The sequence below is a fragment of the Zingiber officinale genome, chromosome 9B (assembly GCF_018446385.1).
Source record: "Zingiber officinale cultivar Zhangliang chromosome 9B, Zo_v1.1, whole genome shotgun sequence".
Classification (NCBI taxonomy): domain Eukaryota; kingdom Viridiplantae; phylum Streptophyta; class Magnoliopsida; order Zingiberales; family Zingiberaceae; genus Zingiber; species Zingiber officinale.
The window spans coordinates 47,342,691-47,486,869 of record NC_056003.1 but is presented as its reverse complement, the minus strand read 5'-3'; the positions used below and the strand labels follow the sequence as shown (position 1 = coordinate 47,486,869).

The 144,179-nt window shown below is 37.8% G+C and overlaps 1 protein-coding gene across 1 annotated transcript; it reads right to left on the bottom strand.

Moving 5' to 3' along the window:
• Window positions 1–46,117: 46,117 nt before the first annotated feature.
• LOC122024819 (transcription factor MYB93-like) lies at window positions 46,118–47,127 on the bottom strand. The gene is made up of 3 exons (XM_042583533.1): window positions 46,905–47,127; window positions 46,695–46,824; window positions 46,118–46,635 (listed from the first exon to the last, which is right to left on the bottom strand). Exons 1-3 carry the CDS (start codon window positions 47,038–47,040, stop codon window positions 46,182–46,184), a joined length of 720 nt encoding a protein of 239 aa, XP_042439467.1. The 5' UTR covers window positions 47,041–47,127; the 3' UTR covers window positions 46,118–46,181.
• Between the last annotated feature and the right edge of the window lie 97,052 nt (window positions 47,128–144,179).

Here is a 144,179-nt window from a genome sequence, read left to right as displayed (position 1 = left end):
TCATTATAATTAATTTTGAGATTAATTATAATTTTAAAATTAATTATAATTTTGAAATTAATTATGAAATTAAGTAAGATTTTGAAATTAATTATGATTTTATAAATAATTATAATTATGATTTTGAAATTATTTTTTTGAAATTAATTAAGTTAACTTAATTGAATTAATTTTAATTAATTTGAGTTTGGTTAACTATTTTAAACCTAAGTCCATCTCACCCTTTTCTAGATTTTCAATTAGGGAACCTTAATAGTTTTGTGCGATGGTTAATTTAATCTTCAATTTAAATTTCAATCTATGGATTGATTTACAATTAAGTTATACTAAGGTTTTACAGTTAGTCAATTAAATATTTATTTCAATGATTGACTTTCAAGTTGTGGCGAGGCATTATGCCTTCTTGGATATGGGATCATCCACCACTTCTAGACAAAGCCTTTCAAAAAAATTGGATATTTAATTTCCTTTCTGAAACTCCTCGGTCTAACTAGTCAAGTGTGAACAAGCCTAGGTCCTTATCTATCCTAGTCTAAGCAAGAATAATAAAAGGTAGTAAATCAAACATCAGACAATTCTATTTTATGATAAAAATGGTTTTTTTATTGACTTCCCCTGGATCATAGCCTCGATAAGGTCTATCAAGGTAATGAATATGATTCTTGGGGATCCAATATTAACCAATTCCAACTTAATTAATCAAGTTCGACTTGGGGACCCATGCTTGGACTAAGTTTTTATTTGAGCATTTTACTAGAGACAAATAAGATCTAAATTTATGTTTAGCCTTAAATCCAAGTTCGAATCGGTTGTAAATGACTCTTTGTTTTCCAAGAATCAGATCAAGATTCTTGGAACCCAAGGTGAACTGTTTCAACGTGTCCTTAAATTCTTTAACTTGAGTTTTCAAATTGAAATTTTCTTCCTCAAGTTGTTGGACTTGAGTTGAACTTCCATTTTGAACTGGCTCAGTCAAAGGACTTAGTTTAGTCTCCTCCTTAAGGATTGTTACCTCCTTTTGGAGTAACTTGACCCGGACGTTGGATTTTGGTCAATTTCTTTAATAAATATGAAACTAAATTTTGTAAATCATCTACATTAGTACCAGAAATTAGAGAGCTTACAATGTGATTAGGTCCTTCAGAAATGGATATGGATCCGTGGCTTCTCTCGGACTCGATTTCCGATTCACTCTCGATATCAGACTCGGTTTCGGCGACGTACATTTGTACCGGTAGAGCAAGGTAGCTTGCTTGCTTGTGTTCTTCTTTGTTGGACTCTTCAGAGGACACGGACCACATTGCTTTCAAGGACTTCCTTCTTCATTGCTTCTAGTTCGGATACTCTGGCTTATAGTGTTCCTTCTGATTACAGCCGTAGTAGGTAACTCCAGACTTGGTGTTCGTGTTCGATTGAGTCACCTTCTTCTTTTTGCATATTTTTCGTACCAATTTTATGAGTTCTGCAGTAATTTCATCGTCTTCTGAGTCCGATTCATCTTCGGACTCGAGTTTGGTTCGGCGCTTGATTTTTGGTTCCTACGTTCTGCTTGTTCCTGTAATCAAAGTAATACTTTTCTCGGCCGGAGTAATATTAGTTTGTTCATGAAGCTTGAATTTAGAAAATAATTTATCTAATTTGATTAACGACAAATCCTTAGACACTTTGTAAGCATCTACCATGGATGCCCACAAGGTGTTCCTTGGAAATGTATTTAATGCATACTAGATGGTGTCATGATTTTCAACCTTCTGTCCGATTGTGTGGAGTCTGTTCAGTAGATCTTGTATGCGAGCATGAAATTGGCTCGCTGACTCTCCCTCCTGTATTTTTATATTATATAATTTATTTAGAATTAAGTCTAGTTTCCTTACCTTTGTGTCGGAAGTGCCCTCGTACAGCTCGATCAATTTTTCCCATAACTCCTTTTCACTGTTGAAGGGATCAACCTGATTCAACTCTTCTTTGCTTAGGCCACATTGGAGAGTGCATGTTGCTTTTGCATTGGCTTCAATCTTCTTGGGGGTTGGTGCGCCCCATTTGTCGCAGGGGACGAGGACTCCATCTTTAGTGGGAAATGTGAATCCAGTCTGGATTATTATCCACATTTCCACCTTAGTATTTAGATAGTACTCCACTCAGCCCTTCCAGTATCCGAAGTCTTCACCAGAGAAAAGAGGTGGGCAGGCTGTGCTATAGCCTTCGTTGATCACTTTCGTTGGGCAATCACTAATCAATGGTAAAATCTTTACAAATTACAACAGATACATGATTTAAGTGTAGAAAAAATATACCAACAAATAAGAATGAGAAATTTCGGGCTTCAGGTTGTCGGAGTAGTGCTACGACTTCTTTGGATCGTCTTTAGACCAGCGCACAGAAGAAGGATCACAATTTTTTATGTTATTTCTGTGCATCTGCTCGGGACGGGCTTAAATAGCCTACTAAAAGCGTCTTCAGCCTCTACGGAAGGAGCCTCCAGCAGGGATTCTCATCCCTTGCCGATCGGTGTCGATAACTCCCGTTGCCTGCTTTGTTTATCCACCCGAAGGCGTCTTCAGCGTCCTTGGAAGGTGCCTTCCATCAGCTGTCCAAGGTGCCTTCAGTATCCTTGGAAGGCGCCTTCTAACTTGCTTCCTGTGCAGTTACAGCTAAGGCACCCGAGGCGCCTCCAACAGCCCCGGAGGCACTTCGGACATTGTTCATAAGAGCCAAACATGTCCAATTCGCTTCCTACAAAATACGTTAGTCCAAGAAACCAACCATACCTTGTAAAACAAAGTTAGCACAATATAGACATGAAAAATAAAGTATTTGATAGTCTTCGGACTGTCCAGTTCTGACTTCGAAATTCTCAGAAACCCTTGGTCGAATCGACGCCTACTGTTCCCTCACAGGGGAACACGTCCTCACCTACTCCTCTCAGAAGAGTTTACATGTTGCTAGATTGATTCTCCAGACCAACTGGACTTTTGCTCAGTGTCCGAAGCTTCCGGTCTTCATGCTGGACATCCGCTCCACGACTCGTCCAAACTTTCACTCGGTTCGCGACACCAGGATTTCAACTTAGAATCCCAGACTTTAGGATTTTGCCCGAAGCACTCAACCCGCCAAGACTTTTCGCTTAGGGATACTACCCCCTAGGATCTAGGGTTACCACCCCCTAGGGTTTTCTATTTGCCTAATCACAGTTAGGACTTTTCCTCATCTAAGGTTACCACCCCCTAGGGTTTTCCACTTGCCTAACAGTAGCTAGGACTTTTGCCTAAGAATACTTAGGACTTTTCTGCAATCTCATTCAAACTTGTCAAACAACAAATAACCTTAACTTTGAACCCTTTGACATAATCAAAACATAAGTTCGATCATCTGGTGCTTCCCACACCAACAATTATCGCAACATCCCTAATGAATTTCTTGCAAGGCATACTCTGCCTCGTCCGAGCCTAAGCATTTGAGTAATGGTCGAGAGAATGCCTTATTGTATAATTGACCCCCGATCAGTGTATACATATGAGCTCTCTTTCTAATCGATCTAATTGCTTCAGCATCTATGGGTAAGATACCTTGCTGAAGATAAATGATCATTGGGGCTCTCTAGTCGATAAGTTCTTCCAAGTTATTTTGCAAGTCAATTTGAGCTATCAGGAAACTCTGGGCTATCGACTTATCTAGGACCCAAGTGGTCAAAGAGCTGACCATCTTGGCTAATTTATTTGCTCTTTGATTGTCTACCCTAGGAAGTTTGGTTACTGTGACCTCCTTGAAGCCTTTATTTTCTTATACGCTTCTCTGTAAAGTTGTAGCTTCTCATTATTGACTTCAAAGTTGTCAACCACCTGCTGAGCCACCAATTGAGAATCTGAGTAAATGATTACTTGCATAGCTTCTACATGCCGAGCTGCCTGCAGTCCAACCAAAAATGCCTCATATTCCACCTCATTGTTAGTAGCTCTAAAATTTAACATGATAGCTAATTGCATGATATCTTCTTAAGGGAATATAAGAAGTATCCCCACTCCAATTCCTTGTTGAGTGGATGACCCATCTACGTATATCTTCCATTTTTCCTTAGAATCATACTGATGGATCTCCGTCAGAAAGTCAACCAGGGATTATGCTTTGATCGCTGTTCGGGACTGATACTGTATATCGTACTCTCCCAGCTCGGTTGCCGATTTGATAAGACGGTTGACTATCTCCATGTTGGTAAGGGTCTTCCCTATGCTACTATTGGTCAATGCAGTAATTGGGTGTGCTAGAAAATAAGGTCTTAGGCGGCGAGCCATTAGAACCAACCCGTAAACCAACTTTTCCAAGGCCGTGTATCAAGACTCGACCCCTTTTAATAGATGGCTGAAGAAATATACTAACCGTTGTGCATGGTCTTGCTCTTTTACCAGAACTACCCCCACGACCTTAGAGGTAGCTGACAAATATACCCAAAGTGGCTCTCCAGCAATAGGTTTAAACAATAAAGGCAGGGTCTCCAGGTGCTGCTTTAGTTCCTTAAAAACTTTGCTACATTCTTCATCCCACTGAAACTTAATAGCTCTTCGGAGCACTTTAAAGAAGGGAAGCACCTGATCTACAGATCAGGATATGAACCTGGAGAGTGTCATGATTCTACCTGTCATGCCCCGGGGGAGTCCATGCTAGAAGAAATTTCGACAGCATCTCCCCTGTATGGGTGACAACCTGTAACTTACTACATCATCCAGATACCTCAGTCAACACGGCCAGAACATACATATATAAAAATAAGCAATCATTACGTAGTTTAATAGTAAAATTAAAATAATGCAACGATAAAGAAAAATCAAGTAAAAAATCCTACTCAACTACACCCATAAAGCTCAAAACCGATATCCTACTTCACTACACCTATAAAACACAAATCACAACGATCTTACCTCTTCTGCCATCCAAGCAGGCATGTAGTAGAATATATCGAATAAAAATCCATCGACAATAAAGTAAACCATACAATATCCATAAAGCAAAACTAATACAAGTCTAGATAGTGCAATAAGAAATAAAACCAAAAGAACCAATAAAAATATCCTTGTGATATGCAGGGGACTAGCGACTAGAACTCCTCCAGACAGCCTCAACCTAAAAATAGTAAATATCCATGGGGTGAGTCAACTCCTCAGCGAGTAATATTGACATGTATAGTAAGAAAATAACAACTAGCACTAATCATGCGTACAGTCTCCTGATATAAGAATGATAAATGCAACTGAAATAAACAAGAGAAAACTGTACTAACCAGGACCTGGTGTATGGATAATAACCGAGAGGTATAGAAATCCTATATGCATGTCAAACAAATGCGTCCATCCAATATGCAGCATACAAGTGCAGCAAACACAAGCAATAAATGCATCAATACGAATAATGCCAATGACATGTCCTGGTCACCCCTACTCTCCAGTCAGCCGTCTCACACACGATGGTGAGACCGAGTGGGTAGGGCTGTGACAATCGTGCACTCTGCCATCACTGCTCCTGATGAGTGACCGAGTGGACGGGATGCTATCGGAGTACACCTATCCTCCTACCCTAAATCATAAGTGGGGGAGCGCAATGCTCTCATCTCCCTGAGCAAGTCTAGAGGAGGAATCCTTACCGGCTACTACGCTGCGTCACATTACCCATGAGCGGACCAACGGAGCCAAACAGAGCAAACTGCTTGCCGACTACCACGCTGCGTCTCCAGACCAACAGAGCCTAACAGAGCAGAACTGCCGGCTACCACGCTGAGTCACCGGACCAGAGAAGCCTAACAGCAGAACTGCCACACACCCTGCCTGACATACCACTAACCCATGAGTGGTGGTATGTGTAGATCTATGTAACTGGTGATGTGCTTAACAATAATGGAGTCGACTATCACACAACATGCAATCATGCAGATGATGCATGACACTACACATGAAGCTCCTGACCATATCTACCTCCATACAATATGTACCAAAAATATACATGGATCAAATCAGAAGATCTAGGTACACAGGTAGATAGGGTATCAAATAAGTTCGGTATATCCTATGGCATGGTATGTCATTACCTTTATGATCATAAGTATTCTGAAGGTATAAACATGAATGCAAATAGGAAACAATCAAAGCATGCACGGGTAATGGATAATGACATACCGATACAGATATAAAACATAATCATTACTATTTGTTAAAAATCTACTATGCACATCAAATAACAAATCTAAAAGATAAGTCAAGGTACCCGCCTCAATAGAAAATAGAATCCAAAAAGCCTCCTTCGAGACGCCCGTCTCGAATCAAAGTCCTGTAACGTATGATATATGGATTTAGCTAATTACATAAATTAATTAGCTAAGTCAAATCCCCAGTAAAAATCTAATCCATTGATCAACTAGGGCTAACTTCGTTAAACCCTAATCATTCCGCTAATCGATTAGATTAAATCTAAACCTAATCTTAAATCAAATTAAGAACAATTCATTACTAACATTCCCTAGCTTCCATTCCAGGTGTAAGCTACAACGAAAGAAAACACACCTTACCTAAATTCGCAACCACTGTTGATCCACAACTAGGGAAGGTGCTGCCGGAAGGAGTAGGTGCTGCTGGAGACCTAGAAATCACAGCGTAATGAATCTACAATTAGAGACCACCATCCTTAGTTAGCATAACCTTCCACCCAACACAAGTGTTACTCATGGTAGGATAAGAAACAGAGCACAAACTCGAGAACCAAACCCTAAGCCCATACCTTCAATCACACAGCCGGATTACTGCTGCTCGCTGTCACCTTCTCCAGCCCTCAGCTTCCGATGATCTAGGGCACAGCGCGCTAGCAACACAGCAACGCAAAACGAAAGCAAGGCAGAGAGGAGGCGATCGACGCTAGGGCAAAAGGGAAGACTGATGCCGGTGATGTGCATCTCGGGAGGCTTGGATTCTGAGGAGAAAGAGGCGAGGAGGATGAGGAGGCTTTGGCCGGCGCCCAGGGACCAGACCTAGGGTTCGGCTAGCCGATCGGTGTTCCTGATCTCCCCCAATCTAGGGCTCGGCTGGTGACACCGCTGTCGACTGTGGCGACCCGAGGGCGACGTGACAAGAGGAGAGGCGTAGAGAAGGTCTGCCTGCGTCGGGTGAGCGGCTCGGGAGGGAAGGAGAAGAGAAGCTTTGGCTTCCCTTGTCCACGGCTTAGGTTTTGTAGGCTGGAGGGGGAGAGAAAACTGCCGCGTGCGGTTAGGGCACGAGTTCGGCGGGGGAAGAAGACTCGGCGCGAGGAGGTGTCGGGTGAGGGTCGGGCACGCGGGTGGTTCGGCGGGGGAGAAAGAAAAAAAAAGGAAATAAAAAGAAAATGGAAAAATCAACTTTTCCTCGTTTAAATGGGGTAGCCTAAACAAGCTTTCCCGGGGCCCAGTCTTATCCCCGTAATCTTGTCCATACGGTCTCCAAAAAATTCCAAAAAAATTTCTAAAAATTCTAGAAAATTCTCTTATCATTATTCGCTATTTTTTTTGGTATTTTACATTCTCCCCCACTAATTAAAAAATTTGGTCCCCAAATTTCGTTAGCTACCATTAGCAAGTACAAACAACAGATAGAAAGTATAAATGCTGAACGGTAAATTAAATCACATACCTCAAGTGAAAAGATGGGGGTATCGAGCTCGGATCGTATCCTCGAGCTTCCAGGTAGCCTCCTCGTCTGAATGATGTTGTCATTCGATTTTAACCAGTCGGATAGTCTTATTCCGCAACTGACGCTCTTTTCAATCAAGAATCCGTACCGAAACTTCCTCGTAAGTGACGTCAGGCTGAACGGGAACTGTGATATCTGTCAGCACATGTGTCGAGTCTGGTATGTATCTCCTCATCATAGATATATGGAATACATCGTGGACGCCTGCCAGGGACGGTGGTAGTGCTAGACGATAAGCTACTGCTCCAATCCTCTCTAGGATCTGGAAAGGGCCAATATACCACGGAGCTAGCTTACCTCTGAGACCAAATCTCTTCACCCCTTTCATGGGTGAAACTCGCAGAAATACATGGTCGCCTGTAGAGAACTCCAGGGGTCTACGTCTCCAATCAGCATATCTTTTCTGGCGATCTTGCGCCTCTGACATCCTATGTCTGATAGTACGGACCAACTCTGCCTCATCCCAGAGGGTGGGTGTTCGACAAGGCCTACCATACAATGCTTCAAACGGTGTCATCTGAATAGCCAAATGAAAGTTGTTGTTGTAGGCAAACTCTACCAATGGCAAATAGTCCTCCCAACTACCTCTGAAATCCAATACACAAGACCTCATCAAGTCCTCTAGAGTCTGAATGGTCTACTCTGACTGTCCATCTGTCTGCGGATGGAAAGTTGTATTGAAACGGAGCTGAGTGCCCAAGGCCTGCTGCAGACTCTGCCAGAATTGAGACGTGAACCGAGGGTCTCTATCTGAAATAATAGTCAAAGGGACACCATGTAATCTGATGATATGCCAGCAATACAGATCTGCTAATCGATCCAGGGAATCAGTCTTCTGGATCGCTAAGAAGTGCGTCGATTTGGTTAATCGATCAATGATTACCCAAATTACGTCATGACCTCGTCGTGTCCTCGGCAAACCCACCACAAAGTCCATGGTAATGTGTTCCCATTTCCACTCAGGAATAGGAATCTGTTGAAGTAATCCGGCAGGTCTCTGGTGCTCAGCCTTCACCTGCTGACAGATAAGACATCTAGTTACGAATTCCGCGATGTCTTTCTTCATACCGTTTCACCAGTAGGAACGCCTCAAATCTCGATACATGCGGGTCCCTCCTAGGTGGATCGCAAATCGAAAGCGATGAGCCTCCTGAAGTAGATCCTATAAGACTGGGTGAGACTGAGGTACGCATAATCTGCCTTGGAAGTATATAATACCCTCCTCATCTTATGTGAACTCGGTCTGCTGCCCGGAAGCTATCTGACTACCAATGAACTGAAAATGCTGATCACCGGCCTGAGCCTCTCGGATCCTCGTCCTGATCGACAACTGAGCAACCATGGTAACTAGAATACCCTGCTCTGTCTGTCCCTGCTCCTAAAGGCCCAACTCAGAGAAACCTTGAACCAAGTCTATGGCTAAAACTCAGTGGCAAGGCAAAGTCCCTCTGGACTTCCTACTGAGTGCATCGACAACCACATTAGCTTTCCCCGGGTGGTAGCTAATGGTACAATCATAATCCTTCAGAAACTCCATCCATCTCCTCCGTCGGAGATTAAGCTCCTTCTGGGTAAAAATATATTTGAGACTCTTATGATCAGTGAGAATCTCAAATGTAATGTCGTACAGATGATGCCGCCAAATCTTCAAAGCAAAGATGATGGCGGCTAGCTCCAGATCATGTACTAGGTAGTTCTTCTCATGCTCCTTCAACTGACGAGAAGCATAGGAGACTACCCTGTCGTGCTGCATCAGAACAGCACTCAAACCCTGAAGAGATGCATCGATGCAGAGCACGAATCTGTCCTCTCCAGCAGCCAAAACCAAAACTGGAGCCGACACTAATCTCCGCTTCAGCTCCTGGAAGCTGGTCTCGCAGTCCTCAGTCCAAGTGAACTTCACACCTTTCCTGGTTAGACGTGTCAACGATATAGCAATCCGGGAGAAACCCTCAACGAACCGTCTGTAATATCCAGCTAGTCCCAGAAAACTACGGATATCTTGTACTGATTTCGGTTGCTCCTAGTTGGTGATAGCCTTGATTTTCTGAGAGTCTACTGAAATACCTCTGCTCGAGACCACGTGTCCCAGAAAATTGACTGAGGATAGCCAGAAAGCACACTTGCTAAACTTCCTGTACAGCTGATGTCGTCGAAGAGTCTCCAAGACTGTGCGAAGATGCTGTGCATGTTCCTCCTCAGAACGCGAATAGACCAATATGTCATCAATGAAAACGATAATAAACTGATCAAGATACTCCAAGAAGACGCAGTTCATCAAATTCATAAACACCTCTGGAGCATTGGTACGCCCAAATGGCATTACCAAAAACTCATAATGGTCGTATCTAGTATGGAAAGCTGTCTTCTGAATATCAGATTCTTTGACTCTTAGCTGATGATATCCGGACCGCAGATCAATTTTAGAATACACGATATATCTCTGAGCTGATCAAACAAATTCTCGATCCGTGGTAAGGGGTGCTTATTTCTGATGGTCACTACATTGAGTTGTCTGTAATCGATGCACAACCTCAGAGTACTATCCTTTTTTCTCAACGAATAGTACCGGAGAACCCCACGGAGAAACACTAGGGCGAATGAATCCCTTATCCAATAACTCTTGGAGTTGGACCTTTAGCTCATCCAACTCTTTCAGCGCCATACGATATGGAGCTTTCGATGCTAGCGCGGTCCCCAGAATCAGCTTAATAGCAAACTCCACTTACCTTCGGGGAGGCAAGCCTGGTAGCTCATCTGGAAATACATTGGGATACTCTCGGACCACCGGAACATTTGAGAGCTGGAACTACTGCTGTCGTCAGTATTAATCAAAGATAACAGAAAACCCTGACAGCCATGTGACAACAGCTTCTGAGCCTGAATCACCGAAATAGTCTATATGTCGTCGTCTCTGATGCTAGTGAAATTCCACGAGGGTTGGTTCGGAGGCCGGAATGTAACCACCCTCGTCTGGCAATCAACAATGGCATGAAATGCTGACCAATAATCTATGCCAAGAATAATATCAAAGTCGACCATTTTCAGTACTAAAAGATGTACCGTAAGTATCATGTTGTCAAAATCTAACGGGCAACCTTTGACCTCCTGGGTGACATCTAAAGTATCACCCGACGGTAGAGAGACGGTCAGTTGTTGCGATCTAATAGTGGGTAATCTACCAATCGCCCTCATAAAGGTACGACGCTCTAACTAACTGAACTAATAGGCCATCCTCTGGCCTACCATGCTTAGTGAATTAATGTTAGCGTCGAAATTTAACTTGGGAAGGGTCTACTCCATAGTCTCTATCCAAGACTGGGCCACACTTGAATCGGTCTCTTCACGGAATAGGGTGAATCGACTTTTCATCGACTCTGCCAATGCTGGGATCCAGGCTCGTGCTGCGACAATATCAGTGAGGTGGGTAGGGATCGACGCGGGAACTGGCGGAATCCCTGGAGCTGGTTCTATAGGTGGTATCGCTGAATAGACCGGGGGAGGTACTCCTGGTGCTGCTGCATAAAATGGGGCATATACCACTGGTGGTACTGCAGGGTCAATATGAGTGAACGTGTCTGGAGGTACCGTAGGTGGTGGTACTGGAAATGGAGCAACCGGTACCACTGGTGCGGGTGCTGGGTATGCCGGTGGTACCCGTGGTGGTACCGTAAATACGATAAGGGTGGGTACATCGGGTGTAGCCGAGGTAGGTACCTCTAAAGGAGCCATCGGGGTCTGAGAGCCCGACGCGCCCGTAGTATCTTGAGTCTGTCCCTGACCGACAGGCTTAAACCCAGTAGAGATCTCTGGCGAGTCTGTTGCCAGAGATTCCAAAGTCCTCTTACGTGGCCGTCCAGCACCACGTCTCACAGATACTGCTCGTGTAGATCTCCTCATATCTATTAAGTTATAACTCAGATATTACTACAACTAATAAAAATTATAAAATTACCTTTATACCTATTTGCCGTCTGGAGATGTTCCGTTGCTGTCCAGTCCCCATTTTTTACCTCAAAATTTCGGACGAGAAAATCGACGGAAACCCATACAAATCCGAAAATAAGTACACAAGTTTACTGGCAAACTTGGGCTAACTCTAAAATCCAGAACACCAAAAGCAGGTATCGTAACCCGCTCTGATACCAATAAATTGGTATCAGATTAAATCTCAAAAATCCGTAACACGAAAAACAAACAAGTATCGGCAACCTGGCTCTGATACCAAATAAATTGTCACGCCCCGGGGGAGTCCCTACCAGAAGAAATTTCGACAGCATATCCCCTGTATGGGTGACAATCTGAAACTTACTACATCATCCAGATACCTCGACCAACACGGCCGAAACATACATATATAAAAATAAGCAATCACCACGCAGTTTAATAGTAAAACTAAACAAATGCAACGATAAAGAAAAGCCAAGTCAAAAATCCTACTCAACTGCACCCATAAAACTCAAAACCGATATCCTACTCTACTACACCCATAAAACACAAATCACAATGATCTCACCTCTTCTGCCATCTATGCAGGCATGCAGTAAAACATATCGAATAAAAATCCATTGACAATAAAGTAAATCATACAATATCCATAAAGCAAAACTAATACAAGTCCAGATAGTGCAATAAGAAATAAAACCAAAAGACTCAATAAAAATATCCTTGCGATCTGCAGGGGACTAGCGACTGGAACTCCTCCAGATAGCCTCAACCTGAAAATAGTAAATATCCACAGGGTGAGTCAACTCCTCAGCGAGTAATATTGACATGCATAGTAAGAAAATAACAACTAGCACTAATCATGCGTATAGTCTCCTGATATAAGAATGATAAATGAAACTAAAATAAACAGGAGAAAATTGTACTAACCAGGACCTAGTGTATGGATAATAACCGAGAGGTATAGAAATCCTGTATGCATGTCAAACAAATGCATCCATCCAATATGTAGCATACAAGTGCAGCAAACACAAGCAATAAATGCATCAATGCGAATGATGCCAATGACATGTCCTGGTCACCTCTACTCTCCAGTCAGCCATCTCACACATGATGGTGAGACCGAGTGGTTAGGGCTGTGACAACCGTGCACTCTGCCATGCTCCTGATGAGTGACCAAGTGGACGGGATGCTGTCGGAGTACACCTATCCTCCCACCCCAAATCATAAGTGGGGGAGCGCAATGCTCTCATCTTCCTGAGCAAGTCCAGAGGAGGGATCCTTGCTGGCTACCACGCTACGTCACACTACCCATGAGCGGACCAACAGAGCCAAACAGAGCAAACTGTCTGCCGGCTACCACGTTGCGTCTCCAGACCAGTGGAGCCTAACAGAGCAGAACTGTCTACCGACTACCACGCTGAGTCACCAGACCAGCGGAGCCTAACAGCAGAACTGCCACACACCCTGCCTAACATACCACTAACCCATGAGTGGTGGTATGCGTAGATCTATATAACTGGCGATGTGCTCGACAATAATGGAGCCGACTATCACACAACATGCAATCATGCAGATGATGCATGACACTACGCATAAAGCCCCTGACTATATCTACCTCCATACAATATGTACCAAAAATATACATGGATCAAATCAGAAGATCTAGGTACACAGGTCAGATATGGTATCAAATAAGTTCGGTATATCCTATGGCATGGTATGTCATTACCTTTATGATCATAAGTAATCTGAAGGTATAAACATGAATACAAACAAGAAACAATCAAAGCATGCACGGGTAATGAATAATGGCATAACGATACAGATATAAAACATAATCATTACTATTTGTTAAAAATCTACTATGCACATCAAATGACAAATCTAAACGATAAGTCAAGGTACCCGCCTCAATAGAAAATCGAATCCAAAAATCCTCCGTCGAGACGCCCGTCTCGAATCAAAGTCCTGTAACGTATGATATACAGATTTAGCTAATTACATAAATTAATTAGCTAAGTTAAATCCCCAGTAAAAATCTAATCCATTGATCAACTAGGGCTAACTTCGTTAAACCCTAATCATTCCACTAATCGATTAGATTAAATCTAAACCTAACCTTAAATCAAATTAAGAACAATTCATTACTAACATTCTTCCATTCCAGGTGTAAGCTACAATGAAAGAAAACACACCTTACCTAAATTCGCAACCATTGTTGATCCACAACTAGGGATGGTGCTGCCGGAAGGAGTAGCTGATGCTAGAGACCTAGAGAAAAAAAAATCACAGCGCAAGAATCTACAATTAGAGACCACCATCCTTAGTTAGCATAGCCTTCCACCCAACACAAGTGCTGCTCATGGTAGGACAAGAAACAGAGCACAAACTCAAGAACCAAACCCTAAGCCCTTACCTTCAATCACACAGTCGGATTACTGCTGCTCGCTGTCACCTTCTCCAGCCCTCAGCTTCTGACGATCTAGGGCACAGTGCGCCAGCAACATAGCAACGGGAAACGAAAGTAGGGCAGAGAGGAGGCGATCGACACTAGGGCAAAAGGGAAGACTGCTGTCGACGATTTGCGGCTCGGGAGGCTTGGATTCTGAGGATAAAGAGGTGAGGAGGATGAGGAGGCTGCGGCCGACGCCCAGGGACTAGACCTAGGGTTCGGCCTGGCCGATCGGTGTTCCTGATCTCCCCCGATCTAGGGCCGGCTGGTGACACCGCTGTCAACTGTGGCGACCCGAGGGCGATGCGACAAGAGGAGAGGCGCAGAGAAGGTCTACATGCGTCGGGTGAGCAACTCGGGAGGGAAGGAGAAGAGAAGCTTTGGCTTCCCTTAGCCACGGTGACAAGATCCTTTAATGGATCTATTCAAATAAATCCTTTAACTTTATTTCCTTTAAGTTTTAGATTTTTTCTTTTTTTTTTCTAGATAAGTTTTAATAAGACATTTTCTCTTGAAAATGTATTTTTATTTTATTTTTCTTTTAGACCTTTTCTTTTGAAAAGGTAGTTTAGGTCTCTATTTAAAGAGACGTTATGTAATTTTGGAAGACAAGTAATTTTCCTTTTAATTAATCAATTTCGTTTGATTATTGGAGGTCGATCCCCTTGAAGCGATCACCCTATCCCCCTTTTCTCTTTCTCTTTCGATTTTTCCATGTGATAGGCCCCGGGTTCCTATCAACTTGGTATCAGAGCAGTTCACTTCATCTTCACCCTATAGTATCTAGCATCAACTTCAACAAGCGCATGGTCTTAACCCGACTTCAAGAAAAGAAAATTCACTCTGACATGACGATCGGAGGATCTTATCCTGACGCCAAATGGGCTCTGGAATTTGAAGTTAAGCACGAGACAAGGATGGATAAACTTGAAAAAACTATGACATCATTGGTCACAATAGTGTAAGAATTGAAGGATCGTTTAGAAGCAGATTCCAGGTCAAGCATACTAATCAAAAGGGGAATAAATTGGCAGTCTAGACAATAATAATATGACCAAGGAGAAAACTCAAATGAAGATCGTGAGCACAACCATCCACGTATGAAGGTGGAATTTCCTCGCTAGGAGAACAACGATCCGATTGGATGGATTTCAAGGGCTGAAAAATATTTTCGCTTCCACAGCACATCGAACAATGCAAAGGTAGAACTAGCATCTATAAACCTTGAAGGCGATGCCATCCAATGGTATGACTGGCTTGAAGCATGCCATGAGCCTCCAAAATGGGACGAATTCAAAGAAGAACTCATCAATCGATTTGGTCCCTCCGATTATGAGAATGTTGATGGAGAATTGGCCAAAATTTGATAGACTTCAACCGTACTGGAGTACCAAGGATGATTCGAGCGACTCTCTAATTGAACTCGTGATTGGTCAAAAAAAAGTAACTACTGGGCACTTTTATTGAAGGACTTCGCCTTGATATACGACGAGAAGTAAAAATGAATCAACCCCGCACCATGAAGGCTACCTTATCCTTTGCACGACTACAAGAAGAGAAGATCAATGAGGAAGGAAGAAGAAATAACAAGGTAATTCATGAAACCCCATCACATTATTCAACACCCCGTAAATTGACAAAAGAAGATATCAAAGAAAGGATGGCAAAGGGATTATGCTGGCAATGCGATGAAAAGTGGCACTGTGGTCATCAATGCAAGCAAAAGAGGATACTGATGATTGAACCAATAGAGAACTCTGAGGAAGAAGATGATTTCGATGAAGGTGAAACACAAGATAATATCAACGAAGTACAAGATAACTCTATGGCAATATCAGTACATGCCTTAGAAGGACTACAAACTCCGCAAACAATGAAGGTAAAAGGTTTCATTAAAAAGCAACCAGTAATGATACTTATAGATTCAGGAAGCACCAATAATTTTCTAGACTCAACCTTAGCAAGAAGGCTTAAACAAAAAATAGAGCGAGCATCTACATTTGAAGTTAAGGTGGCGGATGGAAGATCACTTACAAGTCCAAGAAAATACGAAGGTATTAAAGTTTTCTTACCAAATTATGAATTAATCACAGACCTCTTTCTTCTACCCCTGGATGGATGTGATGTTGTACTTGGAGCACAATGGTTGAGAACATTAGGTGACATAATATGGAGTTTCTCTCAACTAACAATGCGTTTCCAAGATCAAGGAAAAGAAGTTTGCATCAGAGGCAAGAGACAAGATATTATCACATCAATTAGTAGTTATCAGGCAGAGCGGTTATTAAAGAAAGATTGCTCCATTTTTCTCATGCAACCCTCCTTCAAAAAGGATCCTAAAGGTATCTCATATACCCCTCCAAAATTAAAGGCACTTCTTTCAAAATTTTCTATGATATTTGCTCGGCCAAAGGGATTTCCTCCATCACGTTCACATGATCATCATATACCTCTAATACCGGGGAGTGCACCACCATATGTTAGGCCTTATCACTATTCTTACATACAAAATGAGGTAATTGAGAAAATTGTACAAGAGATGTTTCAAGCTGGTATTGTTCGCCAAAGTGTAAGCATGTATTCTTCTCCAGTACTGCTTGTGCGAAAGAAAGATGGAAGTTGGTGAATGTGTGTAGATTATCGGGCACTCAATAAAATTACAGTGAAAGGCTTTCATCAGATAAGGATCTATCAGCTGGACATTCCAAAAATAACCTTTCGGACTCATGATGGTCATTATGAAATTTTAGTCATGCCTTTCGGTGTAACTAATGCACCTTCTACATTCCAAAGTTTGATGAACGATATCTTCAGGCCTTATCTCCACAAGTTTATTTTGATTTTCTTTGATGATATCCTTGTTTATAGTTCATCATTCGAAGATCATTTGCATCACCTTTATAAAGTACTCACTCTTTTATGTGAGCATTCTCTTTTTGTGAAAAGACCTGTTGCTAATCGCTTGGAGTTTCCACAAGATTCTAAAATACACCCTGTATTTCACGTGTTTTGTTTAAAGAAGAAACTAGGCAATAAATTTACTCCTCAACAACACCTTCCTGAAGTGAATTCAGATGGTAAAATTAAATTTCAACCTTATGCTATTTTAGAAAGGAGACTCGTGAAGAAGAACAATCAAGCAACAGTTGAGCTATTAATTTAATGGGACAATTTATCTATCGATGATGCAACATGGGAATTATATGATACCATTCAAGAAAAATTTTCAGAGTTTATTGATAAACAACCTTGAGGACAAGGTTGTTTTCAAGGACGATGGAATGATAAGATCCTTTAATGGATATATTCAAATAAATCCTTTAACTTTATTTCCTTTAAGTTTTAGATTTTTTCTTTTTTCTTCTAGATAAGTTTTAATAAGACATTTTCTCTTGAAAATGTATTTTTCTTTTAGACCTTTTCTTTTGAAAAGGTAGTTTAGGTCTCTATTTAAAGAGACGTTATGTAATTTTGGAAGATAAGTAATTTTCCTTTTAATTAATCAATTTCGTTTGATTATTGGAGGCCGATTCCCTCGAAGCGATCACCCTATCCCCCTTTTCTCTTTCTCTTTCAATTTTTCCATGTGATAGGCCCCGGGTTCCTATCACACGACTTAGGTTTTGTACGCTAGAGGGGGAGAGAAAATCGCCGCGTGCGGTTAGGGCACGGGTTCAACGGGGGAAGAAGACTCGGCGTGAGGAGGCGTCGAGTGAGGGTCGGGCACGCGGGCGGTTCGGTGTGGGAGAAAGAAAAAAAGAAAATTAAAAAAAAGGAAAAAACAACTTTTCCTCGTTTAAATGGGGTAGCCTAAACAAGCTTTCCCGAGGCCCAGTTTTATCCTTGTAATCTCGTCCATACGGTCTTCGAAAAATTCCAGAAAAATTTCTAAAAATTTCGGAAAATTCCCTTATCATTATTCATCATTTTTTTTGGTATTTTACGCTGCCCACCAGCTTCTAGGCTTCTTTCAAATTCCGAGGCGCCTGCATATTTCGTAGTGCTTGAACCTTCTCTGGGTTTGCTTCAATCCCCCGCTCGGTAACAAGGTATCCCAGAAATTTTCCTCCTCGAGCTCAAAACAAGCACTTCAAGGGATTTAACTATAGCCCGTACTACCTCAGCATGTCGCAGGTCTCCTCCACATCGGCAATCAAGTTTATTACCATAATATACTTGATCAGTATGTCGTCTACATAGGCTTCCACGTTTCGCCCTATCTGCTCTTGGAAGATCTTGTCCATCATCCTATAATAGGTAGCTCTTGTATTCCATAACCCGAACGACATGATTGTATAACAGAAAGTACCGTCAGCTGTGATGAAGCTAACTTTCTCCTGGTCTTCCCGAGCTAGAGGAATCTGGTGGTATCCTTGGTAAGCATCGAGCATACAAATTCTTTTGTAGCCCTAGATTGAATCCACCATCTGATCGATATGTGATAAAGGGTACCAGTCTTTAGGGCTGGCCCGGTTGAGGTCCCAATAGTCGATGCAGACCCTCCACTTATTGTTGGGTTTGGACACTAGGACCACATTAGAGAGTTAGGGAGGAAATTGTACTTCTCTAACGTGTCCTACTTTTAAGAGCTAATCGATTTCAGCTCGGATGATCTTATTTTGCTCGGCCAAGAAGTTTCTCTTCTTATGCTTGACTGGCCAGGAATCAGGCAGGAGATGTAGCTTGTGCTCAGCTACCTCGGGCTTGACTCCCAGCAACTCCTTGGGGGACTAGGCAAAGATGTCCCTATTGCACACCAGACATTCAACCAGCTCCGTCTTAATTTCGATCGGCAGGTCGCTTGATATGCTAGTGATACTCTCCGGACAATCAAGATAAAGTTGGATCTCTTCCCAAGGAATGGGTTCTTCGGCTATAGGTAGATACTCCTCTTGGTTGATGTGGATTCCTCCGTCTTGGGTTCTTTAAGCTTTGCGAGACTCGACCTTCACCATGTCGACATAGCACCTGCGGGAGACCAGCTGCTCGCTTTTAACCTCCCCGACTTACTCTCCCACAGGGAATTTTATCTTCTGATGAAAGGTGAAGACTGCCACTCGGAATTCATGTAGGGATGGTCTCCCTAAGATGACGTTGTAGGAGGATGGAGAATCCACTACAATGAAGGTGCTCCTCTGTGTCCTCACCAATGGTTAGCTACCCAAAGATATGGCTAGCTTAATTTAACTCATTGGTCGTACTTCATTGCTTATGAACTCATACAAGGAGGTGGCTACGGGTTGGAGCTCACTAGCGTTGATCTGCATGCCCTCGAATGCATTTTTGAATAGCACGTTGACAGAGCTTCCAGTGTCAATGAAAACCCTGGCCATGTAGCTATTGGAGATGACATCTTTGATTATGAGGGCATCATCATGAGGGAGCTCCACTCCCTCTAGGTCTTACAACCTGAAGATGATTACAGGCCATGTAGCTTGTTTCCGGTTGCACCTTACCGAGTGTTTCTCTAAGCGGCGTTCATGAAACATCCGGGCTCTAGTGGAGTCTCCATATGTGGGCCCCTCGGAGATCACGTCAATCTCCTGGATAGCGATATTTCCCCTATTCTCTTCCTCAGGGGATTCCACCAGCTCCTTGCCCTGGCCTAGCTATTGAGTTCCTTGACCTTCGCTTTCGGACAGGAATTTACTTGATTGTCCTGTGGTAGTAGACGAGTTGGCCATCAGCTTCTGAAGCTTGGGCGCGATCTCAGGTGAAGGCAGACCTAGTTTAGTTGCCCGCCGAGAATCTCGGGCGAACTGGGCTCAATCTACTATGAAATGGGTGTGAGACCTATGGTAGGTGCAATAACGGGGATCCCACTAACCAGGTCTGGGAGCTTGAACAGATTCGACTAGTTACGCCACCTTGGATTCTTGACCAAGCAAAAATCTTGGTTGGTCATCCATAGAGCAGGGAAAGGGTTGAGCTGGAGGTTGGGGCGGCCTTCTCTCTGACTTGTTGGTAGGAGCAGGCGCCTTGTCTGCTATCCTCCAGGCTGCCTGGGTTTCTTCTACATTAATATAGTTTGCTGCCTTCCCCAGCATCTCATAAAAATTCTTCACAGACTCTCAAATGAGGGCATGAAAGAACTCTCTTTCCACCAAACCGTGGGAGAAGGCGCTCATCAAGATCTCTGAGGTAGCGGATGAGACATCTTGGGCTACCTGATTGAAGTGTTTTATGTAGGCCCTCAGGGGCTCTGCAGATCCCTGCTTGAGAAAGAATAGGCAATGGTTAGTCTGCTGATATTTCCTATTGTTGGCAAAATGGCATAGGAAAGCATTCTTGAAATCCTAAAAGCAAATGATGGATCTGACAGGAAATCCGTTGAACCACTTTTGGGTCGAGCCTGACAGAGTGTTTAAAAACACCCGGCACTTGATGGCATCATTATACTGATGTAATAGCGCAGCATTCTAAAATTTGCGCAGGTGATCTTCTGGATCCTTGCTGCCGTTATATTCTCCCATGGATGGGGGCTTATACCCCTTCGGTAGTTTTTCCTCGAGCATCCTCAAAGAGAAGGGCACTTGCAACTCCTTGGGCAACTCCCTCGGCTACTCCTTGACAACTATGGTCTTCCCCTTCTTCTAATCTTTGGATGGGGAACTCTCGATCGTGGAGGCCTGGTGATGCCCTTTCTTGCTATAATAGTTAAGGCAGGGGTCGCGATAGAAGGCTCGGGGAAAATCCTCAGGTTGTTTCCTCTTAGACCCCCTGTCAGAAGCATGAGTCTGGTCCTTTGAAATTGCAGGCATCCTGTGTGGTTGTGAAGCGGTGGTGTGCTTTTCGGAAGCCGCTCGTCTCTTAGCTTCCTGGAACGGTTTGTACTCTCCAGCTGTCATTGTGACGTTGATCTTACCAGTGTCTTCCATCGTCACGTTCCAAAAAAAGTGAAGGTGATTCCTACAGACGATGCTAAATTGATCCTGTCTATAAACTAAGCCAGATGGAGGCTGGCGAAGATGGTGTTGGTGTTGATGAAGAGGCGACTTTGACGCACCCGATGTACACACGTCCGAAAAGCAAACCCCACGCGGAACTCACTGATCTATAGTGTAAGGATGGGTTGTACTTGAACTCTACACACACTCAGACAAGCACCCAATGTTGGTTAGTCCTAGGAAAACGTACCGGTTCCACTGTACAAAATTTTTTTTGTACAAGTGTCAAACCTTTCCTTAAATAACCTATTGTGTTCTTTAGAAGTTAAATTAGGAATCGCAGACGGAACTTAACGTCATTGATTCCAAATTTAACTTATCTGTTCTTAATGGTTTAGATTTGGATCACAAGCGGAACTTAACACTATTGATCCAAATATACCTACGTTATTAATTCCATTAAATATTAATTTCCAAAATTAGCTTCCAGGACTGCATGGCGAGGCACATGGCCTTCTTGGATATGGGAGCAACCACCACCGCCTAGACAAAGCCTTTTAAGGAAAGCTAATATTTAATTTCCTTAAATAACTCTAGGTTAACCAAAAAGAACAATCGAATCACAAATTCGAAAAATAAAACAAAAGAAACACAAATTCGAAACAAATCCGAAAAACTCTAGAATCATATGCCTCTTGTGTTTGGTGTTTCCAAAAATAACTTTACAAAGAAAACTAGTATGATGCGGAAAACAATTACTAGTTATATCTTTCTTTGTAAGAAAATAACCTCTTGATCTTCTACCGTATTCCTCTTCTAATCTCTGACGTTGTGTGGGCAACGATCTTCCGAGACGAGAACCACCAAGCTCCTTCTTCTCCAAGCTAGATTCGGCCACCAAGAATTCTCCATGAGAAATAAAGGTCCGGCCACCACCACCATGCTCCAAGGGATGCTAGAAATAAAGCCTTCTTTTCCTCCTTCTTCTCCAAGCAAGATCCGGCCACCTTCCAAGCTTCAAAGGTTGAAGAGATTCGACCAGCAAGGAGAAGAAAGAAAAAGGAGAAGAGAAGAACTTGAAGGGTCGGCCACACCAAGAAAAAGATGGAGAGAAAAATAGAATAGAGTTCGCACCCATTGAAGGCACCTCTACCCCCTCTTTTATAATCTTTGGCCTTGACAAACAAGGAAATTTAAATAAAAACTTCCTTAATTCCTTTGCCATGAAAAAGAAAAATTAATTAATTAAAAATCAATTTTCTTTTTCCAAATTATTTGGCCGGCCACTTTCTCCCCAAAACAAGGAAAGTTTTTAATTAAAACAAGAATTAAAACTTCCTAATTTGTTTCCGAAAATTTATAAAAATTTCTCCAATAATTTTTATCCCTTCATGATTAGTTAGTAAAAAGGAAATTTTATAAATTAAAATCTTTCTTTTAAACATGTGGATAATTTCCAAAAAGGAAAGTTATCTCTAAAAATTAAAATATCTTTTCAATCTACAAATAAGGAAAGATATTAAATCTTCTCTTAATCTTTTGTAGAAACTTATAAAAAGAAATATTTAATTTTTAAACTCTTTTTTTTTTAAATCATGAACATGGTTACAAAAAAGGAAAGTTTTCTTAAAAATTAAAATCCTCCTTTCAATCTACAAATAAGGAAAGATTTTAAATCTTTTCTTAATCCTTTGTAGAAAGCTATAAAAGAAAAGATTTAAATTTTAAACTCTCTTTTAAAACCATGTTATCCACATAAGAAAAAATTTAAATAAAAATAAATTCCCTTTTAATATGGCCGGCCAATCAAGCTTGGGCTCCAAGCCATGGCCGGCCAATTAACTTGGCTCAATCCTTGGGTCTTGGCCGGCCCTAGCTTGAGTTCCAAGCTAGCTTGGCCGGCCACCAAAGAGTGGGTAAGAAGGTGGGTATGTGGTGGGTATAAATTTCTATATACAAGAGGCTACGATAGGGACCGAGAGGAGGAATTGGTTTTGGTCTTCCGATGAAATTAAGCATCCCGTGTTCACCCCGAACACAACTTAATTTCATCAATAATAATTCATTCCACTAAAGAATTATTATTGAACTACTACACCAATCCCAAATTATATTTTGGGATCCTTCTTATTATGAGTGTGTTAGTCTCCCTGTGTTTAAGATGTCGAATGTCCATTAATTAAATGAGTTACTGACAACTCACTTAATTAATATCTTAGTCCAAGAGTAGTACCACTCAACCTTATCATCATGTCAGACTAAGTCCACCTGCAGGGTTTAACATGACAATCCTTATGAGCTCCTCTTGGGGACATTATCAACCTAGATCACTAGGACACAGTTTTCTTCTATAATCAACAATACACACTATAAGTGATATCATTTTCCAACTTATCGGGTTTATTGATTTATCGAACTAAATCTCACCCATTGATAAATTAAAGAAATAAATATCAAATATATGTTCTTGTTATTATATTAGGATTAAGAGCACGCACTTCCATAATAACTTAGGTCTTTGTTCCTTTATAAAGTCAGTATAAAAGAAACGACCTCTAATGGTCCTACTCAATACACTCTAAGTGTACTAGTGTAATTATATAGTTAAGATAAACTAATACCTAATTACACTACGACCTTCGAATGGTTTGTTCCTTTCTATCTTGGTCGTGAGCTACTGTTTATAATTTATAAGGTACTGATAACATGATCCTCTGTGTATGACACCACACACCATGTTATCTACAATATAAATTAATTGAACAACTACATTTATCATAAATGTAGACATTTGACCAATGTGATTCTTATTTCTAGATAAATGTTTATACAAAAGCTAGGCTTTTAGTATACACTCTAACTCCCAAAGCATTAGAGATCAGAAATAAAGGAAAAAATCCCTGGCATAGGCCCTCCGACACTCAAGTCAGGTCCTTTTTCCCCAGAAGAATAATGTACTAAAGAAAAAGAACTTTTGAAGACAAGTATATATGTGTGCATCCCTGGCTAAGGAAGAGGACCTCTCTTTTTATATGACACTACATACCTTCAGAGTCTGCCTGTTGTTAGAGAATATCAGGTGTCAAGGCCTGTCGGGTGAGAGAGGATGTACGGTGACCTCCTATTAGTGAAAGGAAGGCTCCATTCACAAGTGATAGTAGACCATTGGAATCTTCTCTGACATATGATAGTTACTCTCTGACAAGAGGTTACGATTCCCTGACATTGTTGTCACTTAGCGCTTTCCGTCACACTCAGGTTTAGCTACGGACAGCTTGGGATGACCGTTCAGATGTACCACCCGACTTGAGTCATGATGAGGAGGATGAGCTGTGGCGACCCGCCCGGGTTTTATCTGAAACTGTGGTGAGGGAGCCATCTTTCATGAATTGGTCGCTTGTCTTATGTCTCAGATCTAAGGGCCTGGCCTGATGGTGATCGACCAGGAATTATGTGTTGGTGCAATATTCCTGGGTCAAGGTTGACCTGGTTGACTAAGCTTGAGTTGACTCAAGCTTGAGTCACTATGTTTGAGTTTCGATATTTGACAATACAAATAATATGTGGAGATTACAGGTGTAATCATCCGATTGGGGAGATTGCTGGACCAATTCTCCTCTAGTTAGGGTTTGACCAGTCTGAGTTTGAAGAAGAGTCAAGTAGGTCAAGATTGACCGGATACTTGACTGGGAAGTTCTAATGAGTGAAGCTAGGCAGAAAGAAAAATCTTGGTGAGTAAAGCCAGGTGAAAGACCTAGTGAGTGAAGCTAGGAAGTTGGAAAATCCTGGTGAGTGAAGCCAGGTGAAAATTCTAGTGGTTGAAGCTAGGTGAAAGTCCTGGTGAGTGAAGCCAGGCAGATGGGAAGTCTTAGTGAGTGAAGCTAGGCAGATTGAAAGACCTGGTGAGTGAAGCCAGGTATGTGGAAATCTAGGTGGGTCAAAGTTGACCGGACACCTAGTGTTTGGAAGTCTAAGTAGGTCAAAGGATTGACCGGATACTTGGCAAGAGGATATCCAGATGAGTCAAGGATGACCGGACATCTGGTGGAAGGTGAGTCCAAGTGGGTCAAGGTTGACCAGACACTTGGCGTGAGGAGAAAATGTCTAGATGAGTCAAAAGTTGACCGAACTCTTAGCGGTCGTAAGTCCAATAGGGAGTTGGCATGGAACTAGGAAGTTCGGACGTAGTAAACTTCTGAAGGCCGTAACTTTTGATTGGGATATCGGAATGAGGTGATCTCAGATGAGAAACGAAGCTAATTTCAAGCTCTACACAGTTTTCTAGGTTTCAAACTATTGGCCAATTGATTGGGGGGTTCAATCGATTGGTTGATGCGATTTCGCACAGAAAACGTTTGGATCGATTGGGTAATCGATCAAAACTTCCCCAATCGATTGGTCAATCGATTGGGAGAGTTTCTGAGTGAATAGTAAGCTTCTGAATCGATCAGTTGATTGATTGAAACCTCCAATCGATCGGACGATCGATTGGAGCGCTGGAAATCACTCGAGAAGCCTTGAATCGATTGGGTAATCGATTCAGGGCAATTCCAGAGAGCACAGAGGTGCTATGGATTGATCGACTGATTGATCCAAATCCTCCCCAATCGATTGGGAGCAATCCAATCGATTGGGATTCGACCGTTGGCGCAGATAAAGTCGTTGGCGAGCGTGTCTTCGGTACTTCTTCCATCTCTTCTCCATAGCGATTCCACAGCTTCTCTACAGAGCTCTCAGCACCAGATCTTGAAGGTTCTTGGAGGCATTTCCAAGTCAAGAGGCGGATCTACAGCAAGAAGAAGAAGCTAGGGTTAGGGTTTTCATTGCATATCTTGTAAGATATTTCTTGTATTTGTCTTCCCTTGCTTTTTTCTTGTATTGAGAATGTTGTAAGGCTTCTCCGCCTTCGGAAGTTACCGTAAAGGAGTGATTTCATAGTGGAGGGTGCGTGAGTGTGTGGATCCTTGGATTAGTCACCTCTTCTTGAGGTGGATACCAAGTAAATCCCTTGTGTTAGCATTATAGTTGTTGTTTCTTATATTTTCCGCTGCACATCATCGAAGAAACAAAGCAACGAAGAGCACAAGATCACGAAGAGCTATTCACCCCCCCCTCTAGCTATATTTCGGTCCCAACAAGTGGTATCAGCAAGGTTTCTCTTCACCAGAATCATCGCCGGAAGGGGCAAAAAGCTAGGGTAAAGAAGTTGGAACAATTCTACAAGTCGAAGACTTCATTCAAGAAGCTCAACTTCAAATGGAATTCCAAGATGGACTTGGATTCGATACAAGGGTGCCTCCACCGTTCACAATGATGAGCTTCGATCTTTGGAAATCAAGGATCGAAAATTTCTTGATGGTGGAGATAGAGCAATGGTTTGCTCTCATGGAAGACTTCGAAGCTCCAACAAGTTCAAAGGGCAAAGTTCTCAAGAGAAGCAAGTGGAGCCAAGAACAAATTCAAAGGAGTGAGGCAAATGATAAAGTGACCAATCTTTTGGTCAATCTATTACCTAGCCACATTTTGGAGCAAATTGGAGAATTCAAGGATGCCAAGGAGCTTTGGAGCAAATTGGCAACGATTCCTGAGATCCCTCCACTGTACCAATCCAAGAAGAATCAAATGAGGGTGATTCATTGAATCAAGATCAAAAAGAAGAAGAAGAGGACTCCGAGGTTGAGAAGTGCTCAATATAGAAAGAAGAAGTCCTAGAAGCTTCATCCTCAAAGGAGTGCAACCAAAAGAGTAAGGAAGGAGCATATTGCTTGTTTCATGTACAAGAGGATGAAGAGGAAGATGAAGTCTCCACCTCTAGGATTGAGGGGGAGAGACCTTTGTTGACATCGGATTAAGAAGAAGGAGAAGCTTCTACATCCGGGTCAAATGGAGAAGAATATGTTGCATCCTCCAAAAATCAAGAAACATCAAATGGAGGAGTAAGTGTCATCCCTACACATGAAGGTAAAAATGGTTCAATTAAGAATAAATATCATATTATATGTTTTGAATGTAGGGAACATGGGTACTACAAAAGCAAATGCCCAAAATTGGCAAAGAAGAAGAGTCAAGTGGCACTAAAGGGTAAGGAGAAGCCCAAAGAGACCGCTCCCGGAACAAAGAAGAGAAAGGAGCACATTGTGTGCTTCTCTTGCAATCAAAAGGGACACTATTGTAGTCAATGTCCCAAGGGGAAGAAAGCGGTCAAGGCTCAAGGAGGAAGCACAACTCAAGGGGGAGCCTCCAAGGTAAAACACAAGGTATCATTTGTTGAGCCTACCCCTTTAAATAATGGTAAAAAGCATGCTAGTTCTAATTTATATCATTTTAATGCTATTTACCATAAAAATAGGAAGTATGATAGCATTAAGGAAAAACATGTAGCTCTTCATGCTAAAACTACCACACCTAGGTCTAGGAAGGTAGATAAAAATTTAGGCAAGAATTCTAAGGATTTTAGTTACAAGCCTAAAAATAAAATTGCTCAAGGATTAAATGAAAAACCAAAAACTAAGGATTTAATGAGAGAAAATCAAGTCTTGAGGTCAAGACTTGATAAATTAGAAAATACCCTAAAAAGGATGGAAAATATCCTAAAAGGGCAAAATGAGCAAAATCTAGGTTTAGGACAACAAGGGTCATCTAAGGGTCATAGAGGTTTGGGATACAAACCTAAAATCAAAAGGATGTGACTTCTTACCATAGAGTTCCATATAGTTATGGAACTAATCCTAGGCCTAGTGGTTAAGTCAAAAATACAAGGGAAGTTATCCCTAGAAGTATTTTTGCAACAACAAACATGACTAAGACTTCTAAGAAGTCTAAGAAAGTCACAAAAAGGTCACAAGGGAAGAAATCCCTAGAGTTGACCTATAAAAGATGACCAAGGACTCTAAGAAGCCTAACAATGTCACTAGGAAGGTATCTAGGGAAGTTATCCCTAGTGAATATCTAGAGTATCTAAGGAGCACCAATAGGTTTTGGGTTCCTAGGAGCATTTTGTCTACCCCTTAGATGGGTTAGAGAGTGTCAACTCCGATTAGAAGGGTAGTTAACCCAACTTTGATGAAGTTGACACTCGGAGAGCATTTTCAATGTTATTGTTAATCTTTGAAAATGAAAAGGATTATGATTTACTCTTGAAATGAGTAAAATGTGCCATAATTTGAGAAAATTGATTTTAAATTAAATTGGCATAAGTGGGAGAATCGTAAAGAAATGTCAAGTTGGGATTTTGACATTTTATTGGGAAGTTAAAGGCAAATCTAAGTCTTATTTTAATTTGTTACTCTTTAAAAGAGTAATTTGTGCCAAAATTTGAGGAATATGCTTAATTTAAATTGGCACAATGTAGGAAAAGCAAAGGAAATGTCAAAATTGGGTTTTGGCATTTTTTGGAAAATATTGGGAAATCTAGGTTTAAACTTTAAGTTAGCTAAGGTTTAAGGATACTTGGATAGTCATTCTAGGTATTTTATTTATGCTAAGTTGTCATGCTTTGTTTTCCCATCATATGTCATGAGATCATATTTATTCTTGCACTCATGCCTTATTATGAAAAACACAAAAATATCATGTCATGTTATACATACATGATCATGTAGTCATAGGAAATTTTCTTTTGAAAATTATTTATCTTTGATGTATGCCATAACGAATCATGCATTATTTTAATTCCTTGCAAACTAAGGACAAATGGCATTCATTAACAAGTAACATCCTTCGTGGATGTTCCTAATCTCAAAATGTCTAGATAGATATGCATGATCCTTAGATTAGGGTAAAACCAAAGTTTACATCTCACTAAAGAACTATAAGGTGACTTGTATGTGGTTTTGTACACATTAGATATAAGTGAGATGTTAGGGTGATGAACAAAACTCAAGGTGTTGATTAAGTGCATTCTTTTGAGTTTTAAGTTCATCAAAACAACACTAGTTATTTGTTTTCCAATCATTGGGAAAGCTAATGTATAAGTCATGTGCATTGAGCACAAAGAACATGGTTGTATATTGGTTTTGAAAAAGGTTTTAAAATGCTTTTAGAAAACCTTGATGAAGACTATCTTTTGATAATAATCATCATTGAAAAGTTAGACACAAACTAGAAGAAAACACTAAAGTTTTTACAAGTTTTCAAGTTTGTGTCAATCTTGGAAAATAGAAAGTATTTTCATAGAAAATTATTTTTTTCTTGATGGTATATGCCCTAAGGAATGTCTACATGAATTTTCATGATTTTTTGAATTTTGTAGAATTTTTGGGGCGTTTCTGAAATTGACTAAAAGTAAATTTTAGCATTTTCAGAGCTTCAATCGATCACCCAATCGATTGGAGTGCCTCAATCGATCGGGCGATCGATTGAGAAGGCATTTCTCGCGAGCAGAAGCTTGCTGGATTGATCCACCGATCGATCCATGCAGTCTAAATCGATCATTGGATCGATTCAGCTGGGTTCAATCGATTAAGACCCAACTCCAATCAATTGAAATGCTGATTTTGGCTGGGTAAGCTAGAGTTCAGCATTTTTTTGTCTATATAACCCCTCCTTACCCCTCAAAACACATTTGTATACATTTAGGGGGAGTTTTCATGAAGAAAACAAGGATGGATTGATTAAGGAAGACTACGTAGAGGTTTAGGTTGAAGTTTGGTTTCAATATTGAATTTTTGAACCTCAAAACTTCTAAATTTGGATTTCCTATATGTTTAGGGATTCCAAGTCATTGTTGGTGCAATGACAGAGGTTACGTGCATGTCTTTAGGGGGATTTACTCTTTAAAGACATGAAAATTATTTTTCATACACCTTAGAAGGTGGTTAACCTTCTTTAGCGTAAATGCTCAAGGTTGATCAATTTAAATACAATGGGGAGTGGATATCCTCACTGTTTGTTTGTTCATGCTCAAGGGTGAGCATTAAAGGATAATGAAGGGTATGGGACTTCATTATCATGTTGAACACAACGAGTGAAGTTGTGAACAACGGTGAGTGACTCTTCAGGGAGAGAGTTTTTTATGTGTGCCAATAGGGGGAGAATGTGTCGTTAAGTTAGGCCTTCATTACCTAAAGACGGAGTTTTCCCTCCAGGAAAGGGGGAGAATGAAGGAAACCCTCATTCATAAATTGGCATGAAGGAAGTTGAGGCTATGGGATTAGCCTAACTTAAAGGTATTGTCAAACATCAAAAAGGGGGAGATTGTTGGTGCAATATCCCTGGGTCAAGGTTGACCTGGTTGACTAAGCTTGAGTTGGCTCAAGCTTGAGTCTCTATGTTTGAGTTTTGATGTTTGACAATACAGATAATACGTGGAGATTACAGGTGTAATCATCCGATTAGGGAAATTGCTGGAGCAATTCTCCTCTGGTTAGGGTTTGACCAGTCTGAGTTTGAAGAAGAGTCAAGTAGGTCAAGATTAACGGATACTTGACTGGGAAGTCCTAATGAGTGAAGCTAGGCAGAAAGAAAAATCCTGGTGAGTGAAGCCAGGTGAAAGACCTAGTGAGTGAAGCTAGGCAGTTGGAAAATCCTGGTGAGTAAAGCCAGGTGAAAATTCTACTGGTTGAAGCTAGGTGAAAGTCCTGGTAAGTGAAGTCAGACAAATGGGAAATCCTAGTGAGTGAAGCTAGGCAGATTGAAAAAACCTAGTGAGTGAAGCTAGGCAGATTGAAAGACCTAGTGAGTGAAGCCAGACATATGGAAATCTAGGTGGGTCAAGGTTGATCGGACACCTAGTGTTTGGAAGTCCAAGTAGGTCAAATGATTGACCAGATACTTGGTAAGAGGAAATCCAGATGGGTCAAGGATGACCGGACATCTGGTGGAAGGTAAGTCCAAGTGGGTCAAGGTTGACCGGACACTTGGCGCGAGAAGAAAATATCTAGATGAGTCAAAAGTTGACCGAACTCTTAGCGGTCGTAAGTCCAATAGGGAGTTGGCATGGAACTAAGAAGTTCGGATGTAGTAAACTTCCGAAGGCCATAACTTTTGACTCGGATATCGGAATGAGGTGATCTCAGATGCGAAACGAAGCTAATTTCAAGATCTACACAGTTTTCTAGGTTTCAATCGATTGGAAAATTGATTGGGGGATTCAATCGATTGGTCAATCAATTGGTTAACACGATTTTGTTGGAATGTATACTAAAAGCCTAGCTTTTGTATAAACATTTATAAGAATCACATTGGTCAAGTGTCTACATTTATATATACTAAATGTAGATGTTCAATTAATTTATATTGTAGATAACATAGTGTGTGGTGTCACACACAGAAGATCGTATTATCGGTTCTTTATAAATTATAAACAGTAGCTCACGACTGAGATAGAAAGGAACAAATCATTGGCAAAGTCGTAGTGTAATTAGGTATTAGTTTATCTTGACTAATAAATTATACTAGTACACTCTAAGTGTATTGAGTAGGACCATATAAGGAAAGCTCTTTTTATACTGACTTAATAAAAGAACAAGTCCTTAGTTATTATGGAAGTGTGTACTCTTAATCCTAATATAATAACAAGCACATATATTTAATATTTATTTATTTGACTTATCAAAGGGTGAGATTTAGCTCGATAAATCAAAATGCCCGATAAGTTGGGAAATGATGTTACTTATAGTGTGTCTTGTTGATTATAGAAGGAAACTGTGTCCTAGTAATCTAGGTTGATAATGTCCCCAAGAGGAGCTCATAAAGATTGTCATGTTAAAACCTGTAGGTGGACTTAGTCCGACATGACAATGAGGTTGAGTGGTACTACTCTTAGACTTAGATATTAATTACGTGAGTTGCCAGTAACTTACTTAATTAGTGGACATTTGTTATCTTAAACACAGGGAGACTAACACACTCATAATAAGAAGGAGCCCAAAATGTAATTTGGGATTGGTGCGGTAGTTCAGTAATAATTCATTAGTGGAATGAATTATTATTGATGAAATTAAGTTGGGTGTTCGGGGCGAACACGGGAAGCTTAATTTCATCGGGAGACCAAAACCAATTTCTCCTCTCGGTCCCTATCGTAGCCTCTTGTATATAGAGATTTATACCCACCTATACCCACCTTTCTACCCACCTTAAGGTGGCCGGTCAAGCTAGATTGGAGCCCAAGCTAGGGCCGACCAAAGCTATTGGTGGAGCCAATTATAGGTGGTCGGCCAAAGCTTGGGTCCCAAGCTTAGGTGACCGGCTACTAGAAAATAAAAAAAGATTTTTGTTAAAATTATTTCTTATGTGAATATCATGGTTTTAAAAGAGAATTTGAAATTTAAATCTTTCCTTTTATAATTTTCTATAAAAGATTAAGAAAAGATTTGAAATCTTTCCTTATTTGTAGATTGAAAGGTAGATTTTAATTATGAGAAAACTTTCTCTTTTTAACCATGTTCATGATTTAAAAGAGAGTTTAAAAAATTAAATATTTCCTTTTATAAGTTTCTACAAAAGATTAAGAAAAGATTTGATATCTTTCTTTATTTGTAGATTGAAAGGAGATTTTAATTTTTAAAAGATAACTTTTCTTTTTAGAAATTATCCACATGTTTAAAAGAAATATTTTAATTTATAAAATTTTCTTTTTACAAACCACCATGAGGGAAAAATTATTGGAGAAATTTTATAAATTTTCGGAAATAAATTAGGAAGTTTTAATTCTTGTGTTAATTAAAACTCTCCTTATTTATAGCTTAATAGGTGGCCGGCCATTGTAATTGAGAAAAAGAATTTAATTTTAATTAATTAAAATTTTCTTTTTCATGGCAAAAGAATTAAGGAAGGTTTTATTTAAATTTCCTTATTTGCCAAGACCAAGGATTATAAAAGAGGGGGTAGAGGTGTCTTCATGGCTAACGACTCTATTCTATTCTTCTTCTCTTTTCCTCTTGGTGGCCGGCCCTAGCTTCTCCCTCTTCTCTTCCTTTTGTGGCTGGTGGCAACTTCTCTAGGAGCTTGGTTGGTGGCCGGATTTTACTTGAGGAAGAAGAAGAAGAAGGAGGTTTTGTTTCCTAGCATCCCTTGGAGATTGGTTGGTGGTCTAAGTTCTTCATCCCTTGAAGAAAAGAAGGTGGCCGAAACTTGGAAGGAAGGTGAAGGCTTGGGTGGTTCTCATCTCGGTAGATCGTTGCCCACACAACATCCGGGATAAGAAGAGGAATACGGTAGAAGATCAAGAGGTTATTTGCTTACAAAGAAAGGTATAACTAGTAATTATTTTCCGCATCATACTAGTTTTCTTTGTATAATTATTTTTGGAAATACCAAACACAAGAGGCATATTCTTCTAGAGTTTCGAATTTATTTTTCGAGTTTGTGTTTTCTTTGTTTTTCGAATTTGTGATTCGATTGTTGTTTCTGGTTAACCTAGAATTATTTAAGGAAATTAAATATTAGCTTTCCTTAAAAGTCTTTGTCTAGGCGGTGGTGGTTGCTCCCATATCCAAGAAGGTCATGTGCCTTGCCATGCAGTCCTGGAAGTCAATTTTGGAAATTAATATTTAATGGAATTAATAACATAGGTGGATTTGAATCAATAGTGTTAAGTTCCGCTTACGATTCAAATCTAAACCATTAAGAACAGATAAGTTAAATTTAGAATCAATGATGTTAAGTTCCGTCTGCGATTCCTAATTTAACTTCTAAAGAACACAATAGGTTATTTAAGGAAAGGTTCGACATTTGTACAAAATTTTTGTACAGTGGAACCGGTACGATTTTCCTAGGACTAACCAACAGATTTCGCGCAGAAAATGTCTGGATCGATTGGGTAATCGATCAAAACTTCCCCAATCGATTGGTCAATCGATTGGGAGAGTTTCTGAGCGAACAGTAAGCTTCTGAATTGATCAGTTGATCGAATGAAACCTCCAATCGATCAGGCGATCGATTGAAACCTCCAATCGATCAGGCGATCGATTGGAGCGTTGGAAATCGCTCGAGAAGCCTTGAATTGATTGGGTAATCGATTTAGGGCAATTCCAGTGAGCACAGAGGCACTCTGGATCGATCGGCCGATCGATCCAAATCCTCCCCAATCGATTGGGAGCAATCCAATCGATTGGGATTCGACCGTTGGCGCAGATAAAGCCGTTGGCGAGCTTGTCTTCGGTACTTCTTCTATCTCTTCTCCACAGTGATTCCACAGCTTCTCTACAGAGCTCTCACCGCCAGATCTTGAAGGTTCTTAGAGGCATTTCCAAGTCAAGAGGCAGATCTACAGCAAGAAGAAGAAGCTAGGGTTAGGGTTTTCATTGCATATCTTGTAAGATATTTCTTGTATTTGTCTTCCCTTGCTTTCTTCTTGTATTGAGAGTGTTGTAAGGCTTCTCCGCATTCAGTAGTTACCGTAAATGAGTGATTTCATAGTGGAGGGTGCGTGAGTGTGTGGATCCTTAGATTAGTCACCTCTTCTTGAGGTGGATACTAAGTAAATCCCTTGTGTTAGCATTATAGTTGTTGTTTCTTGTATTTTCTGCTGCACATCATCGAAGAAACAAAGCAACGAAGAGCACAAGATCACGAAGAGCTATTCACCCCCCCACCCCTCTAGCTACATTTCGGTCCCAACATTATGCGACTAGTGATGCAGGGCTGTTTAACTCCTTTCTCCTGACTATTGACTGTCACGTCCCCTTAACTTTTAAGCGTCATGTACCCTTGACTATCGACTGCCACGTTCCCTTAACTTTTGACTACCATGTCCCTTTCACTATTGACTACCTGGCCTTATCGTGCCCCACCTTTATGCACCGTATCAACTGAAAAAATAGATTTTCAATTTTCAATCATTTTCATATATATATTGAAAATTGAAAATCTATAATTTTGATATATCGCACCCCTTATACTGTATATCTCATGAGTACCTTAATTTTTTTAGCTCTAGTTATGCTAATCAGATCTGCTTTTAGGATTTAGAAGTTGAGTGTTCATGAGTGTACAGCATAAAGGGTGAGACATATCAAAACTCTACACAATAATAATATTAATAATCCATGATTTAATAAACACATAAGATCATACTCCATGATTATTATTATCAAAGCGGGTTACCCATCCCCCCCCCCCCTTCAATTACGGGGATTTGAAAAATCTCCGAATTCGAACCTAAATACTTGAAAAAACTCTCTAAATTGGCCCCGATTTTAGATTTTTCCCACATAACCCCGAACCCATGAGAAGAATTGTCATCCCTAATCCGGCATCATTGAAAATCTAAACATTTTCTTTACCAATATATATATATATATATATATATATATATATATATATATATATATATATATATATATATATATATATATATATATCTGTGTGTGTGTGTGTGTATTGTGTCCAAAAGGAATACACATATTTCCACAATGGTATGATATTATCCACTTTGGGTTTAAAGCCCTCATTGCTTTATTTTTTAGGTTATACCCAAAAGATCTCATGTCAATGGAAATATCTTATATCCTTTTAAATTTATGATCTTTTCCATATCTTTTAGGGACTTTGATTGTATCCCCAATAATCCTCCTCTTAAATAAAGGACTGTCATCTCCCCGCGAGTATCTGGTCACTTTTGACTTGCTTTGAGCCTTCTCACGAGCATCTGATCACTCTTGACTTACCCCGAGCCTCTCTGTGAGCATCAGGTCATCCTAATCTGCTCCAGACCTCCCCGTGAGCTTCTAGTCACCTTGACCTACTTTGGGCCTCCTCGCGAGCATCTGTATCCAGTCACTCTTGACCTTCTCCAGACCTCCTTGGAAGCATCCGGTCACCTTGACCTGTTTTGGGTCTCCCCACGAGCATTTGGTCACCTTGACCTACTTTAGGCCTCTCTGCTAGGGTTGTAAATGAACCAAACATTCATGAACAAGGTTTGCATTCATCTTGGTAAGAGCTTGTTTATATTCGTTCAATATACACCAGATCAATTTAATAAATAAGCTTGAACATCTCATTAAACTAAAAAAAAAAATTTGAACATATATGTGTTCAGCTCATTAATGTTTGTAAACAATATTCATAAACAATGTTCATGAATCATGTTATTAATAAAACTCTTATCAATATGCTAATAAGTTTGAATTATCAAGTTCAATAACTAATCGAATAGGTAAAAGTTTCAAACAATCAAATAAGTTTGAATTAATAGCTTAATAATATCTAAACGAACCAAGATCAAGCCAAGTTTGAATTGAGAGCTCGATAACATTTAAACAAATCAAGCTCAAACCAAATTTTAAACAAGCTTAAGCTTATAAAAAATAAACCAAGTCAAGTTTGAACAATCATTTCAAAGTCTTCGTTCATTTAAGCTTGGCTCGACTTGGCTCGATTACCTTATTAAACAAGCTTGAACACCCTAAATCTTGGCTCAGCCCGGCTTGTTTACATCCCTACTTTCCATAAGCATCTGGTCACCCTGACCTGCTCCAAACCTCCCCTCAATTTCGTTTACAGTCACACCCCACATGACATCTGATTTGGACAATGTCTTTGATACCATTTGTTGTGTCTAGGCTAAGTATTCGATCAAAACTAAACAGACTGAACTGAATAAATCAAATTTTTTTTTGTACCAATCAAATCCATCGAATTTCTCTATAAAAATCGAACGAACCGAACCTATAAAATATCGATTACTTCAGTTTTCGATCGAATTAACTGAAATTTTAAAACCTTATTTGATTTTAACTAAAAAAAATGAGATTTTATTTTAAATAAAATTTAATCGAATTAATATTCTTAATCGGTTTAACCGAATTACGAAATTTAAAATTGAACTGAACTGAATTAACCGAATATCGAACCGAATTAAAAAAAAAAAATCAAAAACCAAATTTAGTCGATTGAATTTTACCAAATTTTTGCTAACCCCTAGTTGTGTCCAAAAGGAATACACATATTTCCACAAAGACATAATATTATCCACTTTGGATCTAAGCCCTCATGACTTTATTTTTTTTGATTTTATCCAAAAAAATCTTATACTAATGGAGATATCTTACATCATTTTAAACTCATAATTTTTTTATATCTTTCCAATATAAAATTTTGATTGTATTTCCAACAATGTGCCAATGACCTTATGCCACACACCTCGTGCACATTTAATTTTTTTTATTTAAAATTTTGTATGTACTCAATATTATGACCTAACCTAAATCCTAAAAATAGTCTTAAATAACATACTTACAAGGTAAAAAGAAATAATCAAAAAATCATAACGGTTAATTGTAACCGCCCCCATCATGTCATAATGTATTTTTAGTAGGTTGATCAATCTTGCCACGGTCGACCGGTCACAGGCAACTCATGAATCAGAAGTTTATGCAGTGCGAGCATTTCCCCTTTCTTTGATTACCGTCGCTATCATTAATATTTTCCACGCAATTGAATTCAGCCCAAACCTTTATTAGACAAATTAATTAAGCACGCGACTAATTAACCGTCAATCTCTCGCAAGAAAACTCATTAATGATTCTCCTGTTCACTAATTACAATTCCGTAATCTAAACAATTAATATAAGCGTTTAGTCTTGTAACTTTGTCTATTCGATGTGACACAGACGTACTGCTGAATTCCGAGCACACTCTTAATCTATCTTTTTCTCTGTATTATTAGTTTTAACAAATCATATATTGATATATTAAAATATGACTCACAGTGCTTACCTAACGGATGCAATAATGGAAACAGTTACGTCACCACCTACACCTACACCACACCTGACGGATGCATTAATGGAAACAAGTTCTTCACCATCGACATCACAACTGATAAACGGTTTCACGAGTAAACAAAAAGGGGCAAGATTCATCCGCTAAGGATGAATAAGATGCAATATAAAAATTCAATTCGATTAATTTAATTTTTATTTTTTTTTAAATTTAGTTCGATTTTTAATTAATTCAATTCGATATCAATTTTAAAATTTATAATTCGATTAAATCGAATAAATTGAAAAAACAAATAATAATATTAATTTAGTTATTTTTTATTTAAAAATATAATTAATTAAATAAAATATGTAATTAATTAAATAAAATATGTAATTAATCAAATAAAATTTAAATTTGATTAATTTGATTTTAAAATTTTAGATAATTCAACCGAAAATTGAATGAACTGATAGATTTGTTCGATTTTCTTAGGAAAATTTGACCGGTTCAAATTTTTTTAAATTTGTTCAATTTTAAATTTGTTTGATTTAATCAGTTCAATTTTACTAGAATGCTCAGTAATGGTTAAACCTTTTAATCTTAGTTAGAGATTTTTTCCTTCAATGGAAAACAGGACTAAAAATACTCTATTATAAGCATTTTCTGATTTATCCTGTGAAAAATTTTTGTGGAATCGATCCGATCACTTTCAGAATTAATTGATTTAAAGAGCTAAATATATGATACCAACTTAAAAAAAGGTAAGACCATCTTGAGACGGTTAGACGGATATAATAGTGTATCTTATAAATCAAAGAAATCTTATTAAATTAGGATGATAAATGAGTCAAATTGAATCGAGATTTATGATCTTCAAATTTATTTAATAAGATAATTGGGTGAAATTAAATTGAATTTAAAATAAGTTAAATCGTTAAAACGATTATTCAAATTTAATTTGATTTTTTATGTGTTGAGGTTGATTTATTTAAATGTTATTGAAGTTGATTGTTTTTGAAATTTTATAGTTGGATAATATACGTTTATTTATGTATTAACATAAGAATTTATTGATAAAGATAATAAATGTTACCCGTGCAGGTACTCAACTAAAGCTGAATAAATTTGTATGATTTATCTTCTTTTAAAATATATGTGAAGCTAGGGTTACTAAAGCGATAACTTTATATATCTTTTATCATGAGAACATAAATAAAGTCACTATAAAAAAATACAGTTTTATCGACGGGAATACCGACGGAAAACAATTTCCGTCGGTATTATTCTTAAACACGCCAACGGAATAGTTAATTCCGTCGGCGTTATTTTTATTTCCGACGGAATAAAAGATTCCGTCGGTAAATTCCGACGGAATCTTTTATTCCATCGGAAGTGGGTTTTTTTTTAAAAAAAAACTATACCGACAGAATAAAAGATTCCGTCGGTAAATCCGCCTAAAACACAACCCTAGCTTCCTTTCTTTCCACGCGCGCGCCGATTCCTTTCTTCCTCCTCCCCGTTTCGTCGGTAAGAACGTAACTCCTCTCCCTCATTTTTTTTCCTCTCCCTGCTGCCCTTTGTGGCGGACGGGCTGGCCGTCTTTTCCGACGGCCAGCACCGGCCCCTAGCAGGCAGCACCGGCCACCAGCGGCCTGCTGGACCTTGTGCCGGCTGGCATCAGGCCGCTGCATGTGCCGACCGCTAGCGGCTCGCTGGCCGCTGTGCCGGTTGCTTGTGAGCCGGATGTTCCAGACGTTGCCTTGGTGATCGTTGCTGCGTTGGACACTGCTGTGTTTATCGATAGTAATAATTTATGCTTTGTACTTGTTAATTTTTAGTAAAATTTTGTACTAAGATGTTTTTATTTTGTAAACAGATAGCATTTGCTGTTCTTCTCCGGTTGACCTACACATCTTCAGGTATATTTTAGTAAATTGTACTTGATATTATTTAGCATGATTTAATTCAGATATATTCGTATATTATTCTGTAACATAATATAGTTATTTCATTTGTAATGTGTTTGTACGTTAATATTTGCTAATTTTCAATTTATTGGTTTAAGGTCAAAATGTCTATAAACAAAGCTTGGATGTACAATCGTTTGGAAAATAGGTTTATTAGAGATGATTTTATTGCTGAAGTTGAAAAATTTGTGAACTTTGCTAAAAATTATCCAGAATGTATGAATGGTGATGAGTTATGGTATCCGTGTAATCTTAAGAATGTAGGAATAGAGCTTTTCGTGATGAGGATACCGTGAAGGTTCACATATGCAGAAATGGTTTTATACCAAATTACTATAATTGGTATTGTCACGGGGAGCCTTATGTGTATGAATCAATTGGACCTTCTGGTGGGACGTCATCTGCCACAACTTATACTGCTCCTGATATCTCAACTAATGATATTGCAATGCAGTCAATGGTTCACGATGCGATGAATGCTGCAGTTGATTATTCCAATATAGATGATGAAACATCAACACCTGAATATCAGCAACTATATGAAATGTTGAAAGCTAGTGAAAGAGAAGTGTGGGAAGGAATTCCCTCTGGTCATTCTCAGTTATCAACTACTGCTAAGTTATTGAATATGAAAGCAGAACATCATTTTTCAGAAAGATGCTATGATGACATATGTCAATTGATGTCAGAATTACTTCCTGCTGATAACATAATAACTGATAGTTTTTACAATACAAAGAAATTGGTCAAAGGTTTAGGCTTGCCTGTAGAGAAAATTGATTGGTGTATAAACAACTGCATTATATTTTGGAATGAAGACAATGATCTACGTGAATGCAAAATCTGTGCACACCCTCGTTATAAGCATAGTAATCGTATACCAGGGCAGAAGAAGAAAAAAATTACTTAGAAAGTCATGTATTATTTTCCGTTAACTGTTAGACTTCAACGTTTGTATGCATCTACTGCTATAGCTTGCCACATGATATGACATCATGAACATGAGCACGATGGAGCGCTGATGTGTCATCCTTGTGATTCCCCTGCATGGAAACATCTTGATGCTTTATTTCCTTCGTTTGCAATTAAACCACGTAATGTGAGATTGGGACTTTCCGCCGATGGATTTTAGTCATTTGGTCAGTCAGGGCAACAATATTCATCTTGGCCAGTTATATTAACACCGTACAATTTACCGCCATGGATGTGTCTGAAGGATGAATTTATGTTCCTTACAGTACTTATTCCTGGTCCAACAAATCCAAAAGAGAAGATAGATGTTTTCTTACAACCTCTGATTGCCGAGTTGAATGAATTATGGAATGTAGGGTCAGTGACTTACGATGTTGCAAGTAAAACTAATTTTAGATTGCATGCTGCATTATTATAGACAATCAGTGATTTTCCAGCATTCTCAATGTTGTCGGGATGGAGCACGGCTGGTAAATTAGTTTGTCCGCACTGTATGACAGATTCTGATGTATTTTCATTACCTTATAGTGGGAAAGTATCTTGGTTTGATAATCACCGTAAATTTTTACCAATTGATCACTCTTTTAGGCGAAATAAGAAATTCTTTTTAAAAAATGTTGTTGTGAGAAAATCTCCTCTAGCTCATGTTTCAGGTGAAGAAATCATTGAGCAAATAGATAATTATGGATTTCTACCAGTAACTCAACCTGGTTCCGATGAGTTAAATAAATACATTGTTAGGATGTGCAAGTGTGGTTGGAAGAAAAGAAGTATTTTTTGGGAGCTACCATATTGGAAGCATCTACTTATTAGACATAATTTGGATGTCATGCATATTGAGAAAAATTTCTTCGATAATATTTTTAACACTGTGATGAACGTGCCTGGAAGAATTAAAGACACTGCAAATTCACGTGAAGAATTAAAGGAACTAGTTAATAGACCAGAGTTGCATCAGGATGAAACAACCAACAAATTTCCAAAAGCTTGTTATACATTAGACAAAGATGGTAAGCAAGCTTTATGCAATTGGTTGAAAGAAATCAAATTTCCAGATGGGTATGCCTCAAATATGGCTAGATGCGTGGATGTGAATAGATTAAAGATGTTTGGAATGAAAAGTTATGACTGTCATATATTCATGCAAATACTTATTCCATTAGCCTTCCATGACTTACTTCCTCAACATGTTTGGCAAGCACTCACTGAATTGAGTCTATTTTTTAGAGATTTGACAGCGAGATGTATTATGATGGATGATATGCTTTGGCTAGAAACAGACATTCCTCTTATATTATGTAAGCTAGAGCGCATATTTCCACCTAGTTTTTTTTATTCAATGGAGCATCTACCAGTGCATTTACCATACGAGGCACAAATAGGAGGGTCTGTGCAGTACAGATAGATGTATCCATTTGAACGGTTTTTGAGGAAATTAAAAAATAATGTTTGTAATAAAGCAAGAGTTGAGTGTTCAATATGTAATGCTTATCTGGTTGAAGAAGCATCTTCTTTATGTTCATATTATTTTGCTGATAGTGTGCAAACAAGACACCGCAAATGCCCTAGAAATTCTGATGATGTTCAGCCGATAGACCCATCGATGCTTTCTATTTTCAAATTTCCTGGTAAATCAATGGGTGCATCACGTTCTAGATGGTTAACCGAAGATGAATATCATGCTGCAAGAACATACATACTATTAAACTGTGAAGAGGTCAAGCCATACATTAAGTAAGTTAACTACTCTAAATAAATAATTATTCATTCTTAAATATCTTTCTTGATATCCCAATATTTATATAATTACATTCTTTCTCAGCTTATACGAACAACAACTATATATACAAAATCCATCAATTGCTGCAAGTGAGGTAGCTGAAAAGTTAGAGACCGAATTTGCACTATGGTTTCAAATATATGTAAGTTACAAAATTTATAAAAAAATTTCCTTCAATCCTATTAATAGGTGTCCTAATTTATACGTGGACTATATTTTATAGGTGAAAGACCGTAGAATATCAAATGTGCAAGATGATAGGATAATGAATATTTCATCAGGCCCGCTTCGTAAAATTAAGGTGTACTCTGGTTACTATGTTAATGGCCTTAAATTTCACGTGGCACAAAGAGATTCACAGAGATTAACTTATAATTCTGGTGTTTGCGTCAAAGGATCTATGGACAACAACAATACTGAGTTTGATTACTATGGTAGACTTGAGGAGATCATAGAGATTGAATATCTTGCATTACCAATAAAGAGGTGTGTGTTGTTCAAGTGTTCATGGTATGATCCGACACCAAGAATAGGTACTAGAATTCATCCAAATTATAATTTAGTTGAGGTTAATGCAAACAAAAGATTCAAAAAATTTGAGCCTTTCATTTTTTGGGATACAAGCGGGTCAGGTTTTCTATCTTGAATACCCTACGAAGAGAAGAAGATCTAGTGAATGGTTGTCTGTTTGTCGAATCAAGTCTCGCTTAACCATAGAGATGCCGAACACAGTCACTCCTCAAAATCATGATGCATTTCAGAATGATGAAGTGGAGAGACATTTAGTTGATTTACAACTCCAATCTACTTCTCAATTACTTGTAGATGTTAATGTCACTTACGAAGAGATTGATGATGGAGAGATCTCGAACAGTGAGTATGAAGTTGAACTAAGCTCATCTAGCAAAGAGGACATAGCAACTGTACAGAGTTGATTAATCAGATGGTAACGATGATTAAGTATTATAATTAGTAATCATCAAGTAAGTTATGCTTTCGTATTAAATTATAATTTTATTATCATGTTTTCATCACCTTATTATTATGTGTTCTAATGTTGTTTTACAGATATCATTATGGTAGAGCAGCAGCCTGTAGCACCACGTGGCTACAAGGTCCTTAAAGTCGTCGGGGACTCGTACGTATTTTTCATTATATTAATTCAAGTTAATATATAATTGATTTCTCTTAACTTAATATTATTTTGTGCAGGTTCACTCCAGATGGCCACCGAATTGCCACATATATCACGGGAAAATTCAAAGAACGAGTTAGCGTGTCTGGTACTACATGGAGGCATGTAGACCAGGAGATGAAGATATTTTACTATAATGAATTTGTGGTAAGTAAATTTAATATATTTGGTATTATATTTAATATAGTTATCACTTAACTTAAATGCTTAACTTATAATTGCAGAAAATGTATACATGGGAGGACGGGCATGGAGAAGAATTTAAATCTACATGGAATACATACTGTGCCAAACTATACAGAGACCATATGTATTACATGAGAAAGAAGGGCGTTAGACCTGTGTATGTTTCCGAGGCGATATGGAGTGCATGGACGGCCACCTGGGCTGCAGAAAGATGGCAGGCAAATGCTGAAAAGGCAAAAGTAAATAGAAATACAGAACCAGGTGGCCCGAGCACCGGAACCGCTCGGCATACGTCAGGATCCAGATCTATTGAAGAGCATACCATGGATCTGGTGAGTAAAATTTAAAGTTATACATTGTAACAAATTATGTATTTATTAGCAAACTTGTATAATTTTGTCCAAAAATTTTTTGTATGTAGGAACGCGAGCTTACCCGACAGCCCACATGTATGGAGGTCTTTCTCAAGACCCATAAGAAGAAGGATGAATCATTTGTTGATTCTCGATCTCAGACTCTCCATGTAAGATTATTAACTTTATTACATTTGTTCATTTCTATATTAATTAGTAGTCAGCAATACTGATTAAATTGGATATTATTTATTTGTTTACAGCAACAAAACAGAAAGGGTGGCTCAGGCATCTCAACCATCAGTAGAGGGGGGAGATTCATAGTCTCTATTCACCGACGCTCTAAATGAGATTTATTATGATGTTGTCGGTGGAAGGACAAAAAACTCTACCCTCTACGGCCTGGGCCCTCAAGCAAAAGTTGCATTTGATTGTATGAGAAATCCGGCCGACCGTGCTAGTTCCTCTTCATCTAGTGAGATGCAGTCCTTAAGACGTGAAAATCAAGAACTGCGCACTCAATTGAAATCAATGGATGAGAGGATGGCCGATATGGATCAGTGGCGAGCTGATGAGGAGAAGAGGAGATCTGATGAGGAGAAGAGGAGAGTCGAACGTGACAAGAGTAATGATGATCTCATTGCCCAGATGTACCAGATCGTGGCTAATTTCACCCAGGGGTCACATGGTTCTGAGTCACAGGAGACTCAAGATTCATCAGCCGGTGATGATTAGCATTTTCTGAGGTATGTTCAATTATACTTTATTAGTTTTTTATTTATCATATATAGACCGTGGTAATATATTTATTCCATTTTTATATTTGGTATAATATGTTCATTTAATTTCTAAATGTTTTATTAATATATGTTTCAGGAGTCACGTTCGGTTCTATTTACATACTGGCTCTTCATATGATCATATGCTCCTTTTTGTGTTCAGGTATCATTTTATTATAAATAAAATTCGATATACATATATGCAAAAATGTTTATTTATATATCAACATGATCATTTGATATTTGTCTTTTGACAGGATTTCTAGCATTATCTTTCATTCTTGTATTATTTTACGTACTCTGCACTATGGTATGTATTCTGTAACTTTGCATTATGGTATGTATCATTTTGACAGAATTTATATATGCACTATGATATTTTGTTCAGTTTAGTTTGTTTTAGATGATTATAGTTGTTTCTAATAATATGATATTGTGATTGTTTAAGTGTTGATTGTGTAAAAGTGATTGTTATATATATATATATATATATATATATATATATATATATATATATATATATATATATATATATATATATATATATAAAAGTTAGTAAGTGTGGATTATATGTTTGTATGCAGTTGTATCAATAAAGTGTTAGAATGTTATGATTGTTTAACTGTGGATTGTGTAAATGTGATGTTTTAATTTATGTGTGGATTATATATATTTGTGTGGATTGATTGTAATGAATTATATTTGTGATGGTTTGTATATTTTGAAATTGTATATATATGGAAATTGCCAAAACAGATCATTCCTGGGAATTTTTTTTTAGTTTACCGACGGAATACCGACGGAAATATAAATCCGTCGATACATATCGAAAAAATCTACCGACGGAAACGCGGTTTCCCGTCGGTGGATCGATATGTTACCGACGGAAATAGGTGTTTCCGTTGGTAATTACCGACGGAAACAGTCTTCCGTCGGTAATTCATTCCTGGCCAAAAACACTGTTCCGACAATGTTTCCGACGGAATTATGGTCCATCGGTATATTATTACCGACGGAAATAAGATCTTCCGTCGGTAATGACCTTTCCGACAAATCGATCGCCGACAATTACAAATCCGTCGGTAAAACTATTTTTTTTTTTTTGTAGTGAGTCTTACCAAATTAAATATCAAATTTAGTCACAGGTGTTTGATTCATTTATCGTCCTATATCAGAAATCTTTGACACCCAAATGAATTAATAAAGAGGAAAAGCAATTTATATAAGATATTACTTATTTGTTTTCGATACACATACTGTGCAAAGGCCAATTTTCCCTTAAAGAAGGGAAAACAACAAGAAACGAGTGAGATCAGGGGAAGTGATCAGTGATGAATGGATCATCCAACAAGCTCTCAGGCCAGGAGAAAGGAAGGTAGTTGCCATTGTCAATGCAGCTGGAGCTGCTGCTGGTTGAGTGCCCGAAATCGATGTCTGCGATTGGAGGAAGAGGCAATTGAGGAGACATTAGTATCGAGTTCTCGTCCGGGCAGCTCAACCCCATCCATGTCGAAGATTGAATGCCTTGAAATGAGTTTAGATTTTGAGTAAGAGGCATGGAAGGGACAGGAGCTGTTGTCATCTGGGAGACAAGGCAGTTGGGCTCTGATGCTGCCCCGCTCCCCATGAAAGCCAACAGCTGGAGCTGCTGCGACCACTCTAGCAAGGCCCCAAGTTGGAGGAGCTTCTTCTTTAAGTGAGTGTTCCAGTAGTTCTTGATCTCGTTGTCGGTTCGACCAGGGAGGTGCGAGGCGATCGCCGACCATCTAAAACGTTTCAACAGATTAGTAATTCCGTAGTAAGATTTACATAAATTTAATATTACTTGTTTCCGAGCAGGGAGTGGAGATTGAGAATGGTTTGCTCTTCCTCCTTAGAGAAGTTGCCTCTTTTGATATCTGGCCTCAAGTAATTTGTCCATCTCAGTCTGCAACTTTTCCCACATCTATTTAAACCTGTTAAATCAAGATTTAGGTGATCCATGATAATCTTCACTAATCAACCAAGATTTAATTTACTGATCGAATTAATTAACCTGCAAGTTTTGGAAGGGATCTCCAGCTGCCATGTCCATGCTTCTGTACGTACTCGACGAGCTTCCGGTCTTCCTCACCGGTCCAATGACCCTTCTTCAGGCCATTCTGATCTTCGCAGCAAGGTGATCTCCCCATTGAAGACCTACACAAATTAAAATTTAAGCTTTTGGGACATCTGTACTCAGGTGAAAAGCTTGGTAGCTATATCTATCTATATATATACTATTCTAAGGAATTAAAGCCTTGCGCAATAATAAAATTATTACCATACGAGTTTGTGATCATGAGTTTAAGTTTTGGTTTAATTATTTCACCTAAATTATTGATTTACTAAGAAATGATTGGCACAGACCAAATGACGATGTGGTAGTTAGTAAAGGTGTGACGAAGACTTCACTAATATAATATGAAGAGACGACCTCAATTAAGTAAGGATCCAATAAAACATTCATTTTTGATGCAGATTGACCTGAAAAGTGTTGAATTTTGTTTTAAATTCAAAAGTATTTTTAGTTTCACATTACTAAGTGGAGAAGTTTGGAAGGGCTTATATAGGAAGCTCTTCCATCCTTGCTTAGCAATGATAAGAGGACCTACACGCATGCGCGGGTCAAGCCCAAATCGAGTGGATTTGGGGGGTTCGAGCCGGAAATCCATAAACCGGGCGTCACGTGCGCGATTAACGCGCGCAAGGGGGGGGGTGCAAATCCCCAGCCCGTGGGCCTTGCGCTCACGGGCGGCCCGGTCTGTTTTTGCTAGTTTGGTTCAGTCTGAACCAAACCAGTTTGGTTTCCGGTTCTGGTTCGATCTGAACCAGAACCAAACCAGAGTTTGGTTCCGCGTGTGAGGAAGGGATGCGGACTTCGGTTTTTGGTCCGCGTGGAAGCGAAGCAGCGCTTCGGTTCTGTCCGCATCGCGTGAGGATGCGAAACAACGCATCCACGCGTGAGTGTGCGTCCCTTCCTCTGCACTGCTTCAAGTGTATAAATACACTTCCTTCTCAATTCACTCCAGAAAGCAAAGCATTCCTTCTCCCTTGCTTTCTACTTCTTCTTCCTTCTTTCTGAGTTCTGAGGCTTGGTTCGCGATCTGAGGTTGAGTCCGAGTGCGGCGCTCGTTTTGGAGTACACCTACGAGCGACGCGAGCGGTTGTCGGATCTTGGGAGGATTTTGCCGGAGAGCCTCTGCACCGTGGGCGGCAATCAATTCTCTAAAGACAGTCGGCACGTCCGACGCTTCGACCGGAGATACACAATTTCTTAACCCTTACTGTTATTAACGTTTATTGCATGCTCGTCATTTATTGGTGCAATTATAGATTACTGCATTAGTGTAATTAGTTCTATTACAATTACTACAATTTTAGAGAATTGATTGTACCATCAATAAACATGATGAACGATAGGGTAACGGGGTCTGATGAGGCTAGCGCTCGACCCGAAAGATTTTTTGGGCAAAACTTCAGACGTTGGCAACAACGAATGAAATTTTGGCTTACTACGCTAGGGCTATTCTCCGTTATAGAAACAGACCCTCCTTCACCCAATGAAGAGGAACCTGCCCGTAGTGCTACCTTAGAGAGGTTTAAGCAAAGGGATTATCTCTGCCATGGGAGAATCCTATCTGCCCTCTCAGACGCACTATTTGATGTGTACTGTTCAACCTTCGGCTAAAGAGTTGTGGAAATCTTTGGATAAAAATACAACTCTGAAGATTCTGGTTTAGAAAAGTACACTGTGGCAAAATTCCTAAACTTCAAAATGGTTGAAGGCAAATCTGTGATAGAGCAGACACATGAATTCCAAGTCCAAATTCATGGTCTTGCTGAAGGAGATATGTCATTACCTGAAAAATTTCAGGTCTTGTCAATCATCGAAAAATTGCCTCCGAGTTGGGAAGATTTTGGCATGACTCTTAAACATCGGAGAGGTAAAATCTCTCTCGAAGATTTAATGATTGCCTTAAATATCGAAGAAGAACATCGGAAGCAACATAAAAATGATGATACAAGAATGCCTATGGATTTTATTCCAAAGGCGAATGTAGTAGTCTCATCTGACAAGAAGAAATTCAAAAGTCAGAAAATGAAGAACAAGATGAAACCCAACCCAAAGGTTCAAAAGAAAACTAGAACTAAACCTAAGCCTTGCTGGGCATGTGGACAGGTTGGACATTATGCCAAATTCTTCCCTAAGCGAAAGGACAAGAACCAAAGCAATACGTCCAACACCAAGGCACAAGTAAATGTCGTGACTGCTAGTGACGACACCAGCGATAGGTTTGTTACCTTCAAACCCGAACTAAACTTGATCTATCAACCCAATGAATGGTTAGTTGATACAGGTGCTAATGTACACTGTTGTGTTGATCGATCTGCCTTCCTTACTTATCAGGTAATTGAAGGCACTTCCGTGACCATGGGAAACCATTCTGCAGCCAGGGTGTTTGGGATAGGACAAGTTGACCTGAGGTTCACCTCTGGAAAAGTCCTGTCACTGCATGAGGTGCATCATGTTCCAGCGGTCCGTCGGAATTTGATTAGCGGATCAAAGTTAGTTCGTGCTGGTTATGAGTTGAACTTCAAATGTAATAAAGTTGTAATATTACATTTAGGAACCTTTATTGGAAAAGGTTACCTTAATGAAAGTTTATTTAAACTCAATGTAGAAAATGCTACTTTAAATAAAACTTCTAATATTGGTTGTTCATATAACATTGAATCTTATGATATGTGGCATGACAGATTAGGACATGTCAATTTTAATACCGTAAAAAGGATGATGAATCTTGACATGATCCCTAAGCATGCTATAAATGATAAGAAAAAATGTGAAATTTGTGTGCAATATAAACAACCCCGTAAACCCTTCAAATCAGTTGATAGAAATTCTGATATTTTAGAATTGATTCACACTGACTGTTGTGAGTTTAACGGTGTAATAACGAGAGACCATAAAAGGTATTTTATTACCTTCATTGATGACCACTCTCGTTATTGTTATGTTTATTTGCTAAAAACCAAGGATGAAGCTTTAGATAAATTTATGATTTTTAAATCTGAAGCTGAGAATCAAATCGATAAAACTATTAAGAGGTTAAGGTCTGATAGGGGTGGAGAATTTATCTCGAACCTGTTTCAAAAATTTTGTCAAGATACAGGTATAATCCATGAGGTAACTGCTCCATATAGTCCTCAATCCAACGGTATAGCAGAACGAAAAAATCGAACCCTTGAAGATATGATTAATTCCATGTTAGGCAGTTCTGGGTTACCCAACTTTATGTGGGAGGAGGCTCTATACATTGCATGCCATGTGCTAAATAGAGTCCCAATGAAGTCAAGGGATAAAACCCCATATGAGCTTTGGAAAGGTCGAAGGACAAGTTTGAAATACCTTAAAGTGTGGGGGTGTCTGGCAAAGGTACTAGTACCTAAACACAGAAGGAAAAAACTTGGTCCAAAGACCGTAGATGGTATCTTCTTAGGTTATGCTCAAAATAGTATTGCATATAGGTTCCTGATTATTAAATCAGAAATTCTTGGAATAGATGCAAATACTATTGTAGAACTTCGCGATGCTACATTTTTTGAGGATATATTTCCTATGAAGACGAGAACACCTCAATCTAGTATTCCTACTAAAAATGAGCCTTCTTCCGTAGAGGTCCCACTATCCGTAGTAGGTACACCTTCCTCAAGTCACTCTAGACTAGATGAATCTAGTGAGTATACAGAACCAAGAAGGAGCAAGAGGCAACGTGTGTCTACGGATTTAGGCCAGGACTTTATCACCTATAATATAGAAGGTGATCCTGTGACATATAGAGATGCTATGGCTTCTCCTGAAGCTAAACACTGGAAAGAGGTCATTAAAAGTGAAATGGACTCTATTATCTCTAATGCCACTTGGGAGTTGGTAAATTTACCTCCTGGGTGTAACACTATAGGATGTAAATGGGTGTTTAAAAGAAAACTAAAACCTGATGGGTCAGTAGATAAATTCAAAGCCCGCCTAGTTGCTAAGGGATTCAAACAGAAAGAAGAAATTGACTATTTTGACACTTATTCTCCTGTTACCAGAATTACTACAATCCGAGTGTTAATAGCATTGGCGTCCATATATCATCTTGAGGTCCATCAAATGGATGTCAAAACGGCATTCCTTAATGGAGATCTTGAAGAAGAGATATATATGGATCAACCTGAGGGATATGTAGTTTCTGGAAATGAGAACAAAGTCTGTAGGTTAGTCAAATCTCTTTATGGTTTGAAGCAAGCCCCAAAGCAGTGGCACGAAAAATTTGATAGAGCTATATTATCATTTGGCTTTGAAATGAATGACTCTGATAAATGTGTGTATGCTAAAATGAAAGGTGATAATTGTATTATCTTATGTTTGTATGTAGATGATATTCTACTGTTTGGTTCTAACATTTCTATTATTAATGAGACTAAGGCCCTCTTAAGTGGTAAGTTTGATATGAAGGATATGGGTTGTGCTGATATGATTTTAGGGCTAAAGTTGACTCGTTCAACTGATGGAATAACAATTTCTCAATCACTCTATATTGAGAGAGTATTAGAGAAATATGGCTATAGCCAAGTTAAATCTGTAGTCACACCCTATGATCCTTCAAAAACTCTCCACAAGAATAAGAGTGGTGTGACAGTGTCTCAATTAAGATACTCATAAATAATAGGTAGTCTAATGTATTTAGCAAATTGTTCTAGACCTGATATTTCTTTTGCTATATCGAAATTGAGCAGGTTTACCAACTGTCCGGACAGAACGCATTGGAATGCATTAGATAGAGTACTCAGATATCTGAAAGGCACTATATCCTTGGGCTTGTGGTATGGGAGATTCCCTGCAGTCCTGGAGGGATATAGTGATGTCAGTTGGATAGCTGACACTGCTGAGTGTAAAGGCGTTACTGGTTATGTCTTTACACTTGGAGGCGGTGCAGTTGCTTGGAGGTCTATTAAACAGACGATTATAACCCGTTCTACATCTGAGACAGAATTGTGTGCTTTGGATACCACAGTAACTGAAGCTGATTGGCTTAAGGGTCTTCTTTCTGAAATTCCCTTAATGATGAAGCCAATACCTTCTATTTCAGTGCACTGTGATAATCAAACAACAATAGCTCAGATTAGAAGCTCCAAGTATAACCAGAAACAGAAGAGACATGTACGAATAAGATTGAAATCTATTCGTGAGCTAGTATCTCTTGGAGTGGTGTCATTGGACTTTGTAAGTTCAAAAGATAATATTGCTGATCCACTCACTAAAGGACTTGATTGTGAGAAAATCAAGAGATCCAGTAAAGGAATGGGACTGAGGCCTGTCCTGGTTTCATCTATAGTGGCAACCCAACCTATCTAATTGGAGATCCCAAAAAGTAGGTTCAATGTGGTACAAACAAGCTATAAGGGTGAAACGTAAGCATCAAATTAATTGAGATGTAATCTCATAGTCTCTTCCCTGGATAGATGCTTGACTGCTAGTAAGGATGAGCTTACGAGCTCTTAATGAGTTCAAGGTCTTAATGACAGGATGCTTGCAGTACATCCTTGGAAAACTCACCTATGTAAGTGTAACTGTGAGGCCGCAGTGTGGGGGGTCTAGGCAACTCTCCTTAGCACTTATGAAACAAGATTCGGTGGCATGGCCGTAATGCACCAACCTAGAAGGATTCAACCGTCGCCAGCGATGAGTTGTTACCAATTGATCTTCACATATAAAACGTTTAAGATCAAGACTCTGTTCTCTTCAAACTTATGTGAATAAGATTGGTGTACTTAGGTGAAAATTCAAACCGGAAGGTATTTTCACTGAAAGCTCATTGCAACCAAGCCTCAGAACATATCTTTGTTTTTGACTAAAAATGATTTGAATTTGTGGGGGATTGTTGAATTTTGTTTTAAATTCAAAAGCATTTTTAGTCCCACATTGCTAAGTGGAGAAGCTTGGAAGGGCTTATATAGGAAGCCCTTCCATCCTTGCTTAGCAATGATAAGAGGACCTACACGCATACGCGGGCCAAGCCCAAATCGAGTGGATTTGGGGGGTTCGAGCCGGAAATCCATAAACCGGGCATCACGTGTGCGATTAACGCGCGCAGGGGGGGGGGGTGCAAATCTCCAGCCCGTGGGCCTTGCGCTCACGGGCGGCCCGGTCTGTTTTTGCTGGTTTGGTTCAGTCTGAACCAAACTAGTTTGGTTTCCTGTTCTGGTTCGATCTGAACCAAAACCAAACCAGAGTTTGGTTCCGCGTGTGAGGAAGGGACGCGGACTTCGGTTTTTGGTCCGCGTGGAAGCGAAGCAGCGCTTCGGTTCTGTCCGCATCGCGTGAGAATGCGAAGCAACGCATCCACTCGTGAGTGTGCGTCCCTTCCTCTGCACTGCTTCAAGTGTATAAATACACTTCCTTCTCAATTCACTCCAGAAAGCAAAGCATTCCTTCTCCCTTGCTTTCTACTTCTTCTTCCTTTTTTCTGAGTTCTGAGGCTTGGTTTGCGATCTGAGGTTGAGTCCGAGTGCGGCGCTCGTTTTGGAGTGCACCTACGAGCGACGCGAGCGGTTGTCGGATCTTCGGAGGATTTTGCCGGAGAGCCTCTGCACCGTGGGCGGCAATCAATTCTCTAAAGACAGTCGGCACGTCCGACGCTTCGACCGGAGATACATAATTTCTTAACCCTTACTGTTATTAACGTTTATTGCATGCTCATCATTTATTGATGTAATTATAAATTACTACATTAGTATAATTAGTTCTATTACAATTACTATAAAAAGATCTCTCCAACTTAAAAGGGCATAATTTTTAATTCGGAGGACAACCATTTTCTCTTTGTTTTTTTTTTTCCAATTTCTCTTCTTGTTTATCTGTTCAACAAATTCTCCTCTCCTCTCCTCTCCTCTCCTCTCCTCTTCGGTGTGCAGTATAATTGCTATTCATCTTTCAAGGAAATTTCTTAGGAAGCAAATCTAGCACTCCACGTTGTCATAATGTAGTTAATTAATCTTATTGTTAGAATCCGTATTTTGGAAAATTAATTTTTAATGTTTTTGAGATGGATCGTGTTCCACGTGAAAATAGACAGAATTCCCACTCTAACTAAACTCATCTTTTATAGTATCTCCGTTTGCTAGATTTGATCCTTCGAGCTATTTTTTTTTTCCTTGACTTTATTATCAATCATTTACAGTAGCTTATTCTAAAAGTAAATTGGAGAAAAATTCTCAACCAGAGCTTCAACCTTATATGTATACATAGTTCCTATTTCCTATATTCAAAAAATTTTATTTCCATTCTTTGTATGTAAAATTTTGTTTATTTCAATTCTCTCAAGCAAATATCATTATCTAATTGTCCCTTATATTTTTTAGGTTTAAAAAGTCTAAAAATAAATATAATTCCTCTTAAATTTAGCACTTTAAATTAGAATCAAGTATATTTTTTATTAAATTGAATAAGATTTTCTATCAAATTGAGTAAATTGAATAATTTGGAAGGGTAACTAAACTAAAGAACTCAGCCAAATTTGAAGAAGTCAGAACACACTTGAACTCGGTCAACCTAAAATAATCTACAAGTGGCTCTTTAATTAGATAACGTCAAACATCAATTTGTTTAACTTTGACATATTTGAGAAGATAAAAAACTTCAAAAAATTTATTTTATTTTCTCATCACTGTATATTCGACCATTGTCAAAATTTGTATGAACAGGGTGCCATATTCTACTCCACTGCAAGATTCGCTTTATAAAAATAATGATATGAAAGACCGACTAATTGACCTTGTTAATTAAACGATTAATGTGTTTTAAAAACGAAGAACAAACTGCAAGAGGACAAACTATTCTGACATGCATTGCTTGGCTCTTGTAAATTAGGTGGTTTCTCGTCCACACTCGCATCATCTGGATTCTACTGCACGTTAAGTATTAATTAGTATATTAATTAAAAGAGAATGCATGGTAGAGGAAATATCCTACCAATTACTTACCAACCTTTTAGAGCTCAACTCAAATGTGTTCCTATATTTTAGGGTTTGCTTCCTCGGTTGAAGACCGAATTCTCTTGTCCATAAAAAGTGGACTAGGAGATGATCTATAATGTAATTATGATTAAATTATGATCATGATTCAGTCGTAATTGGTTATGATACCTTTTTGAGTTTACTTTCCTATTTAAGTTATAGTTTGATTCTGAATGGATGACCGAAGGTCTTTCGAAGGCCACCCCCGCTCGGTACCTAGCAGCTCAGCCACCCACCCATCGTTAGTAGTCTCTGGACAGTCTCTAATCGTCTATGAATGAAAAAAAGGGCACAATAAATTACAACTGAATGGCGACAGGTCCATAGTGGAGAAGGATCCTCTCTCCCTCGGTTGGTGTTCATTCTCTAATGGAAGGGAAAATTTGTAATTTTTTTTGAAAAAAACGTATCTTTGTAATTTTTTTCTGAAAAAAAGAAAGGATTATGTCATATGAACAGAAGACAAAGTAGGCTGTCTTTCGTTATCATACCTCAGGCAAAAATTAAATGCTGAAGAGTTGATACCAAATTTCTCATTGATAGGATAAATTAAAAAGAATAAAAATATATATATATATAAAATTAAAGATTTTGCAAGAGAAAAAGGGTTAAATTTATTGGGAGATTGTTAGTGCAATCGTTCCTAGAGTCAAGGTTGACGAGTTTGACTAAGTTTAAGAGGATTCGACTTTCGAATTTGAGTTTCGATGTTTGAATAATATGTTGTGGATAATATGTTTCGACAATGTGTTGTTGGACAATATGTGAAAAATGTCAAATAGGTCAAGGAGGACCGATCCAAGACAATATGTGAAAAATGTCAAGTAGGTCAAGGAGAACCAGTATTTGACTGGAAAAGTCCTAATTGGAAGTTAGGCAAGGTAAGTCCTAACTGCCGTTAGGAAAAAGAAAGTCTGAATGGGTCAAGGAGGAGTGGACGTTGGTAAAAGAAGTCCAAATGGGTCAAAGAGGATCGCATGTTGGCAAGACCAAGTGTGTCAAGGAGGATCGTACATTGATCAGGTGATCGAACAGAGAGCTTCTAAATCAATCAGGTGATCGATTAAAGCTGCTTAATCAATTGGGTAATTGATTGGGAGAACTCGTGAGCGAACTTTAAAAGGCTTCGTAATTGATTAAGTAAGGCCCGTAATTGATTGACTAATAGATTAAGTGATCAAGAAAAGAGCCGATGCGAGGTTTGGATAGCTGGGTGCGCTTAGATTTGATGTGACAACCGATTGGAGGTAAGAACAATTGATTAGGAGCCCTAATCCATGGGATAGAAAGGGAACGACGAAGATTCAAATATACAACACTTTTTCTCTTATTTTTCCGCCAATTTTTGAAGGTTCTTTGAGCAAAGTATTGCTACATTTCCAAGCATCAAGAGGAGATCCACAGCAACAATAGATCAAGAGCAAAGGTCTTTAATTGTTGTATCTATTTCCTTGTTCTTATTGTATTTCTTGTTGTGTCTCATATTCGCTTGTGTATTTGCTTGTACAAGGCTTTTCGGTCTTCTAGAAGGAGAATTTCATAGTGAGGAGTAGACCTTTAGATTAGTCACTTCAAAGAGGTGGATATCAAATGAAATCAAAGGTGTTAGCATTATGGAGTCTTCGCTTCAATTATCCGCTACAATAAAATCATCAATGAAGCGATTGGAGCTAATCACCCCCTCTAGCTCTCTGGAGTGTGCTAACAAAATTATTGACTGCAATTGACCAAGATCGTATTTAAAATTGTAGAATTTCTAAATAGTACACTTAATTTTTAGATTTCTCAAATGGTGTATTTTTTTTTATTTTACCTCTCTTGTTAATAACTGTGGTGTTACATTCAAAGAACATCACCATGCTGTTGAATTTAAAAGAACACTACCACTATAATATTGTATTTTAAAAAATCAACATTACTATGGTTCTGATTTTCAAAATTCAACACCACATTGATGCTATTTTAGAGTTTATGTGACACCAAAGTGGTACTTATTTTTAAAAATCAACACCAAAATGATGTTGATACTTGAAATACAATACCATAGTGGTGTTGTTCTTTGAAATCCAATACCATAATTGTATTGTTCTTTGAATGCAACATAACAATGGTTGGGAGAAGGAGTAAAATAGAAAAAAAGTGTGTTCTTTAAAAAATCTAAAAGTTATGTATGCCTTTTGAGAATTTCACAACTTTTAGATATTTGAATATATAATAAAATAGAGATTCATAGATGAAAAAATATTTCCGAAGGTTAGTTTTCCATCTCTAAAGAAAGTTTAAGACGATATATTTTGTCTCAAAAATTTATTAGTGAACAATCTATTGCTAATATTAAGATGAAAATATCCATTCTAATTTCAAAGATGGATTATAAAAATAATTTATAAATCTATTTTTAATTTGACCCATCAAATATAATTTTAATCTATTTATAAATTTGTTTATGATTCTGTTTGTATAGTCTTGTATAAATCCATTTATGTCTCTAGAGCTATGGTACCGTGGTAGGATATCTAGATTATTATCTAGGCACCTTCGATTCGATCCCTAGTTACGGTGTATTTGCAAGAATTTTTTCTCCAAATGGGGAGCGCAACCAAATGATGCTGGGTTTCTGGGCTAGCCACCACGCGCGCTCCCCGATTTATCTTGGTAGCCGATCGAAAACTTTTGTGGGACCTGACCAGTCACCTCAGGTACAGTGAATGAGGCTAACTGAATTTATCTTTTATATATATATATATATATATTTCAAAATTTATCTTAAATTTATATTTTAATCAATTTTTCATCTACATTACCTTACAATAAATCATAACACATTTCAAACAGATTAAAAATATCAAAAATAACTAATTTCTCAATTAAAAAATATATCATACAATTAATATTAATATTAATAGTAATAGTAATAAATATTCATATCATTTCAGTAAACTTAATCATTAATTAAATTGCAAGTAACTAAATAAATTTTTAAATCCGACGAGTAATCGATTCTTACGTCATTTATTATGTTCATGGGACCAAATCCTTTGTATCCGGAGATTTTCATCATCCATCTATTGAAACCAATATCCTTCTCTCTATCATTGACATTCTGCATCAATATTAAAAATATGTAATTATTATATTTGAAAAAAAGAAGGTAAAGTATAGAGATTTTATTAATAAAGAAATAAATATAAAAAATTAATTTCATAGAAACAATTAATTTAACAAATGAAAACAAATAATCTTTAAATAAGCTGAAGATATCACCACCCGCTTCAAGAATATTGTACACTGAATAAGATGAATATATCACCACCGGCTTCAAGAATATTTATCTTTAATTTACATAAATTAGAAAAAGATATATTTTTTATGTCTTAAAATCTATCTCTAACTTATAAAAATTTGAAATCCATCGCAATTTTTAATAAAATTTTAAACAGAATTTTGACAGAAATTATATTATTTCAAATTTCATTTATAATATATATTTATTTTTATTTATAAGAACCCATTTATAATTTCATCTCAAATTCATTTTAATTTTATTTCAAATTCATTTCTAATTTACATAAATTTGAACCGATTTTATTTCTATTTTAAAAATCTATCTCAAATTTATAGAAATTTAAAACAAATTTTATTCCATCTCAAATTTTTATTAAATTTTAAATAATTTTTTTGACAGAAATTATATTATTTTAAATTTTATTTGTAATATGTATTTATTTTTATTTATGAATATTCATTAGCAATCTGGTCTCAAATTTATTTTATTTCTATTTTAAAAAGTTATCTCTAATTTATATAAATTTGAAACAAATTTTTTTCTATCTCAAATTTTTATTAAATTTTAACCAATTTTTTTTTTACAAAAATTAGGTTGTTCAAATTTTATTTGTAACATGTATTTATTTTTATTTATAAAAATTCATTAGAAAGCTCATCTCAAATTCATTTAAATTCATCTCTAATTTATATAAATCTGAAACCAAATTTTATTTCGGCCTTAAATATCCAATTTATACATTTTGAAACAAATCTTTTTCTTTACAATTTTAAATAAATTTTAAATATTTTTTTAGAAATTATATCGTTTCAAATTTTATTTGTAATTTATATTTATTTTTTATTTATAAAAAATTATTTATAATTTTATCTCAAATTCATTTTAAATTTCGCTTCAAATTTCTTTTAGTATGTTATATTTTATTTATCTAAAATATATTAGTAATTTCGTAGCAAATCTTATGGTTTGATAGAGTAATTTTTCAAAAGTCATAATTTTTAATTCGAAACTTGAAATCAATCTATGTCAGCGCTCATATATATGCAGAATTCAAAGATCTACGTTTCGCCCCTTAGGCGTAGCACAGATGATGGACGCATGATATTTTTGTTATAATAGTCATGAGTCAATTATTAAGAATTGACGACATGAGTTTTACCCAACCATGTGCTTAACGCCTATATATCTATATTTACCTTCCTCCATATTCATAGGGCTAACACTAGGGAGACCGTTAAAATAACAGATTTACCTTCAAATATCTACGTTTCTCGGGAAACTTGTAACCGCCAATTTTCGAGCCCAAATATACCGTTTAAGTCTTTTTGAAGCCTCCGAACATATTTTTACTAATTTTTAGTCATTTTCATTTTTAATGATATATTTAGGATATTTATGATATTTTTATCTTACAATTAAGGTATTGATTCTATCTAAGCTCTATTTAATATTTTGAGACAGTTTTGATTAATATTATTTTTAGTCATGTCTTCTCTTTGGAACGATAAGTTTTTCTTTTCCCTAGTATTTTTTATACAAATCAACATAGATTAGAAGGTAGCATTTGGTATTTATACATGAATCTATTTAATTTGATAGTCACTTTCGATATTGATGTGCGAATTAATGAAACTAATAATTATCTGCAGTATCAAAATTCAATTTTGATTTATCAAATATGAAATATATTTTAATTCTATTTTAAAAATATATTCCTGAATCCCTTATTCCATATGAAATTTTGAATCTTGATTTTTTATTATGAATATTTTACTATTAAACCATAATACATATTTTATTTTAAAGTATAACAGAAGTAAATTATGGGAGTTTTATTTGGTAGTCCTTTTGCATAACACATTATTTTACCAGAGAATAAGGGATTTAATTAATTGACTTCTAAAAAGGATTAACCGAGTGGGGGCAATGAAAAGTGAGCAAAATAATGAAATAGAAAAGGATATTAAATATTAAATTTATGAAAGAGAAGAGGAAGTCCCGGACAACTGTGTAGCGGAAGGCCACATTAAATTATATTCAGATATTCATGATTTAACTTTTAATTATGATATATTTATAATATTTTTTTAAATAAGATATACAATTATAAAATATTAGATTTCTTCCGTTGCGAATATTTTCTAATTAATGTTGATCATCAATAGAAATTTTTTATAAAATTAACCGATAATCTCAAATTTAATATTATCTAATTTATCATTTTTAGGAAAACGAAGAGGAAGAAATTAAAGTAAAATCTCCTCGTTAAATAACACTTATTATTTTTTAGATTTTGTAATTTTTGACTAAAAAAAAAATCAAGTTATAAGTTTGTGATTTTTTTTTTTTGTAAAATTAATTAACTTTTGATAACTCACATGTGATATGAAAAGTCCTCCTAATTAAGATCTAAAATAAGAAAAATAATCTATGTTCAATTGGATTTGATTTGGATTTAATTCAATTATGATGACAAAAAATAGGATCAAAGTAATAGCGATAATGGCTATCATATTCTCTGTAGGGTCCCTGAAACCTACTGCTAAGTGGATCAAGTGCTTTCTATTTCAATGAAAACAACAGGCTAAGTTTTTTCAAATCTTTGAAGAGATCAACCTGATCGGCCGGCTAAATTTACATCATTTGTTTGAATGAAAAGTGAATGAAAAATAAATGAAATTGACTTCAATGTGAATAAGAGAATAAACCCCCGTTGAAAGTTTTAGGACAATCTGATTTGCATTGAATTATAATTTGATAATTAATTTGGCTTGAGATGGTCGATGAACGAATCAACAGTGATGTTGGGATTAAAGAAATTCATAATTCTTCATAATATGATATTATCTATTTTAGATTTAAGCACTTATAATTTTATTTTTGAGCTCTACTCAAAATGTCTCATACTAATGGAGATATTCTATATCTTTTTAAAACCATAATTTTTTTTCATATCTTTTCAATATGGGACTTTGATTGTATTCCAATAATCCTCTCCTTAAACGAAGGACCACCATTACTCTCATGGTCTAGGTCTCTCCTTGAGCATCCGGTCACTCTTGACCTACTCCGGACCTCCCCGCAAGTATTCAGTCACCCTGATCTGTCCTGGGCCTCTATGTGAGCATTGGGTCATCCTGACCTACTCTGGGTCTTCCCGTATACATCCAGTCACCCTGACCTACTTTAGGTCTCCTCGCAAGCATCTAATGACTCTTGACCTGCTTCAGGCCTCCCCGTAAGTATCCGGTCACCCTGACCTACTTTGAGCCTCCCCGCGAGCATCCATATCCAATCATTTCTGGCATGTTCCAGGCCTTCCGTAAGCATCAAGTCACCCTGACTTGTTTCGAGCCTCCTTGTAAGCATTCGACCACCCTGACTTGCTCTGGGCATTTTCCTCAAATATTATGTCACTCTTGATCTGTTCTGGGCCTCCCCATAGCATCTAGTCACTCTGACCTGTTCTGGGCCTCCTCGCGAGCATTCAGCTACCTTGATATGCTCTGAGCTTATCGTAACTTCATTCAAGACCATCCCATATGACATCTAGTCTAGACCATGACTCTGATACCATTTGTCCAAAAGAAATTCACATATCTCCACAATGACATGATATTACCTATTTTGGGCCTAAGCCTTTATGATTTTATTTTTAAACTTTACCCAAAAGGTCTCATGCAAATGAAGATATCTTACATCCTTTTAAATTCATAATATTTTTTCATATCTTTCCAAATTAGGACTTTGATTGTATACCCAACAGATGAGTTGACATTGATGTTGACTTTGTTGTCGATCGCCTTGGCATAACAAGGATAGGTGAAGAGATCAGTCGAAATCTGGAGAGAGAATATTAAAAAAGAGAGTTAGAATGATGGCTGGGGGTTCTCAATATAACCACTCCGATACTCAAGTCAATCTTCAATAGGAGAGAATAAAAAAGAAGTGGTCTAAGGTTTTTGGAGGTTTGGATGCGTGTGTGCATATCTGTGCTCATTAGAGTAGGCTATCTTTTATAGAGTTGCAACTATGCACCACATGTTTTGAGATCCACTATGACATTATCCTAGTTTCTTGAATAAATGACTATATTGCCCATCTCTCCTGGACTAAACGATGGCGCCTTCGATGTTCTTTGAGGCATAATGGCCACATAGTCCATATCTTCAGCGAGTAACAACTTATTGCCCTTGTTGCCAATAGTCGGATGTGTAAGGAACTATAGCGCTAAACACGCCGAAAAGCACAGCGGAAAAATAAGTTCTATTCAAAAGATTCATGCAAAGGAAGCCATATACTAAGTTTTATTAAAAGATATATACCTTTGCTGCGTGTCCTTCGCAATCCCGACAACAACATTTCTTTAGGATGTAGATCTCAACGCGATCAACACGTCTGCGCCTCTACGGTATCCACATGAACACGTTTTCCGTCCGACTCACGAACTCACGAAATGGAGAAAGAAACAACCAAAGGTTGTGTTAGCAACCTCTTGTGGAAGTTTTAGCCAAGAGTGAAAGAAGGAAGAAGAACAAAAACCAAGATGATCACATCACCCAAAAGGTCACTTCATCTATATAAGGCGACTTCACAAAAGGGTTACTTTACCAAATATGTTACTTCACCAAAAGGTTACTTTACCAAAAAAGGTTACTTCACCTAAATGTTACTTTTACAAATGACTTTTGTATTCATTCAATAAATATAAAAATATTTTTGTCTCTTGATCTTCCTTTTTGATTAATGATATATTAATCTCTATTAATATTCATTAATCTTAATGGGGTGGATTTAGTATATTGGATTAACCAATAAGCCATTAACCCAATAAACCAATGAGTCTAACCCATTACTCAACGAGTCTAATCTAAATTCATTTGAGTCTAACTCAATGTGTATAATTCGGATTAGATTTAACCCAATAATTCATCTCCAAATCAACATGTTCTTTGTGTATGGCCCAATAGACTCTTGTAACGTTGGCAATGTATCTAAAACCATTTTAGATACATAAACAATGAGTGACATCTAGCAATGCATCATTGCTACCCAAGTGACGAGAATGTCGAGATTCGACCAAACCTTTCCGTGTCTATTATCTTGTATGAATCAATCCTTCTATCCTTGATATCTAGATTGATTAATGAGGCATAGAACGTGTCATCATCTTATCAATCTTTGTGTTTCTTGATCTCTAAGTAGACACACTCAATCAAATAAGGTCAATATCGCATATTGACTCATTTGAGCATGACCATGCATTCTTGTGTCCTACTAATCAAGGGGCCCACAGATATCACTTCCGTTATATGAAAGGGATAGATCCCATCTACATCACTCACATCCCTCCGCATAACTTATTGCATACCCAGTAATCAACTTTATAGTCCATCTTGTTACAGGTGATGTTTGCTAATACCAAAGTACACAACTCCTTATGTAGGGAACCGTAATGACTTCAGGTCTAAGGACTATTCATACCAATAATCACATGAGAATATTTATGACACTCATATAGCGATCCATGAAATATTCTCATAGTGGGTCATTCAGTATATATTCTCTAATATATACCCATGTGTCAACTTGATATCTCATATCTATAACTTGTGAGATTAGTTATCTGTTGACCTACATGCTAGTCTCAACGCATTAATATTGTCCTTGCATATTAATACTTGACTAGGAATAGTTAAGAGTAGTGTTCTATGTATATCTACAATATCTCACTATCAATTCAACCAATTGATATGTTGTATATTAGAACCTCCTACTCTAAGACATTATTATACTTATTCATTCGGCACTGAATTGAAATACATATAATAACCAACTTTACCTTTTATTAATAATGAAATATGATAGAAAAGAAGCCTTTTACAATTATCTCATAATTGATACTAGGGCTAATACTAACAATCTTCCACTAGCACGAGTGCCAATCACTGAGGTATCGAATACCCATTGACCTAGTGTGACCATCATTATTCCTCCATGCCAAAGCCTTGGTCAAAGGATCCATAATGTTAGCATCGGTCGGTACTTTGCATATCCTCACATCTCATATAACAATGATCCCTCGAATGAAATGGAATCGTTGTAGTATCCAATATCTAGGGCCACCATTTAAGTATAATAGATATCCTAACTGCGATCTAAATCATCCTTGTCAATTTGGAAGCTTACACAGCTATAACCATTTATAGCAACTGCTGTAACCATTTATAGCAAGCTCTTCATCACCTCCAAAGTTCAAAAAATAATCTTGAATCCTTCTCAAGTACTTAAGAATATTCTTGACTGTTGTTCAGTGACCTTCACCTGGATCTGACTGGTATCTGCTCGCCATGCTTAACGCATACGAGACATTTGAGCAAGTACAAAGAATGGTGTACATGATAGATCCTATAGCAGATGCATAAGGAATTTGATCCATGCGGTCTCTTTCTTCCTTAGAAGAAGGGCATTGAGTCTTCAAAAGACTCACACCATGTGACATCAGTAAGAATTCTTCATGGCAAAATATTTAAGCACCTTATTGTTGGTTGGTCCTAGGAAGATCGTACCGGTTCCACTGTACAAAAATTTTGTACAAGTGTCGAACCTTTCCTAACAACCTATTGTGATCTTTAGAAATTAAATTTAGAATCGCAAACGAAACTTAACATTATTGATTCCAAATTTAACTTATCTGTTCTTAATGGTTTAGACTTGGATCGCAAGCGGAACTTAACACTATTGATCTAAATCCACCTATGTTATAAATTCAATTAAATATTAATTTTGGAAATTGGCTCCCAGGTCAAACATGGCGAGACACATGACCTTCTTGGGTATAGGAGCATCCACCACTACCTCAACAAAGCCTCTTAACGAAATTCAATATTTAATTTCCTAAAATAACATTAGGTTTAACCAAAAAGAATAATCGAATCACAAGATCGAAAAAATAAAAAAAACACAACTTCGAATATCTAATCCGAAAATCTAGAATCATATGCCTCATGTGTTTGGAATTCATACAAAGAAAAACTAGCATGATGCGGAAAATAATTACTAGTTATACCTTTCTTAGTATACAACGACCTCTTGATCTTCTACCATATTCCTCTTCTTATCACGGACGTTGTGTGGGTAACAATCTTCCGAGATGAGAACCACCCAAGCCCTTCTTCTTCCTCACCAAGTTTCGGCCACCAAGACTCCTTCAAGGATGTAGAGGTTCGGCCACCACCACTAAGCTTCAAGGGATGCAAGAAACAAAGTCTCCTTTCACTCCTTCTTCTCCTAGCTAGAACCGGCCACCAACAAGAGCTCCAAGAGAGGGATGAAACCGACCACTAAAGAAGAAGAGAAGAGCAGAATAAGAAGCTCTAGGGCCGGCCACCACCAAGGAAGAGAGGGAGGAAAATAGAATAGAGTTGTCTTCCATGAAGACACCTCTACCCCCTCTTTTATAATCCTTGGTCTTGACAAATAAGGAAATTTAAATAAAAACTTCCATAATTCCTTTGCCATGAAAAGGAAAATTTAATTAATTAAAACCAAATTCCTTTTCTTAAATCATATGGCCGGCCACCTTAAGAGCTTCCAAACAAGGAAAGTTTTAATACACAAGAATTAAAACTTCCTAATTTGTTTCCGAAATTTTTTAATAAAAATTTATATATTAATTTTTCCCTTCATGGTTGGTTATAAAATGAAATTTTATAAATTAAAATCTTTCTTTTAAACATGTGGATGATTTCCAAAAAGGAAAGTTATCTTTAAAATTAAAATCTCCTTTCAATCTACAAATAAGGAAAGATATCAAATCTTTTCTTAATCCTTTTTAGAAACTTATAAAAGGAAATATTTAATTTTAAAACTCTCTTTTTAAATCATGAACATGGTTACAAAAAAGGAAAGTTTTATCAAAATGAAAATCTTTCATTCAATCTACAAATAAGGAAAGATATCATATCTTTTCTTAATCTTTTGTAGAAAGGTATAAAAGGAAAGATTTAAATTTTAAACTCTCTTTTAAAACCATGGAATTCACATAATTTTTTTTTTAAAAATTAAAACCCTTTTAATTTGATTAGGGCCGGCCACTTATGCTTGGGCTCCAAGCATTGGCAGGCCACCTACTTGGCTCAACCTTTTGGTCTTTGGCCAACCCTAGCTTGAGCTTCAAGCTAACTTGGCCGACCACCTAAAGGTGGGTAGGAAGGTGAGTATAGGTGGGTATAATTCCCTATATACAAGAGGCTACGATATGGACTGAGAGGAGGAATTGGTTTTGGTCTCCCGATGAAATTAAGCTTCCCGTGTTCGCCCCGAACACTCAACTTAATTTCATCAATAATAATTCATACCACTAAAGAATTATTATTGAATTACCGCACCAATCCCAAATTACATTTTGAGGTCCTTCTTATTATGAGTGTGTTAGTCTCCCTGTGTTTAAGTTGTCGGATGCCCACTAATTAATTGAGTTACTGACAACTCATTTTAATTAATATCTTAGTCCAAGAGTAGTACCACTCAACCCTATCGTTATGTCGGACTAAGTCCACCTGCAGGGTTTAACATGACAATCCTTATGAGCTCCTCTTGGGGACATTATCAACCTAGATTACTAGGACACAGTTTCCTTCTATAATCAACAACACACACTATAAGTAATATCATTTCCTAACTTATCGTGCCTATTGATTTATCAAGCTAAATCTCACCCTTTGATAAGTCAAAGAAATAAATATTAAATATATGTGCTTGTTATTATATTAGGATTAAGAGCACACACTTCCATAATAACTAAGGTCTTGTTCTTTTATTAAGTCAGTATAAAAAGAACTTATCTTAAATAGTCATACTCAATACACTTAGAGTGTACTAGTGTAATTTATTAGTCAAGATAAACTAATACCTAATTACACTATGACAATTCCAACGGTTTGTTCCTTTCCATCTTAGTCATAAGCAACTGTTTATAATTTATAAAGAAATGATAACATGATGTTCTATGTGTGACACCACACACCATGTTATTTACAATATAAATTAATTGAACAACTACACTTAGCAAATAAATGTAGACATTTGACCAATGTGATTTATATGTTTATACAAAAGCTATACTTTTAATATACACTCTAACAATCTCCCACTTATACTAAAAGACTATGCTGCCATATATCCTGACATACATCTGATTTCCAACCCTTCAACATGCCCATCAAAAGCTCTAGCCTTAAGGGCCTTAGTGAAAGGATCTTCCAGGTTATCACTTGATGTAATCTAGGCGACAACAACTTCTCCTTGTTATACGATGTCTCGTATTGGGTGGTACTTGCGCTCTATTTTGTTTACTTGCCTTATGGACTTATGGTTTCTTCAAGTTTGCTACTGCACCACTATTATTACAATAAATTGTAATAATCTTTGGACAAACCAGAAATCATGTTTAAGTCCATCATAATGTTTCTGAGCCATATAACTTCTATGGCTGCCATAAAGGCTACCACATACTCAGCTTCTATGGTGGAGTCCGGAAAAGCACCTATGCTTAACACTCCTCCATAGTTATGGCTTCACCTCCTAAAGTAAACACAAAACCCCGAGGTCGACTTACTATTGTCCCTATCTGATTGGAAGTAAAAAATCCATGTAACCCACAGGGATCAAATTATCTGCCTTGTAAACTAGCATATAATCTCTAGTCCCTCTAAGGTACTTTAATATATGCTTTATGGCAGTCTAGTGTCCCGGTCCTGGGCTACTTTGATATCTGCTAACTATGCCCTTAGCAAAACAGATATCCGGTCTCGTGCACGACATAGCATACATTAGGCTTCCGACAGCCGAAGCATAAGGAACTGCCTTCATGTCCTCTTTCTCTTTTGATGTCTTCGGAGACATATCTTTTGATAAAGCTACTCCATGCCTGAAAGGTAGAAAGCCTTTCTTAGAGTCTTGCATGCTAAAACGAACTAAAATAGTATCGATGCATGAAGCTCGGGATAAACACAATATTCTTTTCTTGTGATCCCTTTGATCCCGAGAATATATGCGCATTCTTCCAAGTCCTTCATATCGAATTGCTTGGACAACCATACCCTTACTTCCGACATCACTTTGATATTGTTTCCAACTATCAAAAATGTCATCTACGTATAGTACAAGAAATACCACCATATTTCCATTACACAAGACTCATCCGGTTATTAAACAAATCCATAAGTTTGGATTACTTCATTAAACCAGATGTTCCAAGACCTTGAAGCTTTGCTTCAGTCCATAAATAGACCGATTGAGCTTACATACTAGATGCTCTTTGCCCTTTGCAATGAACTCCTCTGGTTACTTTATATGGATACTTTCTTCAAGACTTCCATTAAGGAAAGTGGTCTTGACATCCACTTGCCAAATCTCATAATCCATATGAGCAACAATAGATAAAAGAATCCGAATAGATTTAAGCATGGCTACCGGTAAAAAAGTTTCCCTTTTTCAACAAGCCTTTCTTTGAAAGTTTTTCACCTTCCCGTTTGTCCTTATTTTTCTATTATAGACCTATTTTCACCCAATGGTTTTTACACTATTTGGTGGTTCTATAAGCTTCCAGAATTTATTAGAATACATATATTCTAATTCTATATTCATTTCTCTTTGCCAAGATGCTGCATCTTTATCTTGGAGCGCTTCGTCATATGTCCGGGGATTAGATTCATGTCCACTAGGGATCAAGTCCAAAGACTCTCCCAAAACATGAATCTTTTAGGTTGCCTAACAACCCTCCCACTACGACGAGGCACTGTCTGTAATTGTGTATCATTTGTGATACGTGTTACAGTTTCTTGTGATATTTCATCTCGTACAGTTGGTACTAGATTAGACGTGTCCTTTATTCTTTCCTTAAGAACAAATTTACTTATGGGCTTGTGATTCATTACATAGTCCTCTTCTAAAAAATGGACATTGGTGCTTACAATGACCTTCTGATTTTTAGGACTATAAACCTCCTTTCGTTTCTCTAGGATAACCCATAAACAAGTGAACTTCTATCCATCTTATTAGTGTATCCCTTCAGTACATGTGCTGGACTACCCTAAATCCGAATATGCTTCAGATTAGGCTTACGCCTATTCTGCAATTCTACGGGAGTAGAGATTTCTAACTTAGAAGGTACTATGTTCACTTCCGTTTCCAGAGTATATCCTCAAAACGAATCTGGTAATTTTCTGAATAACTCATCATTGATCTAATCATTTCCATAAGAGTCCTATACCTTCTTTCTACTACACCATTCTATTGGGGTGTACTAGGTGCAGTTAGTTGGGATTGAATCCCGACTTCTGATAAGTGACTCCTAAACTCTCCTAAGAGGTACTCACCACTACGATCTCACTGTAGTGTCTTGATACTTTTACCATGACATTACTCCACATCAGCTTAGTACTCTTTGAACTTATCAAAGCACTTAGACTTGCGGCGCATCAAGTAAATGTACTCGTATCTTGAATAGTCGTCTATAAAATAGACAAAATATTTGAAACCACCTCTTGCCTGGATAGTCATAGATCCACACAAATCAGAATGAACCAATTCCAACACATCTTTGGCTCTATACCCCTTAGACTTGAAAAGCCTCTTGGTCATTTTTCCTTCCAAGTAAGACTCGCAAGTTGGAAAGTTTTCCACCACCAATGAACCCAAAAGTTCATCGGCTATTATCCTTTGAATTCTACTCAAGTTAATATGACCTAGCCTTAGATGCCAAAGATATGATTGGTTCATATCCGAAGGTTGCTTTCTCTTAGAGTTAGAAGATGTGTTATTTGTTGCATTGTGGGAGTTATTGGATTTATAAATTGCCAACCAACGTACCAAAACAGATAACTCCCCTCTTTTTCTTGATAACAACTTTGTTATTAAAAGAGACAGAATATCTAGTTCTTTGAATAGTTTAGAAACTGAAATCAAATTCTTTCTAAACTTGGTATGTAAAGACAATTTCTCAAAATCCATGTTTTATTCCTATCAAAGGATAAACATCTCCCACTGCAACAGCTGCTACTTTTGCAACAGTGGCCATATAGACGGTATTTACCCTTTCATATAGTTGTCAGGTTTCCTAGAACCCCTGCAATGAATTGCAGACATGATCAGTGGCTCTCGTATCTACACACTAGGTACCGGTAGATAACACCACTAAACATGTTTCAACAACAGATGAATAAAATATACTTTTATTGTTCTCATTTCTGAGAGGACAACCCACCTTAGAGTCCAAGTTTTGTTTCCAATCATAATTGGGACTTCTAAGTCTATTCTATAGTATAACAGCTAGGGGATTGACAAACATTTGAAAACCTAAGAATCACAAAAATATTTGGTCAAGACCAACACCTCAAAATCCTTGTGATTTATCCATTAATTTTATTATCTTGTCAACCTAACTTTATGACAAATAAAATTAATAGTTGGTCTGTCTTTGATCAAATATTTGGTCAAAATTTTTGAATTTAAAATAATATTGATTCTCCAAAGCAATATCATTTAAATTTACCAACACCTCAAACACTGTGAATTTTGCATGCCACGATAGTGTGGACATATACAAATTCAAACATTTGTAAGAGGAGGGTTTTACCCATTAATTATCTTGTCAATATCTCTTTATGACAAATAAAATTACATCAAACACCGTCAATTTTGTATACCACAATAGTGTGAACGTATACAAAATCAAACATTTGTAAGAGGAGTTTTTCCCATTAATTTTATTTTCTTGTCAACCTGAGAAATAAATTTACCTCATACACCATGAATTTTGTATGCTACGATAGTGTGGACGTATACAAAACCAAACATTTGTAAGAGGGGGTTTTAATTTTATTATCTTGTCAACCTATCTTTATGACAAATTAGTAGTTGGTTTTCCTTTGGTCACATAAAAAATAGCAGTGACTCTGATGGGGAGGATACTATTAAATGTGCCTAAGTGTATACCATTACTTGATACGTAGTTCATTAAATAAGATTGTGCCCCTTCCGATGGGGAAGATCACACGCTCCTAATTAATTTCCTATAACCATCCATAAAGGAAGTTTGATCTAGTGATCTGCAAACAAACTCATCCGATGGGGAGGGAGGCACTCAGAGACAACATGCAAGTTTGTCGCATCACTTACAAACCAGTAATGAAGACTGTGGAATTTATCTAATAATCCCTCTCCCACTTAGTTATTTAAGGTAAGGAATTTTAACTATGCAAGCAAACATCACATGCACACACACATCACAGTAAATAAAGCAATAAATATGGAAATTAATATTCCAACTATTATGACTTCTTCCATCACTGTCCTCCATGTGCTGCCAGCCCTAGGGTTCATGTCGTCGGGTCCATCGAGCTTCCTTTTCTGCTGCGCCTCTGGTCCTTCAATAGCACCACGCCTAGCAAGGATACGATCCGCGATAGAAAAAAAATAAAATTTTACATACATCGATCCTATATTCCACAAGGAAATGTACATCAAGTCTAGATTGAACATAAATTTAAAATCCTAGGGCTAATACAACTCTTGCTATATTAGTTAAATACAATCATGCACACATAATAAAATACCCTAGACATGTCCAAGGGTCCAATCACACACAATAACCATAAGCCATAATAGTTGGAGCCTGCACCCATAGAGTTAGCATATCCTACTATTATCCTGCCTAAATTATGTATGACATGAGCATAACTAAACTGAAAACCAAACACACAGAGGCAAACCCTAGTTCTGATACCAATTGTTGGTTGGTCCTAGGAAGATTGTACCGGTTCCACTATACAAAGATTTTGTACAAGTGTCGAACCTTTCCTAACAACCTATTGTGATCTTTAGAAATTAAATTTGGAATCGTAAACGGAACTTAACATTATTGATTCCAAATTTAACTTATCTGTTTTTAATGGTTTAGACTTGGATCGCAAGCGGAACTTAACACTATTGATCCAAATCCACCTATGTTATAAATTCAATTAAATATTAATTTTGGAAATTGACTCCCAGGTCAAACATGGCGAGGCACATGACCTTCTTGGGTATAGGAGCATCCACCACTACCTCAACAAAGCCTCTTAACGAAATTCAATATTTAATTTCCTAAAATAACATTAGGTTTAACCAAAAAGAACAATCGAATCATAAGATCGAAAAAATAAAAAAAAAACACAACTTCGAATATCTAATCCGAAAATCTAGAATCATATGCCTCTTGTGTTTGGAATTCATACAAAGAAAAACTAGCATGATGCAGAAAATAATTACTAGTTATACCTTTCTTTGTATACAATGACCTCTTGATCTTCTACCGTATTCCTCTTCTTATCTCAAACATTGTGTGGGTAGCGATCTACCGAGATGAGAACCACCCAAGCCCTTCTTCTTCCTCACCAAGTTTCGACCACCAAAACTCCTCAAAGGATGTAGAGGTTCGACCACCACCACCAAGCTCCAAGGGATGCAAGAAACAAAGCCTCCTTTCTCTCATTCTTCTCCTAGCTAGAACTGGCCACCAACAAGAGCTCCAAGAGAGGGATGAAACCAGTCACTAAAGAAGAAGAGAAGAGGAGAAGAAGAAGCTCTAGGGCCGGCCACCACTAAGGAAGAGAGGGAGGAAAATATAATAAAGTTGTCTCCCATGAAGGCACCTCTACCCCCTCTTTTATAATCCTTGGTCTTGACAAATAAATAAATTTAAATAAAAACTTCCTTAATTCCTTTGCCATGAAAAGGAAAATTTAATTAATTAAAACCAAATTCCTTTTCTTAAATCATATGGTCGGCCACCTTAAGAGCTTCCAAACAAGGAAAGTTTTAATAACACAAGGATTAAAACTTTCTAATTTGTTTCCGAAAATTTTTAATAAAAATTTATCTATTAATTTTTTTTCCTTCATGGTTGGTTATAAAAGGAAATTTTATAAATTAAAATCTTTCTTTTAAACATGTGGATGATTTCCAAAAAGGAAAATTATCTTTAAAATTAAAATCTCCTTTCAATTTACAAATAAGGAAAGATATCAAATTTTTTCTTAATCCTTTTTAGAAACTTATAAAAGGAAATATTTAATTTTAAAACTCTCTTTTTAAATCATGAACATGGTTACAAAAAAGGAAAGTTTTATCAAAATTAAAATCTTCCATTCAATCTACAAATAAGGAAAGATATTATATCTTTTTTTAATCTTTTGTAGAAAGCTATAAAAGGAAAGATTTAAATTTTAAACTCTCTTTTAAAACCATGGAATTCACATAAGAAAAATTTTAAAAATTAAAACCCTTTTAATTTGATTAGGGCCGACCACTTATGCTTGGGCTCCAAGCATTGGCCGGCCACCTACTTGGCTCAACCTTTTGGTCTTTGGCCGGCCCTAGCTTGAGTTTCAAGCTAACTTGGCCGACCACCTAAAGGTGGGTAGAAAGGTGAGTATATGTGGGTATAATTCTCTATATATAAGAGGCTACGATATGGACCGAGAGAAGGAATTGGTTTTGGTCTCCCGATGAAATTAAGCTTCCCGTGTTCGCCCTGAACACTCAACTTAATTTCATCAATAATAATTCATACCACTAAAGAATTATTATTGAACTACCGCACCAATCCCAAATTACATTTTGGGGTCCTTCTTATTTTGAGTGTGTTAGTCTCCCTGTGTTTAAGATGTCGGATGGCCACTAATTAATTGAGTTACTGACAACTCATTTTAATTAATATCTTAGTCCAAGAGTAGTACCACTCAACCTTATCGTCATATCGGACTAAGTCCACTTGCAGGGTTTAACATGACAATCCTTATGAGCTCCTCTTGGAGACATTATCAACCTAGATTACTAGGACACAGTTTCCTTCTATAATCAACAACACACACTATAAGTAATATCATTTCCCAACTTATCGGGCCTATTGATTTATCGAGCTAAATCTCACCCTTTGATAAGTCAAAGAAATAAATATTAAATATATGTGCTTGTTATTATATTAGGATTAAAAGCACACACTTTCATAATAACTAAGGTCTTGTTCTTTTATTTAGTCAGTATAAATAGAACTTACCTTAAATAGTCATACTCAATACACTTAGAGTGTACTAGTGTAATTTATTAGTCAAGATAAACTAATACCTAATTACACTATGACAATTCCAACGGTTTGTTCCTTTCCATCTTAGTCATAAGCAACTGTTTATAATTTATAAAGATATGATAACATGATGTTCTATGTGTGACACCACACACCATGTTATTTACAATATAAATTAATTGAACAACTACACTTAGCAAATAAATGTAGACATTTGACCAATGTGATTTATATGTTTATACAAAAGCTAGACTTTTAATATGCACTCTAACACTTGTCAATATATGTACTCTAGCTTAGGCTAAGCAATATTTTATATCTATCTTTATAGATCTTAAGGCTTAAAATATAGGTTGTCTCACCTATGTCTTTCATTGAAAAATAATTCCCAAGCTAAGTCTTCATTAATTGAAGAGTAGAGATATCATTTCCAATGAGAAGTATGTCATCTACATACAATATGAGAAAGATGACTATGCTCCCACTAACCTTCTTATAGACACAAGGTTCATCTTCATTATTAATGAAACCAAATGTTTTGATCGCATCATTGAATCGAAGATTCCAGCTTCTAGAAGCTTGCTTTAATCCATAAATAAATCTTTGCAACTTACAAACCTTTCCAGCATTCTTTGGATCTACAAAACCCTCAGGCTGTGTCATGTACCTGTAGATAACACGGCTAAACATGTTTCAACAAGTAATGAATAAGATATACCTTTATTGTTCTCCTTTTTGCGAGGGCAGTCCACCTTTCAATGTCCAGGCTGCTTTCAATGTCCAGCACTTGCCCTTTGGCTTCTTCACACCTGCCTGCGACCCAGTCCCTTGAGGTTAAATCACTTTCTTTGCCGAACCAACTTGTTTCTTCTTCTTCTTCTTTCCACCTTTCGGCTTAGAGGTAGAAACATTTTCAGCAATGTGAACTTGAGAACTTTAATGAAATAGTCCTTCTACCGCTTGGAGTTATGTCAGAAGTTCCACCAACGAATAAACCCTTTTGTTCATGTTGTAGTTCAGGCAGAACTGCTCAAAACTCTTGGGCAGTGTTTGCAGAATGATATCGACCTGAGTTTCCCCATCGATTTCAGCTCCAAGGACTTCCATCTCATTCAAATGAGCCATCATCTTGAGGATATGATCCCTTACGGGTGTCCCCTCAGTCATGTGGTCGTCATTAAGATAGACTAATACCAAATTACACTACAACCATTCCAATGGGTTGTCCCAATTCATCTTGGTTGTGAGCTACTATTTATAATTTATAAGGAACCGATAACATGATCTTCTATGTGGCACCACACACCATGTTATCTATAATATAAATTAAATGGACGGCTACATTGACATATATATAAATATAAAATGAAAACATTTGACCAAAGTGATTCTCATTTCAAAATATTTCAAAACAGATGTTCATACAAAAGCTAAGCTTATAGTATACATTCCAACACATACTTGGTTAGTGTACATAGATTCCATTTTAGATCTCATGGCTTCTAGCCATTTTAGATCTCATGGCTTCTAGCCATCTCATTCAAATGAGCCATCATCTTGAGGATATGATCCCATCATCTTGTTGGTCTCAATGAGCCATCATCTTCTTGATACGATGTAGGATCATTGAGACCAACAAACACTACATCACCGTGGTCAGATAAGAGAAAAGAATATCTCTCAGGTTGACGATGGGTCCTATCAGATCTGCGTAGATCTTGTGCTACTTGAACAGGTTGTTGCTCCATAATTTCTTGCAGTGTAACAAAATCATATCCACAACATCTTGTGGTACCTGTTCAGTTTCCATTAAGGCTTCAGTACTAGTTTGTGTATCTTAAATTTCTTCAAGATCGACTTGACTCCCACTAGTCTTTCTAGAAACAAACTCCCTTTCTAGAAAGATACTAGTTCTGGCAACAAAGACTTTGCCTTATGTGAGATTATAGAAGTAATATCCCTTTGTTTCCTTGGGATATCCTACAAAGTAGCACTTGTCTGATTTAGGTCTTAGTTTATTTGAGACTTGTCGTCGAGCGTACGCCTCACATCCCCAAATCTTCATGAAAGACATCTTGGGACTCTTCCCAGTCCATATTGTATATGATGTCTTTATGATAGCCTTAGATGGAACACGGTTAAGTGTGAAAGTGGCCGTTTCTAGAGCATGTCCCTAGAAGGAAGTAGGAAATTCTGTTTGACTCATCATCAATCGTACTATATCCAATAAAGTATGATTTCTTTTTTCTGATACACCATTCCATTGTGGTGTGTCAGGTGGAGTAAGTTGAGATATGATCCCACACTCAACGAGATGGTCATGAAATTCTTGGTTAAGGTATTCCCCACCTCGATCTGATCGAAGCATCTTAATACGCTTACCAAGTTGGTTTTGTACTTTATTCTTGAATTCTTTAAACTTTTTAAAAGATTCAGACTTGTGTCTCATCAAATACATATAACCATATCTACTAAAATCATCAGTAAAAGTAATGAAGTAATGGTAGCCTCCTCTAGATGCTATTCTGAAGGCCGCATACATCAGTATGTATGAGTCCTAACAAGTCATTAGCTCTTTCACTATGTCCACTAAATGATATCTTTGTCATCTTGCCTTGAAGACAAGATTCACATACCTCATATGATTCAAAATCAAATGAGTCCAAAAGTCCATCCTTATGGAGTTGGGATATGCGACTCTCATTTATGTGACATAAGCGACAATGCAGAGATATGTTTGGTTCAAATCATTAAACTTGAACCATTTTGTATTTATGTTATAGATTGGGTTGTCAAAGTCTAGAACATAGAGTTCATTCACAAGATGTGCACTATAATAGAATATTTCATTGAAATAAATGGAACAACATTTGTCCTTTATTACAAATGAGAATCCTTTCTTGTCCAAACAAGAAATAGAGATGATATTCTTAGTTAAGGCAAACACATAACAACACTCTTCAAGTTCTAAAATAAGCCCAGTGGGCAAAGATAAGAAATATATTCCTACAGCTATAGCAGCAACTCTTGCATCATTGCCTACTTGTAGGTCCACTTCGCCCTTTGTCAAAGATCTACTATTTCTCAACCCCTGCACATTAGTACAAATGTGAGATGCACACCCAATATCTAATACCCATGAAGAAGAAATAGATAGATTGACTTCTATAATATTTATACATGAGGCAGAAGTCTCACTTCTCTTCCGTTTCACTTCCTCTAGGTACAACTTGCAGTTCCGCATCCAGTGTCCATTTTCACCATAATGGAAGCAAGTTCCTTTCTTAGCAACCCCACCTTTGGGTTTCAATGTATGAGTCTTGCCCTTGCCTTTGGCTTGGGTCTTACCCTTACCTTTAGGCTTCCACTTGCCTTTGCCCTTTGGCACCACCAAAATGGTACTAGGTTTTGCCTTCTTAAGGTTGAGTTCAACAATTTTCAACATGCTCAACATCTTAGGCAATGACTTGTCAATTTCATTCATGTTATAATTCATGACAAATTGACTGTAGCTTTCAGGCAATGATTGTAAAATAAGGTCAGTGGCCAATTCTTGGCCTAGTAGAAATCCCAATCGTTGTAGGTTCTCCACATACCCGATCATTTTGAGCACATATGGCCTACGAAACTTCCTTCTTACATTCTACATTGAAATAGAGCCTTGGAGATCCCAAATCTCTTATGTCTTGCTTGTCCTTGATATAGTTGTCTAAGATGTTCAACCATATCATAAGCATCCATATTCTCATGTTACTTCTGAAGCTCAGAGTTTATGGTGGCGAGCATAAGGCATGATACATCTAATGCATCATCTTGATGCTTCTTATAAGCATCATTATCAGCTCTAGTGGCAGTCGTGGGGGGTGCTTCAGGAATGGGTTGCTCTAGGATGTACAGTTTTCTTTATTGCTTGAGAACTATTCTCAGATTTCTATACCAGTTCAGGAAGTTAGCTCCATTGAACTTGTCCTTATCAAGGACAGATCGTAGAGAGAGAGTATTTGACGTATTTGATGACATGATGATCTACAACAATAAAATACAGAATTAAGTATCATATTTAGGTCATTTAATTAAATAATTCTCCCACTGAATTGTAAAGCTTTGGTAGGAGCAAGTCATGGATGTGGTGTTACCCACACTACTAGCTCTAAGTCCAATCATGTTGACATTCATGTGTGACAAGATCTATATTATACCTCATCTTGAGTTATCTTTGGCTAATCACCCAAGACTTAGTATAACATAGGTAGGTAACATTTACCAATTACATCATATGTAACTCTTGTATCATTGGGTGAACAAGACTATTTGTTCATTTGCCCATTTTATGAAATCCACATTATAACTCATCTTGAGTTAGCTTTGACTAATCGCCCAAGACTAGTATAATTTGAATTTCATCATATGGGATATGCCTCTAAGTTCTCAACTTAGTTAAGTTACACCCAAAGTTTAATAGTTGAACACCACAATTGTCATATCGCACTCTAGTAAGATAAATCGAGCCACTTTGCTTTGGCAAAACCTGACTACAATTGATCGAGCTAGAAGTGAGTACCAAACTTTGGTAGGCATATATAAAAAAGACCTAATCATGATTAAACTACATATGCATCACATAGCATATCATGGCATACATCACATATATGCATCAAATAAAACGTGACATGGTTATGTCCCCAATTTCTATGATCCTCTCAAACCAATGAGAAGATCATAGGGTCAACCTAAGTCAGAGCATCTTCTCCAAGTGCTTCCATGGTCGTCATGTGTTGTTGTCCTTATCCCCTTTCACTGTCATCCAGTAGACTTGTTCTTCTCTAATTTGTACATTACAAAGCCTAAAGAAATATCGAGTTACATACGAGGGTAGTCTAAATTTACAACAAGAAAGAAAAGGGAGAGGCATGACACACAAGCCATATTATGAATTACAACACACATCCAATCATATCGGGGTTAAGGGCCATAACCGTGCACTATATCACATAATATTCACAATATTCTATGACATAAAATCTACTATAATTTAAATAAAGACTTATGAGTCACAATGCCACGGTGGTCCCGCTAGCTGGTTAGCGGGCAGGGGTCAAGGAGGCAGTGCCCCTTGTGGGATGAGGGGGCAGCGCCCTAGAAGTTGCATACTCATTGTATGAGTTGCTGCCATGCCCGAGACCCTGCTACCTTTAGCCAAGACCATTGGCCTAAATCTTACTTATAATCACATAAATCATAGTAAAATCTCATGCATTTCTATATCGCATATCAAAATCTACTACAACTTAATATATGCCTTTGCAAGTGGCTCTGGCACCATTGTAAGGAACTATAGCGCTAAACACGTCGAAAAGTGCAGTAGAAAAATAAGTTCCTATCCAGAAGATTCATGCAAAGGAAATCATATACTAATTTTTGTTAAAAGATATACCTTTGCTGCGTGCCCTTCGCAATCCTGACAACAACGTTTCTTTAGGATGTAGATCTTAGCGGGATCAACACGTCCGTGCCTCTATGATATCTACACGAACACGTTCTCTATCCATCTCACGAACTCATGAAATGGAGAAAGAAACAACCAAAGATTGTGCTAGCAACCTCTTGTGAAAGTTTTGGCCAAGAGTGGAAGAAGGAAGAAGAACAAAAACCAAGATGATCACATCACCCAAAAGGTCATTTCTTCTATATAAGGTGACTTCACAAAAGGGTTACTTTACCAAATAAGTTATTTCACCAAAAGGTTACTTTACCAAAAAAGGTTACTTTACCAAAAAAGGTTACTTCACCTAAAGATTACTTTTACAAATGACTTTTGTATTCATCCAATGAATACAAAAACATTTTTATCTCTTGATCTTCCTTTTTAAATAATGATGTATTAATCTCTATTAATATTCATTAATCTTAATGGGTTGGATTTAGTATATTGGATTAACCAATAAGTCATTAACCCAATAAACCAATGAGTCTAACCCATTACTCAATAAGTCTAATCCGAATTCATTCGAGTCTAACTCAATGTGTATAATTTTGATTAGACTTAACCCTATAATCCATCTCCAAATCAATATGTTCTTTGTGTGTGACCCAATAGGCTCTCATAATGTTGGCAATGTATCTAAAATTATTTTAGATACATAAACAATGAGTGACATCTAGCAATGCATCATTGCTACCCAAGTGACGAGAATGTCGATATCCAACCAAACCTTTCCATGTCTATTATCTTGTATGACTCAATCCTTCTATCCTTGATATCTAGATTAATTAATGAGGCATAGAATGTGTCATCCTCTTATCAATCTTTGTGTTTCTTGATCTCTAAGTAGACACACTCAATCAAATAAGCTCAATATCACATGTTTACTCATTTGAGCATGGTCATGCATTCTTGTGTCCTACTAATCAAAGGGCCCACAGATATCACTATCGTTATATGGAAGTGATAGATCTCATCTACATCACTCAGATCCCTCCGCATAACTTATTGCATATCCAGTAATCAACTTTATAGTCCACCTTGTTTCAGGTGACGTTTGCCGATACCAAAGTACACAACTCCTTATGTAGGGAACTGTAGTGACTTTAGGTCTAAGGACTATTCATATCAATAGTCACATGAGAATGTTTATGACACTCATATAATGATCCATGAAACATTCTCATGGCGATCATTCAGTATGTATTCTCTAATATATACCTATGTGTCAACCTGATATCTCATATCCATGACTTATGAGATTAAGTCATCCGTTGGCCTACATGCTAGTCTCAACACATTAATATTATCCTTGTATATTAATACTTGACTAGGAATAGTTATGAGTAGTGTTCTATATATATCTACAATATCTCACTATCAATTCAACCAATTAATATGTTGTAGATTAGAACCTCCTACTCTAGGACATTATTATACTTATTCATTCGGCACTAAATTGAAATAAATATAATAACCAACTTTACCTTTTATTAATAATGAAATATGATACAAAAGAAGCCTTTTACAATCATCTCATAATTGGTACTAGAGCTAATACTAACAGGATGTGTTGTCTCGGTTAGTCAAGGTGATCCTCGGACTCCATTCTAGCCATCATTGCCAAGTGGATGACTTCTTCTTCTTCATCGGATGAAGATTCATCCCACATTGCTTTGAGTGATTTCTTCATCTTTTGAAATTTATTCTTCAATTTTGGATATTCAGCTTTGAAATGTCCCTTTTGTTGGCACTCAAAACAAGAAGATTCAGCCTTTTGGTTTGATCCAATCATTCTTGTTTAATTACCTTCTTGATTTCTCATGTGCTGAACCCTTTCTTCTTTTTCACCAATTTTAGGACAAGGTTGACTAGTTCACCAGTTGTGTCATCATCATCAAATTTGGACTCCTCCGACTATGGTTTAACTCTTGTTCGTTGCTTGTTCTCCTTTCGTTGTCTTATAAAAAAAGCTATACCCTTCTCGACTTGGCTCACGTTAATCTATTCATGTATTTCAAGTTCAAAAAATAATTGACTAGGTTTAATTTCAGATAAGTCCCGAGAGACCTTGTAAGCATCAACTATTGATGCCCACAAGTTATTTTTTGGAAAGGCTTTTAGAGCATACCTATGATGTCCCAATTCTTCACCGTTTGTCCTATTGCGTGTAGTTCGTTAAGGATGTTTTGTAAGCGAGTGTGGAGTTGACTGACATACTCTCCTTCCTATATGGTTATGTGATGTGCGTAGATCTTATGATCATTTATGCATGTTTGGACGCACATCTACTTGTATTTCATAGCATATTCTATGTTTATTGCACCCTATTTATTTATAATGTCATACTTTCATTATATTTGTTCGGAGATCTGCTCTTTGCTTGTTTTCTTGTTGACAGGACGTTATTTGGAACGAAAATGGAGCAACAGTGCACACAGAAGCTTGGGTTGTGCAAGGCCACACGACCGTGTGGCCATGAGCATGTTCCGGCCGTGCCAAATGGCACGACCGTGTTTACAATCCAGAGATGAAGAGGGCCTTAGCCGTGCCGAATGGCACGGCCATGCCAATCAACCCATGGGCAAGCAGCACACGGCCGTGCCAACATTCCAGAGGGGAGGAAGGTCACGGCCGTGTGACTCTACACGGCCGTGTGACCTCGACAGAGACGAAGAAGGCCACGGCCGTGTGACCCCACACGACCATGTGACTCAATCCGAGAGGAAGCTGTGTGAGGCCGTGTGGATTCCACACGGCTGTGCGATGAAGAAAATGGGTTGTGCCACACCAAAATAGAGCTGTGTTGAATTCTGGGCAGATTGCAGACCGATCATAATTCGGCCATAACTTTGTGCTCCGTTGGAATTTCGGGCTGTTCTTTATACCGAAACGTAGCTAACTTCAAGATCTACAACTTTTCTTCAGATCCAACAGAGATAAAGAATTTTTTTCTCGTGCTAAATGGCACGGCCGTGCCTCCCAACCATGGATTCAACTGGACCTCCGCCCAGACTGCAGACAAACTTCGAACCGCCATAACTTTTGGCTTGATTTGAGCCAGGGCTCGATCAAAGTATCAGATTGAAGATAATTTCAAGGGATACAACTTTTGTTCAGGGTGAATCACGATAAAATCTGGTTTAATGGGTGAAAAATCTGATTTACTGGATGCATGTAATCCAGTTTTTCCTGGGCAGCGTGGAGGAGGTATAAAAGGGTCAAGAACCCTATTCTTTGATGATCTTTGGTTCGGGGACTTCATCCCTCTCCTTGGGAAAGAGTTTTCTCCTTCGGGGGAAACCCTAGAGCTTCATTCACCGCCGTCCCTTAATGATCCATCCATCTTCGGAGCAAGGAAGCATTACCAAGACATCGGAATCATCAAGCATCTCTTCTTCCTTTTCTTCTAGGGTTGTAAGTATGCTTTTCTTTATGTTCTGGGGTTGTTATTCCCCCATAATGGAGTATACATCTTGTTCTAGGATTAGGAAGTATTTGTAATATGATGGAGATGTAGAACTATGTAGATTCGTCTTGTTTCTATTCAATGACCTGTTGATGCCTTGTTCGTGCTTGATGAGTTGCGTGCGTGCTATGTTTACATTTCTTTGCTTTGATTACTTGATGTGGAGGATTGTTGATCCCGCAAAGGGGATACCTTAGAGCGTATTGACCAAGGTACCCTAGTGACAGGGGTAACCCTTTCCGGACGTCTAAGACGTTCCCTTAAAAGGAGAAACAATCCCTTAGGAACTGCTGCTCTCGTAAAGAGAGTGCTCTAGATCGTACCCGAGGGGCCCTAGTGACAAGGGTAAACCGTTTATGGACGTCTAGGACATTCTCTTGAAGGGAGAGGCAATTCCTCCATAAGGAGGTAGGTAACCCTTATCCTTATTGTTATTTACTAGATGTGTATCCCAGTGATCTACCGAGGCACCCTCGTGACAGGGGGGGTTAACCGTTACAGGATTTCACAAGGATCGTCTCTATTCGATACTTAGGGATATTGAACAATCTAACTTCCTACAAGAGCATGGACATAGAGGGTAGAAACTAAGCAATCTATGTAGTATCTCCTAGTATTACAATGAAACCGAAATCCTAGAATCCATCTCCCGAAGCTCATTCCACCCAAGATTAGTTCTTTCTCTTTCTCTCATCCTTCTCTTTCCCTTTTCAATCACCCTCGTTAGTTTGCAAACGCCAAAGCCAGCTTTTGACCGTCTAGATAATTTACCTTGTGACATCTCTAGCGCTTAATCAACAGTCCCTGTGGATTCGATATTTTTATTACTGACGACGAAACCGTACACTTGCGGTTGCGTAATAAGTTTTTGGCGCCGTTATCGGGGACTGTTCGCATTAACATTAGTTGATTAGCATATGAGTTACTCTAGATGTTTTTCTTTTTCCTTTTGCTTTTTCTCCCTTGTTTTCTTTATGCACTTTTTTTTTCATTCATTTTTTTTCTTTTTGAATGTTTGCAAAGTACCAAACTTGAACAAACTTTCAATTTTTTTTTTGGGATTAATTTTTTTCCAAATGAGCTTACATGATCCGAGTTTATCCAGTAACCAAAATGTAATTGAGAGGTCACCATAGAAGCACAAGTACTAGTCCAAATCTATGAATCATGACTATTTTAGAGTTATCAACCATCAAAAATATGCATAGTATATAGAGATTCTAAAACAAGGCCAATACTTAAACTCTTATAGTAAAAGCATTACTCGCTTCATGCTATCAAAGATAGAAAAAGATATATCACTAAACATACTAGCACCATAAGTAACACATAAAATCTAGAATAAACGTGCTAGTATTTTGTAATAAGGAACAAACACTCATGATGTGATGTAAGATGCAACTAGCAAAAATTTTATTATGCAAAAAGAAGAAGACAAAAATAAAAACCAAATGCATCTAATGCATCCCCCCAGACTTAAACTTTTCATTGTCCCAATGAAAACTAAAAATAAAGTGGGGGAGATTAAAAGTAAGAGAAGTTAACAAATGATGCCAAGTATCCATGTCATTAACTTCTCCATCATGTAGTCGCACTCCTCCTAATCTTTGAGTCCTATAAAGGAAGATAGACAACAAAACTTAAGTAGAGGATACATGTTTATTATAAAGAAAGAACTAAAGATATAAAAGAAAACAAGGAAAATGAACTTGGGTTGCCTCCCAAGAAGCACTTGTTTAAGGTCATTAGCTCGACCACCTCATTGGATTCATCGAAATCTCACTCTTGGAGGGGTAAGATATTTTAGAACCCTCTTACCAAGGGCTCTTATTATGGAGGGAGTTTTCATCAAAAAGTGAAGACTAACTCTCTCCATCTTCGTCTTCTTAGAAATTCTTTCAGGAGGTCGAAGACGGTTCAAATCGAGCTTTCAATTATAGGCCCCATGAAAATCTGCACACCAAAAAGAAAAGCATACCTCTCCCAAGCATGCTATATCAGATAGAACTAGAACCTTATTAAGATGAACTGAGTATGTATCAAAAATTGAATCATATCCAATAAAATCAATTATGGGTACCTCTATAAAGTTTTCCAAAAGATCGCTAGAAATACTAACCTTGCATTGTTGAGATATACCTAAAAGTTCTAAACATGTGGATGTGACTTCTTCATAATTAAGTGTTGGTTCTAGCTCTGACTCAAGTGGTGGTGCTTCTGAAAATGATGATTCTTGGGGCTTTGCTTCCATTGCACAAGTCCCTACACATTTATCATCAACCAATTTCATTCTTTCAACTTCCATAGTGTCAATTGGTTGTGTGATCAAAGTAGGTGATTCTTGGGACGTTCCCTCCATAGTACATGTCCCTACACTTTTATCCACCACATCACCATCGAAAGTATTGAGGAGTCCACTAACATCAATAGCATCAATGGAGGGATCAACAACATTATCAGATATTTGAAATAATATTCGTAAAGATGAGATCCCCCGTTGCACCATTAGCTCTTCAGAAACTTGTGTTGTGGTCTCCATCTGACTTAGAGCAAGGATATTTGTGTGTTGGGAGTCCTCCAAGTCAATCAGCTCATCTGGTTGTGAATGATGTGGTCTGTCCAGTGAAAAATCCTCCTGAAACTCTGAGAAACTCTGAGGTGTTTGAAAAGAATGATCAACACCTTGCACACTTCTATAATCAAAATTTTGATAATCCCTCCAATCCTGATTGTAGTGCTGAGGTGGGTCAGAGTTCTGCTGCTGGGAAAATGACTGCTCACTCTGCTCTAGAATTAACTGAGGTTGAAGGTTCTGAATTTGATAATCTCCCCAGTCATAGCCATAAGTATCAGGAACCTGCTCATACACATCTTGATGTTGAGGTTGAACCAAATACTGAAGTTTCGGAGTATTAGTAGATTTTTGGAAGAAGTGACAAATAGCAGCTGGATGAGATGTGCTACCACACACTCCACAAAGGAACCCAAATTCCTCATCTTCTGAGTCATAATATTCATCAATGGAAGATCTTGCTCTTGCACTCATGGGTGTGAAAAATTCTCTTGAATCCCTGCTTGACGTGTTAGTGCTCATGGAAATCTAAAAAAAAAAAGTTATGAGAAAAAACAAAAATGAAGAATTAAAGAAAAGAAATAAAATACTATATGAAAAACAAGAAAGATAATGCAGAATTTAAATTGTAGAACTTGGTTTGAGTGATCCTCGGACTCCATTCTAGCCATCATTGCCAAGTGGATGACTTCTTCTTCTTCTTCTTCGAATGAAGATTCATCCCACATTGCTTTGAGTGATTTCTTCATCTTTTGAAATTTATTCTTCAATTTTGGATATTCGGCTTTGAAATGTCCCTTTTGTTGGCACTCAAAACAAGTAGATTCAGCCTTTTGGTTTGATCCAATCATTCTTGTTTAATTACCTTCTTGATTTCTCATATGCTGAACCCTTTCTTCTTTTTCACCAATTTTAGGACAAGGTTGACTAGTTCACCAGTTGTGTCATCATCATCAAATTTGGACTCCTCCGACTATGGTTTAACTCTTGTTCGTTGCTTGTTCTCCTTTCGTTGTCTTATAAAAAGAGTTATACCCTTCTCGACTTGGCTCACGTTAATCTATTCGTGTATTTCAAGTTCAAAAAATAATTGACCAAGTTTAATTTCAGACAAGTCCCGAGAGACCTTGTAAGCATCAACTATTGATGCCCATAAGTTATTTTTTGGAAAGGCTTTTAGAGCATACCTATGATGTCCCAATTCTTCACCGTTTGTCCTATTGCGTGTAGTTCGTTAAGGATGTTTTGTAAGCGAGTGTGGAGTTGACTAACATACTCTCCTTTCTATATGGTTATGTTATATAAATTATTTAAAATCAAATCTCTTTTACTTACTTTCGTGTTGGATGTCCCTTCGTGGAGTTTGATCAGTTTGTTCCATAAGTCTTGAGTGTTGATGAAAGGGCCAACACGACTGAGTTCCTCCTTGGTCAATCCACAATGGAGTGTCTGAGTTGCTTTGGTGTCGACTTCAACTTTCCCTTTTTAGGTTTAGATCCCAGTCGCAACTAATTGGACTTCCGTCAGGTTTGGTAGTTGGTAGGGTGAACCCTGTTTGGATTGAGATCCACATGCTCACCTGAGTCTTTTGGTGGAACTCTTGATGTGCATAAATTATATTTATATTTTTGGCATACTTTAACGCACATTTACTTGTATTTCATAAGTATAATCTATGTTTATTGTACTTTATTTCATTATAATATTATATTTTTACTCCTTTTATTCGGAGATCTACTTTTTGCTTATTTTTGTTGATAGAATATATTTCGGAGCAAAAATGGAGTAAAAAGACTTGAAACGTGAAGTCGGAGAAAAGTTTTCCCCTTGGGGAGATTTAACTTGGACTAGATTTGGACTTCTTCAGCACTTTCTTGGATGATCCAAAGTCGAATTTAGCTCCATCAGTCCGAAAGCTTGGATTGGATCTAAAGACCACTCTACATATAAGATAAGCCTTCTTTCCCTTCTCTTCTTGAGTTTTGGTGTGTTTAGTTTAAATCTTGATGTCTTGTGATTCAATCCTCCTAGTTATGAAGTAGATCTCTTATTCTAAGATTAAGGGAGTAATTATGATATGAATTGATGTAAAACTAATGAATTTGCCAATTTCCTATATATATGACATTACTATGCCTTTTATCTATTTGATCTTATGTGTGTAGTGTGTTTGAACTTAATTTCATATTTGATTGAATATTTATGTAGAATTACTAATCCCGTAGGGAGTATGCCTTAGATTGTATAATCGAGGGACCCTAATGACAAGGGTATCCAATTTCCAGACATTTATAGCATTACCTTAAAAGGAGAAGTAATTTTCCATAAGGAAGTAGGGAATTGAACATAATTATTATTTCTATCTCCATGTTATTGAGTGTTAGTGTATTTTTGTGATATATGGCCGAGGGGCCCTAGTGACAGGGGTATTCCATTACCGAATTTCATAGGAATCACTTTCATTTAGTAGCATAGAATATGGATTAAGATAAAATTCCGGGTTAACCTCCGCGGGGAAGAGCCGGTAATGAATCTAACTTCCTATAAATGCATAGGAATAGAGGATGGATGATAGGTGATCCATGATACATTGATTAGTATCACAATGAAACTAAACTCCTAGAACATTTTTTCAAACCAAGTTCCTTATCACTCTTTCTCTTTCTCTCTCTTTCTCTGACTTGCATTCGTTTTCATTTGGTTGGTAGTTACACCAATTTTGAGTACCCCACTCTGATATCAATTATTGGATTGAGTAAGAACAAGAGGATAGGGGGTGAATAACACACTTTGTATGCATTCAAAATTCATTGAAAAACCCAAAGTCGTAGCGGAAATTAAATAACAGAAAGTAAAGATGACGCTTTTGGTTTTACTTAGTTTGCAGCCCCATGCCTACTATTCCAAGGCCTGTAGTCAGTTTGACTGCTTTTGTTAGGCAATCACTATCAATTTTCTTCTTTTACAAAAGATTAGGTTCGATAACAATCTTACCAACTCTTAACTTAAAGCATACAAAGAAACTGAAAGAATAACAACTTACATTACCAAAGGCTAGGCTTGTTTGAGCTTGTCAGGGTCACAACGTTGTTGTGTTGTTGTGGCTTGAGTGTAACAATGTTTCACATTTGGAGAAGCATAAACTTGAGTGTGGATGAATGGTATTAAGCCTCCGATTGTGACCTTCTTTTATAGCTCCATCCAAGCACCTAGATCGACATAGAGCACCTCTAGCAACTCTTATCCAATCCTACTTCGATGATGATTAAGCCAGTCCAGATGCCTGGATCCCTTCCGGGTACCTAGCCAATTGACGTGGCAGCACCTGGTCGAAGCTCTATCCAAATTATTCCGTCAAATCTTTATACATTCTCGGACACTTGGATCCCTCCTAGGCGCCTAGAAGCTGATGTGTGTCGACCAAACATGGAACACCACCTCATCTGGATGCAAAGTTGAGTTTTGAACTGTTCATGCATCTTGAATCATTTGAGATGCCCGAACCTTTAGTCACCTGGATCAACTCCGGGCACTCGGAGTCCCTTTTTCTAGCCAGCTCCTTTTTACTTCTTGCATCATAGTGTTAGCACATATATAATAGTGATTATGATTGATAGTTCTCCGAGCTGTCTGGTCTCAAATTTAGATTTCCTGTGAAACCTTAAGTTGGACCAACGCCTACTGTTCTATTTTGGGATCGCATCCTCACCACTCCACTCGTGAGAGTTTACTTGGTGTCAAACCTTAGTCCATCCGACATGTTTGGACTTTTTCTCAACTGATCTTGACCCTCAGGACTTTTCGTTAGACCTCTAGCTCTTGACTCGTCTAGACTTCAGCCTGGTATCGTTGACCCTAGGGCTTCCCACTCAATGTCTTCAATCCGCCAAAACTTCCTCCCTACTACCACTGATTAGGACTTCCTTGCCTAGTGCCATCGATCAGGACTTCTTTGTTTAGTTCCACTAATTAGGACTTCCTTACCTAGTCCCACTAACCAGGATTTTTTTTTTTTTGCCTAGCCTCAACTAGGACTTTCCTGCACACTTGATAAGCACATCAAAACCTCAAACATACTTAACTTTTAACCATTTACCAACTTCAAGACTTAGAATCAATCGTATGGTGCATCTAGCACCAACACTTCAAGAAAAAGAAAGATGTCCAAAAGAGTGAATCGTAGAGATACTTCAACATCTAAGGACAAGGGAAAGTGAAAGACATGCAATGATGTAACTAATCCCTACGATATTATTTTTCGCAATAATGATCAAAAGTCTAGATTTGAAGCATTATTGAAATGTAGGATAGTTAGCACTCATTATCTTGATGAATATTCTATTGAGATGCTAGGGATCAAGGAGGATGTGATGGGGATGATTCATAGATTTGGGTGGGACAATTTGATGAGTATACAAATGGCCACCTATGCTAGGATCACCCTAGAGTTCTTGAGTTTCGTTGAAGTGGAGATTATTTCAGGAAAACATAATGGAGAAGGAAGGATTTCTTTTTGATTGATGAATAAAGAGTATCAATGAACCATGGAAGAGTTCAATTATTGTTTTGAGTTGCCTTGTGGAGAAAATAGGAAGGCACCTAGAGATTATCAGCCCAATATTTCTAGAGAGAGGTATCCAATCAACTGCCTTATAACCCATCTAGGTCCAAACTTCACCCTTCAAAACCCATCCTTTTGCTACATTCAACACATCATGGCAAATACTATTTTTGGTCATGGAGAGAGTGATGGGGTGGTGCAAATTAGTGAACTATTATTTTTGTGGGGAATATTAAATAAGTCAACTTTGATTTTGGATCCCATTTCATTAGACACTTAGCGAAGGTTGGAAAGACTGCCATTGGGGCGATTACGTTGGGAGGTTTGATCACTAGGATTGCTGAGAATCTACGTTATGATTTTGAAGGTTTAGAGGTTGCTCAAGGTAATTCGAGGATTGATTTGGGGGTTTTCTTGGCTACTAAAATGATTTGTAGGGTTGGAGATTCATATGATTTCATAATAGGAGATCAAGTACCCCTTGTATTGCTAAATCCTGAACTTAGATCTATCCAGAACCCCACCAACTAGCGGTTGGATTCAGTTGCACACCCTCTCTTGGTCAGTTGGATTTCTAGGACCTTCTACGTCATATGACTCACCTCTTGGTGATATGGGGTATAGATGATGACATGTGGAGGACAGAGATTTTCCCCTTACCCCTTTTAGGGTTTCCCCTCTCATGAGGGAGAGGGGGCTGATCTTCCTTTTTTCTTCCTCCTTGATGCTGCCATGGTGAGGCTGGGCACACACCGCATCTCCGTCCTATGTCGTCTCACCAGTGACCCCACTGGCCCCTCCTCTCTTCGCACATGACCTCTCCATGATGATGTCGCCTCTCCCTCTCTCTATCCATGATGATGTCACCTCTCCCTCTCCACAATGATGCTACCCTACCTCTCTCTCTCCATGTTGGTTCTAGATCTCTGCCCCTCGCCTCCCTTATCTGAGCAATGTCCCCGTCGACCACTCCCTCCTCCGCCTCCAAGTACCGCCCCTACCATCGGAGCACGCCACTCCTCTTGGTTAGATCTGGATGTCACCATCGCCTCCTCCCTGTCGTCTTCATAGATAGAATCGAGTCACCTCTGGCCTTTAGGATATTGGGCCTTTAGGCCACTTGAGCCACATCTAGCCTCTAGCCTCCGAGCCACCTCTAGCCTCTAAGCAACAGCCAACCCCCTCTGAGCCACAGCCAACCCCCTTCGAGCCACAGTTTGTTGGTGTGGTTAGCACTAATAGTCTAACTCAAGTTTTGATAAATGACAAAGTAGGTTAAGTTAGTTTCATATTGATCTAACACTTTGACCAAGTGTGAAGGAGAAGCCCAGACGGGTCGACGGGCTGACCTGACGTCTGGCACGAAGTCCAGCTAGGTCGACGGGCTGACCTGATAGCTGGCATGAAGTCCAGCTAGGTCGACGAGCTAACCTAATATCTAGCACGAAGTCCAAACGGGTCGAAGGGCTGACTGGACGTCTGGCACGAAGTCCAGATGGGTCGAAGGGCTGACCGGACGTTTGGCGGGTAAGTGAAGGTAAATCATTGGAGGAGAATGACTATGAGGATGTGTTCTCGGGAAGGGGACATTAGACGTCGATCCAACTTAGATCCATTTTGGAAATCTAAGTTGAGATCGTGACTAGATTTCGATCTCGAGGAGACGGAATCTAATTACTACTTTTATTACTCTTATAACTTAACTGTGCTAACACTTTATTTTGCAGGGTAGTTGTGCATTTTACCTCGGACTAATGTTTTTTGCAGGTTATTGAAAAAACAAAGATCCGGCTCCCGGAAGGGATCTGGGCACCTGTGATGCAAAAATTATCCCCAGCCGCGTCGCCACGTGGAGCTTCATGTGTGGATGGGCTACGTCACACTCCAGGCGCCTGAAAGAGATCAGGGCGCCTTGAGCCTCCTATATAAGGAGGGTGAGGCCTGGAGTAAAGGACAACGAACAACAAGATCTTCCAACGATTGCTCTGCTGTGCGACGCTCCTGCGACGCTGCGAAAGCTCCTCCAACAACGCGCCTCATTTTTATTTCTTTTATTGTTGGTGTTCTTTCTTTAAAGAAACTGTACTTTTAATTTGTAAAACAATTATTCGAATTGCTAGTGGATTACCCAATGAAAGCACTCGACAAGTGCGGGCCTTGGAGTAGGAGTCGACCAAGGCTCCGAACCAAGTAAAAAATTACTTGTGTTAGCTTTGTTCTGTTTTCGTGTTTTCCGCTGCTCACTCGCTTAAATTTTAAATCGATATTCACCCCCCTCTAACGAACTACACAATCCAACAAGTAGTATGAGAGCAGACACCGCTTTGATTTGGTGCAACCACCAATCAGGCAATGGGGGTTCTTTTTAAAAGAAAAATAGATATCGTTTGTGCTTAAAAAATATCCTTACATCTTTCATTTTTCTCTCCAAAACTATTTTTGAAAACTTCATTTTCATCTTTTCACCATTGGTCGGTATTAGCGAAATATCACATTTTCAAACATTTATAATAATATTTTTTTAATATTTTATTATTTTAAAAAATTTATTATTTTTTCTACGCATATTTCTTTATCTCCCGCACTGCTTACCCCAAGACAAAGTCTTGGAAATTGTCTCTTATATATTTTTTGCATATACCAATGTCTATTCAAGAAGGACAGAGCATCCACGAACCACCACCATACGATCAAAAAGATTTCAACTACTGGAGGCGAAGAATGGAGTGTTTCTTAGGAAGTCTAGATTTTGATTATTGGCTGATGTTGAGAAAACCTTCTCGAGACTCAGAACTAAACAAAAATGTAAGTAAAATTATTTGCAATATTTTACCTAACAATGTTTTATGCAGACTAGAAAAGTACAAGAATGCACATGAGCTTTGGACCAAGTTGATCAAGCTTCACGAGGAGCCGATGGAACTAGAAGATCAAGTCAAAATCAAATCTAGACTCGAGTCAAATCCAATCGAAAAGCCTACTGAATTAGGGGTTGCACTCAAGGTTAGTAATATTTATCAAAATACCCTTGCTAGTAGTAATTTAAAAAATATGCATGTTAATATTTCTGAAAATATACGTGAAAATAGTGTATATGATAATACATGCAAATATACCCATAGAATATTATATGATAAAACAAATCTAATTAATTTAGAAAATTTAGAAAATCTAAAAATAATTAATAACCTTAAAATTTTAAATTTAAACTTAAATAAATGTGAAAATTCAAATGATAATGATGACAAGGTCAATATTGATCTAGATAAAATTAATAAATTTCTTAATAAATTATTTAATAATCTAGATAATATTAATCCAGAAAATTCTATCCAAACCCAAGATAATTTAATTAACAAAAAATTAAATTTTAAAGACAAACTAATCTAATAAATTCAACTAATCATATCAATTTAAAAGGCAAAGAAAATATAATGATAAAATCAAACACTTTGATAAAATCAAAACTAAATTTAACTTAAATATTAAAGATAACATGTTAAACAAAGATAGTATAGAAAATTAAAAATTAACAATTAATAAAAGGTTAAAAAATAAACCTTTAAAGATATATAATTCAAACAATTTAATTAATTCAAATTTAAAAATTAATAAAAACTTAAGCATTAAATACACTCCTTTAAAGAAGGACAATTTGACCACTTTAATTAATTCAAAATTAAAACTTAAAATTTAAATTAAATTAAATTAAAACTTAAATTAAATTAAAACTTAAATTAATTCAAAATTAAAAACTTAAATTTAAAGTTACAAATTAAACATTAAATCTTAACCAAAACTAAAACCTAAATCGGATCAATAATTCAGGGGGAGGCTCCAGAATAGCTGACACCTCCAAAACTAACCCACCTGACAGGGTAACCAAAATTAACCTACCCGACAGGGTAACCAAAACTAACCTACCCGGCAGGGTAATTAGGATTAGAGTAAAAAGGGACACAATTTAACTTGACCTACGGTACTGGTGAAGTTTTGGATGATAGTATGTTAGGGAAACTCTGTCTATGCATGTCTAGGAAGATATGACTTCGACCTGGTGCATTTAGCTTAATGGAACTAACCAAAGCTACCCCTTATAGATCCTAACTAGTTAGACCAAGGTTTTGTACTAAGTTTAGTGGATAGGACTATTTGAAAAACCTCGAAGGCATGGTTACTCTAATGATATCCAAAGTGACTCACCATAGCCCAGAAGTTTATCCAAAGAATGTCTATTTGTTAAACCCAAATCTAAACCTGAATCTAACACAAAGTTAAACTAAACCCTGAAACAGAATCTAACTTATCTCACAAAAATTATAGGATTCTTTGATTGAAAACCAAGATCGGGTGAGATGACTAAGGACATCGAATCGAACCAAACCAAATCGAATCGAATTAAATCGAACCAAATCGAATCGAATCGAACTAAATCGAATCGAATCTAATCAAACCAAATTAAATTAAATCTAATTAAATTAAAATCTAATTAGATCTAATAAAAATTAAACTAAACCAAATCAAATTAAATTCAATTAAAAATTCAATTTCAATTTATTTCCAAATATAAAAAATTCCCTTAAAAATTATTTTCAAAATTATTATAACTTAAAAATTATTTTAACTTAAAAATTATTGTAACTTAAAAATTATTGTAAGTTAAAAATTATTTTAAAAATTAATTCAACTTAAAAATTATTTTAAAAGTTATTTTAACTTAAAAATTATTGTAACTTAAAAATTATTTTAACTTAAAAATTATTTAACTTAAAAATTATTTCAAATTATTATAACTTAAAAAGAATTTTAAAAATAATTTTTAAATAGTTTTAAAACTTCTTTAAAAATCATTTTAAATTCTTCAAAAATTATTTTAAAAATTCTTTAAAAAATATTTTAAAAACTTTAAAAAAATATATTTTAAAAATTCCTTTAAAAATTATTTTAAAAACTTTAAAAGATTATTTAAAAAAATTTAATTAAAAATTATTTTTAAAAACTTTAAAAATTATTCTTTTAAAAATTATGTTAAAAACTTTAGAAATTATTCTTTTAAATTTTATGTTAAAAACTTTAAAAATTATTTTAAAAACTTTAAAAAAATTATTTTAAAAATTCCTTTAAAAATTATTTTTAAATATTTAAAAAATCATTTTTAAATCTTTCAAAAATTATTTTAAAAAAACTTTAAAAATTATTTGAAAAAAACTTTAAAAATAATTTTTTTAAAAAAAACTCTTTTAAAAATTCTTTTAAAAACTTTTAAAATTTATTTTTAAAAAACTTTTAAAAATCATTTTAAAATCCTTTAAAAAAACCTTTTTTTAAAAAAAAACTTTTAGAAATTCTCTTTAAAACTATGTTAAAAACTTTAAAAATCAATTTAATAATTAATTAACTTAAAACTTAATTTTAATTAAAATTATATTTAAAATTTAAAACTTAAATTAACTAAAAAAAAAACTTAAAAGTTAAATTAACTTTAAAATGAAACTTAAAACTTAAATTATATTAAAACAGAATTTTAAAACTTAAATTTGAATTTAAAATTAAAGCTTAATTTATAACTTAAAATTGAACTTCAAGCTTGAACTTAAGTTTGAAATTTAAAACTCCAATTAATCTAGGTTAAACTAATTTAAAACTTAAAATTTAAAAAACAATTAAAATTTGATTAAATAATTAATAAATAATTTAAGTAAAAACTTCAAACATTAACTGTACTCTAATGTATTTAATTAGCCTTACACTAAAAAGCTAATTAAAACTTAATTTAACTCCATCAATCTTAATTTCAACATTAATCAAAATCTTAACTTTACTCTAATTAAATCATAATTTATCATAATTAATGATTGACTATAATTGAACCTTAAAATTATTTAAATTTGTTTAATAATTTTAATAAATTAATATTAATTTTAAACTTAGCTAATCCTAATTCAACTAACTTAAGAAAAATAAATTTGTAACTAATATTTTCATTCAATTAATATAAAATAAATTAATACTAAATTTAATCAAATAAGTCAAGTAAAATAAAAGTTAATCAATAAATTATTAATAATGATTAACTATTATTAAGTTTGTAAGAAATTACTTATTACTTATTAAAAATTTTTGATGACTGATTAATTTCAATAATCTTATTTTTATCAAAAAATTTTACCAAGAATATAGAAATACTTATGTAAATAATATACTCAATAAACATAAGTGTTACTAACACTGAATCCCTTAAACGCTTTAAAAAAAAAAAAACGTGTTAAGGCTTTGAAGTTTAACCCAAACCTTAGTGTTAACTTACGGGGAAGAGATAAATTAAGGGGGAGTAATAAATTCAGGAGAATATCAAATTTAGAAAGAGAATAATTTTTTTTTAAAAAATTATCTCCTAACGTTTATTTAAATTTCTTAGATTGCTTTTCTAAAATCCTACCTCAATTTTTTTTTTTAAAAAATATACTTTGAAAATCTTTAAATATTTTCAAAAGTTTTAAAATTATGTCAGGTTCAGGGGGAGGATTAACTGATTTCATACTTATTTTGAATTAGTTTTTGAAAAATATTTCCTTAAAAATATTTTAAATCCTAAAAACTAAGTTTTTTTAAAAAAAATAGATTTTACTTAGTTTTGAAAATTGGATTTTACAAACTAAGTTTTTTTTTTTTAAAAAAAATAGATTTTACTTAGTCTTAAAAATTGGATTTGAAAATTGGAATTTTACAAACTTAATTTTGAAAATTTATCCACTAAGTTAAAATTTGGATTTTTGAAAACTTAGTTTATTAATCTCACTTTTGTAAATATGGTATATTTAAAAGGTGTTTTAAATTTGCAAAACTTATTTCGAAAATTAGGTTAAATTTTGCAAATTGTATCTTCAAAAAATTACTCTGAAATTTATAAAGTTATTTTTCTAAAGTTATCTTTCTAAGTTAACTACTTTCTAAAACTTAGATATTTTTTTTGAAAAAGCTAAAAGTTAAAGTTTAATGTAAAATATTCTATGTTTTCTACTTTAGACTCCCCCGAGTCATTCTGACCTTAAAGTTCTTGTTGCATTGTCTTTTACTTTTGTAATCACTTATTTTTCTGTATTATTTTTGATGAATGTCAAGGGGGGAGGGTTAGGTGGCTTATGTTAGTTAAAAAAAAACAACGAAATATCAAATAAGACTAACTTAAAAACCTTATCAATGCTTGTTTTACTTGCATAATTTTTCACTAACTTAACCCAGGTTGTCATTTCATCAAAAAGGAGGAGATTGTTGGTGCGGTTAGTACTAACGTTCTAACTCAAGTTTTGATGAATGATAAAGTAGGTTAAGTTAGTTTCATATTGATCTAACACTTTGACCAAGTGTGAAGGAGAAGGTTAGACGGGTCGACGGGCTGACCTGACGTCTGACATGAAGTCCAACTAGGTCAACGGGCTGACCTGATAGTTGGCACGAAGTCCAGCTAGGTCAATGGGCTGACCTGATAGCTGGCACGAAGTCCAGACGGGTCGAAGGGCTGACTGGACGTTTGGCACGAAGTCCAGACGGGTCGAAGGGCTGACCGGACGTCTGGCAGATAAGTGAAGGTAAGTCACTGGAGGAGAGTAACTGTGAGGATGAGTTCTGGGAAGGGGACATTAGGCATCGATCCAACTTAGATCCATTTCAGAAATCTAAGTTGAGATCGTGACTAAATTTCGGTCTCGAGGAGACAGAATCTAATTACTTCTTTTATTACTCTTATAACTTAACTGTGCTAACACTTTGTTTTGCAGGGTAGTTTTACATTTTGCCTCGAACTAATATTTTTTGCAGGTTGCTGAAAAAACAAAGGTCCGGGCGCCCGAAATGCAAAAAACTATCCCTAGCCATGTCGCCACGTGGAGCTTCATGTGTGGACAGGCTACGTCACACTCCAGGCGCCCGAATGGGATCAGGGTGCTGCGAGCCTCCTATATAAGGAGGGTGAGGCCTGGAGCAAAGGAAAACAAACAATAAGATCTTCCAATGATTGCTCTACTGTGCTACGCTCCTGCGACGCAGCGAAAGCTCCTCCGACAACGCGCCTCGTTTTTATTTCTTTTATTGTCGGTATTCTTTCTTTAAAGCAACTATACTTTCAATTTGTAAAATAATTATTTGAATTGCTAGTGGATTTTCCAATGAAAGCACTCAACGAGTGTGGGTTGTTGTGCGTAGATTATATACTCTTTTATGCATGTTTTTACGCACATTTACATACTTTGAGCATGCTTGATCTATGCATTTTTATACTTCCAGCTTTCCTTTTAGCATATTTGCTCTTTTGGTTCGGAGATTTGCTTTTTGTGCATTTTCTGTACACAGGAGTCGATTTGGTGAAGAATCTACATCTTTGGGCATGCATTGGAGGAAACAAAGGGAGAAAGCACCGGGCCGTGTACCTCACACGGCCCTGCACTGGTATGGAGCTCGGGCCGTGTGGAGTTTGGCACCAACAGAAGAGGAAGATGACATGGCCGTGTGAACCTCGCACGGCCGTGTCAAGATTTGAAGCCAACTAGAGCAGAAGCCTTACATGGCCGTGTGGATCTACACGGCCGTGTGAGGTTTCCAGAGACCAAGCAGGCTGTGGCCGTGTGCACCACACGACCGTGTAGCATTTCCAGAGAGCAGAAGGGTTCTGGCCGTGTGGAGTCACACGGCCGTGCAGCTTTGGCAGAGAGGGAACTGGACATGGCCGTGTGAATCTCACACGGTCGTGTCACGGGGCCGTGTGGCGCCCGATTCCCTCCTCTATTTAAACCCTTCTTCATGAATTGAAAGGGGATCTCTCCCCCTTTGGGAGAAGGCAAGGTTTGGTGGTTTCCTCCCAATCTTGGGAGGATTTCTGGGCGATTCAAGGGGAGCTCTTGACGATTTCGGCTCCGGAGCGAGGATTGGATCCGAAGACGAAGCTTCTTCGTAGATAAGTTTTCTCTTTCCCCCTTTTCTTGGTTTCTTGGATTGGGGACTTAAGAAATGCTTGTATTCTTTATTTCTTCGGGTTTTCTTCCTCGATTCATGGAGTAGATCTTGTATTCTAGGAATGAAGGGAGTATTTGTATGATGGATTGATGTAATCTCTTATGGATTTGCCATTTTCTTGTTTCAATGACATTATCTTGCTTGTATCAATTAGATATTGAATGATTAATAGTGATTCGTGCTTAATTCTCATTCTTGATTAATTGTTTGGATTTCTTATGGACTTTGTAAAGATAAACTCTCACTCGATCATCCGAGGGATCCACGTGACAGGTGCAAGCCCGTGTAAGGACGTTTGAGAGACAATCTTGAAGAGGAAATAGGAATATTCAAGAGAGTAGGATGGATTTTGTGATTAGGTTATTGTATCTTGATAGATTAATAAGTCGTGGGCTTCTACGTTGATATCCGAGGAAGGCATAGTAATAGGTGCACTTTTGTGTATGGACAACATAGGTTCATGTCTAATTAATCCTATTTAGATACATTTCTCAGTTCTTAGCCGGTTGTCTATTGCAAGAGAGAACCGGCAACTTTCTACATGTTTGGAAATTGAGGGATAAGAATTGGTGAACCATTTACATTCGAGAAATCCTACAAAGAAACCAAAACTCCTAGAATCTCCCTTTATCATAACCCAAAACACTAAATTCTTGTTTGTTGATATTTAAGATTAGATTTGTTTACCTTACTTTGCTTTTGAAACGATTGGATAGTTGTCTAGCTAACTCGCATTGAGACATTTCTAGTGCTTATTCCAGTCCCTGTGGATACGATAATCTTTTATATTACTTGGGACATTTCCGTACACTTGCGGAGAGCGAACAAGTTTTTGGCGCCGTTGCCGGGGACTGCGCTATAACATTAGGAATTATCAATTGAGTTAGACTAAACATAACATTTGTTTTCCTTTCATATTGCATAGTTGTAACTAATCATTAGATTTCTGTTTTTACTTTCTTGTATAACTTTCACTTCTTGTTAGTTCTTTTTGTACAAATTCAATTCTGCATTTTTGATTCTTCTATTTTTCTTTTTGTGACAAATTGCCATTTGCTATCTTGTTCTTGTGTATGCGAAGATCTAACTTTGCAGGGGAATTCTTTCCTTTTGACCCTGAGATTGATAGAACTTTCCATAAAAGAAGAATTCTGCAAAGGCGAATCGAAGAACAAGAATATCTAAACATGGTGTGCAAGTCACTAGGAGATTATGGAGCTCCGAAGTCTGCAAAACAAATGGGAGCAATTGTTTACCCTAACATACAAGCAAGAAATTTTATACTCAAACCATCTTTTGTTTCCATGGTTCAGAAAACTCAGTTTGGAGGATTGGAGATTGAAAATCCTTATTCCCATTTGATGGAGTTTTATAGATATTGTTGTACTTTGAAATATGAAGAAGTTTCATCTGATATTATTCAGCTGCTTGCTTTTCCTTTTAGTCTGAAGGGTGCTGCAAAAAGATGGTCCAATTCTCTAAAGTCTCAAAGTATCAGAACATGGGATGAGTTAGAGCAAAAATTCCTTGACCAATATTTCCCTCCAAGGAAAACTACTTATTTGAGAAGTCAAATTTTAAATTTTAAGCAATTGGATGGAGAAAAATTGTACCAAGCCTGGGAAAGATATTCTTCTCTTCTGCAGTTATGTCCACATCATGGAATTGAGAAATGGTTAATTATGCATTTGTTCTATGTTGGGCTTTCTTTCTCAAATAAGAATCAACTGGATTTAGCATCTGGAGGATCATTTTTGAAAAAAAGTCTAGAAGAAACTTTTGAGATAGTTGGCAGAATCATGCAAAATTCCAATGATTGGGCAGAGCAAGATAGTTCATTCTTGACAATGGATATCATTAGAGGAAAGGATGATGTTGAAAAAGGGCTTATCTTGAATCAAAGTGATTTCCAAACATTATTTCCTTGGTGTTGTGCATCATTATCAAAAACGTTTGGCGAAAAAGTATTTTCAACAGAAAAGGGGGTATGTCTTGGTGATCATAAGGAGGAAGATCTGTCTTTAGACAATGAAGAGTTGTTAGAAGAAAGCTTGGCTGAGGAGGAGACTATATTGATAGAACAAGAGCCAGTTTTTCCAGAAATAGTACCACCTCAACTTGAACTTAAACCATTACCCCCAAATCTTAAGTATGAATTTCTTGGGCCGAATTCTACTTATCCAGTTATAATTAATGCTCAGTTAAATGAGTTTGAAACAAAGAGACTGTTGGATGAGTTGAGGTTGCATAGAAAGGCCATTGGATATACAATAGATGATATAAAAGGGATTAGTCCATCTCTCTGTATGCATAGAATTTTACTTGAAGAGGGGTACAAGAACTCAATTGAGCATCAAAGGAGACTAAATCCAAATTTAAAAGAGGTAGTAAAGAAGGAAGTGATTAAACTACTTGATGCGGGGATTATTTACCCAATTTCGGATAGTGCATGGGTGAGTCCAGTCCATGTGGTTCCAAAAAAAGGAGGAATGACTGTTATCAAGAATGAAGAAGATAAGCTAATTTCAACACGAACAGTGACGGGGTGGCGAATGTGCATTGATTATCGGAAGTTGAATAAAGAAACAAGGAAGGATCATTTCCCTTTACCATTTATTGATGAAATGCTTGAAAGATTGGCTAAACATTCTTATTTTTGTTACTTGGACGGATATTCTGGTTTTTTTCAAATTCCGATTCATCCTCAAGACCAGGAGAAGACTACTTTTACTTGTCCTTATGGTACCTTTGCCTATCGTCGGATGCCATTTGGGCTTTGTAATGCTCCAGCCACTTTTCAGAGGTGCATGATGGCAGTTTTTTCAGATTTAATAGAGAAAATTATGGAGGTTTTCATGGATGACTTCTCAGTTTATGGGAATGACTTTGATTCTTGTTTGTCAAATCTTTCTACTGTTTTAAAAAGGTGTGAAGATACAAACCTAGTGTTGAACTGGGAAAAATGTCATTTTATGGTTAAGGAAGGAATAGTTTTGGGGCATAAAATTTCAGAGCGTGGTATTGAGGTAGATCCAGCAAAAGTGGAAGTAATAGACAAATTACTCCCACCCATCAATATAAAAGGAGTTAGGAGTTTTTTAGGACATGCTGGTTTCTATAGACGCTTTATTAAGGACTTTTCAAAGATTTCAAAGCCATTAACTAATATGTTGATTAAAGATGTTGAGTTTTGTTTTGATAGCGAATGTATTGAAGCCTTCAATAAAATCAAGAGTGCTCTTACAACAGCTCCAGTCATTCAAGCACCTGATTGGGATCTTCCTTTTGAAATAATGTGTGATGCTAGTGATTTTGCTGTAGGAGCAGTTTTGGGACAGCGAAGAAATAAGATTTTGCATGCGATCCATTATGCAAGTAAAACACTTGATGCAGCCCAAGTAAACTATTCTACTACAGAAAAAGAATTATTGGCAGTGGTATTTGCTATTGATAAATTTAGATCTTATCTAGTGGGATCAAGAGTAATAGTATATACTGATCATGCAGCTATCCGGTATCTACTTGGAAAGAAGGACGCTAAACCTAGGTTAATCAGGTGGATTTTACTTTTGCAAGAGTTCAACCTTGAGATTAGGGATAAGAAAGGAGCTGAAAATGTAGTAGCGGATCATTTGTCTAGAATATCTCAAAAGTCAGAAAATGAGGTGGATGTTGATTTGCCTATTGATGACATATTCCTGGATGAACACTTACTAGCCTTATCAAGTGTGAAAACTCCTTGGTACGCAGATTTTGTGAATTTCCTTGCTAGTGGAGTGTTACCTCCGGATTTTTCTCATCAACAAAGGAAAAAGTTTTTTTCAGAAGTTAAGAATTATGTTTGGGATGAACCTCTCCTGTACAAGAAATGCAATGATGTGATTTATCGAAGATGTATACCTGAAGAAGAGGTTAGAGATATCTTGTTTCATTGCCATTCTTCGTCCTATGGAGGACATTTGGGTAGTTCAAAAATGATTATGAAAATTCTTCAAGCAGGATTTTATTGGCCAACCTTATTCAAGGATGCTAAGTTGTTTGTTCAATCTTGTGACCAATGCCAGAGAATTGGGAATATAACTAGAAGAAATGAAACGATGTTAAATTACATTCTTGAGGTTGAGTTATTTGATGTTTGGGGAATTGATTTCATGGGACCTTTCCCTCTTTCATATGGGAATAGTTATATTCTTATGGCAGTAGATTATGTGTCCAAATGGGTAGAAGCTGTGGCATCACCTACGTGCGATGCGAGAACAGTTATCAAATTATTTAGGAGTATTATCTTTCCAAGATTTGGGGTGCCAAAGGCAGTCATTAGTGATGGAGGATCACATTTTATAGAGAAACAGTTTGAAAACTTACTTAGAAGATATGGAGTGAAGCATAAAGTAGCAACACCTTATCATCCTCAAACTAATGGGCAAGCTGAGATATCTAACCGGGAAATTAAGTCCATATTGGAAAAGACTGTATCTACTTCAAGGAAGGATTGGGCGTTGAAACTAGATGATGCTTTATGGGCATATCAAACTGCTTATAAAACTCCTATTGGGATGACCCCATTTCGATTAGTTTATGGTAAGCCTTGCCATCTTCCAGTTGAACTAGAACATAAGGCTTATTGGGCAATTGCAAATTTGAATATGGATTTAAAAGAAGCAGGGGAGAAAAGGAAGCTTCAGTTGAACGAACTTGATGAATTAAGGATGGATGCATATGAGCATGCTAAATCTTACAAAGAAAGGACAAAGAAATGGCACGATCAACACATTCTTCGTAAAGACTTTAATGTGGGAGATTTGGTTTTGTTGTTCAATTCAAAATTAAAACTTTTTCCTGGGAAGCTTAAGTCAAGGTGGACGGGTCCATATGAGGTAAAGAAGGTTTATCCTTTTGGAGCTGTAGATATTTGGAACGAAGATTTTGGGATAATTAAGGTAAATGGCCAACGACTGAAAAAATATATTCATGGAACGAAAATGGAAGAGGTACAAAGGTTGTATTTTTCTGAACCTCGCCCTCCAGATTGAATTCTTTTAGCTAGTATAAATTCATTTTGTTGGTTTTTACTTGTTTTTGATTTTTGTTTTCAGGATTAGATGCAAAACAAAGCCCGGCCGTGTTCTATACACGGCCTGGCAAAGGTTGCAGAGAAGGGAAGTGCTGGGGCCGTGCCACCCAAACACGGCCGTGTAAAGAATCCCGAGGAGAAAGATGAATAGGCCGTGTCCTAGACACGGCCGTGCGAAGAAACCCGTGAAAGAAGAGGTTTGGGCCGTGTCTCAGACACGGCCCGTTTCTGGAATCCAGAGAAGAAAGGGAAGGGGGCCGTGTCACAGACACGGCCGTGCGATGAGAAATGATCATGGCCGTGTGATATCACACGGCCTGATCCACATCTTCTTAAGGAATTAGGGCACGGGGTGGGGGCGGCACACGGCCGTGTACCGCCGCTTGCTCCTTTTCCCTATCTCCCCATTTCTAAAGGATTGAATTACTTCTTCCAATTTTTCCTTCTCATTCTTCTTTAGGAGATTTGATTTTCTTCCATGGAAAACGTGATTGAGGAGACTTCGGCCACAAGAAAAGGGAAGGAGAAGGTGGTTGCAAGAAAGGAGAGGAATGTTTGCTTTAAAGGTATTTCTAATGACTTTGGTATTGTTTTCTCTAGTGATGAGCAACGGTATAGATATTTGTCTTTATGTAAACGACCTCTTTTAGGCACTAGGTTTCTTGATGTTGAAACTTTAGAAACTTTGGGGTTTAAGGATGATTTAGTTTGGCTATTTGAAAGGATAGGATGGAGTGGTTTAGTGAACATGAGATATCCTACTTATCCTAGAATTGTTTTTGAATTTTTAAGCTCAATAGAAGTTGATAATGTTCAAGGTGGGGGGAAGTGTAAATTTCGGTTGTTTAATGAAAATTATGAATGGACGTTGGGAGATTTTAATACTTGTTATGAGTTGCCAAAGAATGATGTGTGTGTGATTTTGCCCCAATTTGAGAATTCACATTTTTGGCAACAAATTTCTGAACAACCGTTATTTGATCCTCATAATTCCAGAGTTTGCCAAATTATCAATCCTATTTTTAAATATGCTTATTTGGTCATGAAAAACACTATATTTGGAAGGGAGGACAAAGAGGGATCGGTAAGACTTGTAGATTTGTATTGTTTGTGGGCAATGGTCGAAAATGTTCCAATTAATTCTGGTTATTTCTTTCTTAGACATTTGGAAAAATTAGGGAAATCAAATTCTACCACACCTATTATTTTGGGGGGATTACTTATTCAATTGGCCTTAGTATTAGGATGTGATTTGAGTGAATTAGAGGTGGTGGAGAGTTCTTGTACGTTGGATTTCAATTCATGTTTAGCAATGAAAATGATTAAGCATGAAGAGCATGGATTTAGTTTAGTCATTAAAAATGGTTTCCCTTTAAAATTGCCCAATCATGATTTTACTACAATTCATAATAAAGAGAATTGGTGTTTAAAGTTAGCTAGGCAACAATCTAGAGCTTTGTCAACTTTTACTCAAAAAAATGTTTCTAAGGGTAACCAAGAGATTCATAGTTTTATGTTTCAAGAACTTAATTCTGCTTTAAAGAATATTCATAGTGATTTAGATTCAACTAATGAATTTCTTGAAGATAAGGAGCTTATGGAGGAGGAACTATTTAAAAAGCTACAAGATTGTTTCAAGAGTGAAAGAGAATTGTGTGATAAGATTTCTAAAATGATGAATGCTTATAGGGCTAAAATGGAATTTCATGAAGATCTTAGAGGTTGTATGAGATTTGTGCAGGATGATATTGAAAAATTGTTTGAATATCATAATTTTTTCAGAAACGAAGTTAAATGGTTTGTTAAAGATTTTGCATCTTCCTTCCCTGATTTTCCTGATCTTCCACCTCCTCCACCATATTGATTTCATCGGGACGATGAAAAGTTTAAGTCTGGGGGGGGGTGTCATATTTTTGTTAGTTTTTCATGTTGGTTCTTATTTTCATTGCTTGTTGCTTTATTTTGCTTGTTTTTGAAATAATCATGGCAAAAAATTTTTTTTTTGAGAACATCAAATCTTCACTTATATGCTTTCTTGGATTCAAGTGAAATGTTAGCACGATTATTGTCTTGATTCATGATGTTCGAATGATGCTAGTAGTAAACTTTGTGTAGTTCTTTTTTCTATCTTGGGAAGCATTAATAAGCTAAGAATCTTATGGTGATGAGTTTTAGTTTTGGTTCAACCTTAAGGATTTTATCTTCACTACACTTGTGCTTGACGCTTGAATAGTTGATGTCATTGAAATAGTCATGATTCATCTTGTTTGCTTAGTACTTGGTTTCCATGGTGATTTCTCAACTTTCATTTTGGTTACTGGATGAGGCTCAAATCATTAAAGCTCATTTGGAAAAATCAAAATATCCCAACATGTGTGCTAAAAGTACATTTGTGAATAAGTTTTGCACAATGCAAACACTTATAAAAAAAATAAAAAATAAATAAAAGAATAATAAGGGATATAAAAAACAGTTGTCATGAGTGGAATCTAGCAAGTCACCCCTTTGAGACCGAGTTAGGTTACTGGGGAAATGACTGCTTAGCTTCTCTTGAGATTGAGCACACCTTTGAGACCTTGGGTTAGTTGAGAAATATGAACCAAGTGAATGGTGAGTAAGTGCCTATCACTGGTTACTTGTCTTTCACTGGGAACACTAGGAATTCAAATTTGATGACGACTTGATTAGGACATGGATTGAAACTTGAAGGGTGTTGAGTTACTTTTACACTGCGCACAAGATTCTTATGCTTGAACCATACTTTACTTGTTTCCATGATCATACTTGTTAATGAAACTTTTTGATAGAGTTAGGAAAGTGCACTGGGTTTTATGAATGTGTTGTAGAACATATGAATTTAGACTGCAGCATTTTGCTTGAGGACAAGCAAAGGTTTAAGTCTGGGGGTGTGATGTGCGTAGATTATACTCTTTTATGCATGTTTTTACGCACATTTACATACTTTGAGCATGCTTGATCTATGCATTTTTATACTTCCATCTTTCCTTTTAGCATATTTGCTCTTTTGGTTCGGAGATCGACTTTTTGTGCATTTTCTGTACACAGGAGTCAATTTGGTGAAGAATCTACATCTTTGGGCATGCATTGGAGGAAACAAAGGGAGAAAGCACCGGGCCGTGTACCTCACACGGCCCTGCACTGGTATGGAGCTCGGGCCGTGTGGAGTTTGGCACCAACAGAAGAGGAAGATGACATGGCCGTGTGAACCTCGCACGGCCGTGTCATGATTTGAAGCCAACCAGAGCAGAAGCCTTACATGGCCGTGTGGATCTACACGGTCGTGTGAGGTTTCCAGAGACCAAGCAGGCTGTGGCCGTGTGCACCACACGGCCGTGTAGCATTTCCAGAGAGCAAAAGGGTTCTGGCCGTGTGGAGTCACACGACCGTGCAGCTTTGGCAGAGAGGGAACTAGACATGGCCGTGTGAATCTCACACGGCCATGTCACGGGGCCGTGTGGCGCCCGATTCCCTCTATTTAAACCCTTCTTCATGAATTGAAAGGGGATCTCTCCCCCTTTGGGAGAAGGCAAGGTTTGGTGGTTTCCTCCCAATCTTGGGAGGATTTCTGGGCGATTCAAGGGGAGCTCTTGACGATTTCGGCTCCGGAGCGAGGATTGGATCCGAAGACGAAGCTTCTTCGTAGATAAGTTTTCTCTTTCCCCCTTTTCTTGGTTTCTTGGATTGGGGACTTAAGAAATTCTTGTATTCTTTATTTCTTCGGGTTTTCTTCCTCGATTCATGGAGTAGATCTTGTATTCTAGGAATGAAGGGAGTATTTGTATGATGGATTGATGTAATCTCTTATGGATTTGCCATTTTCTTGTTTCAATGACATTATCTTGCTTGTATCAATTAGATATTGAATGATTAATGGTGATTCGTGCTTAATTCTCATTCTTGATTAATTGTTTGGATTTCTTATGGACTTTGTAAAGATAAACTCTCACTCGATCATCCGAGGGATCCACGTGACAGGTGCAAGCCCGTGTAAGGACGTTTGAGAGACAATCTTGAAGAGGAAATAGGAATATTCAAGAGAGTAGGATGGATTTTGTGATTAGGTTATTGTATCTTGATAGATTAATAAGTCGTGGGCTTCTACGTTGATATCCGAGGAAGGCATGGTAATAGGTGCACTTCTGTGTAAGGACAACATAGGTTCATGTCTAATTAATCCTATTTAGATACATTTCTCAGTCCTTAGCCGGTTGTCTATTGCAAGAGAGAACCGGCAACTTTCTACATGTTTGGCAATTGAGGGATAAGAATTGGTGAACCATTTACATTCGAGAAATCCTACAAATAAACCGAAACTCCTAGAATCTTCCTTTATCATAACCCAAAACACTAAATTCTTGTTTGTTGATCTTTAAGATTAGATTTGTTTACCTTACTTTGCTTTTGAAACGATTGGATAGTTGTCTAGCTAACTCGCATTGAGATATTTCTAGTGCTTATTCCAGTCCCTGTGGATACGATAATCTTTTATATTACTTGCGACATTTCCGTACACTTGCGGAGAGCGAACATGAGTCTTGGAGTAGGAGTCGACCAAGGCTCCGAACCAAGTAAAAAATTACTTGTGTTAGCTTTGTTCTGTTTTCGTGTTTTCCGCTGCTTACTCGCTTAAATTTTAAATTGATATTCACCCCCCCCCCCCCCAATCGAATTACACGATCCAATACAGTTGGCCTCTGAGCTATAGCAGGCCTCCATTGGCACAACTGACCTCCATGCCATAGCTAATCCCCTCCGAATCATCTCCAACCTTTGGGCTATAGCCGGGCTTCGAGCCCTATCATGCTATGCCTCCAGCCTCCGACCCCACTGCTCTTGATCCGATTCATCTCTGAATGGCCCCGCCATTCAAGCACTCTAACCCACATCCCACTCCTTCACATTATAAAAAGTCCCACCCTTGTGGGCTAAAGTATGCATACATGCGCACAAACAAGCACATATACAGATGCATACACTTCGTTATGAATTTTAGCATTTTACTATTCTTCTCTATATATCCTCCATTGGAGATTGACTTGAGCATCTAAGTGAACGAGCAAGGGCACCCTCGACTTGCATTCTAAGCTCTTCTTCACTCTGTTACTCCTCACATACATCTTCGGACGCCTCATCTTCCTCCTAACTCTTCCGGCTATAAGGGTAGCTCACCTTTTCTTAGGAGACTCTGCGACTTGGTCAATATCGAAGACAACTCACCCTCCTCTTCCTCTTAGTCATGGTGACTTGGTCAACATTCCAGATGGCTCACCGATGGCTCATTCATAAAATGGTCTCAATGCAGGATCAATATAATGCCGTATGTGAGAATGTATATTGATAACTACCATTTTGTCATATAATTTTAGCCCTTAGTTTCCATATTTTAATTTTTTCATATGGTTAATTATTGATTCTTATAAAATTTATTGAGTTGAATTCATATTGTGGGATTTATTATAATTCTTTTTATTTGTATGTATTTCTATTTATAATTGTGCACTTTTATCTTGTAGGGATTAAACTCAAGTTGAACCAAATTGAACATAAAAGCTTGAGTCAAGGAGAAGTCCAATCTAGAGAAATTTGAGCTGTTGAGCCCTTTGATGTGCGTAGATTATATACAATTTTATGCATATTTTGATGCACATCTACTTGTATTTTCATAAGCATAATCTATGTTTATTGTACTCTATTTTATTATAATTTCATATTTCTACTCCTTTTGTTCAGAGATATACTCTTTGCTTATTTTGATTTATAGGACGTGATTTGGAGCTTAAATGGAGTCTAGAGCTTCCAAAGTGTCCAGGCCGTGTGGAATTCACACGAGCATGCGAAAACTAAGTTTTTCTCATGTTCTGGTCATGTGGAATCCACACGTCCATGTGAAGGCCGTGTGCAATCCACATGGCAGTGTGAAGGTCGTGTGAAATTTTCAACACTACAAATCAAAACTAAAATGGCCATAACGTTATTGTCAATTGGAGTTATGGGCTGTTCTTTATATCAAAATGTAGATAACTTCAAGATCTACAACTTTGCTAAAGACTTCAACTAGAGAAAATTCTATCTTGATGGTCTAAAAGATGTTGCCATGAGACATAGCTATGCAGAGCCATTCCAAGGGCCATGCAAGGGGTGTGTGAAATCCACATGGCTGTGTTGTTGGGATTCAATCAAAGTCCCACATTGGAAACATTTAGGAAAGATCATGGGGTTAAAAGGATGTAGGATATCTCCATTGGCATGAAGCCTTTTGGGGAGAGTCCAAGAGCAAAGCCATGAGGGTCTAGGCCCAAAGTGGACAATATCATGTCATTATGGAGATATGTGGGCATCCTTTCAGTCCCAACAAATGATATTAGAGCTATGGTCTAGAACAGATGTAATGTGGGGTGGCCTTGAACTAAGTTAAGGGTAGGCCCGAGGTATATCAGGTTGACCGGATATTCGCAGGGAGGCTCAGAGCAGGTCAAGGTGATCGGATACTTGTAGGGGGTGAGTAGGTCAGGGTGACAGGATACTCACGGGAGGCCTGGAATAGGTCAGGATGACTGGATATTCACGGGAGGCCTAGAGCTGGTCAGGGTGATCGGATACTTGCGGGAGGCGAGTAAGTCAAGGTGACCGGATGCTCGTAGGGAGGCTCTAAGTAGGTCAAGAGTGACCGGATGCAGATGCTCATAGGGAGGCTCGGAGTAGGTCAAGAGTGACTGGATGCAGATGCTCACGAGGATGCCCAAAGCAGGTCAGGGTGACTGGATGCTCGTAGGGAGGCCTAAACTATAAGAGTAATTATGGTCCTTCGTTTAAGGAGAGGATTGCTGGGATTCAATCAAAGTCCCACATTAAAAAGATTTGGGAAAGATCCTGGGGTTAAAAGGATGTAGGATATCTCCATTGGCATAAGGTTTTTTGGGGTGAGCCCAAGAGCAAAGCCATGAGGGCCTAGGCCCAAAGTGGATAATATCATGTCATTGTACAGATATGTGGATATCCTTTAAGTACAACACGTGTCAATCCCCACGGGCAATGTGGAAGTTCTAGAGAAGGAGAAGACCTTGGTTGTGTGGACCACACGGTCGTGTGACATTTCTAGATAAGAAGAAGACTTTAGCCATATGGACCACACGACCGTGTCACATTTCCAGAGAAGAAGAAGACTTTGGTTGTGTGGACAACATGACCATGCCACCGGACTAGAGCCAAGACAGCACATGGCCGCGTGGATTCACACGACCATGTCACAACCCGTGCAAGGGCTGTGCTAAGCACTATAAAAGGGGGTTTTCTCCCCTTTTTCAGGAATTTGGGATCTTGGGGGAAGGGTTCTCCCCTTTGGGGGATCCCTAGACTTCATCCTCGTCGATCTCCTCTGATCCGTCCACCTCTAGAGCAAGGGAGCGCTTCCAAGGATGCTATGCTTCAAAGATAAGCATCTCTTCTCTTTATCTTCAAGTATTGTGTTGTAGTTTGCTTCATTCTTCATCTTTGGATTGTAATCTCTTGCTATAGAGTAGATCTCTAGATCTAGGATTTAGGAAGTAGTTATGATATGATTGTGGATGTATAAACTATGTATTTGGATATTTTTCTTATACTATGAAGTGTTTATGCCATGATTTATGTGTGTTATACCTTGTATGTGTTTGACAAAATGTGTGTGAGGTCAATTTATGTAGATGTAGGGTTTTGATCACCATGTAGAGGAAGAGCATTAGATTGTAATACCATGGGACCTTGTGACAGAAGGTATCTCTTACTTTCTATGGTGTTTCCTTAAAATGGAGATCTATTCCCTACAAGGAAAACTAATTAGAGTTTAGAGGGTTCTCCCAAATTAATGTTAGGAAGTGACTTGTGTAATCTAGGAACGTATAACTGAGGGGCTTGTGACAGAGGGCAACCCTTTAACTGGACTTCCTAGGTTACTTCTTCTACTTAATTGCATTAATCTACCGTTAGAAAGTAAATTAGATAACTCTAGGAACGTATGACCAGGAGACCCTGTGATAGAGGGAAACCCTTTAACTGGACTTTCTAGAGTTACTTCTTTACTTAATGGCGTTAGGACTTGGGTAGACTCTTCGATGCGATCTACGTGGGGTTGTGCCAGATTTTAGTTAGAAGCTCTACACGAGTATAAGCATAGAGTTAGGTAGATCAACAATGCATAGGGACATTAACTAGCATCATAATGAAATCAAAATCCTAGCATCTATCCATCCCCAAATCCAATTTCACTCTCTTATTTCTTCTCTCTCCTTCTCATTAACCTTTCTCTTACTTACTCTCTTTCTCAACTAACCTTTTATTTGTCTAAATAATTCACCGTATGAAATTAACTAGTGTTTAATCAACAGTCCTTGTGGGTTCGATATCTTTTTTATTACTGGCGATGAAACCGTGCACTTGTGGTTCATAATAAGTTTTTGCCATCATTGCCGGAGACTGTTTTCGATTAACATTATTTGATTAGCATATGAGTTACTCTAGATTTTTTTTTTTTTTGCTTTTGCATTTTCTTTCTTGTTTCCATTATGCACTTTCCTTCTTGTTTTTAAAATTTGCATTTATTTTTTTAATCAAAACAAAAATTGGTTGAGTGTCTTGATTATTTTATATCTCTTATATCCATGTGCTATGTGATGATTTCTCACCATGTCTTGTGAGTTTAGTGCTATTATTTCATGTGAGACCCAAAATTTTTCTTTAGCCATGGATTGGTATTCTTGGCAACCTGGAGGTGCAAAGTATAATTTGGATGATGAGAAAATGCTAAACATCTATAGAGTATGTGGTAGCTCATCCCACCCAACTGCCATATGCCACCTCCTCCAAAAAGAAGCTAGCCTATCCACCGAACCAATTGATATCTGCACGGTTTGTGGTAGCTCATCCTATCCAGCTGCTATATGTCACTTCTTCCAAAAGGCTGCTACTTCCTTCTTGGAACTTTAGAATCTATTCTAACCTATACATCATGATGTTTATGATTCAGTTCCTAGTATTTCTAGTTATGACAGGGGAGATCATCAAACTTAGAACTTTTGACCCAACACACTTTGGAGGAGGACGAACAGTTAATTCTACAACAGCATGTCCTTGACTTACCTCAACACTAGATTTGGTGGACCATCAAAATTTAGACTTTAACTGCATTCAAGGTGTTGAGCAGTCTTCTCAAGAAAATTAAAGTCCATCAGATTTTTAAGATGACTCAATATCAGATGGACCACAACAGTTGCAATTTGAAGAGCTGATTGACCAAGAGAACTCCCAAGATTTAAATATTCCTGCTCCCAGTCAGATGAAAACCAAATTTCAAGAATTAGAAGAGCCCTTGATACAAGAGGGGATCTTGTTCCTCCGATCCCTACAACAAGATGATGTGTCATGTCTAAATTCGGAGCCTCAGTTGAAGGATGATTTGGAGGGGATGGAATATAAAGCTGAAGGCAACTGTGATCATGATTTTGTAGCTTTACAAGACTTCTCCACTTCTTTGCATGGTGATGATGTATTTGATGATACTCCAGACACTGATAGGACCATGGATGCATCTTCAACCGATCTTAATATTGTTCTTGCTGCAACTTCTAATAGCACATGCTTGAGTGATGATGGGATTATAGAGAAAGCAAATGTTAATATTTGTGTGCAAGCCTCCAAGTGGGAAGTGGTGGAAAGCTGGACACTCCCACCATTGCCTATACTTCACATTCATCAGAACAAGGCCTCAACATCAACTGTGATCACCACACTCTTGACCTAGGCACTTCATGTGAACCTTGTCCAACCATCAAGAAACATCTTTAAGGAAAAGAAGAAGGAGAGAGCAATTCCTCTAGATGTGATTTTCACGATGAAAGCTCCCTCCGTATTATGGGCCATAAGCTGGAAAGTTTGGATGTATCTTACTCTGGCAAGATCATGATTTAAGTGAACCAAATAAGGGGTTGAGCTAATGACCTTAAACAAGCGCTTCTTAGGAGGCAACCCAAGTTCTTCTTTCTTATCTTCATTTATGTATTTAGTTCTTTCTAGTTTCATTTCTTTCCTTATAATAAGCTCATATCTTTTACTTAATTTTTCTTGTCTATCTTCTTTTTATAGGATTCAATGTTATGGAAGAGTGCAAATCACAGATAGAGAAGTATCTTCAAAATATCAATGTCTCAACTATTTGGAGCTTATTATTTGGTAACTTCTCTAACTTCAAAAATCTCCTCTATATTTCATTTCTAATTTTCATTGGGACAATGAAAAGTTTAAGTCTGGGGGGATGTTTGGGTTTAGTGTAGTGTTTGTCATATTTCTTAGTTTTTGCACATTTCTTTTTTGCATAATAAAATTTTTGCTAGTTGCATCATTCATCACATCATGATTGCTTGTTCCTTAATACAAAACACTAGCATATTTATTCTAGATTTTATGTGGTTTATGGGTTACTTATGGTGCTAGTATGTTTAGTAATCTATCTTTTTCTATCTATGATAACATGAAGTCAATAATATTTTTACTGTAAGAGTTTAAGTATTAACCTTGTTTTAGGATCTCTTACACCTTACCTAGTTGTGATGGTAGATAACTCTAAAAATAGTCATGATTCATAGAACTTAATTAGTACTAGTGTTTCTATAATAATTCCTCAAACTACATTTTGGTTACTGGATGAGGCTCGAATCATGTCAGCTCATTTGGAAAAATCAAAATATCTCTACATTTACATTTATGTGCATTTATATTCAAGTGTTGCATCTTTCAATCACTTAGAAAAAAAATGATGATGAAAAAAATGAATAAGGGATATAATAAACAGTTGTCGAGAGTTGAAACTAGTAAGTTATCCCTTTGAGACCGAGTTAGGTTACTAGAGAAATAATTGTTATATTTCTCTTGATATCGAGCACATCTTTGAGACCATGGGTAGATTGTCGAGGATGAACCAAGCGTGTGGCAGGTAAGTGTCTATCGCCAGAATCATAAGGAACATAGTTTTATGATGACTTGACTAGGCTTAGGGATTAATACTTGACAAATTTTGGCCACTATTGCACTAAGCATGGAGAACTACTACTTAGGCCGTACTCAAACAACTTTTGTATCTTGCTTACCAATAAAATCATTTGATAGGATTAGATTGACTTGATAGAGATTATGATACAATATCTAATCACATGAGTTTAGATTGCAATTTTTTCTTGAGGACAAGCAAAGGTTTAAGTCTGGGGTTGTGATGTGCGTAGATTATATACACTTTTATGCATGTTTTGACGCACATCTACTTGTATTTCATGAGCATAATCTATATTTCTTACACCCTATTTCATTATAATGTCATATTTCTACTCTTTTTGTTTGGAGATCTACTCTTTACTTGTTTTGATTGATAGGATGTAATTTAGAACAAAAACGGAGCTTAAATGGAGTCTAGAGCTTCCAAAGTGTCTGAGCCATGTGAAACTCACACGGTATGCAAAAATCAAGTTTTTCCCATGTTCTGGCCGTGTGGAATCCACATGACCATGTGGAGGTCGTGTGGAGGTCGTGTGCAATCCACACGGCCGTGTGAAGGCCATGTGAAATTTTCAGCATTGTAGACCAAAACTAAAATGACTATAACTTTAAGCTTGATTGGAGTTATGGGATGTTATTTATATCAAAATGTAGATAACTTCAAGATCTACAACTTTACTGGACTTTAACCAGAGAAAATCCCATCTTGATGGTCTAAAAAAAGTTACAATGAGACATAGACATGCAAAGCTATGCCAAGGGCCATGCAAGGGGTGTGTGAAATCTACATGACTGTGTCAATCCACACGGGCAGTGTGGAAGTTTTAGAGAAGAAGAAGACTTTGGCCTTGTGGACCACATGGTTGTGTCAAATTTATAGAGAAAAAGAAGACTTTGGTTGTGTGGACCACACGACTGTGCCACCGGACCAGAGCCAAGATAGCACATGGCAGTGTGGATTTACACGGTCATGTCATAGCCAATGCAAGGGCTGTGCCAAGTTCTATAAAAGGGGGGTTTCTCCCCTTTTTTAGGAATCTAGGATCTTGGGGGAAGGGTTCTCCCCCTTGGGGGATCCCTAGGCTTTATCCTGGTTGATCTCCGCCGATCCGTCCACCTCCGGAACAAGGAGCTACAAGGATGCTACACTTCAAAGATAAACATCTCTTCTCTTTATCTTCAAGTATTGAGTTGTAGTTTTCTTCATTCTTCATCTTTAGATTGTAATATCTTACTATGGAGTAGATTTCTAGATCTAGGATGTAGGATGTAGTTATGATATGATTGTGGATATATGAACTATGTATTTGAACATTTTTCTTATGCTATGAAGTGTTTATGTCATGATTGTAGGTGCAGCGGAGGCCGGCAAGAGGGGGGTGAATTTCTGAAAACAAAAATAAACTATACCCTCCTCGTGCTTTCAACTCAATTAGTGCAATAGTAAATAAAGCAATAAAGTAATTAAAGCAGTAAACAGAAAAGAAACAGAAATTTAACCTGATTACAACCAAGGAGGTTGTTAATCCAGGGCAATGGGAGGCGCACTAAAAAGAATCTCCTTTACTGAAGGCGGAGAAGCCTTTTACACTTTGGAAGCTTAGAACTATTGCTAGGAATGGCTACACAATTGATTGCTTGAGTTGTTTATTATTTCCTGGCTCCAGGAGCCTTTATATAGGTCCTGGAAATCCTATCCCGAGGGTCCAAGGCGCCTTCAATAAGGTTTAAGGTGCCTCCAGCTCGGTCAGCGGATAAAACTTTATCCGCTACGCAAACGGTCTGTTTGACCAGGCTTAAGGCGCCTTCATCAGCCTTGAAGGCGCCTTCAAGCTGAAGGCGCCTTCAAGGCAGCTTAAAGCCGCCTTGAGCTGTTTATCCAGCACAACTTTTTTTCCAGCTCTTTTGCGTTGGCTTCCTATGCTCCGTTCTTTTGGGTGATTACGGTCAACCGGAATAGGGCTCACCCGAACCCAATTCCCGGCCTTCTCCTCGAGCAGCCTTCCGTCCCGGCTTAACGGCCCTCGAACACCGTGCACGCTCTTCACGCCCACCGGAGTACTCTTCCGCAGCTCTCTCGTCCTTCGGACACACCGAGCCCGTCGGCTCCCTTCCCGTGCCGTCCTTCTCGCTAGCTGCATCTTCCGCTCGACTTCCTGCGCTCCTAAGCTCCTACACACTTAGACACAGGGATCAAACACAAAGCAGGACCTAACCAACTTGGTTGATCAAATCAAAACTACCACGGGGTCCAACAATCTCCCCCTTTTTGATGTGCATCAACCCAAGTTCAAGTTAGGGTAAAACATAGACATAAAAAGTAATTTTAAAGGAAATTACTAAACTAGCATATGAAGCATAAGTTTGCAATAAATAAAATTGCAACACAGTTTAAAAAAAAAATAATTTTAAATTTTCCTAACTCCCCCTTAACTTGTACTTTTCTCTCCCCCTTTGATCACAGCAAAAATGGGGTCTTAAATAGAGAGAATTATCCAACAATATTTTAAGTAACATAAATGGGTCAAAAAAAATATTCCAAGTAAAAAAAAATCTAAGTAAGAAATTCTAAGTAAAAATAAGTTTTCTGAATTTTCCAAAAAAAACAATTAAAAATATTTGAAAAACTTTCAAAGAATTATTTAATTCTTCTTTTAATGCTTTTTCAGAAAGTTAATTAAACATTTTTATTTCAATATTTCAGCTTCCAGGTCGTGGCGAGGCACTAGGCCTTCTTGGTTATTGGAGCAACAACCACTTCCTTAGACAAAGCCTTCATAAAGAAAATGTTTAATTTTCTCTCTTTAAAGATTTTAACTTAAAAGAAGTTAATTTAGCACAGATTTTGGAACCCAATAGAGGTTCCTTCCTACTGGATTAATCAGATATTTGGGGGTACATGATTTTTGGGCACTTTTCTAAGTTGACCCTGGTGTTTTCTAATATACAAATTTAATTTTCCATAAATTTTTAATTTTGAGTTTTGAAATTTATTTAAACATGCATCAGATTTTAATTTTTCAATTTCTAATTTTAATTTATCATTTTTTGATTTTATGCTATCATATATTTCTACTGGGCATGCTTTGTAACGACCCAAAATTTCCTTGTTTTAAGTTCTAAAAGTCCTTATTAATACTTAGAAATGCTATAGAAATATTCTAGGGATTTTTAGAAATTTTTAGAGTATTTTTATGTAATTTTTGGAGGTCATTTGGTATTTTTACTAAACGAAAGAAGTTTCGACAAAAATAATGTCCAAGCCGAGATTCGAACCCACGAACTCCAGCCGATCCAAACCTTAAGCGAATCCAGCTGACCAAGTTCCCAAGCAAGCGTTGCTAATTAAGGAAAGAGTGAGATATATTTAAGGGATAACATTGAACAAGAACCCTACGTATTATAAAAGAGAGAACTCAATTGATTTCGGGAAAATCTTTTCCCTATCTTCCTCTCCCGACGGCGCGGCTCCTCTCGGGCGAAAATGCAGCAAGGAGCTAGGGCTTCTCCGACGGCCGGCCAAAGGGAACTCCGCGAGCTCTTCTCGGATCTGAGCTCCTCTCGTGAAGAAGGAACGGTAGATGTGAAGAAGTTGCCGAGATTCCAAACTATCCGAAACCCTAGAAGCATTAGAAGTCCTTCTTCTTCGGTTGTAAGTCCAAGAATACCTCGGTAAGTTGCTACTCACCTGTAGTAGGATAGTTCCGAGGGTTATTCCTTATTCTTCTCCTTTTTCCCGAAGCTTTGCATGAAACCTTAGAGCTTTAGGTGAATTGATAAGGAAATGTTGTCTCACAGCATGCCTCAAGAGTTGTATTTCGTTTGTTGCTGTCCTTTTTGTCAAGCCAGAACAACCCTTATATTTAGCATACAATTTTGGATTCCTTGTTACTGTCGTGAGCATGAAATAGTCTTCACCTATAGTAGCATGCAGATTTAGGTTCTTACCTTGCCACGATGCTGAGCATGAAGTATGGTCATATTCGGGTTTGTGACTTTGCTGTGCAAATCGGATTGGTGTTATGAAAAAGGGGCATGAACAATTCCTTAAAGCTTGTTGTACGGATTTGGGTTTGTGCCATGCATTGGGTGTGAATAACCTTAATTTGGGAGTTCTGTTGGATTTTAATGGCTTTGATAGATCCTTCGGATAACAGTTGATCAACATGCTATTAGACCCCTTGTGTTATTAGATCTTTCATTATCAATTTTTATATAAGCAGTTTTAGATTGACATGCGGTTTAGCAGTTCAGTTTGTGTAGTAGATTTTGTTATACTTGCAGAATCTTGATTAGCATAATGTAGTGCAGATTTTTGTTAGTTATATATGCAGATTTCTATTTAAGCTTGAAGGCAGATTTTGTTAAAGCTTATAGTATGCAGAATTTTGTAGCATAATATGCAGAATTTTAATTAGCCTGGCATGCAGATTTTTTTTAAGATAATATGTAGATTTATTTTTGTTTAAACTGCAGTTTTAGAACTTCTCAAGCACAGCAGTTTCAGTTATTAAAGCATTCAATTTTAGTTTGTTTAAGTATCCAATTTCAGTTTGTTTAAGCATTCAATCTTAGTATGTTTAAGTGTGCAATTTCAGTTTATCTAAGCATTTCAAAGTTAGAATTTGTATGAGACATTGTTTTAGAGGTATTAACAAGTATAAGAAAGATAAAGTATAAGAAAGAAAAAGGGCAAGGCCTTAAGTAGATCTCAAAGTCAAGACTTTAAGGATTTTGGCACACAAGGTGCTTGTTAAAATGTCAAGACATTTAAAGAAGAAGTAATTAAGATATTTTACTTTGAAGAGACTAGTACCCGACTTTCAAGGTTGTCGTTAAACAAATCCAGGTGTCCAATTCCAAGGTCTTGGCCCTGGTAGACCAAGGTCTGCTCTTTTAGGATTGGTGGCTCGCTACCCCAACCTATTAGGGAACGCGCATAAGATGGTACTACGTCTGGGCCCAAGAGAAGTTGATTATTATTTTGAAGTATTAAAGTATAAGTTTTTTAAACAAAAGAAATAAGCTTCACATAAGTTTAAAGATCAGCAAGTTTAGTTCCCTTTTACGCTAGCATGTCATTTAGAATTTTCTTGCTGTTATTTGCTATTAGATGTGCAGCTTTACATGTTTAGCATTTTAGTATGCCTTGTTTCCTTTGCTGTTAGATGAGCATGAGTAGTATCTTCTTTTGAACATTCAATTTTTAGATTTCTTTCAGCTTACATGCATATTCGAGTTTTTGTGAGTTAGACAGCGCTTACTAAGCAATTTTACTTATAGATTGCATTTCCTCTTACTGCAGATAAAGGAAAGGAAAAGCTATAGCAAAGGAAGGAGACAAGGAGGTGTTCGATGATGTGTGATGCCCGGACTATAGAAGCCTTGGGACTTAGTTTAAGAATTTGTTTAGATTAATTCTTTATTTAGGTTGATAAGAAAATTTTGGAGTAAGAAGTTGTATGTCATTATGTTTCCACTATTCATTACTTGCATGATCCGATTTATTAAACTGCGTGGATGGTGTTATTTTGCTTGTGTATATATGCTTATATTGTCATCGATACAGGGGAGATGCTGCTAGAAATTTTTCGGTAGGAACTTCTCTGGGGGCGTGACAAATTTAAGTGTTGCTAATATTAGCATAAGTAACACTAGTGAGTAGAGTTAATAGTTAAGTAACGGTCACCTTAGAGAGTAGTAAGGAAGGTGGGTCGTTACATGCTTTTGCAAGGATCAATTTCAATTCAGTATTTTCTTTTTCTAATTGATTTAATTCTTTGGACAGAGACTTGATAAATTTAAAAGACTGAGTCGGGGTTAGATTGCATACCTTACTTACTTGATCTGGTGACGCTTCCCCTTCACTGCTGCTTTCTTCTTCTGATGTTCCTCCCCCTTCATCGATGCTCATCTCTGAGCTAGACGTTTCTTCCAGCTGATGGTTGACCATAAGTGTTATCCCCGAGAATTCTTCGACTTCTAATTCGGAGGACGACGAATCATCCCACGTGGCCTTTAGGTTGTGTTTGGGTCGAGCTGGATTCTTGCTCCTTTCTATATCCTTCTGTTTGCTCTTCAATTTTGGGCAGTCCTCCTTGATATGCCCTTCTTCGTTGCAGTTGTAGCAACGAATTGTTCTTTTCTTTCGTTGATGCCTCTGCGATCTAAACTTATTAGTATTAAAAAATTTATTGAAGCGTTTTACCAGTAGTGCCGCTTCGGATTTGTCGACCGAGGCTTCTGAGTCAGAACCGTTTATTTTTACCTTTAAGGTAATGTTCTGACTGGTCTTCTCCACTCCATTAGGCTCTGCAACTCGAGATTCGTGAAGTTCAAAAGTAGAAAATAATTGTTCTAAAGTACTTACCTCGAAGTCCTTAGAGATGTAGTACGCATCTACTAAGGAGGCCCAATCGGAAATTCTCGGAAAAGCGTTGAGCGCGTACCGGATTGAGTCCGGGTTCGTTACTTCTTCTCCAAGGTTGTTGAGTTGAGTTATCAGCTCTTTGATCCTCACTTGGAGTTGCGCTACCTTCTCACTTTGTTTCATCCGGAGGTTCGTCAACTGGGTCCGGAGGATGTCGCGCCTCGCTAGCTTTGCTTCGGAGGTACCTTCGTGAAGCTCCAGGAATTTTTCCCAGAGATCTTTCACGGAGTCGTAGCTTCCGATCCGATTTACCTCCTGAGGTGGCAGAACGCTGAGTAGGTGGAACTCAGCCTTCCTGTTGGCAACGAAATCTGCTTGTTCCTTTTTCGTCCAGGTGTTTTCCTCCTTATCTTTCGGAACTGCATAGCCATATTTCATTATTAAAAGTGTAACGACCCAATTTTCCTTATTTTGAGTTCTGAATATCTTCAAAAATATTTGAAAATGCTTTTAAAATATTCTAGAGATTTTTAGGAATTTTTAGAGTATTTTTATGCAATTTTTGGAGTCCGTTTGGTATTTTTACCGAGTGGAGAAAGTTTAAAAAAAAAATAAAATAAAAACCAAAGTGCAAGAGCTGGGATTCGAACCCAGCTTCTCGGGCCCAAGCAGTAAGCGGCCCAACCAACCGAGCTGAGCTTGTTTTGTTAACTAAGTGTGGGAACAAATTGATTTAAGGTATAGTTCGATTTAAACCCTAGTATAAGAAAAGGAATTTAGGTTTCTTTTCGGAAAATCAACAATTTCTCTCAAAATCTTCTTCTCTCGCGACGGCGCCGATTCCTGCTCGGGCGAAATCGCAGCACCTCCTAGGGCTCTCTCTTCGGCGCCGGCGAAGGGCTTTTTCCGGCGAGTTTTGAACCGCGTGCGACCACCATCGTCGAGGAGGATCGGTGGGCGCAAGAAGAAGTTGAAGATCAAGCTTCTCCGAACCCTAGATTTCTTCCCGTCGGCTGTGAGTTCAAGAACACGAAGTGTGAGTTGCTTCTCACCTGCAGTAGGAGTAGTTCCGATTCGTTTGGTGTTCTTTTGTTTGTTCGAGTTTTATTGTGAAGCATGATTAGGGATTTTTGTTTTCTGCCGTGAGGGGTTAAGGAAGATGAAGAGGTTTTTTGTTTGGTTTCGGAACTTGCTATTGTATTTGGATTTACTGCCGTGAACCTGAATTGATTTCCTTTGCTTTTAGTTGTAACCTGCCTAAGGATTTCGATATTTCTGTGAGGATTGATGGGTTAAAGGGTTCTGCCGTGAGGTTGAAAGGAAGAAGATGGAGAAGGGAAATTAAGGGAGGAGTGTGATGGGCATTTAGCTCCTTTTTGGTAACCTGCCGTGCCTCAAAAAAAAAAAAAAAATTCCGGGAGGAATTGTATGCTGTGATCTTATGGATTAGGGCAATGGGCAAAAACGAGTTACATGTTTAATAGCAGTAATTAGTTTTCCTTGCTACAGGGTATCACAATTCAATTTGTTGGACTGGGAAAAAAATGAAAGAATTAATTAGATTAGTATGTGGCAATTGTTTTTCTTCTTCACTGCTATAGCACGTGATAGGAGGAATAAATGTCGTAGTAATTGGTTCTTTTTGTCTTCTTGTTGTGGTACCGATCATGAAAAGATTTAGTTTCGTTTGAGCTTATAGCTTAATAAGTATGCACTGCCGGGTGAATTAGAAATTCTGTATTTACCACTTAGCAAGCATGAACAACCTCTTAATTATGGAGTTCAACTTTTATAATAAAGCTTACAATTTGCCCTGCCATGGAACAAAATTGTCCAGTACATTAAGCTTGCAGATTTCTAGTTCTTTATGTTATTAAATGTGCATGAGTAGCATTTTTTCAAAGCAATCAGTTTCTAGTTTTTTTTTTTATAGCATGCAGATTTTTAATAAGCAGATTTTCATAAGTACTGCTTGCGATTTTGATAAGTATTGCATGCGGAACCTCAATCTTAGAACAGATTTTTACTAAGCTTAATATGCAAGATTTTATTAAGCATTAGTGTGCAGATTTTATTAATCATTAGTGTGCAGATTTTTATTAAGTATTAGTGCAGATTTCTGTTGAGCATTAATATTGCAGAATTTTATTAGTTCATAGTAGATTTTTGGTTTAAGCATTTCAAAGTTAGAATTTGCTTAAACATTTCAGTTTCTTTTAAAAGAAGTATTCTTTTAGAAGTATTAACAAGTATAAGAAAGCTAAAGAAAAGAAAGAAAAGGCCAAGGCCTTAAGTAGATCCTAAAGTCAAGACTTTAGGGATTTTGGCACACAAGGTGCTTAAATAAATGCCAAGGCATTTTATTATAAGAAGTATTTAAAGATAAAAAGTATTTTACTTTTAAAGGGCATGTACCGGACACAAGGTCCAAGGGATGGGCTCCAAGTTGCCCCTAGGCACAAGGCCTAGAAGTATCTTAGTAGTTTCGGGATTAGCTACCTCGATTCTTATTAAGAATGCGCGCAAAGTGGTACAATGCCGGGCCCAAAAGAAGTTTATTATTATTTTGAAGTATTAAAGTATAAGTTTTGAAATAAATGAAACAAGCTTCAAATATGTTTAGAATTAGAAAGTTTAGTTCTTGATGTTTGAAGCATTCAGTAGTAGTTTTATTTGTTTCTTGCTACTAGATTATTCAGCATGTTTAGTTTTATTTGCTTTCAGCATGTTGTTATAGTTTTAGTCTTATGAGCATGTTTAGTTTTACATGTTTAGAAGTTTTACATGTTTAGTAGTTTTACATGTTTAGAAGTTTTACATGTTTAGTAGTTTTACATGTTTAGTAGTTTTACATGTTTAGTAGCTTTACATGTTTAGTAGCTTTACATGTTTAGTATGCTTCTTTTATAGTTTCATTCTTATGAGCATGATTAGCTATACATGTTTAGTATTTCAGTTAGCATGATTTCCTTTGCTATATATGAGCATGAGTAGTTTTATATGTTAGCATTCAGTTTTAGCATGTTTTTATTTATATACATGCATATCGAGTTTTTGTGAGTAGATAGCGCTCACTAAGCTTTATGCTTATAGACTGCACTTCCTCCTACTGCAGATAAAGGGAAGGAAAAGATTTAGCAAGGAAGGCGACAAGGTGGTGGTGATGAAGGTGTGTGATGGCTGGACTATGGAGAGATCCAGAATGAGCTGGCAAATTGCCAAGACTTTTCTGTTTAGTTATTTTAGTTCTCTTTTAATGCTATGATGAAGTTGAGATTGTAATTGAGTCTATTCCGCACTTGTAGTTTGGTATGTCTTATCGTTGGAGTTCTATTTGTTTACTATTGCTAGAATAGTTTCCTTTTAGTTATTGTGATATTATTACTGCGTGGTTGTGAAGTATTTATACCAGCCGCATGTGGCTGATGGTTTATTATTTGTTTGTATTATGGGAAATGGTCACCGGTACAGGGGAGACTTTGCCGAAATTTTTCGGTAGGGTTTTCCTAGAGATTTTTAATAAACCGGTTAAGTAGAGTTAGTAGATAAGTAACGGTCACTCTTAGAGAGTAGTAGTAGTAGTAAGAAGGGTGGTCGTTACAGTTGGTATCAGAGCAGTGTTCCATTCTCCAGCATCACACACACATCAGCATCATCCTTGCCGTCTCCAAGTAAGAAAGTATTTAAATTCTTTCTTTATTCTGCTTTCCTTATTATTAACTGCAGTATAGAGTATTTGTTTTAAGTGCTTAAGTAAGATAGAAGTTTGTTTCTCTTTTATTCATATACCTAAGTTTGGTTAGGAAGGATAGAGAAGATAACAAGTCTCTTTCTTTGCATAATTAGATGGCAAGAAGAGAACATCCCCGTACTGTTCATACTGAGAACCAAGTTCAGGAGAACGAAGAGCCCAGAATCCCTGGGCCTATTCTCTCTGAAGTTGTCACTCAACTTCAGAGACAAGTTGCGAGCAGCAGCAAGTGATTGTCAATCTAATGGCCAATCAGAAGCCAGCTCCTCCCACTCCCCCAACCATTAATGTGGAGACTCCAGTGGTGACTGAAGTCCTATCAGTTGCCCTGGAAGTCGCCACAACACCTAGAAGACAAGAAGCATATCTCATCCAGTGGCTGAAGCTGAAACCAGAAAGCTTCTCAGGAACGACTGAGCCCTGGGATGCCCAGGCTTGGTTCAAGACATTTGAGAGCACAATGGAGCTTCTTGACTGACCAGAAGTCGAGAAGGTTGATACCATTAAGTGTGCCTCTTTCTGCCTATCTGGAGATGCTTGTATGTAGTGGGAGCGAGTTAAGAGTAAGTGAGCAGTCAACCAGATGAGCTGGGTTGACTTCGAGACAAGGCGACCTATCAGTAGAAGAAGCGGTTAAAAGATTTAACATGCTAGCTCACCTTTGCTTAGAGTTAGTAAGTACAGTGAAAGAACGAGTCAGACTGATGCTCCTAATGCTGAGACTAGAAATAACACCTAATGTGAGTAGTGAAATTCATCGACCATAGATTGGTGAAGAGCTAGTCAGCAGGGCATTAGTGAGCACTATCTGAATAGCAACAAGACACAACAAAAGCAACACAAGTCAGTCAAAATAGAAGACAAGACGGTGGGGAAACAGGGATCCCAATCAAGTAATCAGAACTGGAAGGATAAAGATAACAAGAAAGACCTAAGCAGGAGGAAGTTCGGGTAGTCTGTGAGTATCCAGAGGTATTCCCAGAAGAGCTACCTGGACTACCTCCCAACAGAGAAGTGGAGCCAATTTCAAAAGCTTCGTACCGAATTTCTCTAGCAGAGCTAAACGAGTTACAAGAACAACTTCAGGAGCTGCTTGACAAAGGCTTTATCCGCCCTAGTCATTCACCATGGGGAGCTCCTGTGTTGTTTGTCAAGAAGAAGATGGATCTATGCGAATGTGCATAGATTACAGAGCTCTGAATCAAGTGACCATCAAGAACAAGTACCCCCTTCCCAGGATCGATGACTTATTTGATCAGCTGAGAGGGGAAACAGTGTTCTCAAAGATAGACCTGTGCTCTGGGTACCATCAGCTGAAGGTGAAAGAAAGAGATATACCCAGAACGACGTTTAGGACCAGATATGGATGCTACGAGTTTTGGTCATGCCTTTTGGAGTGACTAATGCACCTGCGGTTTTCATGGACCTGATGAACAGAGTGTTCAGAGAATACCTTGACAAATTTGTCATTGTGTTCATCGACGACATTCTAATCTATTCCAGAACCCCAGAGGAGCATGACACGCACTTGAGAATAGTATTGCAAACCCTTCAGCAAAAGTAGCTTTATGCTAAATTCTCAAAGTGCGAATTCTGGTTAGAGCGGGTGGCGTTTCTAGGTCACATCGTTTCCAGAGAAGGCATTCAAGTGGATCCAGCCAAAGTAGAAGCGGTCAACAACTGGAGTAGACCCAAGAACGCCAGGGAGATCAGAAGCTTCCTTGGTTTAGCTGGGTACTACCGGAAATTCGTGGAAGACTTTTCCAGAATAGCCTCTCCACTTACAGCCCTCACCAAAAAGAACAAGAAGTTTGAATGGTCAGATAAATGTGAGCAGAGTTTCCAAGAGTTGAAGAAGAGACTGACCAGTACTCCCATTCTGACAGTCCCAGAAAGTGACAAGAGTTTTGACATCTACAGTGATGCTTCCAAGATGGGTCTAGGAGCTATACTCATGCAAGAAGGAAAAAATTATAGCTTATGCTTCCAAGCAAAGCTAATAAAGTGGCAGATGCACTAAGCAGAAAATCCAGTGCATCCCTGATGTCCCTGTCATCATTAGCCCTGCCACAACAGAAGGAGTTATCAGATTTCGGACTTGAAATTATTTATGGGCAATTCTCTGCATTGACCTTAGAGTCAACCCTACTCGAGGATATACAGAGAAAGCAAAGTGAAGATCCTGATATCCAAAAGATCAAGCAAGGGATACAGGAAGAAGGAAATTCGGAGTTTCGAGTATCAGACAGTGGAATTCTTTATCAGGGGAGTCGCCTTTGTGTTCCCAATGATGAAGAGCTGAGAAAGGAAATTTTGGAAGAAGCTCATAGTACACCTTATTCCATGCATCCTGGTTCTACCAAGATGTATCAAGACGTGAAACAAAGATTCTGGTGGTCTGGACTCAAAAGAGATGTAGCTAAATATGTCCTGACATGTCAGAGGGTCAAAGCAGAACACCAGAGACCGGGAGGAGTTCTACAACCTCTTCCAATACCAGAGTGGAAGTGGGAAGACATATCCATAGACTTTATAGTAGGTCTCCCAAGAACCACAAATGGATATGATGCGATATGGGTGATAGTGGACAGATTGACCAAGTCTGCTCATTTTCTAGCCATCAGGGTGTCTCACTCTATAGAGCAGTTGGCACAGCTGTATGTTAAAGAGGTGATCAGACTTCACGGAGTTCCTAAATCTATTGTTTCTGATAGAGATAGGCGCTTCACCTCTCACTTTTGGGAGTGTATTCAGACTGCACTAGGCACCAAACTCAAGTTCAGCACAGCTTTCCATCCTCAGACTGATGGACAGACAAAGCGAGTAAATCAGATTCTAGAAGATATGCTCAGAGCTTGTGCACTAGATTTCAAGGGAAGTTGGTGCAAGTACTTGTGCTTAGCTGAATTTGCCTACAACAACAGCTATCAGGCCACCATCAAGATAGCTCCTTATGAGGCATTGTATGGCAGGAAGTGCAGATCACCCATTTGCTGGCAAGAAGCAGGTGAAAGAAGAGAGATGGAAGTGGAACTGGGCATTCAGACAGAGCTGATAGATGAGACTACTCAGGCTATCCAGAAGATCAGACAGAGGATTGAGACTGCCCAGAGTAGACAGAAGAGTTATGCTGACACACGCCGTAGGCCACTGGAATTCCAAGTAGGAGACCCAGTCTTTCTCAAGGTTGCTCCTATGAAGGGAGTGATGAGATTTGGCAAGAAGGGCAAATTAAGTCCTCGCTATGTAGGACCTTATCAGATTTCAGAAAGGATTGGTAAGGTAGCTTATAAGCTGGAATTACCACAGGACATGTTAGCAGTACACAATGTGTTTCATGTCTCCATGTTAAAGAAGTGTCTTCATGACCCTAGCCAAGTGATTGAACCTCAGTCAGTGCAGATCCAAGTTATGAGAGTAGACCTACACAGATAGTGGACAGAGCAGTCAAGAGACTAAGGAACAAAGAAGTGCCACTAGTGAAGGTCGTATGGCAGAACCAGAAGCACGAGGAAGTCACTTGGGAGCGGGAGGACAGTATGAGGCAGAAATATCCAGAACTATTCTAAGTTCGAGGACGAACTTTTTATAAGGTATGGGGAATTGTAACGACCCAATTTTCCTTATTTTGAGTTCTGAATATCTTCAAAAATATTTGAAAATGCTTTTAAAATATTCTAGAGATTTTTAGGAATTTTTAGAGTATTTTTATGCAATTTTTGGAGTCCGTTTGGTATTTTTACCGAGTGGAGAAAGTTTAAAAAAAATAAAATAAAAACCAAAGTGCAAGAGCTGGGATTCGAACCCAGCTTCTCGGGCCCAAGCAGTAAGCGGCCCAACCAACCGAGCTGAGCTTGTTTTGTTAACTAAGTGTGGGAACAAATTGATTTAAGGTATAGTTCGATTTAAACCCTAGTATAAGAAAAGGAATTTAGGTTTCTTTTCGGAAAATCAACAATTTCTCTCAAAATCTTCTTCTCTCGCGACGGCGCCGATTCCTGCTCGGGCGAAATCGCAGCACCTCCTAGGGCTCTCTCTTCGGCGCCGGCGAAGGGCTTTTTCCGGCGAGTTTTGAACCGCGTGCGACCACCATCGTCGAGGAGGATCGGTGGGCGCAAGAAGAAGTCGAAGATCAAGCTTCTCCGAACCCTAGATTTCTTCCCGTCGGCTGTGAGTTCAAGAACACGAAGTGTGAGTTGCTTCTCACCTGCAGTAGGAGTAGTTCCGATTCGTTTGGTGTTCTTTTGTTTGTTCGAGTTTTATTGTGAAGCATGATTAGGGATTTTTGTTTTCTGCCGTGAGGGGTTAAGGAAGATGAAGAGGTTTTTTGTTTGGTTTCGGAACTTGCTATTGTATTTGGATTTACTGCCATGAACCTGAATTGATTTCCTTTGCTTTTAGTTGTAACCTGCCTAAGGATTTCGATATTTCTATGAGGATTGATGGGTTAAAGGGTTCTGCCGTGAGGTTGAAAGGAAGAAGATGGAGAAGGGAAATTAAGGGAGAAGTGTGATGGGCATTTAGCTCCTTTTTGGTAACCTGCCGTGCCTCAAAAAAAAAAAAAAAAAAAAAATTCCGGGAGGAATTGTATGCTGTGATCTTATGGATTAGGGCAATGGGCAGAAACGATTTACACGTTTAATAGCAGTAATTAGTTTTCCTTGCTGCAGGTATCACAATTCAATTTGTTGGACTGGGAAAAAAATGAAAGAATTAATTAGATTGGCATGTGGCAATTGTTTTTCTTCTTCACTGCTGTAGCACGTGATAGGAGGAATAATTGTCGTAGTAATTGGTTCTTTTTGTCTTCTTGATGTGGTACCGATCATGAAAAGATTTAGTTTCGTTTGAGCTTATAGCTTAATAAGTATGCACTGCCGGGTGATTTAGAAATTCTGTTTTTATCACTTAGCAAGCATGAACAACCTCTTAATTATGGAGTTCAGCTTTTATAATAAAGCTTACAATTTGCCCTGCCATGGAACAAAATTGTCCAGTACATTAAGCTTGCAGATTTCTAGTTCTTTATGTTATTAAATGTGCATGAGTAGCATTTTTTCAAAGCAATCAGTTTCTAGTTTCTTTTTTTATAGCATGCAGATTTTTAATAAGCAGATTTTCATAAGTACTGCTTGCAGATTTTGATAAGTATTGCATGCAGAACCTCAATCTTAGAACAGATTTTTACTAAGCTTAATATGCAGATTTTATTAAGCATTAGTGTAGATTTTATTAATCATTAGTGTGCAGATTTTATTAAGTATTAGTGCAGATTTCATTGAGCATTAATATTGCAGAATTTTATTAGTTCAAGAGCTGATTTTGGTTTAAGCATTTCAAAGTTAGAATTTGCTTAAACATTTCAGTTTCTTTTTAAAAGAAGTATTCTTTTAGAAGTATTAACAAGTATAAGAAAGCTAAAGAAAAGAAAGAAAAGGCCAAGGCCTTAAGTAGATCCTAAAGTCAAGACTTTAGGGATTTTGGCACACAAGGTGCTTAAATAAATGCCAAGGCATTTTATTATAAGAAGTATTTAAAGATAAAAAGTATTTTACTTTTAAAGGGCATGTACCGGACACAAGGTCCAAGGGATGGGCTCCAAGTTGCCCCTAGGCACAAGGCCTAGAAGTATCTTAGTAGTTTCGGGATTAGCTACCTCGATTCTTATTAAGAATGCGCGCAAAGTGGTACAATGCCGGGCCCAAAAGAAGTTTATTATTATTTTGAAGTATTAAAGTATAAGTTTTGAAATAAATGAAACAAGCTTCAAATATGTTTAGAATTAGAAAGTTTAGTTCTTGATGTTTGAAGCATTCAGTAGTAGTTTTATTTGTTTCTTGCTACTAGATTATTCAGCATGTTTAGTTTTATTTGCTTTCAGCATGCTGTTATAGTTTTAGTCTTATGAGCATGTTTAGTTTTACATGTTTAGAAGTTTTACATGTTTAGTAGTTTTACATGTTTAGAAGTTTTACATGTTTAGTAGTTTTACATGTTTAGTAGTTTTACATGTTTAGTAGCTTTACATGTTTAGTAGCTTTACATGTTTAGTATGCTTCTTTTATAGTTTCATTCTTATGAGCATGATTAGCTATACATGTTTAGTATTTCAGTTAGCATGATTTCCTTTGCTATATATGAGCATGAGTAGTTTTATATGTTAGCATTCAGTTTTAGCATGTTTTTATTTATATACATGCATATCGAGTTTTTGTGAGTAGATAGCGCTCACTAAGCTTTATGCTTATAGACTGCACTTCCTCCTACTGCAGATAAAGGGAAGGAAAAGATTTAGCAAGGAAGGCGACAAGGTGGTGGTGATGAAGGTGTGTGATGGTTGGACTATGGAGAGATCCAGAATGAGCTGGCAAATTGCCAAGACTTTTCTGTTTAGTTATTTTAGTTCTCTTTTAATGCTATGATGAAGTTGAGATTGTAATTGAGTCTATTCCGCACTTGTAGTTTGGTATGTCTTATCGTTGGAGTTCTATTTGTTTACTATTGCTAGAATAGTTTCCTTTTAGTTATTGTGATATTATTACTGCGTGGTTGTGAAGTATTTATACCAGCCGCATGTGGCTGATGGTTTATTATTTGTTTGTATTATGGGAAATGGTCACCGGTACAGGGGAGACTTTGCCGAAATTTTTCGGTAGGGTTTTCCTAGAGATTTTTAATAAACCGGTTAAGTAGAGTTAGTAGATAAGTAACGGTCACTCTTAGAGAGTAGTAGTAGTAGTAAGAAGGGTGGTCGTTACAAAAAGAATGTCAAATTCAGTTTTAAAAAATACCTCCATTTTACGCTTCCATGTGGTGAAGCCTCCGTCGAACTTCGGGGGATGGATGTTCGCTCCGGCCATCGTCTTGATCGTAGTGCTTCAGTTGGCGTTTAGTCCTTCTGAGGCGATCAGGCTCTGATACCAATTGTAAGTGCAGCGGAGGCCGGCAAGAGGGGGGTGAATTGCTGAAAACAAAAATAAACTATACCCTCCTCGTGCTTTCAACTCAATTAGTGCAATAGTAAATAAAGCAGTAAAGTAATTAAAGTAGTAAACAGAAAAGAAATAGAAATTTAACCTGGTTACAACCAAGGAGGTTGTTAATCCAGGGCAATGGGAAGCGCACTAAAAAGAATCTCCTTTACTGAAGGCGGAGAAGCCTTTTACACTTTGGAAGCTTAGAACTATTGCTAGGAATGTCTACACAATTGACTGCTTGAGTTGTTTATTATTTCCTGGCTCCAGGAGCCTTTATATAGGTCCTGGAAATCCTATCCTAAGGGGCCAAGGCGCCTTCAACAAGGTTTAAGGCGCCTACAACTTGGTCAGCGGATAAAATTTTATCCGTTGCGCAAACGGTCTGTTTGACTAGGCTTAAGGCGCGTTCATCAGCCTTGAACTGTTTATCCAGCACAGCTTCTTTTCCAGCTCTTTTGCGTTGGTTTCCTATGCTCCGTTCTTTTGGGTGATTACGGCTAACCTGAATAGGGCTCACCCGAACCCAATTCCCGGCCTTCTCCTCGAGCAACCTTCCGTCCCGGCTTAACGTCCCTTGAACGCTGTGCACGCTCTTCACGCCCACTAGAGTACTCTTCCACAGCTCTCTCATCCTTCGGACGCACCGAGCCCGTCGGCTCCCTTCCCGTGTCATCCTTCTTACTAGCTGCGTCTTCCGCTCGACTTCCTGCGCTCCTAAGCTCCTGCACACTCAGACACAGGGATCAAACACAAAGCAGGATCTAACCAACTAGGTTGATCACATCAAAACTACCATGGGGTCCAACAATGATCTATATGTGTTGTGCCTTGTATGTGTTTGAAAAAATGCGTGTGAGGTTAATTCATGTAGATGCAGGGTTTTGATCACCATGTAGAGGAAGAGCCTTAGATTGTAAGACCATGAAACCTTGTGACTGAAGGTATCATTTACTTTCTACGACATTTCCTTGAAACAGAGATCGATTCCCTATAAGGGAAACTAATAAGAGTTTAGAGGGGTTCTCCCAAATTAATATTAGGAAATGACTTGTGTAATCTAGGAATGTATGATTGGGGGGCCTTTGACAGAGGGAAACCCTTTAACCGAACTTCCTAGGTTACCTCTTCTACTTAATTACATTAATATACTGTTAGGAAGTAAATCGGATAACTCTAGGAACGTATGACCGGGGGACCCTGTGATAGAGGGTAACCCTTTAATCGGACTTTCTAGAGTTGCTTCTTTACTTAATGGCATTAGGACTGTTAGTTAGAGCCCTAGAGTCAATCATTTGATGATTGTATTATGGACTTATTGTATCATATTCTTATATAAATAAAGACATTTATTTTTGGTTATTATACTTACTTGTATTGGTACCGAATAAACTGAGTATAATAGCGTCCTTGAGTAGAAGGTTCTTACCTATATCAATCGGTTAGTTGAACCGATAGTGAGATGATATAGGGAACACTACTCTTAATCATTCCTAGTCGAGTATTAACATTCAGGGACAATGTTAATGCAATAAGACTAGCATATAGGTTAACTCGATGACTTGATCTCACAAGTCATGGATATAAAGATATCAAGTTGACACATGGGTATGTATTGGAGAATGTATACTGAATGACCCGCCATGAGAAAGTATCATGGATCGTTATATGAGTGTCATATACTTTCTCATGTGACTATTAGTATGACTACTAGTCCTTAGACTTGAAGTCACCATGGTTCCCTACATAAGGAGTTATGTACTTTAGTTTCGTCAAACGTCACCCATAACTGGGTAGACTATAAAGGCGATTACTAGGTATGTAACGAATTATGCAGAGGGATGTGAGTGATGTAGATGAGATCTATCCCTCCTATATGACGGGAGAGACATCGATATTCTTGATAGAGTGAGACCACGAAGTGCATGGTCATGCCCAAATGAGTCAATATGAGATATTGAGCTCATTTGATTTAGTGAGTCTACTTGGAGTTCAAGATTTAGATTGGTCAGAGGATGACATGGTCTATGCCTCACATTGATCAATCTAGATGTCTAGGATAGAAGGACACTTGTCATATATTGTGAGGAGTCACAATTAGTAGTCACAAGGTGATGTTGGATCTCAACATTCTTGTAACTTGGGTAGTAATGATGTGTTGCTAGATACCGCTCATTACTTATGCTCCTAAATGGGTTTAGGAGCATTTCCAACGTTATAAGAACCTATAGGGTCGCACACAAAGGACAATTAGATGGAGATTAGGTTCATATGATGAACCAAGAGGATTAGATTCATGTGATGAATCAAATTGGATTAAGAGTAATCCTAATTGTACTATTGAGTTGGACTCAAGTTGATTCATGTGTTCAATGAGTCTAATTTAGATTATGACTCATTGAATCAATTTAATTAAATGAATTAGATTCATTATATTAAATTGGCTTGAATCAAATGGTTGGATTAGATCAACCATGGGAGTTATAATGTCAAGTTTGACTTGACTTGAGAGGAAGAGGAAAAGTCAAGTTTGACTTGACTTTATGCCACATCATTTGCGAGATGACATTAAGTGGCAAATAATGGTGTTACACATCATCATGTTTAGCACATGTGTGTGCCACCTCATGGAGGTTACAAATCTCCTCTTTAATGGCCACATTAAATGGGAATGGAGGTTACAACACCAAATGTGGCCGACTACTTTTGAATTGCAAGTGAATGCAATTCAAGGTATTCATTCTCATTCAACTCATCTTCTTCCTCAAGATCTCAACCTTTCTCCCTCTCCTCTCTTGGCCGAACATTACCAAGGTGCTAGCACACCTTTGTGTTAGGTTTCTCCACCTATTTATTCGTGTGGATACTTCTAGAGGGTTGTACACTTGACAACATCGAGATCCAACATCACTTGGAAGAGCGGGATACGCGAAGGGCTTCGCACCAAGGGTAAATATCTTCTCCTAATGTAGATCTAGATGTAAGAAACTCGTACTCGTAAATTTTGTTTTATTTTACTTCGCACGGATCCGGTGGCATGGGATTTTGGGGTTTCCGCGACGCGAAAAAGCGGTGTTCGCGGCCCGAAAAACCCAACAGTGGTATCAGAGCCACGTGCGAAGCGTGTACGAGTTTAGTTTGTATTTTTATGAAAAATAGCAGTTCTGTAATATTCTATAAATTTCCTATTTTTATAGTTTTTATGGGTATTTTTCTCGTAGAAGCAAAGCACAAGTGTTTCGACACTTGTAGGCTTCGACTACCGAGAAGATTTTTCCGAAACGGTAAGGTTTCTCCCCAAATCTTTTTGGGACAGCGGGCTAAGGCACTGTAGGATCACTAAGGAACACTCGCGATGGTTAGATCGCGGGTAGGGGCGCTGCCCCTGGCCCCGCAAGGGGATTTGTTCCGCAATTGCGCCCGAAAACCCGCTAAACGTATCCGCCGGGAATTTTACTCATAAAAATTGTAAAAATTATAGTAAAAATTACAAAAAATTATAGAAAATACATAATTTAGAATTATGTATTATTTTGTGATAGTCATAGCCCCAAAAGACCCAATCTGATTGGAAATGTGTTGTAATTCATAATACGGCTTGTGTGTCGTCATGTGATGTGCGTGTTGTATATTTGATTCATGACCTGCGCGTCGTGCCTTTCTCTATTTTTATATTCTTGTTGTAAATTAGTTTAGTCTCGAATGTAACTCGAGTTTCAAAATTGTAATGTACAAAATTGGAGCCGTGGAAGGTCCACTCGAGACGGAGTTACGAGGAGGGCGCGAACAACACAAGGTGGTCAAAGGGAGGAGCTTGAGAAGCTGTGGACCCTAGGTTGATCATCCGATCTTCTCATTGGCTCGATAATATCGTAGTAGGGCCATGACTAATCACAAATAGTATAATTAATTGCTTGTGTGTGTGTATTTGATGCATGCTAGTAAAGTAGTTAATTAGCGCCTTAACGATTCGATTCGATCAATCGCATATATGATACATCTCGACGATTAGATTAGATCTAAGTTGCGCACATGATGCACCTCCTCTACAATTAGATTAGATCTAAATCGAGTATATGATACACATCGTCGATTAGATTAGATCTAAATCGCGTCAACTCTAAAATGCCTACCATGCCGTGATACCTATCACTACCTCGATCACATGTGTTGTTGAATCTGCCAAAGCAGAGCAACACATATTATCTTGGTAGCATACGGAGGGACAATCTTGGTCCTACCTATCAACGCATGGGTGAGTACAACTTAATTAGATTGAGTAACTAGTTAACTCGGTTGGATCGAGTAAAATTATAGGCATATTTCCAACGGTTGGAATATAGGACATAATCACATTTATATTAATTCTTGGGAGTATTAGCCAAAGTTAACCCAAGTTTTAATATAACTGTGGATAATGATCCTATAAACAAGAGTTGCATAGAGATGTAATTGGTAAATTGTTACCTACCGATCATACTAAGTCTTGGGTGATTTAGCCAAAGCTAACTCAAGGTGTAGTATGATGTGGATCTTGTCCCACACGAATTATAGCTAGTTGGTTAGAATCTAGTAAGTGTGGTTTGACCACATCACTCACTTGATTCTACAAAAATTATATAATTCAGCGGGAGTATCATTTAGTTAAAGGCCTAATTAAATGATAAAAGGAATATGATATTTACTTTTTGCTTTAATTTCTGTTGTAGATTACCATGACGTCGAATACGAACTTTTTCTCCCTGCATTCTGTCCTTGAGAAGGACAAGCTCAACGGAGCAAATTTCCTAGACTGGTACAGGAACCTGAGAATAGTTCTCACCCAAGAACGTAAACTGTATGTTCTGGAGCAGCCCATTCCGGAGGCTCCTCCTGCCACCACCACGCGAGCTGACCGAGATGCTTACAAGAAGCATCAAGATGACGCATTAGATGTGTCCTGTCTTATGCTCGCGACCATGAACTCTGAGCTTCAGAAGCAACACGAGTTAATGGGCGCTTATGATATGGTTGAACATCTTCGTCAACTGTATCAAGGACAAGCAGGGCACTGGAAGAGGAACTGCATAGGATACCTGGAAGATCTTAAGAAGAAGAGAAATAAGATTTCTACTTCAGGTATAAATGTTTTAGAAGTCAACCTCTCTATTTCTTCATCGTGGATATTAGATACCGGATGTGCTTCTCACATTTGTACTAATGTACAAGCGCTGAGAAATATCAGAGCATTGACAAAGGGCGAGAAAAACCTGCGAGTAGGCAATGGAGCACGGGTTGCTGCTGTTGCTGTAGGAACTTACTATCTATCTCTACCCTCTGGGCTTGTACTAGAATTAGATGAATGTTGTTATGTGCCTGCCTTAACTAAGAACATTATATCAGTTTCTTGTTTGGACAAGAAAGTTTTCTCTTTTATAATAAAGGACAAATGTTGTTCTGTTTATTTAAAAGATATGTTCTATTGTAGTGCACCTCTGATGAACGGACTCTACATTCTAGACCTTGAAAGCCCTATCTATAACATAAATACTAAGAGGTTCAAGTCAAATGACTTGAACTAAACCTATCTCTGGCACTGTCGCTTAGGTCATATAAATGACAAGCGCTTATCCCAGCTCCATAAGGATGGTTTGCTGGACTCATTTGATTTTGAATCTTATGAGACGTGCGAGTCATGCCTACTAGGCAAGATGACCAAGACTCCCTTTAGTGGGCACAGCGAAAGAGCGACTGATTTGTTAGGACTTATACATAGTGATGTATATGGCCCTTTCAATGTCGCTGCTAGAGGCGGTTATAAGTACTTCATCACATTTACTGATGACTTCAGTAGATATGGTTATGTGTACTTGATGACATATAAATTAGAATCCTTTGAAAAGTTCAAAGAATTCAAGAATGAAGTACAGAACCAGCTTGGCAAGAGTATTAAGATACTTCGATCAGATCGAGGTGGAGAATACCTTAGCCATGAGTTTCGTGACTATCTAGCTGAGTGTGGGATTCTATCCCAACTCACTCCTCCTGGAACACCACAGTGGAATGATGTAACCGAAAAGAGGAATCGTACCCTATTAGATATGGTACGATCTATGATGAGTCACACAGATCTTCCGACATTCCTTTGGGGCTATGCTCTAGACACGACAGCTTTTATACTCAACCAAGTTCCATCCAAGGCCGTGATAAAGATACCATATAGGATATGGACTGGGAGAGATGCCCAGGTGTCTTTCATGAGGATTTGGGGTTGTGAGGCTTACATTAGACGTCAAGTCTCAGACAAATTAGGACCCAAATCCGACAAGTGCTACTTTATTGGATATCCCAAGGAAACTAAGGGATATTACTTCTATGTTCCCAGTCAGCACAAGGTAGTTGTGGCAAAGGCTGGGGTCTTTCTAGAAAGAGACTTTGTTTCTAGAAAGACTAGTGGGAGTACGTTCGATCTTGAAGAAGTTCAAGATGTGGACCATAGCACTGAAGCCTCGATGGAAGTTGAACTGGAACCACAAAGTGTTGTGGATGATGTTGTTCCATAAAGAGTTGAGGAACAACAACCAGTTCAAGTAGACATACCTCTTCGCAGGTCTGATAGGGTACGTCGTCAGCCTGAGAGATACTCATTTCTTTTGTCTGACCATGATGACGTTGTGCTCATAGAGGATGAGCCTACAACCTATCAGGAAGCTGTGATAAGACCAGATTCCGAGAAATGGCTAGAGGCCATGAGATCCGAAATGGAATCCATGTACACCAACCAAGTATGGACTTTGGTTGATCCACCTGAAGGGGTAAAACCCATTGGGTGTAAGTGGGTCTTTAAGAGAAAGACTGACATGGATGGACTTATCTATAAGGGTCGCTTGGTAGCTAAAGGTTTCAAGCAGATTCATGGTATTGACTATGATGAAACCTTTTCTCCAGTAGCAATGTTTAAGTCCATTCGGGTCATGCTTGCTATTGCAGCATACCATGACTATGAGATATGGTAGATGGATGTCAAAACCGCGTTTCTGAATGGAAACCTGCTCAAGGATGTGTACATGACACAATCTGAGGGTTTTGTAGATCCACAGCATACTAGCAGAGTATGCAAGCTGCATAGGTCCATTTATGGACTAAAGCAAGCTTCTCAGAGCTGGAATCTTCGATTCGATGATGCAATCAAATAGTTTGATTTCATCAAGAATGAAGATGAACCTTGTGTCTACAAGAAGGTTGTAGGGGACATAGTTGTCTTCCTCATATTGTATGTAGATGACATACTACTCATTGGGAAGGACATCCCTTTGCTTCAGTCTGTCAAGACCTGGCTAGGGAGTTGTTTCTCAATGAATGACTTAGGTGAAGCATCTGGCATTCTTGGCATACAGATCTATAGAGATAGATCTAAGAGATTGCTTGGCTTAAGTCAGAGTACATATATTGACAATGTACTCCTTCGATTTGCCATGCAGAACTCCAAGAAGGGATTTCTGCCGATGTCACATGACGTGAGTCTTTCGAAGACTCAAGGTCCCTCTTCTAGAGAGGAGAGAGACCGCATGGATCAGATCCCTTATGCCTCAGTCATATGATCTATCATGTACGCCATGCTATGTACTCGTCCTGACGTCTCGTATGCTTTGAGCATGACGAGCAGATACCAATCAGATCCAGGTGAAAGTCACTGGATAGCGGTCAAGAATATTCTTAAGTACTTAAGAAGGACTAAAGAATATTTCTTGATATATGGAGGCAATGATGAGCTCGCTGTAAAGGGTTATAGTGATGTCAGCTTCCATACCGATCAGGATGATTATCGATCGCAGTCAGGGTTCGTGTTTTCCATTAATGGTGGTGCTGTGAGCCGGAAGAGTTCGAAGCAGGACACAGTCGCTGATTCTACGACAGAGGCCGAGTACATTGCTGCATCAGAGGCAGCAAAGGAGGCAGTTTGGATCCGCAAGTTCATTACTGAACTTGGGGTGGTTCCTAGTATCGCTGACCCTATTGAGCTCTATTGTGACAACAATGGAGCTATAGCACAGGCTAAGGAACCTCGCTCACACCAGCGGACCAAACACATACTACGACGGTTCCATCTCATTCGAGAGATTATCGAGAGAGGAGATGTGAAGATTTGCAGAGTACCTACAGAGGCTAACATCGCAGATCCCTTGACTAAGGCTTTGGTACAGAGAAAGCATGAAGGTCACACTATGTCATTGGGGCTTAGAGCCTACACTGATTGACACTAGTGCTAGTGGGAGATTGTTAGTTAGAGCCCTAGAGCCAATCATTTGATGATTGTATTATGGACTTGTTGTATCATATTCTTATATAAATAAAGGCATTTGTTTTTGGTTATTATACTTACTTGTATTGGTGCCAAATAAACTGAGTATAATAGCGTCCTTGAGTAGAAGGTTCTTACCTATATCAATCAGTTAGTTGAACCGATAGTGAGATGATATAGGGAACACTACTCTTAATCATTCCTAGTCGAGTATTAACATTCAGGGACAATGTTAATGCAATAAGACTAGCATGTAGGTCAACTCGATGACTTGATCTCACAAGTCATGGATATAGAGATATCAAGTTGACACATGGGTATGCATTGGAGAATGTACACTGAATGACCCGCCATGAGAAAGTATCATGGATTGTTATATGAATGTCATATACTTTCTCATGTGACTATTAGTATGACTACTAGTCCTTAGACCTGAAGTCACCATGGTTCCCTACATAAGGAGTTATGTACTTTGGTTTCGTCAAACGTCACCTGTAACTGGGTGGGCTATAAAGGCGATTACTGGGTATGTAACGAATTATGCAGAGGGATGTGAGTGATGTAGATGGGATCTATCCCTCCTATATGACGGGAGAGACATCGATATTCTTGATAGAGTGAGACTACGAAGTGCATGGCCATGCCCAAATAAGTCAATATGAGATATTGAGCTCATTTGATTTAGTGAGTCTACTTGGAGTTCAAGATTTAGATTGGTCAGAGGATGACATGGTCTATGCCTCACATTGATCAATCTAGATGTCTAGGATAGAAGGGAACTTGTCATATATTGTGAGGAGTCACAATTAGTAGTCACAAGGTGATGTTGGATCTCAACATTCTTGTAACTTGGGTAGTAATGATGTGTTGCTAGATACCGCTCATTACTTATGCTCCTAAATGGGTTTAGGAGCATTGCCAACGTTATAAGTGTAGGACCGTTAGATTCGATAGAGGGGGGGGGGGTGACTATCGATTCGAAAAAAACACCGAGTATAAGCGCAGCGGAAAAGTAAATGAACACAGTTATTTTTTACTTCGTTCGGAGCCTGTGACGACTCCTACTCGAAGGCCCGTGGTCCTTGACCACTTTCGTTGGGAAATCACTAGCAATTCGAATAAAGTTACAAGATGAATACAGGAAATGCTAATGAAACAAAGTAATACCGACAAAGAAATAAACCAAAAACTGAAGGAGCACTTTGTCGGAGCTTTGTCGGCGTCGCAAGAACGTAGAGCAGCAAGACCAGCAGTAGAAGAGTTCTCAGATTGATGGTTCATTCTGAAGCTCCTGCCTGGGGCTTCTTTTATATGTTGCTCCGGGCGCCTGGAATGTGACGTAGCTGCACAAACCGTGATGCTCCATGTGGCAACGACTCAGCTGGATATAATTTGCCTTCCGGGCGCCCGGACCACCTTGTTCCAGAAAACTCCCTTTTCCTGCAAAACAAAGTTAGTCCGAGGTAATATATAACCTGCAACATAGATTATTAGCACATTTTATAATAGTATGAATTAGCACAAGTTAGTATGACTTAGATTCCGTCCTTCCGAGACCGGAATCTAGTCACGATCTCGACTTAGATATCCGAAATGGATCTAAGCCGGATCGACGCCTAATGTTCCCTTCCCGGGAACGCGTCCTCGCAGTCACTCCCCTCCAGTGACTTACCTCACTTACCTGCCAGACGTCCGGTCAGCCCGTCGACCCGTCTGGACTTCTCGCCAAGCGTCCGGTCAGCCCGTCGACCCGCTTGGACTTCTCGCCAGCTATCCGGTCAGCCCATCGACCTAGCTGGACTTCTCGCCAAGCGTCCGGTCAGCCCGTCGACCCACTTGGACTTCTCGCCAGCTATCCGGTCAGCCCGTCGACCTAGCTGGACTTCGTGCCAGACATCCGGTCAGCCCGTCGACCTGTCTGGACTTCTCCTGCACACTCGATCAAAGTGTCAGACAACAACAAAACTAACTTAACATATTTGTCATTCATCAAAACCTGGGTTAAATCGTTAGTGCTAACCGCACCAACAATCTCCCCCTTTTTGATAGAATGACAACCTGGTTAAGTTAGTGAAAGAACGCAAAAATAGGTACATCGGTTTTATAGTTAGTTTTAGTGTTTTCAATTTGGTTTATCTGACTTAACCGCCTAACCCTCCCCCTTTGGCATTCATAAAAAAAAATAAGGGTAAACAATCATAGTGTAGAGTTACTGAAAATAATAACACCTAATCTTGAAGAATAACTGAGTTTGGTTCAAAATTCAAGGATAAAAGTACAATTTTTAGATCCAAGAAAAAATCAAGTTGACTTGGGGGTGAAAAGTTGAATTTTTGAAAAGTATAAATTTAAAGTTGATCAAGTTTTAACTTTTCAAGCGTGTAAACATTTTAAATTAGGTTTTTCTACTTTTCAAAAGGTAAAATTTTTTTTCAGGTTTAAGTAACATTTTCTTTTCAACAGGTAAATTTTCAACTTTAATTTTCCAAAACAATGCAAAAATTAAACAAGGGAGATTAAATTTGCCAAAATAAATTTGTAAGGCTCATTTGATATAGCTAAATTTGGAAAGTTTAATTTTCAATAGTCAACTTTTTAAATCATGGTTTGAAAATTAGGTGGGATTAAACTTCTAAGTTTTTCAAACACTTAGTTAAATTTAATTTTTTGAAACTAATGTTTAAACATAAGTTAGGTTAAGAAGCATTTTTTAAACACACAAAGTTAAGTTCTCCCCCTAAACTTGATATTTAAATTTAACCAGCTGTCTAACCAATTAGGTACTAACTAACTGTCAGAAGATAGTAGCTTTCACTTGGTTAGTCAGATTAAGTTGATTATAAGCAGTCAGTGTTTGACTTGACTTATGAACTTTAATCTGATTAATATTTGAGTTGTATTTAACGTCCAGACTTATGCTGATGCACTGAAATAAGCATCTTAAGTCCAGATAGTTGGCCTATGAATCTCACCCCTTTCTATGTTTGTCAAGCACAAGCAAGGAAACCTAGGGTGTTGGTGAGATGCTCAAAAACTAGTCCAATGGGTACATGCTTTCTAAGGATTCAAAATTAGTCTAAGGCAAAAACTGTTTTTGAAAATCTAAAAATGGAAAGTTTTGAAAACAAACAAGTTTAACTTATAATTTGATAAAACCATTTTTGAAAGTATTTTTGAAAGATCCTAGTCTATCAAGATAGAACATAATCAATGTAAGTCTGAAATATCA

Coding starts and splice junctions, on each gene's coding strand:
- LOC122024819 (XM_042583533.1), bottom strand. CDS start 47,040: ATGGGGAGATCACCTTGCTGCGAAGATCAGAATGGCCTGAAGAAGGGT. Junction 46,825..46,904: donor ATCCCTTCCAAAACTTGCAG/GTTAATTAATTC, acceptor TTGATTTAACAG/GTTTAAATAGATGTGGGAAA. Junction 46,636..46,694: donor CACTCCCTGCTCGGAAACAA/GTAATATTAAAT, acceptor GAAACGTTTTAG/ATGGTCGGCGATCGCCTCGC.